At 36.8% G+C, this 125,314-nt stretch overlaps 3 protein-coding genes across 9 annotated transcripts in view; 2 read left to right on the top strand and 1 right to left on the bottom strand.

Annotated features, from left to right (window-relative positions):
* Nucleotides 1–2,630: 2,630 nt before the first annotated feature.
* Nucleotides 2,631–20,569, bottom strand: ANAPC16 (anaphase promoting complex subunit 16). 3 transcript variants are annotated; one of them, XM_051982187.1, is made up of 5 exons: nt 20,490–20,569; nt 10,415–10,563; nt 9,896–9,979; nt 4,924–4,998; nt 2,631–3,874 (listed from the first exon to the last, which is right to left on the bottom strand). In XM_051982187.1, the coding sequence occupies exons 2-5, from the start codon at nt 10,554–10,556 to the stop codon at nt 3,759–3,761; spliced, it is 417 nt and encodes a 138-aa protein (XP_051838147.1). In that variant the 5' UTR covers nt 10,557–10,563; nt 20,490–20,569; the 3' UTR covers nt 2,631–3,758. The 3 variants fall into 3 exon arrangements, with proteins under 3 accessions (XP_051838147.1, XP_051838146.1, XP_051838148.1); XM_051982186.1 differs by lacking the exon at nt 20,490–20,569 and adding an exon at nt 10,802–11,033; XM_051982188.1 differs by lacking the exons at nt 9,896–9,979; nt 20,490–20,569 and adding an exon at nt 10,802–11,037.
* Nucleotides 20,570–20,605: 36 nt separating this feature from the next.
* Nucleotides 20,606–110,735, top strand: ASCC1 (activating signal cointegrator 1 complex subunit 1). 3 transcript variants are annotated; one of them, XM_051982182.1, is made up of 11 exons: nt 20,607–20,702; nt 22,056–22,200; nt 40,419–40,518; nt 41,619–41,716; nt 46,219–46,397; nt 64,522–64,658; nt 72,519–72,638; nt 76,882–77,006; nt 78,280–78,359; nt 109,433–109,550; nt 110,240–110,735. In XM_051982182.1, exons 2-10 carry the CDS (start codon nt 22,089–22,091, stop codon nt 109,547–109,549), a joined length of 1,068 nt encoding a protein of 355 aa, XP_051838142.1. In that variant the 5' UTR covers nt 20,607–20,702; nt 22,056–22,088; the 3' UTR covers nt 109,550; nt 110,240–110,735. The 3 variants fall into 3 exon arrangements, with proteins under 3 accessions (XP_051838145.1, XP_051838142.1, XP_051838144.1); XM_051982184.1 differs by lacking the exon at nt 20,607–20,702 and adding an exon at nt 20,746–21,207; XM_051982185.1 differs by lacking the exons at nt 109,433–109,550; nt 110,240–110,735 and adding an exon at nt 96,960–97,035 and having other exon boundaries at nt 20,606–20,702.
* Nucleotides 110,736–114,952: 4,217 nt separating this feature from the next.
* The window catches only part of SPOCK2 (SPARC (osteonectin), cwcv and kazal like domains proteoglycan 2), a 35,516-nt gene continuing 25,154 nt past the window's right edge, over nt 114,953–125,314 (top strand). For all 3 annotated transcript variants that reach the window (XR_007951207.1, XR_007951208.1, XM_051982181.1), the window contains exon 1: nt 114,953–115,788. Coding sequence is in view for 1 of the 3 variants with exons in the window: in XM_051982181.1 (XP_051838141.1) it covers nt 115,588–115,788 (201 nt within the window). In the remaining 2 variants the exon portion in view is untranslated. The remainder of the gene's footprint in view (nt 115,789–125,314) is intronic.

Raw genomic sequence — 125,314 nt, forward strand, 5'->3', positions numbered from 1 at the left:
GCTGAAGACCTCCACATCTCTGTGCACAGCCCGGCCCTTCCCCAGAACTCATCCTGCACTTAAAGGGTCTGTGGGCATCTCCCCCTCAGCATTCAGGCTCTCCCTGTTCCTCGCTCTACTCATCTAACCAACTGCCAGATCCTACTGTTTTTCTCTCCTGTTATCATGCCTCTTCCTCCCTGCTCCAATCCCCTTAGCTTAGGCTCCTTGCTTCCACCCTGGCTCTTCTCGTAGCCCCAGCCAGTGTTTCTGCATCTGTTCTAACCCCTCTCCCATCCTTCCTTTACAAGCCCACCCTGGTCTGAATTCAGGGCCTCTCGAACGCTAGGCACTTGAGCATGTGGCAAGTCCTGGTCCTGGGATTCAGGGACCCTCCCCATCTGCTCACCCTGCCTTCTCCCTCATGGATGCACTTATGAACAACCTGGACTGCCATCTTCCATGCTTGCAATCGGCCCCATCTCTGTATGTTAAAGGCCTGTTTGCTTTTTAAACTAAGGGAACACATTCCCTCCTGATTTGTTTCCCTCAATAGAGAGCTCACATGTAGCTTCCTCCAGGAAGCTCTTTTTGAACTTCATGCCCCATCTCCCCTTTGCTTAAGGCTGTTTCAATCTTACTGCATTATTTCATATATAGGTTGTTATTCACTCATCTTCTTATTCCCCAGCCCCTACTGTAATCCGAAGGCAAACATTACTTCATATTTTGTCTTTGGATCTCTAATGCTTAGTGATGCCTTATATATAGTAAGTAGTTGGTCCCCATGATTTCCCTTTCTTTAAATTTTTGATATCCTTATCTTTACGATATGATGCTTCTTAGGTATATACTGTAAACTCATCATCTCCAGCCAACCAAAGTAAACTCCTTAAGGGCATATATTACATCATTTTTAACCTCTGTATCTTCAGTACTTAGCATAGTATAAGTGCTTAATAAATAGTTGAGATAGGGGCATCTAGGTGGCTCAGTGAATAGAGCACCAGCCCTTGTCTCAGACACTTTACACTTCCTAGCTGTGGGACCCTGGGCAAGTCACTTAACCCCAATTGCCTCAGCGCAAAAAAAAAAAAAAATCAAAACACAAAACAGTTGAGATGAAATGAAATTTCTTCACTTTTCGCATTTTTCCTAGAGAGAATACTTGTATGCAAGCATATTTTGCAAAGAGCAAAAAGCTTCAAAAAAAGCTTCAAAGTATTATCGCTGTTAATGTTAAAACATAACCCTCAAATACAATTGATTTCCATTAAAGGAAGAAAGTATTTTTTTTTCTGTGATAAAGTTGACTCCTTTCTTTGAAATTTATGGGATATGTAAATATATGTGAACATGTTATTATTGTTATGTTTAGTATGTCAAAAACACCAATAAAGCAGAAATTAAACCAAATGTGGAGACAAATCTCCAAGAAAAATTCCCAAATGTGAAGTATTTATTTTTGACTAAATAGAAGATAAAAAACAAACCCTAACATTTTAGCAAACAAAAAGATTGTCCTATTCCAAATCTATGTACATCTATATAATTGTACTCAACATGTAAGCTACCTATTCCATTGACTTTCATTTCTATCACTTCATAAATCTACTTATGATTATATACTTTATTCAATCATTACCACTGTTGGTTGCAAAAATTACTCATTAAAAACTGATTATTTTTGTTTAGACAGATTATTGATAAGCCCTTTTTGTTTTGTGTTTGTGTTCACAGGCCTTCTCCCTTCTCATTCTCACCACCCTTTTCTGGCTATCTTTGGGTCAAAGGGTAAGACTAACTTCATGATTTATATGTCTCAAAAATCTTAAGTATAATTTAAAGCTATTAGAGAGCTTTTAAAAAAAAAATCCCCAGCAGCCCACAGGGAGCTGTTTCCCCAAAGACATGTCAATGTTTTTTTGGTTTTTGCTGTTTTTCAACTATTGGGTGTGAAACAGTATTTTGTATTTCTTTTTATTAAGGAATCTGAACTTCTTTTCGTATTAACAGTATGAACTTCATTCTTTGGTCATTTCTTGAATAACGAATGCTTACTGACCAGCTGTAAGAGCTTCTTGTCCCTAGGAGTGATTCAGGAAGCTTTCCCTAGTGGAAGTCACTAGGAAGTTAATGTTAAATTAAATAAAAATACCATACGAACTGTAAATGTGTAAGACAATGGCTGTGTAAATTCCTTAGGCAGTTATGTATAAAGTTACAAATGAACGAAAACCGGAAAAGACATGAAGTACTTTCACTGGAAAAACTGAAATTGTGTACTGGCTTATTAGAGTCAAGCTTTTAGAACCTTTTCTTTGTTAATTGTTAGAAGTTTGGATGGAAACATAAAATCTATTTAGAAATGCAATTGCTTTCTAAATATGACACTTGTTTACTTTTAGTTGAGAAAAATAAACATGGAAGCACGTTTGTCTGGAGCCTGGAACTTGTGTTTTCTGGTTTGGTTTTCTGGCCAGATCAGTGGTTGGAGTCGAAAACTCATTCCAAGGTCCTGTATTGACTGAGCTAAATAACCGTGAGGTCTCTAACTGTACAGTACTCCCAGCCTCATATTCACCAGTCAACACCAAGTACTAGCTAATCTGTTAAGCTTTCAGGACTCATTAAATCAAAGACAAGCAGCACCAGGATTTTATTTATTTATTAAACTGGTTTAAGTATATCAATTGTAAGTCATTAAAAAACAAACAATAAGCCCAATTCCAAATAATCAAGATGCTTTCTAAAAGGTAAAATTTGCACATGGTCCAATAACAATGTCTGCCACTCTGGGACCTCAGAGGGAGAGCAGAAGCTGTCAGTTTTCAGGCTTCCTTGCCACTGGAGAAAAAACTATTCAGGCGTACGTGAGAGAAAACTCCATACACCTGTACACAGATAAATCACTGGATGCAAAGTGAAACATATCTCCATTTACTTATGAGAAAAGTTTTTTTCCTTATTGACAACAAAGCAATTTAACACCCCCCCCCCCCAATTCCTGAGACTTTAAAAGGATAAAGAAACCAATTTGAAGCCCTTTGAAAGGATTGCTTTGCCACTGAACAGCTTGAGTCCAGCACTGGGAAGGGCCTTCGAATTCTGGGTTTAAAAGGCCCCTTCTGTTTCCCTTCTACACTGTATCCCCACGAAAAAGGTGAAGTCCTTTCCAGTCATTCAGCATGCAGTTAACAAGGTCTTGTCACAAAGTTGGACGCAACAGTGCTGAGGTATCTAATGACAGAAAATACAGCTAACACATTTTCTCCCCTGCCCTTCATCTGGATCTGTCCTGATTAAATCCCATTCATCTTTGAAAATGAATGCTATCTTTCCTACATCTTTATTCTGACCATGCCTTGGTGAGGTGCTCCAGGGCCTGAATGACTGACAGGGTGGATTCTTCTCCCAAGTGGACTAATTTGGACACATACACTGCTTGTTGAGTGAAGTTTTCTAAAAAATCCCTCAACCCCCAAATAGAAACCTTCCAATTCTCTGAAACTGATTGTCTTACTTAACCCAATCTCCAGGGGGCTCTTAGGGAAGAAAAATGCTCCCCTGTCAGATAGCCTAGTTAAGTTGTAGTGTTTTCTTTTCCTCCCACAGGCGTTCTAACTTACACGGAATGTAGTTTATTACAGAGGCACCAAGTGTGAATGTAAGCAAACCATTCCAGATGCAGCTCTGAATCCCTGGATTCCAGAGACCGTGCAGAAAAGACCCTCCCCAGCTCTGCCCTTAATTGTGCTCCAGAGGCAATGTCAGCACTGTCAGCCCGAGGAGGGCGTAAACCCCAGCAGTTGCTCGATGGGCTTGTACCGCCATTCATCGGCCTCCAGCTCTTCCACCAAGCCGGCCAGTTTTTCCATCCGAGCCACTTGCTGATCTGGAAGTGAAGAAGACATGGCATGGCAATATACCTCACACAAATATTTAACAGCCACAGAGATGCTCATTAATCAAATCAATCAACAATTTTTACTCAGCCTTATTCTAGTTATTAAAAAGAAGCATTACTTTGTGCTGGTTTGACCACTTTACAAGTTTTACTTTGTACAACTGATGCTTCCCAGCAACAAACAACTTTTAGGACAACACAACTATCAGTCTTTTCCCTGCTTTCCATTTCATTAGTTACTCCGGATCCGAAGGCCTCTCAAGGCACAGCACATCTTTTTATGTTATCAGTCCTATTTAATCCCAATGAGTCATCATATGTTTTAGAGCTTGGGTTGGGAAGATGTCAAGGAGTCAGCCTAAACTGCCCCATGCTCCACGAATACCTGTGATAATATATTTGATTTATATTCGTGAAGACAACAATGAGGAAGTCTCTCTTCAAGTCACCATTTACAGTCCATCAATGAGAAAAGGAGCCCTTCTAATTCCTCCCCTATCCCATGCTGCTTTGAATACTAAGAGTCTCAGGTCAGAGGTAAGAGAAGCCTGATACTCTCCTAATGTCCTGATAGAAAAATCATCTGGGAAGGTGAAGAGGAATATCACCATAATGCTTACTGTGTGTAATATAACACAGATAAACATCAATAACCAACTACAGACAGAAACATAAATGAGGTGACCAGGACTTAAGAAGTGACTAGTATCATTTCAGGCTTTCTATACAGAGAGGTCTCAGTTAATGGCAACTGAGATGATACTTAAATTAGTATTCCAAAGATGGGAAAGCGTAGAAATGAATGGAGCAGGAAAAGCGCCCCAGGAGCAGACTGCACAAAAGATGACGTCTAACTTCATTAGGGGTGGCCATGAGGGGTGGCTCAGGACCTCGGGATGCCCTTGCTGGCTAGTAACTGCAGAAGTCCACTTAAAAAGCAGGCGTGGCTTTTGGTGACTTGCGTCACATGTGCCCTGACCTTTGGGGTTCTCTTTCTGGAGCCTCCACAGCCAAGTGAGAGACACTCCGGCACTTACCATGTTTCACCTGTTTAAGTGTAGATGCCACTTGATAGCTGAAAACGGACTCGCAAAGGAATCTCTCTGAGCCGTCTGTAAACAGGAAAAGACGACACTTTATCTGCTCCCAAGACTTTTATATTCTTGACAAAGTGAGTAAATGGTGCTCATCTGTTCATGGTTTTCTATTCCAGAACTAATTTTGGTCTTTCTGGAGCGTCTATGTTTTTCAGTTTTCTCACTTTTGGTCAGTCTTAAAAATATTTCTCAAAAAAGCAAAAGCCAACAACCCCACCCTAATGCCCTAGTCAACAGCTTCCTCTCAGATGAATGGAGCCTTTCTTTTAACCTTTTCTGAATATGATTTGCTCTAAAAGGTATCTAAGTGACCACTGTGCTATCTCTATTCCATTGCTCTGTAAAGCTTCCTGAGACACAATAAGAACAGAGGTGCTACCTAAGTTCAATTCTTTTCATTCCAAGAAAAATAAAGCTGGAAAAACACAAAACCCCCAGCTGTTGTTGATCTCTGAGATGATACTACTATCCCTCCCTCTATCACATACTGTTGAGTAATTTTATCCTTTAAACGCAGACTGCGACCTTGATTTTCCAAATGAACCAAAACATGGCAATTTTGATGGAGATAACAGCATGGTGCAATTTTCTGAAATCAGCACTATGCCAATCCCAAGAAACACACAGCGTGCTGGCTGACTCACTCGTGAAGTCAGCACAGAAGTTGGTCTTGCCAGACAAAGAACTTGGAAACTGATTGTGAAAGTGGTGTTGACTGGGTGTTCCTGACTGTCATGCAGGGACTGCCAAAGAGCACAAGCTGGATGGTGTACGTCTGTGATGTAGCATGACCCCCCACTCTTCTCCAGGAGGGCAGAAAGCGTCTGCTGCAGCTGTCTTATTGCAAAACCCTAAGCTGTGTGTGTGTGTGTGTGTGTGTGCGTGCGTGCGCGCCCCAGCTGTTTTTGGTAAGCTGGCCATTCATCACGGCATCCTTGGGTCGTGTACTAACATCAAGCTTATGCTGTTTATCAGCCTGTATTACTTGGCAAAGGGGGAGGAGCGTAATTCATTCTGTTCCATATATCAATTTTTACCTTACTTAAAAGTCAAAGGAACAAAAAATAAATCAAATGCAACACATGATATAACTTGATTACACAATGAGAGAGAGTAAAAGAAGCTGAATTGGAAAGTTAAGAAATAGGGGTATGAAAAGCAACCTCTTCCCTGCCTATTGTACAATAGATCGAGCCCCTTTTTCCATTTCACCCTCAGCACCTAGCACAGTATCCTGCACACAAAGAGCAATGTGGACTGACTGATCTGACTGGAGCACTTCTAACCTTCTATTCTTTTGGCTGGATGTAAGTTACTCACAAACTACAATGAATCAACAAGAATTTAGTAAGTGCCTACTATGTGTTAGCGCTAGAGACCCAGTGACTCCTAGTAGAGTCTTATGACTAACAACTCAATGAAAATGCTAAGTGTGGTATGGCAAATAACTGCACTTCAAACTATAGAGGAACTGAAGTGATTATCTGACACCAGTGTTGAAATTTATTATTTTAGCTTCTCAGCTGTAACGATCAGGTTCAGACAGAAAGCAGCAGTCCCATTAGTAGTGGGCTATGAGGATAAAATACTGCAGTATTTATAAATCTTTTATGATAGTGAATTTAAAAGTTAAAATAATCTTCTCAAAAGCAGCATGCCAATTCTATTCCTAGCATTACTATCCCTTTATACTCTGATGTATCAAGCAGATTTGCTGAGATCTGCAACTTAGTATTAACCACAAAATCCATCATTACCTTCCCACATCCTATTAGATATAATGACTATACCAATCTTAAGCCTGCAATTTCTCCAGAGAAGAGAGAGCTTATAATTCTTTAGCTTTGAGTTTGAAACTACCATCAAATTCCCATATAACACACCAGGTAGAGATAAATTAGCTTTCCTCTTAAGGAAACAGGAAAGGTTATAAAATAGAGAAAAATTCAATTATCCAAATATAACAATCTTGCCAATTCTAACAGATTGCTAATAAATTGATTTAAAAGAATATTATCTGGTACTGGAAATTAAACAATGACTATCAATTTTTATTTACTTTGTATTTTGATAGAAAGTTCTATAGTTTTATAAAAAAGCAGCCACTTGTGGGTTAGGAAGTAACCTAAACTAGCTTGGTGTAGAAACGGGCAAGGAAGGGAGAGTCCATTTCTGGACATCTGATGTGGAGTTTCACAAGTCAGACAGCAGATAAGGGCATTTCACAAGACAAATAATCACAATATCTGTGTTCTGGTCCTTACTCTGTCACTAAGTCATTGGCTGAGCTTGGTTATTATAATCATTTCCCTCCTAGACCTCTTTCCTCATTTTCAAAAAGAAAAGTGCTGAATAAGAAAATTCCCAAGGTTCCTAATTTCTAACTATCTACTACTGTATGGCTCTACTGAGAGTTTAACTTAAAACTTCTGACATTAACTTTTAATTACTTTTATTCAAGAGGCAGACAAATCTCATTCATACATTCTATGACATTACAGCAAAAATAAAATAAAAAAAGTTGTATATCTATATCTATAGATGACATCCACTAGATGAAAACTAAAATGTACATGAAAGAAGCATGGGAGAAGATTCTTACAAAGTGGGTATTCTTATTAGCCCCTATTTATAGGTGCTATCATTATCCTAATACTTTCAATTTAATTTTTTTCTCAATTTACAAAAATTTATTTTGTCCTCCTATTATCACTGAAAAAGAGAAAAGCAAAACTATTTTAACAAAAGGAGAGGTAAACAAAATGAATTCCCACATTACCTATATCCCCAAAACGTCTCAAATTATATCGAGTCTCATCATCTGCCAGGAAGCAGCATGTTTCATTGTAAGTGTTTTGAAGTCAAAATCTTTACAATGTTGTTACTGTATAAATTGTATAAATTCTGATCACGTCACAGCATCAGTCCACATTTTCCTGGATTTCTCTGAAATCTTTTACAACATCTAGTATTCCATTATATTTATGTCCTACTTGTTTATCATTCCTGAATGATGGATATTCTCTTAAATGTCCAATTTTTTGCCACTACAAAAAAGAGCCGCTGTGGTTCACATGGGCTCATTTTAGCTTTCTCTCACGTCTCTGGGGTAGTGGTCCTGCTGTATTACTACCTTTTGGGCAGAGCTCCACATGCCTTTCCAGAAGGGCTGGAGTTATTCACAGCTCTCCCAAAATGTGCCCGTCTCCTCAGCATTCCCTTAACATTTGTGACTTAAGGTTCTCAATTTGGCAAAAATGGTTAGAGAATAACCACCTTCCCATTATTTCTAAGTTTGCTCTTTAAAAGGTTCAGTAACATTTTCCAGATTTTGGTGAAATTTTACAACTATGAATGGAAACTTACTAGTTAGTTTACTTCAACATTGAGACTCACTAATTTATCTTAGAAAACAACCATACCTTTCCATAAAATTTAATGGGACGAGAGAGGAACCAGAACTAGAAAAGCATCAACATTTTAGATTCTACTCAAAGGGCTTTCTTTCCTCTTGCTAATACTCGAGGGTTATCTGGTATACACTGAAAAGTGATGTTAATTACCTTAATGACATGTAGATATTGACTTCATCGAAAGTAGTTTTGTAGCTAGAATGAAATGTTGTCCATTTAATGTACTTATTTTTAAATTTCCTTTTCTGCCTACGTGGAAGCTACCAAACGAGTAAAGCTTTAATTTGTTAAGAGGCCAAATTCCTCCATTCCATGTAACTCATACTACCATTTGGATACTGTGTTTGGTAAACAGAACACTAGCTACAAGCTGCCTACAGGTCACTGATGCTAACACATGCATCCTGCCACACAGTACTCCTAGCTCCAGATTTCCATAAGACTAGAAGATAGAAGTTCACATCAGAATTGTTACTAATTACATTCCAGGAACAAAAATAAAATCTTCTGTTTGACATTTTATACCTTGGCTCCTTCCTTTCCCGGCTTATTTCCCTCCACATTCTGAGAACCAGCCATGTTGCTGGGCTTTTTGCACAAGTTTCTCCATGTCCTCACTCTGTGTTTTCCCTGGCTGTCCCACATGCCTGGAATTTTCTCTCCCTAATCTTTGTCTCTTTTCTTCCTTGAGCATCCAGCTAAAATCCCACCTTCTACAAGCTTCCCCCCAATCCTCTTAATTGCCTCCCCTCAGCTGATGCTCTCCTAATTAGCCTGCATATGTCTTGTCTGTGTATGGCTAGCTGCAGGTGCTCTCCCCCCATCAGACTGTCCTTGAGAGCAGGTACTATGTTTTTGCCTTTCTTTGTATCTCCAGAACTCAGCAGTACCTGGCACACAGTAGGAGCTTAATAAATGTGTCAGCACTTGAGTATACTAAGTTTACCCACTCTATTAGTCATACAAACCAAGTCTAGAAGTCTTCGTGGGTTGCACAGTTAACCCTCCTGCATTTGTCTTTCACAAATTATCTCTCTGCTTCCCCAGGTTAAAAGCACTGATTCCACAAGCTGATTCCTCAAGCGGCAGATTTCACCTTTCTCATGTGTGTAAGCAAAGAGAAATTTCCAAAGAAATTTATAAATGGGAATGCTGAAGTGTGTAATGTACAGAAGGATAATGAATTGCTTTGTGGGAGGGAGGGGGAGGAAACCAACTCTGCACTAAGTCACAGTCCTTCATATCTATGTTACACTTAAAGATTGACAAAGTACTTTCTTGTAATCCTGAGAAAGAGAGAGAGAGAGAAAGAGAGAGAGAGAGAAAGAGAGAAATAGAGAGAGAGAGAGGAGAGAGAGAGAGAGAAGAGAGAGAGAGAGAGAGAGAAGAGAGAGAGAGAGATCAGAAAGGTCCCCACACCCCCAAAGGATCAGCTCAGGGGGGACTGCATTGTGCTAAAGAGGCGAGGTCCAGGGTTGGTTTCCCATGTGTCCAGTTACCTTTGCTCTTTTCCATGGCCACAGACTGCATCCCTAACCTTGGCCAGCTGTTTGGCAAATGTCTGTTGTTGGTCACAAGGAGGTCTGAATGAGAGAGTGAGGATGGTTCAATGCAAATCCTTCTCTACCACTGGAAAAACTCTAAGCACATGCCCTGGCAGTGGGGTTAGTAATGTCATCTTTACACTTAGTCTATTTTAAAATTAAGTTTATGTACACATAGTTAAGTCTATATTAAGGTTATTTTCATAACTACCTAGGTAATGGGGTTTATTTTGCTTTAGTTTGGTAGGGATAAAAAACCCCAAAACCCTGCTACCTAGAGGTCACAGTTTTCATGCTTGGGGGCAGATGCTGGTGGGATGTTAGGGACAAAACAGGGAACTTGAAAAAGAGGATATTTTATCTGAAATCTAGTACACTTCTATCTACCTTTCTTTTAATAGATCATTTACTAGTAAATTAATATTAATGACACATTTGAACCCAAGTATTAAGCCAAAAGCAAAGTATGATCACCTTCTAACATTTCCCCAGCTCCTTTGGGGTAGGTGAAAAGGGCTTTCCGTGGTGGGGCAAGGTCTGAGACACTAAAGCCAGATCCAGTCACAGAACTTCCACTGACCCCTCCAGCTGAGGAGGAGGATGAAGAGGCAGCCATCTTCTTTCTAGTCAGGGAGAGAGAAAAAAAACAGCAGTTTTAAGTTTATGGATCAGACAACCCGAGAAGGCTTAATTTAGTTCTGGGCAACGATCCGATCTCTTCTTAGTCCCCCTACTACTTATGTCCTGGGTAAAATCCTGACTTTAGTTTGGAAGAGAATATAAATTTGCTGGCAATTGGCTTTCTTAAAAATAACAAAAACATTAAACCACCACTATCTCCTCCCCGCCCCTACTTCCCACCTTCTAAAAAGCATCATTATTGATCTGTGAAAGGAAGATCAGCATGGAAGGTGTTAACAGTTTATAGGTTATGGCCCAGGTGGTAAGGCAGGCAGTGCTGATGTAACAATGTGCCTAGAGAAGAAACCAAACTATGTCATTGAGAAAACAAGTGTGCCAGAAAGAACAATTTGTCCTGGATACACATGTATCATTCCATGCCCAAACCAAAAACCCGAGAAGAATTTCCAAGTAATTCTCCAGCCTCCGAGGCGAACACTGGGTTCCACTCCTGAGGTGAGGCAATCAGCTGGAAATAAAAGTTATTGGCCTTTTCATTTTTAGAACTTTGCATACCCTTTAAAGCAAATGCAGTACTCAAAGTCATCACAGGGTGGCGTCTCCTAACCAAAAATACTCCTTAAAAGATCACTAAAATACAATTGCTTGTGAAGAAAAACAAAGGTTCCCAGTGGTAACAGAAAAAATGCCTGCTGAATAAACCCATTACTCACTACAGGCATAAGTTAAGAAAAAATACATTTTTGCCAGACATGTGTGCATAGTGCCTTGCATATAGTTAGTACTTCAACATTTGCAGCCCTGAAATGAACTGCATTTAATCTAAATAACCCTAGAGAAAAGGTTCCTTTTTGAAGGACTATTTTCTGAAATAGGACTGTTTATTGTCCAGTTTTCCACATCATTCTGCTTCTCCGATTCTCTGATGATAATTTATGGGCTGTCCAAAACTAGGAGTTTGGTTTCTAGTTTTTATGTGCAAGTGATAATGAAACAGATTACAGGTTTGTGAGCTATGGACAATACAGAAACTGGTATAGCTCAGAGTCCATTCAATGGGTTTTGGGACTGAGGCGACCCCACCTAGATAACAAAGATGAAACTGTGCTTGGGGTGGAGTCCCCACACTGAGGCAGAGTTGAAGGGGGTTTTAAGGATTTTCAGTTTTGGGGTACCCTCTTCATTATCTCTAGCTTACAGTTGAGGAATTGCCCAGAGTCATACAGCTACTAATTATCTGAAGTAGCATTTGAACTCAGATCTTCCTGATTCCAGGCTCATTGCTCTATTGCACTACCAATGGGCTCTGGTAATTTTCTCCTTTTATTGACTAGAAAGGAAAAGGGGGTAGGTATAGAACTGAGACCCAGAAAGTGGAAATGAAATGTCAAAGAGGTAACGAGTAGCCAAGCTGCATTTAGAGTCCAGATCATTTCACAGCAAATTCTCTTTCTATAACAGCAGGGCTAGCTTTTCAATGAGGCTGATGGTATTAAGAAGTAGAATGATTAAAATAATGGAGGATAATGAAAAATAACGATTATGATGGTGATTTATGTAATTTTATGTGATTATGGTAAAAATATATAGTAAAAATCTCAGTTACACGGTCCAAAAGCTGGGTTGGTAAAAAGTGTCTGGATCAAAAGAAGGCTTGAAGTTAGCTTGGATAATATGCACAAACAGGAGAACCACACCCCTTTCCCCCTTCTTGGAGAAATCAGAGCCTGTATTTTTCCACTGGTCCCACAACCACATCCACTACATATAAAATATTTTTGTGTAAAGCTCACAAAATTTAAGATTTATTTTTTCTCACTTTTTCTGATTCACCCAAGAGAAAATTTTATTCTCCAAAGGCAAAAGCAAGGCCTCCCCTCCACCAAGATGTCAACTTGCAGATCAGAGTACCCAAGGAAAGCTTTACACATAAATTCTAAAGCTTGCCAAAGGATTTTTAGCTGAATACAATCAAAAAGGATTCCCTTTCATCTAGTGTACCAGTTCTATTACCATTCAATTCAAATGAGGGACTACAGTCCCCATGCCCATTTCTAACAATCATTATTGAAGTGAGGGCATTCATATTTAAGTAAATTCTACACCTTTAATAATATTTTTGAGATGATATTCTTTACATTACAAGAAAAATTTAATTAGAAGTGGATTTAATAATGTTCATATTTCACACAAATCATAGTATTTTGGAGCCAAAAGGGACCTTAAAGATAATATAATCACTTCATTTCAAAAATTACTTTTTAATACTAGAAATTTTCTTTCATCAATCCTCTTCTCCCCAATAAAGAGAAATAAGAAAACTATTATAAACGTATTGAGCAAAATAAATTCTTGCATTGACCATGTGCAAACAATTTGTCTTAATCTAGTCTGAGTCCATCATTTCCCTAGATAAAAGTCTGCAGCGTGCTTTATTATGAATCCTCTGGAATTGTGTCGGTCAGTGCATTGGTTATACAGTTCCAAAGTTTTTCACAGTTATTTATCTTTACAGTCTTGTACTGAGAAAAAAAATTGTTCTGCTTCTGATAACTTCATTTTTTATCAGTTTGTAAAAGTCTTCCAAGCTTTTCTGAAACTACTCCCTTCATCATTTCTTGCAGTTTAATAATATCTGTGTGGGGTTAACTGAGTGAAGACCCTCTCATGGAAATATGACCTAATTATGACTTGAGACTTTATAATAATAAGTTGAGCCACAGCTAAAAAGTTGCAGGTGTTCCTCCAGTTTCTCACCACCTCTTAATTAGCATTTTAAAGGTGATGATTTTGAATTCTTTTGTCCCAGGATATCTACTAGTGTAGCATTTCTCTAGGGAAATTTAAATTAAGAGTTTATTACTGACTTATTATTAAGAGTATTATTATTGTATTATTTTGTTCTTAGATTTCTAGGTTTAGGGTGTAAGCCTGGACTCCCCCAAACAATAGGAGAAAAGTTAAAGGGGGTCTATTTAAGCTTGTGCTTTGCAGTTTGTACTCTGCACTCCTTTACTGACAAACACCTTGTCAGATTGGAGATGCCCCTTTTTTTGAAATTGTAATAAGTCCCTTTTTGCTTTTTCTTACTTGAGTCTCTTTCTGTGGGCTCTACTGAACCATAGTATTCAATTGTAGTCATACCATGACTTGCTTCAATTAATTCTTCAATTGACCCCACTGAAAAAAATTGCTAATTAATACTTTTGTATATATAGGTCCTATCCTTTTTCTCTTTCTTTGAACTCTTTGGGAGTATAGAACCAGTAGTGGTCAAAGAGTATATGAAATTTAATAACTCTTTGAACACAATACCAAACTGCTTTCCAGAATGGCATTTTAGTCATGTCTAGCTGTTTTTACCCCTTTTGGGGTCCAATAGATCTTCCTAAAACACAAACCTGACCATGTCACCCCCTATTTAGTAAATTTCAATAGCCTTTACAGACTAAAAGATTAACTATGAAACCTGGCTTGACTTTTAAAGCCCTTTGTAATTTGGCTCACTCCTCCCTTGCCACTTCTTACACTTAACTTCCTGCCTTTGATTTCCTTCAGTTTCTCACAACGGCTCAACCTCATGCATTTTCACTGGCCCTCCATGCCAGGAATGGTCTCCCTTATGCCTGATCCTCCCGGCTTCAGGTCCACACTAACATGCTTCCTCTTTGCAAGAAGCCGTCCCTATGAAGTTATGGGTCAGTCTCAGAGAGGAGAGGAGGGCTTGTGAGCTGTCACAAGGGAGCAGGCACCATCCTGGTAAGACCAGAAGAGCAATGACCACACCTCTCCCTGGAGCTGGTATTTTAAAAGCACCAAAAACTGTCAGGTTAAATCTCAAAGTGGCTGCATGAAAAGGCATCAAGCTTGGGATGGTGCCTCCCATCCTCAGATGAAGAGAACCCAATTTTAATATAAAGTTCAAAGTCCAAAAATAGGCTGGAAAAATGAGCAAATGACAACAGCAATGAGACCATAAAAAAAAAAAAAATACTGCAATGGCAGGGAAGACCAAGACATAAACTAAAAAGACAACAATGTGAAAACAGTTATAACCAAAGCCTGAATGAAAGGGATAAAGCAATGGGGGGGAGGGGGGAGGAAATGAGTGCTACAAATACAAAAATACAAAGAGAACTAATACATTGATCAAGAAGGCAAAAAAAAAAAAAATTGAAGAAAATAACAAATTCAAAAACAGAACTGGCCTAATAGCAAAAGAGGCACAAAAATCCACTGAAGGAAAACTCCTTAAAAAGCAGAACTGTCTAAGTGGAAAAAAAAGAGAGGTACAAAAGCTAACTGAGGAAAACACAATCACTTAAAAATTAAAATTAGTAAAGTAAAAGCTAATGACTCTGTGAGACATCAAAACAATAAAATGAAACCAAAAGAATGAAAAAAATAAAAGAAAACATGAAATATTTTGATGAGGTTCAGTGGCAGTGCAGAGAGTTGTGGGAATCCCCTTTGGGTTGGCACAGGTCCTTTGTGAAAAAATTCACAAACCAAAAAAAGTTTAAGTGGCAAAAAGGGAAGTTTATTATTGGATGAGAAGCCAGCTTTGTTAAGACTGGCTTCTGAGTAGTAAAGTCCTATTAGAAATGGAAGCTGGCACTGAGAAGAGAATGTCTTCACAGCGGACAGGAGTCCTGGGCAGGCAGCTATGACCTACTCCAGAGCTCTGCAAGATCTGGAGTTTAGAAATATCCTTTATAGAAATCTGAGGTTCAGGTTTTAGGTTAAAAAGAAAGCCTGAATGTTTATCAATATCAAGCCTAGATCTCCAATTGAATGGAAATCACTTTTAAGGCTTCCTGAATGAGGATCTGGCTACCAAGGGGGGGGGGGGGGGGGAGGAGAGAGAGAGGGGAGGAGAGGAGGGGAGGGAAGTGATTTGCCTTAAAAAGGCTCAGCCTGAGAAATATGCTCTCTCATAGTCCGTGGAGCTTGGAAGACCAGGAATCTCCCTTCTTTTACAGATCAAAAGGAGACAAAATTTTAGAGTGATAATTTTACAGAGTAAAGGGAATACAGTTTCACTCCCCCATCAATTTCACTGCATAAACAAGTGACTTAGAAAAGAAATTGAGAGATAATTTCAGAATCAATTGGACTACCTAAATGTCACGATCAAATAAAAGAACGTAGACATCATATTTCAAGAAATGATCAAGGAAAACTATTCTAATATTCTAGAGCCAGAGAATAAAACAAATAGAAAGAATCCATTGATCACCACCTGAAAGAACTCCTCAAAAGAAAATTCCCAGGAACATCCCAGAGCTCCCATGTTAAGGAAAAAATATTGCAAGCAGCCAGATCAATTCAAATATAGTGGAGCCATAGTCAGTATCAAACAAGACTCAGCAGCTTCCTCATTAAAGAAGCAGAGGGCTTGGAATATTAAATTTTGAAAGGTAAAGAAGATAGCATCACAACCAAAAAATCACCTACCCAGGAAAACTGCATATATTCCTTCAAGAAAAAAAAAAAGGACATTAAATAAAATATAGGACTTTTAAGCATTCTTGAAGAAAAGACGGGAACTGAAAATATCTGAATCCAAACACAAAACTTAAGAGAAACACAAAAAGATAAACATTAAAGAGTAATCACCATAGGGGATTTAGATTAAATTGTTTATAATTCTTTGTGGGAAAATGACACATGTAATTCTAATGAACATCATCATTATTAGGGCAGTTAAAAAGGCCATACATAGACAGACCATGGGTATAAGATGATTAGGTTGGCAAAATTTCCAAAAAAAATGAAGGGATGAGAATGAGGGAAGCACTGGGAAAAGGAAAAAGGGATAATAGAATGGGGAAATTTTTCTCACATAATAGAGGATTGTAAGGAAGAACTTTTATGGTACAGAAGCAATGGAGGCAGTGGTGTCAGGCAATGCTCACCAGAACTGGTTCAAGAAGAGAAGAATATATATACACATTCATTTGTGTATAGAGGGGGGTAATGATAAAAAGGAAAGTCTTTCTCTACTTGACAAATGGTCGAAGGATATGGCAGGCAGTTTTCAGAATTGAAAACTATATAGTCTTATGAAAAATGCTTTAAACCACTAGTAATTAGAGGAATGCAAATTAAAACAACTCTGAGTCTACCTCACACCTATCAATGCTGGAAGAGATGAGGAAAAATAGGCACACTAATAAACTCTTTGTGGAATTGTGAACTAGTCCAACCATTTTGGAAAACAATATGGAATCATGCTCAAAGGGCTATAAAAATGTGTATACCCAGAAATATTATTACAAGGCCTGTATCCTTAAGAGAGCAAAGAAAAAGGAAAAGGATCTACATATACCAAAATTTTTATAGCAGTTTTTTTTTGTGTTGGCAATGAATTGAAAATTGATGCTCATTAATTGAAGAATGGCTGAATAAACTTTGGCATATGATTGTGATGGGAGTGCTGTAAGAAATGATGAAGGCAGTAGTTTTAGAAAATATATGGCAAGACAAAAGTGAACTGATGCTAAGTGAAGTGAGAAAAACCCAGAGATTATTGTGCAGGGTAACATCAATGTTGTAATGATGATTAACTGTCAAAGACTCGGCTATTCTGATCAATACAATGAGCCAATTCCAAAGGACCCATCTGCCTCCAGAGAAAGAAGTGATGAATTCTGAGTGCAAATTGAAGTATAATTTTCTTTCTTGGGTCATATGGCTAAAATGGAAATGTTTTCCATGATTTCACATGTATAATTGATTGCAATCATATTATTAGCCTTCTTAGTGGGTGGGAGAGCAGGAAGGAGAGAATTTCAAACTCAAAATCTAAAAAAATCAAAGCAAAACAAACAAACAAAAAAGAAACTGGAAAAAACAAAAACATTATCTGGAGAAGAGGTTTATAAGCTTCACTACACTGCTGAAACAATCTTTTTATTCCCTCTCCCCAAAATGAAGACACTGTATTATGAACAGGAATTGTGCTAAACACTGGAGAACTGTTTAATTTTAGACACAATACTTCTGAAAAATAGATTGAAATTTGGTCCTATACAACTGTTACTTTTACTTGGTTATTTTGTCAACATGTGATCACCACATGGAACAAATTTCCACTCTGGTCTTAAATTTTTTTCCCTACTGAGAAGCCTCATATTTTTCAGCATCCTTATAGGAAAACCTATTTATTCTTCTTGAACTCCAGATTTTCTCTACCAGACCCTGGAAACCTCTTGCTCCTGGAAGCTCTCTCCAGCCCTAAAATCCATACAAGTACTCAGTGCCTCTGTAGCCATTCAGGTTGGGTGGCTCCTCTCAGAACCTCCATTTACAGAGGATACACAGCCCAATGTTTTTTTCCAGATTGCACTAAGGGCTCTATCCCCTACCTACTGAGCATCTAGTTTATAATGTGCAATAGTCAAGTGGTGATGCTGAAATGAATTTAGGAATGAGTGCAGCGCTAGATATTTGAATGTGGGAGTCATTTGATAAAGTGATCAAGTAAAAAACTACAGAAACAGAAGAGAAAGAATCCTGGGAAAGAGACTTAGGGGGCAAGATATGGACTGTAATTCAGCAAGGGAAAAGTTTGCTCAGAGAGGAGAAAAATAAAAATGTCAACAAATCCCAGTCATGTGAGGATCCCGGAAGAAAGGATGGTCCATATTATTAATTGCAAGAAAGATGATGATGAAAAGGCAGTAATGGTGCAGGGTTTTCAAGGATGCACAGGGGTCCAACAAACGAGTCACCTCTAATTTCCCTCTAGCCAAGTCTCCTCTCTTGGCCTCTGTACCCAGCCTCCTGTCCACTGGGTACAACCACCACTTACCAAGTGCTTCCAATGTGGCAGGCACTCTGCTAAGGGAGATCGAAAGGCAAAAGATAGACCTTGTCCTCAAGGCACTCTCAATCTAATGGGGGAGACAACAAGCAACAAATCTGTACAAACAAGCTATGGAGAGGAAAAGGAGCACATAACTGAAAGAAGGCACTAGAAATAGGAGGAATTAGGAAAGATTTCCTGTACAAGGCAGCATTTTAATTAAGACTTGAAGGAAGCCAGTAGACAGAAATGTGGAAGAAGTGTTCCACGAATGGGGGGACAGACACAGAAATGAGCTGGAGTTGGGAGATGGTGGCAGGAAACCAGTGTCACTGGGTGGAAGTTGTGTGTGCTGTTGTATGGGGAGGAGAGCTGAGTGGGGCAGAGTAGGTTATAGGGTTTTAAATGACAGAGAACTTGCATTTGTTTCTGGAGGCAACAGGGAGCCACTATGAATTGAGGGTGGTGATGAGAGATCACTTTAGGAAAATCTTTGTGGCTGAATAGAAGATGTGCTGGAGTAGGGAAAAACTGGAGGCCCGCAGGCCCACAGCCATTACACTACTTCAGGTTTGAGACCATGAGGGGCCATATCAGTGACTGTATCAGAGGAGAAGGGGGCCCGTTCCAGGGATGCTGCCAAGGCAGATCCGATAGAGGTGAGGGGGTGGGGTCCAGGGTGGCGGCTCGTGGTTACGAGCCTGGGTGACCGGATGGTGGAGACTTAGCAAGGGGGTAGGGGAGGCCTGGAGAAGGATACCAAGTTCAGTTTTGGACGGCGAATCAGCGGCATAAAACTGAGGAGATCACCACCCTGACAAGTACAGAGCCTTGGGGGACTGGGACCAGGAGCGGCAGGGGAACCAGGAAAGAACAGCACCACAAGCTGCAGTATCCAGAAGGGGGGCGTCAGCATCCTCAGAGGCTGCAGAAGGGAAATGGGCCCTTCAGGGGGAGGGGCGTCGATTGAAGAGCGAAGTTAGGAGGCATCAGTTACAGGACGGTCCCCCAGGAAAGACGAGGGTCACAGCTCAGGGAAAGCCGGACCAAGCGAGGCAGACCCCAGTAAGTTTGTAGGCAGCACGTTAGCGACCAGGACCTTGGCAGGGGCCAGTTCTCTCTCCTGTGGAAATGGTGTTTTCCTTCATTTCACCCCCTTTCCTTCTCCAGGACAGCACTGTCCAGCCCAGAGCTCAAAGATGTGGGTTTGGGGGTGAGCAAAGGCCCTAGAACAACCTACGGCACGGGAAACCGTAAGGCCATAGGGAGAGAGTAAGAGGAGGGGTAATGAAAGCGGAGGAGAATCCACCTCAGAGGGCATGTGGAAGCTGTAGGCTGTTGGAAAGATGAATTGGGTGGAAGATTGTCAGGGCTTGTTTTTAAAGGACTAATAAGGATTTAGTAGGGCTACAGCCATGGGAATTAATAAAGAACCTATTTATTGGAGAGAAACCAGAGAAAAACTCCAGGGTTCTGATCTCAGAATAAGATCCAGGCAGGGTCGCAGACAGTAAGCCCAAAGGAACCTACTTACAAAGGGAAATCTTAAATGCTGAGACTTTAAAGGACAAAAACCATGCCTTTGGGCTGTCAGACCGTTTCCCAGGGCCAAAGGCAAGTTACCCTTCGGCAATTAAGGCATTTCTAGCCGTCACGGGGGAAGAAGGGAACAACGTGGCTTCCCCCCTAAGTCTGATTTAAATCGGGGGAGTACGACCTTCTCTTAGACAAAGGAATGAAATACCTGATGCAGAGTACATACTACAACTGGGGAGGGTTAATAAGTAGGGGTAGAAATTCTAGCGACAGGCTACTCCTTGGGGGTTGGGCGAAGCACATCGCGCACGCGCAACTTTACGGACAGAGCGCCTGAATCCGCATGCGCAGTGGGAGCCGCACGGCCCGAAAAGTATTTCCCGTAACATGCCCGCCGCTAGGACGGGATTCCTGCTCTCAACCCGGTCGCCTTCCACTTTTTTCTCGTCTTCATTTTAATGGCTCAAGCTCCCGGGATGCCCGTCTTTCCTGCCCTTCTACCCCGCCCCGTCCTTCCTCACTTAAGCTCGCGTGCACCACTCCATTACCGAGATCACTCACCTCAGCCACTGGCCTTACGGCAGCCCCGACGCTCGCTGCTCCGGCCCCTCCCCCGGAGATCGCGTGGGCGTCAGTGACGAAGCGACGTAAGGCAGCGCTCGCGCCCGCGCCGCCGTCCGCGCGCGGAAAGCTGGAGGCGGGCGCGCCCCCGGTGCGGTGGAACGCCCTCTTCCGAGGCGCTTGCTGGCCGCTCTGGGGCAGTGCTGGGCCACCGTAGGTCTTCTCGTCTCAATTTTCTTTGCCATGCTGATTTTCCTCCCTTTGTGTCTTTGGCTGCTGTGGTGGCGACCCACTGCCCTGCCGCAAGCCTCTCCTGGGCCTCAGACTCGGGGCTCGTTTTTAGGGCAGAGGTGTCACCCCGAGGAGAGATGGGGGAGGGAAGGCTTGGGGCCTGCCCAGGTCCGGATCCTTTCTCCCCTCCCCCTCCTCCCCGGGAGCCTTGGGGAACGCCGCGCCGAGGCTCTGGGCTGGAGTTCTTCCGCGTCCGAAGGCCCTTCGGCCTGCAGGGGTCAGAAGCTCGGTTGGTCGGTGGCGTTGGAGCTTCTGTCCCCGGCCTGATACCTGCGCTCGCCTCTTCCCAAACTTACGTCCCTCCCGGCTGATTTAGCAGCTTCCTTATTCCTCCTTTCAAAAGTAGAATGCAGTTACCTCAGAGGCCGAAGTTCTTGTATTGCCTTGGTATTCCCATTACTTCCCTTGAAATGCCTGTTTTGCACAAGTAGGTCCATAACGATAATTTTCCTCCCAGGTGGTTAGAGTTAGTATAAGAAAAAAATGAATCGCTCCAAAGTTGCTCTTGGCTTTAGTGGGTTCACTATTGACCGGTTTTTACTAGGCTTTTTGTAACTTGATCTTCTATAATAATGTTTGAACTTCAATTATGGGCGATGCCCATGCATAATTGTTGACTCTACTGAGAATCTTTGCAAAAGGGCTAATTTGTTAAGTACAGAGCTGAAGTTATTCCATGGTGTGCATTCAGCTGACTAGAAGCTCCACAAAATGGTACTCGAGTCTCTTGCTTATTTCAGAGTAGTGTGCAAGGAAAATCGTTAAACTAGTACAGTGGCAGAGCTTTTTGTCATTGCAAAATGTGTTTTGGCTAATTTTCTTTTATTCTAAATGGAGAATAAGATTTAATTATTCTTGGTGACCTTAGCTAGGATTATGCTTAGGGAGGATGAATTTTTCCCAATATAAAGCTTTTTATAAATACAAGTGGTATTTTCTTTAGGTTAATACAGACAGACCAGTTTACATTCTCCCCTTCCTCCCCCCCCCCCAAAAAAAAATGGAGTGAGATACCCTCTTCTCTGGATATCAATTGACTATACAAATAGGCTGTTTATTTGGGAAGATATGATATGTTAGAAAAGTTAAGAAATAAAAGTGACAGCATTTTTCAGATATTAGATATCCAGTGGGGATGAGTGGGGCTTTTTTGTTTATAACGATTGGATGCTTTGTGAATTGATAGTTATTAAATCCTTAACTTAAATCCTCCTCCATTGCACACAGGAAAAAGCATGGGTTTCTTTCTTGGTAAGGCAATGATTTGTTTTCCAGTATTTTCCCAGAAGATCTTTTGGAAGAAACATTATGGAAGTCCTCCGTCCACAGCTTATAAAAATTGAGGGGCGTATTTACAGGAAGAACTTTATACAAGAACAGACCTATCAGCATGAAGATGAAGATGAAGATTACTATGGAGGTAATAATTTCTTACCTTATGGTCAAGTTAGAGATAGGCTGTTCACTCACTTTTTATGTTCAAGATAAGACTATTCTCTCATACCACAGCAGTGATTCTTTGTTTTAAATGTTTGTTAGCACTTAGATTTGAGGATAGGACTGAGCTGTATAGCCTAATTTTTCAGACTCCTTTAGAGGATCGTCTTTACATTGATCTATAATTTTAATAGCTAGTGGTATTTAAACTTGATGGAGTATGACTATGTTGTTAATAAATAAAGATAGAGTTCATTTTTGCCTTTTTAGTAAAAGGTAGTTTCTGCAGGCTCCAATTGATCTTCTTTAATGAAATTGGATTTCCTGAATTATTCAGTGTTTACTAAACTACTGTGGAGTACAATCTCATTCTAGATTCTGGGGGAAAGTTTAGATAACTGCATTGGCAGTGGATAGATATTTTATCAATAAGTCAATAAACATTTCATAAGTATCTGTTATTTATCAGGTACTTTGTAAGTAGTGGGGGTACAGATATAATAAAAGAAAGACAATTCCATTATCTAATTATTCATTAGATTACAATCTAATAGGAGAAGATAACATATAAATGGGAGCTAAAAATCTGGAGGGAGGGGGAAAGGAATCTAATAAAATTGGAGTATAGGGGAGAAGCCAGAGTAGTGCAGCATTTGAGGAATTACATATGTATTATGTTTATATATACACACCACATATATAGCAGGTATATTGCATATGTATATGGATGTGTGTGTAGAAATAATTATAGTACAGCATGCCACATATTGTTTAGCATAAGAATCCTCTTGAAGATGACTACTCCTATCGGATTTGGAGCCAGATGAGACATTAGGATTCTAGCCCCTTCATTTTGCAATATATAAGTACATCAGGGCAAAACATTCTGTGAAGAAGAAATAAAAAGTCACTACTAATCTTGGGATGACATTGTTTAAAACCTAAAAGTATAAATAGGTATTCAACAGGTGTGTTAGAACATTCTTAGAATAGAATCCAACATGAACAAAATCATGACAAGGAGAAAATGTGGATCATTTGGTGGGGAGGAGAGAGGATTGCTCTGAATTCTACTCTTTAACGTAACTAAGAACATATGGTAGTAGAAATGAGAAGCCTCCAGGTTGGGAAGCACAAAAACCTGAACTTTACCTACTAGAAAATAGGGAACCAGTGAGAAAAGTCACACCTCAGACTCAAATACTCTGTGAGTTAATGTAGGCAAGTGGATGCTGTTAGCCTCAGTTCCTTGAAAAATTTTTTTTTCAATGCTATTTTATTTTTTCAAATACATATAAAGGTAGTTTCAATATTCATTTTTTTAGATTTTGAGTTCCAAGTTTTTTTTCTCTCTCCTTGCCTTATCTCCCTCCTCTCCTAGACAGTAAGCAGTCTGATATAGATTATACAAGTGCAATCATTTAAAACATATTTCCATAGATGTCATGTTGTGAAAGAAAATTCAGAACAAAAGAGAAAAACCATGAGAGAAAAAAAAGCAAACAAAAAAGTGAAAATAGTATGCATTGACCTGAATTCAGTCTCCATAGTTCTCTTTCTGGATATAGATGGCATTTTCCACCCCAAGTCTTTTGGAATTGTCTTAGATTTCCACATTGCTGGGAAGATCATCATAGTTGATGATCAGATAATCTTTCAGCCTTAGTTCCTTATCTCCAAAATAGACATAAAAAGATCTTTTCTTATTTGTTTACAAGTTATTTTTCTTTAAAGTATATTGACTTCTTGAGGGTAAGAACTTTTTCATTTTTGTCTTTGACTGCTTAATATTTATTTACTGAATGAAATATGGAATGAATGATTGACTTATAAAGTCCCACCCAGTTCTCAATCCTGCTGTTCTCTCATCCTTTGAGGATATTCTTACATATCAACTTTTTGAAGTTGAGGTAAATGGAAAATTATGTTTTTACAGCGGCATACTAGTGATACTGGAAAGAGTTTAAACTCAGACTCAAGAGAATTTACAGTTTTTTTTTTTAAATTATAGCTTTTTATTTAGAAGTTATATGCATGAGTAATTTTATAGCATTGACAATTGTCAAACCTTTTGTTTCAATTTTTCCCCTTCTTCTTCCTACCCCCTCCCCCAGATGGCAGGTTGACCAATACATGTTAAATATGTTAAAGTATAAATTAAATACAAAATAAGTATACATGTCCAAACAGTTATTTTGCTGTACAAAAAGAATTGGACTCTACACCAATATAAGGACGGAGGCAAGCTGCCATGAGGCTTGCCAAAGATCTCTCCTGGATTCTGGAGTCCAGAATCTCCAACTTCTCTTCACCTTGTCCTGCTGCAAAGTGACTCTCTGGCCCTCTCTCTCTCTCTCTGCCCTCCAGTCCTTGCCTATAATTATCTTAACATCAAACATTCAGCAAGCACCAATAGTGAGAATATTTATCCAAACATATGCTAATAGAGTCATTGTCTCATATCAGATAGTAATTAGCCTCAAGTGCTTGGTTGTCTGATTCAAACATGGTTTTCAGAGTTTCAGCCATCTACAATTTATATTTAGGTTAAAATCATTTAACAGTATAATTCAGGAACTCTGATAATGTTTTCTATTCAGGCACTTTGATAATGTTTCCTATCAATCGTCAGGTCCTTCAGTTAGACCTGTGGTGTACTTTTGGGGGTGATAGACCCCCTTATTCCCATGGGCCCCCTGGATTCTTGTTCAGATTTTTACTGCTAAGAGTTAGGCCTTCTTGGATCTTTAATGTTCAGAATGCTGGATGGTGAGGGTCCTTGTATGGTACCTCAGGAGCTTGTAGTCCTTAAGTACCTGGGCTACCCTGCTCTGAGCATTCCTGTGGTGCATTGGTCACTACTATTGCTTGGGACTTCCAAAGTCCTCATACTGTAGCTTTATGATTAATCTAGGATTTTCCATCTTTCTTGGACATTTTTTTCAGGAGTCGTTGACTCTTGTCTTATACTCAGGGTTTCACTGGTTACTCTGGGAAACTGGTGACTTAATTGCTTGAGCTGTCCTGCCACACTCATTTGGCATGCTTTCTTATTGACTATGGGCTTCTGTCTGACTTTTTATACAGTTTGTGGGTGGAAGAAATCACTTCTTATAGTTTCTCATTGAGTTTCTTGTAAACAAAATATTTTTGGATTCTGTTTTCTAATATATTCTGCTATCTGCTTCTGCTTTAGGAGTGATTTTATTCCATTCACATTCATGATTACTAACAACATTTCCCTCCATTCTATTTTCTTATGTTTTCTCTTCTCTCTCTCTTTTTATCTTGTCCCTCCTCTAAAATCTGTTTTGTTTCTGACCATTTCCTTCTTTTGTCTGCTTTACCTTATCCCCTTTTTTTCCAACTTCTCTGTTAGATGGGATAGATTTCTGTTATCAGTTGAATGTGTATTTGTATTTTTCCTTTTTGAATCAATTTAGATGTGAATAAGTTTCAAGCATTTTCCAGGTGAGGGCCTTCTCCTCTCTTTTCCCTCTCCACTGTAAAAACTCTCCCTTATATGCCTTTTTTATTTGAGATCATTTTCCTTATTATTTCTCACTCTTCTTCTTTCAGGTGGATCCCTTGTTCTCACCCAATCATTTTTTAAAATATCATCCCAATGTAATCAGTTCAATATTTTACTCTCTTTCTATGTATCATCCTTCTAGGTTCCATAATAATGATAAAATTTAAAAAAGATACATATATCAACTTTTCATATGGAAAGGTGTACAGTTTAATCTTTTTGAGTCCTTTATGATGTCTCTTTCATATTTACCACTTTGGGCTTCTTTTGAGTCTGGTATTTGAAAGTCAGATTTATTTTTTTAAATTTAGCTTTTGTCTTTTCATCAGGAATGCTCCAAAGTCCTTTATTTCATTAAATATCTAGTTTTCCCTTGAAGGATTATATTCACTTTTTGCTGGGTAGATTATTTTTGGTTGTAATCCCTTTTCTTTTGCCTTCCAAAATACTATTTTAAGCCCTCCAGTTCTTTAAGATGTTAGCTGCTAAATCTTGTGTGATCCTGACCATGGCTTCATGGCTTTTGAACTATGGCTGTGTTAAGTATTTTCTTTTTGACCTGAGAGCTCTGAAATTTGATTATGATATTCTTGAGAATTTTCATTTTGGGATCCCTTTCAGGTGATGATTAGTGAATTCTTTCAATTTTTATTTTACCTTCTGGTTCCAGGCAGTTTTTCATGATAAATTCTTAAAATATGTTGTCTAGGCTTTTTATTTCATCATGGCTTTTATCAGGTAATTCAGTAATTCTTTTTTTTTTGGTCAGGCAATTGAGGTTAAGTGACTTGCCCAGAGTCACATAGCTGGTAAGTATTAAGTGTCTGAGGCTGGATTTTAGTTTAAGGTCCTCCTGACCTCAGGTCTGGTGCTCTAGTCTCTGCTACATTTAACTGTCTCTAATTCAATAATTCTTAAGTTTTCTTCATATAGAATTTCTAGTCAGTAGTTTTTCCAATGAAATATTTCACATTTTCTTTTATTTTTTCGTTCTTTGGATTTTGTTTTATTCTTGTATTTCTTATTTCTTATTTTATTATTTCTTATGCAATCTTTGGCTTCCACTTGCCCAATTCTAATTTTTAAGGAATTATTTTCCATCTTTTTAAGAAATTTTTTTCATCTGTATATTTTTTTTATCTCTTCTTCCTTTTGGCAAATTCTGTTTTTTAAAAATTTTGTTATTTTCTTCAGGATTTTTTTTTTTTTGTGTGTGTGTGCTTCTTTTTTTACCAAGTTGTTAATTGTCTTTCCATAGTTTTCTTCCTTTGCTTTTGTTTATTGACTTAATTTTTTCTCTTTTGCTCTTATCTGATTTTGGAAATCAATTTTTATCTCTTCCAGGAATTTTTGTTGTGCTTTTGTCCAATTTAAATTTTTTTTCTTTGAGGCTTTGCCTGTAGCTTTTTTGATTTTGTTGTTGACTTCTGAGTTTGTGTCTTGATTTTCCCCATCTCCATAATAGCAATTTATGATCAGGTTCTTGTTTATCTGTTTGTTTATTTTTCTACCTTATTTCTTTATATTACTGTTGGGTTCTATTGGAGTGTGTGTGTATATGTCTCTGTCTCAACCTTCACCTTTTTTCTTCTTCTCTTGTTTTCAGAACTAGTTTTAGGGTTTTGGAGTTTTCGGTGCTTCCAAAGTGGTATGATTTGGGCAGAGATGTGGTTACTGCTCCCTTGGTCTTCACTCTGAACTGGAAGTGATACTGCCCCTTAAGATCCCAGGTATCCTGAGGTCCTGAAGTGACACTATCCCCAGGGCTTCCATCCTTTGGGATTGAAAATGTTCTTGTATAGGCAGTGGAATTTCTGAGCATCAGATAGTATGAGGGTACACACAGCTAGTATGGGGGTACCCTGTAATCTATTTTTGACTGGTTGCCTGATCTCTTTTCCACTCTCTGGCTTAAGAGCTCCCCAGACCGTTGCCTGTCATCATTTCTTAGTCTCACTGGCTTTTCATCCATGTGAGCTCCAGGCCAGCTTCCTTTCTTGAGTTATAGATCGCTCTTTCAGATCTACATTGTCTTTGGCTGGAAGAATATCTCATTCTGATTTTTTTGTTGGCTTTGCCACTCTAAAATTCTATTTGAGCTATTAAAGTTGATGGGAAGGGAGTAAGGAATGATCTTAGCTGAGATCTACAACTCCATCTCATCTCTGCCATTACGATTCTGTTCCCCCTCATTGGCTTTCTTGATCATTATTCAATTTAATGTGAACTTTAGGTTTTTTCCAGAGTAGGTATATATGAGCTGGGCAGTTTGCTGTGGTAAGGCTTCTTTCTTAATCAGAAGTCCCTGGAGATCTTTTAATATTTCATGTATACTATTGCAGCTCTTGTTCTAGCTGTCTGTTAATTAATTTCTCTTGCAGCAGTAACAATAATAATAGCATTTATATAGTACATTAAGTTTTGTAAATTACTTTACATATGCTAGTTCATTTGATTCTCACCACTCTGTGAGGGAGGTGTTATTATTTTCATTTTACAGATAAGGAAACTGAAGCTAAGAAAATTTGAGACCATCCCAGGGTCACTTAACTAGTAAATGTTGGGAGGCAGGATTTGAACTCGTCTTTCTGACTCCAAATCTAGCATTCTTCTCCTCTCCCACCCCTCCACTTACATGGAAAGATAATTTTCAGTATTTATTTTTGATATGATTTTGATTTCCATTTTTTCTTTCCCTCTTTCCCTTTTCACCTCTCCAAAACAGCAAGCCATCTGATATAGGTTGTACATGTACAATCATATTAAACATATTTTCACATCAGTCATGTTGTGAAAAAAGAATCAAAATAAAAGGGAAAAACTTTATGAGAAAGAAAAAAATGAAAAAATAATGAAAATAATATACTTCAGTCTATAATCAGACTCCATTGTGCTTTTTCTGGATGTAGATAGCATTTTCCATCCTGAGTCTTTTGGAATTGTCTTAGGTAATTATTTCCGGGAAGAGCTAATTTTGTCAAAGTTGGTCAGCTCAAAATGTTACTGTTACTGTGTATGAGCTTTTTTCCTTATTTTGCTCAATTTACTCAGCATCGGTTCGTGTTAATCTTTCCAGGTTTTTCTGAAATCAGCCTGTTCATCATTTCTTATAGAATAGTATTCCATTATTTGTTCAGCCATTTCCCTGTTAATGGGAATCCTCTCAATTTCCAATTTTTTGCCACACAAAGAGTTGTTTTGAACATTTTACCTTTTTTATGATCTTTTTGGGATACAGACTTAGTAGTGGATCAAAAGGTATAGGCAGTTTGTAGCTCTTTGAATATAATTCTAAATTGTTCTTCAGAATGGTTGAATCAGTTCATAACTCTAACAGTAATGTTTTATTGTTTCAATTTTCCTATATCCTCCAACATTTATCATTTTTCTTTTCTATCATCTTAGCCAATCTGAAAGGTGTGAGGTGGTTCTTTTAATTTCCATTTTTCTAATCAGTCGTGATTTAGAGCATTTTTTTTCCATGAGTATAGGTAGTTTTAAATTCTTCATCTGAAAAATGCTTTCCTTTGACCTTTGATCAACTGGGGATAGCATTCTTTCCCTATTCCAACCAGATGCTTTAAAACTAAATCATCTCCTTTTCTGTCACGCATGTCCTTATGTGATGGGGGTAGTATTTTTACATAATCTTTTTTCCTGTAAGTTATTTTTAGTAATATGCCATAACCTACTTATATTTACTATAAGTCTTTTCGTTGCCTTGTGGGTTAGATGCATTTTTGAATCTTCTGTTTAACGAACTTATAGCCAAGTGATAACACTGGGAGGACTATGATGTTGAAAGATGGGCTTTTGTGGTAGGGAGTAGCTTGAGATGTCTGAAAAGCTCTTTCTCCTAGATGTATCCCATCCAGTTCACCTCCTTAATTTATTCATTTTTAGTGGACGTTTGAGGTATATGCACTTAGGGAGTAATTTGATGGGCTATTTTTCCAGCTGTGTGTCAAATTCTAGGTAATATGGATTCTTTCTTCATCTATTTGGTTTTTCCTGTATAGCTAATTAGATTAATCTCTTAGGTGACCATGGGCTTTATTGAGATGGCTTGTAGTATTCTGGAACTTAATTAAGTACAATTCCTTCCATCTGTTGGGTTCTCAGTAAGAACCTTATCATTAGAAGGGCTGTCATCATCAGTAATATTACACTTTCATTTCTATGTCACACAGGGAATTCTTCATAATTGTGGCTAACACTTTTGTTCAGCATTTATCTTTGTTTTCCTAACATAATGAACATGACTAGCCCATTTCCATAAACCTTTTATGGAGATGGGGAAGTAGGTTTATGGGTAAGTAGTTTATGTTTTTATTTGTCTTTTTAGTATTTGAGGGTCTATTATTTGTTAGGCACTGTGCTAAGTGTTGAGGATATAAACACAAAAAGGAACTGTTTCAGTTCCTGATTTTAGCAGGTTTACTTTCTACTGGGAGGGGAGGGGAGAAACACCATTTATATACATCAGTATGTACAAAAAATATCAAAAGTACCTCTGGGGGGAGGGGAGATTACTGATGATTAGGGAGCTTGGTAAAGGTCTCTTATAGGAGTAATGCTCTTTATAGTCTTCTCTAGTCTTTGAATTTCTGCCCTTTTTATGAAATGTTGAAGACTTAAGTGCTTTTAAAATTATATTTCTTTCAGCATAGATTTCTTCTGTCAGAAAGAGTTATTCTTTCTTATTTCATCTTCTTTAAGTGCCACTTTGTATGGGACAGTGATGAACCCTCCCCAAATTGAAATCAGAGACTCTCGAGGTAGAAAAACAAAAAGGTTTTATTTCCATCTCCTGATAAAGGGCGACTTCCAGCAGACAAGGGATTGTCAATAGAGGAGTGCAAAGCACAAGCTGCAAAACACAGGATTACATAGACCAGTGGTTCTCAAAGTATGGTCTAGAGAATCCTGGGGATCTCTGAAACCCTTTTAGAGGGTCTACAAATTCAAAAATAGTTTTTATTTCCAATATGGTAAATGTCTATAAATATAATCTAGATAAACAAAAACTCTTTGGAGAGAACGTCAATAATTTTTAATAGGATAAAGATACTGAAAACAAAAGTTTGAGAACCACTGACATAGACCCTAACATTTTCCCCTCCACTCCCCTAATCTCCCCTCCCCTTCTTTGCATTGGCTGGGAGTCCAGACTCTCATTCTAAACACAGAAACCTAACCCAGAGATAAAGAATACCAGTCAATGACACACTCTTTACCATATTAGGAACTTAATGCTAAAGTGGCAAAAAGGACAGGGACTACAGGAGGGAAATGTATGTTTTTCTAAAATGAGCAAACACCTGTGGATTTTGGCTATAGCAAACTTGTTATTGCAAAGTTTCAAATTATAATTAGGGTATAGACTGAGGCGACATTCTTACAAGAAATCTTCACTCATTTTTGTCCCATTCAATCTCTTATTTATTATCCTTTGAAGACCTCTCGCATTGTTTATACATTTCCTCAACCATCTCATCCTCAATCTCCAATCACTCTGGGCCTGGTCTGCTAACCAGTGCCTTAATTATTTTGATCATGGCCTGGGGTGTAGTAAGCCTATTCACCATATAAATTGGGGTTCTGTACCCCTAACTTCCATTCTGGGCCCAAGTGGCCCAGACTTATGGTCTGGATGAACCTTTCTGGGGGCCATCACCCCAGTCATTTACATCCCCAGTAACTGGAGTAGAAAACACTTTACAAATAAAGATGCCTATCACAAAAATCAACTACAGTAGAAATGCTAAAAGAAACAGCTCACTAATCTTTTGCACATGCCCTCAAGGCTCATGTATTCACTTGGTGGGAAGTTAATTTCTTTCTCAATTACAGGCATGGTTTGAGTCCACAGACCAAGAGAATGGTAACTGGTCCTTTGGCCCATGTGTGGTGGGTTCAGCCTTTCTCCTTGGTCCTCACAATAGTGTCCAGGATCAGTAAGATTTGGAAAGGGCCCTCCCAGGAGGGGATGAGTTTTGCCTCTTTCCACATCCGGATCAGTACCCAATCTCCAGATTGAAATCTGTGTACAAGGAATCCTAGGGTAGAGTCTGAGCAATCAGCCCTTTATTCTGCAATCAAATGTTTTTCCAGAGAGTGCATATAATTCCTGAGCAATTCATCTCAACTGTCAAATATGGAGTTGCAGTTTCCCTGTTTTCTTCCTGAATAAGGATGTCCAAAGAGGATTTCGTAAGGTGATAACCCAATCTCTCTCCAGGATTGGTCCTAATACTGAGGAGGCCCAGGGGAAGGGATTTAGTCCATGGCAGTTGTATTTCTAATGCCAGTTCGTGAGTTGCCTCTTGATTTCCTGGTTTATTCTTTCCACTTTACCCAAAGAAGGAGGGTGCCAGGGAGTGTGAAACTCCCAGGTAATATCCAAAACCTTTACCAGGAACTAGAGAAACTTAAAGATAAAGTGAATCCCCTAGTCTGAGACTATCCTCTCCACCATCCCATTTCTGGGAATGATTTGTTTCAATAAGATCTTACTAATGGCCTGAGCAATAGGCTTGGGTCATAAGGAAAGCTTCAACACATGAGGTCAGATGATCTCCTATGACAAGCAAGTATTTAAGGCAACCTACCAAGGGTAGCTCAGCGAAGTTCACCTGTGTGCTCTGAAGTGGTCTAATTCCCAGGAGCCTCCCTCCTGCTGGTGCCTGATGCTGGGCAGACTTATTTGTCCTTCGACAATCTACCAAGTTGGTGCACAAGAGTATACAGACCAGGAGATATGAACCAGGTCAAGACTGCATTGCACAGATTTTGGACATCCCAATGGCTGTCCTGGTGAAGCTGCTGAACAATCTGCCTCATACTTGAGGGTTCCTTATTCAACACTTCCTGACCATCAGGGAGATACCATTTACCATTACAATCCTCCTGGGCTTCCACCTCTTGGGACTCTTATAGATCTTCCCTTGTCTTTGTTTCAAAGTCAGTCATCTCTAAACAAATGTTTTTGTCCTGGCCCTTCCTGACCAGCAGTGGCGATTAGAAAAGAGGCAGGATTCAAGTGATGATCCTAGGCTAATATCAAATCATCTCTAGGAGTATGGCCTCATACTTCAGAATTCTGGAGTGAGTGAGCCATCTCCTGGCCCTATGAGTGAGTACAGACCTAACTTGGTGGGAAACTGACAATGAGGGTCAGAAGTGAGTTGTCTGCTCTCCTTCACTAATATAGCTGTAGCTACAACAGCTGGGATACAAGTGGGTCATCCCTGTGCCCACTCTAGAAAGGAAAGCTACAAGTCTCCTTTGCCCACCTTTTATTTGCACCCAAAAGGGTTTTTCTAAGGAGGGGGGAGGGCCAGCACAGGAGGTGATATTTCAGTTGTTTGAAATTCCTCATTTAATGTGGTCAGTCTCCTCTTCCAGTAGGTGTGGCTATGGGGGTTTTGTCAAAGTCCATATGAATCAGTCCAATTTCTACTATACCCTATTAATCCCAGGAATTTTCAGAGCTTTTTCTTTGTTTTGGGCAATGAGGTCTGGAGAATTCCCATTCGGGATTTAGCTTCTTACTTCCTTCACTAATTGAGTGTTCCAAGATCCTCACCTCTCTACAAACTGTAACTTTCCTTTGTAATTTTTTCTTTTCCTAAATCCTTCTTCCCCTAGATAGTTTAACAGTTTGATAGAGGCATCACTAACTTTTCTTTTCTTTCCAGTGACCAATAAATCATCAACATATTGTAAGATCTGAGTACTCAAGGGAACCCTAATTTTCCAAAAATAGTTTCTAGTAGTTGCAGACAATTCTGTCTATCACTGGGGCAACACACCACATATACTGCTGTTTTCTTCCAATGTTTGGGTCCTTCCGTCTGATTGTCATGGGGATTATATTTACTTGGCCTCTGTCATGGGGCTGAGCCTAAACCTTGGCATTAATTCTTTTTTCTTCCTCCTCTTTCAATAACAAATTCTTGTGATTGTTATAATTTGAGTCCCCTGTGGTATCAATTGAATAGAGAATTTGGTAATCAAATCTCTTCTTAACAAATTTACACCCACCTCTGGGATGAGCAGAAACTTCCCCAAGGTCAGCACCCCAGCACATTTTAGTTCTGAAACCTCAGTAAGAGGTACGATAAAATTTTCTCCTTTTACATCTGAAATTGAGAGAATTTCTTTGGACAATCAAGACTCCCAGGGCAATTGAGTTACAGAGGAAATAGTGGCCCTGGTATCGAAGAAATTTATTCCTCTTTCCCTGATCCCATCCTTAAATTTATCAAGGGCTCAGGGAGGCATGGGGGTCATTTCAATGAACCTCTGACACTTCAGTCTTCCAATCCCATTGTCAAGTCAGAGAAACTAAGGCAAGATAGAAATTAGAGAGTTTTTAATATTTTATTTGAAAGGGAGAGATTTACTGGGACCAAATGAATCCATGATTTGGTCCCAGGGCTGAATGAGTATTGTCTCCAAGAATCCAGCAAACAATGTGAGTTCTCAGTGACATATATATGGGTGGCACAGCTACAGGAGTAGACTGGGGCAGGGGTGGAGTCAGAGTGCTCAGAGCGGGAACAGGACTATTGATCTGGTTCTGACTGGATGGGGGGAGGCATAGGGGACATCTGATAATTGGGATTACAGAGTGGGGAGAGGCACCCAACATTCTGATGCTGCCTAAGATAGAAGGTCTTTCTCCTTATCTGGATCATTATCATTAGGAGAGAGGGATGGTGTTACAGGACTGACCAGAACAATTAGGAACTGAGGCAGAACAATTCAGGGAAACAGGATAATTAGGGAAACTAGTCAGACAATAAAAGAGAACTGTGGCACAACACCATAATGGAGATCTTTTGCTCTTGTTTCCTCAGGGTAATCCCTCTTCATAGGTCCTTCTAGTTTATATTCAAAGCAGTTAGTGGGGAGTCCACTTTGAGTCCTTCTATCTCTGTTCTTACTCCCAGAACAGAATCCAGGATAGCTGGTTCCCTGATCTCTGCTTCTATCAGCCTGTCCCTTGACCCCTCCCTGGGAGGGAGGAAGGGAGTTGTAGTGTCACAGGAGTAGTGGCCAGAAGGGGGTGGGGCATAGGGAGGAGGTAACGCCCAACTGGAGTCCTAAGCATGGGGTTTCTCTGGCTCCTTTTCCTCTTGCAGTCAGCAACCACCAGGCTGCATACTCTGTATACTCACTCTCCTTAGTTTTAAACAGCTCTTTTGAATTTGCATATAGAGTCAATTTTGGCATCCCCAGCCCTACGGATAATTTGGCCAAGAAATTTCCTATGAGTGAGGTGTCTGCTTAAACAAAACAACAATGTTTGATCATTTTCTTTTTGGCCTTCCCTTTATATTTTGGTACTTCATCCCAATTCTTAAGCCTGTTTCCTAATGGGCTCTCTTCCAGGACACTAGATAGGTTTTTAGCGCCAGCTACCTTAGATTGTTCCTTTCCCATGGTTCACAGTATCTTGTTCTCTTTGATGGAGGACTCGCCCTATCTTACAAGGAAAACAGGACACTCAAGGGTTAGAGTCTCCCAACCCCCGTCATCAGGCAGCTCACCAGTTCTTGCCAAAGGCATAGCTCTTATGGACTCGAATCGCTTAGAGTTCCTTGGCTCACCTTGGCTCCTTGGCAAGAGTTCTTGCTTACCTGGGTGGTACCCACAACTTATGGGACTGATGCTGGCTTATCTCCTGAGCTGAATTAATTCTCTATCTTCCCCAGTCCAGTCTGGAGCTTGCTTTTGTTTTTGCTTTCTCCTATTGTCTCTTTGGGAATTTATCCAATTGAAGTGGGAGTTCTTGAGCCAAGTCCAAGGCCTTGCCCAAGGATTCGATACAGGAAAGACTACTTATGAACAGGAAATAGCCTGGTTGAGCCCCCAAAGCTTTGTGGGATGGTGAGGACCCTTATCCATATTGAAGTTAGAAACTCTCAAGGTAGAAAAACAAAAAGAACTTTTGATCTTGTGAGAAAGGGCAACTTCCAGCAGACAAGGCGTTGTCAGTAGAGGAGTGCAAAGCACAAGCGGTAAAACACAGGCTTACATAGAACCTACTGCCAAAGTCACCCTCCCTTCTTCTTCCCATTGACTGGGAGCCTAAACTCTCATTCTAAAAGCAAAAATCTGAGACAAAGAATGTTAGCCAATGACACACTCTTTAACTTATTAGGAACTTAATGCTTATGTGGCAAAGGCAGGAACAATGGGAAATGTGTGTTTATCTAAGATAAGCAAACATTTCTGACTTTTGGCTATAGCAAACTTGTTATTGTAAAGTTTCAAGTTATAATTAGGTTGAGGTCACATTATTATGGGAGGTCTTCACTCAATTTATCCCATTCAACCTTTACACAGGGACTCTGAATACAGTGATTGCACTTTTAATGATTCTCCCCCCACCTTCCCCTTTTTGGGGTTCTTTGATATATTTTGTGCTTAGTACAATGACTGGCACATAGTAGGTGCTTAAAAATCCTTCTTCTATGGACTCGATAGAAGTATAGAAGTTCTGGCAAATGTGTTCCATTTTGTGGTTATATGCCCCTATTCCATTTTCCTTGGTAGATGCTCTTAGGATAATTTTGCCTAATTGGATTTCAGTGCTACACTTTCTGTTGGCTGGTTTTCCACTCTGCTGCTTTTCTACTGCTTTTGTGAAATGATTCTGTTAATATTATAGATTCAGAGCTGGAGGGCACTTTGGGTTTATTCAGCTTCCTTATTTGACAATTTATGAAATTTGCGACTCAGAGAGTGATTTGCTTCAGGTGGTCAGTGGCAGAACTAGGATTCAAACAGATTCTATAACCTTCAATCTGTGACTTCCCATGAGCTCTGGGGTTTGTCATCTATCACCCTTGTCTACATAATGTTTTGCACATAAGCTTATTATATTTTGAACTAGCTTGCATTCTATTTGGCAAGGAAATTGAATTTACTGCCTAAGGTGGTTTTAGAATTGGGCTTCATCGATATTGAGAATGTTTTCTGTAAAGTGTGTGTTTGAACCTGTAAAATCATTGGTGTAAACTCATGGTGAGGAGATTTCCTGGGGCATTGAGTAAGTTGAAAGACTGGCCAGGTTCACAGGGCCAGTGTGTCAGAAGCAGGACTTGAGTACAGTGCTTCTTGACTCAGCATTCTTTATTCAGTATGCCGTATTAGCTTTTTTCCTTACAGTTAATAATCATGTAATAGTTTTTTCTTATAATAATAATCATGTAATAAACCATGATAATTAGAGTGAATTTATTTACTTATTTTTATTTTCTTTTTTTCTGTCTCAGTAGCTTATTTAAATAAAGCTATCACAACTGAGTTCAGCTTTCCTCTAATTTGGTATTTTTTGCTCTAACCAGTTAATGATCTGATTACTGTTTTGAGAGGACACCTGGGTTAGTAATTTTTTTTCTTTGTAATTTGTAGATAGAAGTATATAAATGCAGTCTGAAAACCAGTTCATTGACTTAATAGATGTTGATTGCTTCATTTAGAAAGTGACTACCTTGAGAGCAAGGGCTATCTTTATTTGTGTGCCCTGTGCTTATCACAATGCTTGGCACAAAATGCAAGTTTAATAAATGCTTTTCACCATTCATTTTGGGAATTATAATACCTCATCATAATTTGTTTTTATATATTATCATGTCCTCCTTCCCCAGTGCAGTATGAATTGTTCATAAAATAGTACACTTTTGAGAGGAACTTTTAGAACATTTTGTGTTGTTTTCACTGATGTAAAGGACAGATGTAGCCATCTTTTGTGATGCAAAGAATGTGCTGCCTATTGTGCTACTGAATTTGGTGAGAATATCTAAAATGACCGAGTTTCCCATTAGTGAGTTAGAAATTCTCTTAAAACTACTTGACTCATCTCACATTTCTATATTGAGAAGTTTCTAAGCTGATGCCATGAATACTTGTGATTCATTTTTAGAAGAATCTTAATTTTCTAGAAATAGGATTTTTAACACCTTCTTTATTTAAGAGAGTTTTTTTATTTTAGCATTTAAGGTAAATATACTTCAGTTTGAGATGTTTTTGGTAGTTGTTCAGTCATTTTTGTCTTGTCTGACTCTTTGTGACCCCATTTGGGGTTTTCTTGGCAAAGATACTGGAATGGTTTACCATTTTCTTCTTTAGCTCATTTTGTAGTTGAGGAAACTGAGGCTTACAGGATTAAGTGACTTGCCCAGGGATACAGAGCTAATAAGTGCCTGAAATCAGATTTGAATGCAGGTCTTCCTAATTCCAGGAGCAATGTTCTGTCTATTAGAACCTTTAGCTGTCCCCTAGAAGATTTACAATGTTTTTTAAAAAAAATTTAAAATTGTACTATAGTCTGTAAAAGAATGCATGTACTATTTCTGCCTATTGTTTGCAATATTTCTGTGTCCTTGTAATGCTGGAGAAACTGAGGCAAGATAGAGATTAGAGAGTTTTTAATAATTTATTTAAAAGGGAGAGATTTACTGGGACCAAATGGATCCATGGTTTGGTCCCAGGGTTGAATGAGACTATCGTCTCCAAGAATCCAGCCTCTAGCCAGCATCCAGCAGCCCATTCGAGTTCTCAATGACATATTTATACACAGTAGCTAAACAAAGGATGGAGTCCAAACTCTGGTGAGTGGGAATCTCCAGGCAGGAACCATCAACTTGGCTCTGACAGGTTGGGGGGTAGAACCATAAACTCTAACAAACTGGGAGTTAAGAAGTGTCTGGCTACAGATAGACTGTCTGGAGTCACCGTTTCTGAGTTTATACGTAGACAATTTATAACCTTAGAGCAAATAGCCCTGAGTTATATCAGTCTTCATGAACCAAAGCAGGGTTTGCAACTAAGGGAAATTGAGGCAGAACAATTAGGGAAACTGAAGCAAAACAATTTAGGGAAACTGAGGCAGAATCAATTTAGGGAAACTGAATCAGAACAATCAGAGAACTGTGGCACAACACCCTAACACATAGTCAATTTTTGTAAAAGTTTGATGTATACTAAGAAATATGTATTCTTTACTAGTCCTATTAGGAGATATAATTTTTTAAAATTTTAGTTTCCCCACTAATTTATTTTTTATTTTTGTTTATCTTTTATTAGACTTATCTAGAACTAATCTCATGTCATTTCTAATTAGGGTCTGTCTTTTTGTAATTCATTTAATATTTTCTTTATGATATATAGAGGTTGACTTTTAGAGCATATAATTTAAATTTTAATATTGGAGTTGTTTGTTTGTTTGTTTGTTTGTAGTTCTTTTCAGCACAATATAATCACCTTGTTTCTTTTGTTTCAAATATTTGTTTTTGTTTCTTTTTTTTTAGTGATACATAGTAAAAATTTTTTCCTGAGCTTTCATGATTTTATGTCTGTCTTTGTTTTTAAATAGATTGTAGGGTTTTTCTTTCTTATCCATTATGTTACTCTCTTTTATTTTAATATGTTGTTTAATATATTCATATTTAAAATCATGAGAGGGTTATAATTTCTTCCTTTTATCTCTGATGTGATTTTTATTTTTTCAAATTAGGATTCCCTTCTCCCCCTTCCCTGCTATGTCTCTTTACACATTTTAACTTGATCTGTTTTAAGACAATTCTTTTCATATTGGCTGTTTTCTGTTTACTCTTAACTCTTGTTGCCCTTTCCCCTAGTTTTGCAGTTTTGCTTATTCATTTTTCTTTTTTGTTTTTATCTGTTCAATTTTTCCTTGTCTCCCTCCCCAGTTAAATGGTCAAATGATATCCTTTTTTTCTCTCTTCCCCTTCAATTTTTGTTTCAAAATATTCATCTTCTGCATTTTTTGTAAAATAAATAAATAAATAGAAGATTTTCCCTTACCATAGTCATCATCATTATTTATCTTCTCTTTCTATTCTAAAATTTATTATTTTTGGTTCATTACCCATATACTTTTTAGTTCTTTTTTAGTCCTTCTTTAGTATCTGTGTTCTTTTTTTTTTTTTTTAATAACTTTTTATTGATAGAATGCATGCCAGGGTAATTTTTTACAGCATTATCCCTTGCATTCACTTCTGTTCCGATTTTTTCCCCTCCCTCCCTCCACCCCTTCCCCCAGATGACAAGCAGACCTTTACATATTGAATGGGTTGCAGTATATCCTAGATATAATATATGTGTGCAGAACCGAACAGTTTTCTTGTTGCACAGGGAGAATTGAATTCAGAAGGTATAAATAACCCAGGAAGAAAAACAAAAATGCAAGCAGTTTATATTCATTTCCCAGTGTTCTTTCTCTGGGTGTAGTTGCTTCTGTCCGTCTTTGATCAATTAAGGCTCTCTTTATCGAAGAGGTCCACTTCCATCAGAAGTATCTGTGTTCTTAGTATTAGAGCTTCTGAGGTATCTACTTTGGATTCTTTCTTCTGAACAGTAAATATGTAGATCTCATAGATCTTCCCTTCTTACCCCATTTTTCCTTTTGTACTGCACTTGTAGAAATATCAATTCTAGTAGATGATAAAGAGAATATTGTTTTTGGGTAGGGATTTTTCTATGGCCCTGATTGTATATTATTGACTTTTGCCCTGAGCAAAGTGACTTGGAATAAGCTGTGCTGTGCTATTAAAAAAAAAAAAAATTGAGATGATGGGGGAAAGGTTTATAGTCCATAAAATTTCTTAAAAGATGTAATTGTCTCTGTGCAGAGCCCATGGAGTATTCAGAAGAGCTTAGTGACTCGTGTGTGGTGGAGCAGACAGAGAGAGGCTTCCAGTGTGCGGTGGCGGTCCCTAGTGCCCTTTTCAAGTAAGTTTTATCTCAGTGCTGCTCATAAGAATCATGGGGGAAGTGTGATTTTTCTCTGTTGTTTTCTTTTCAATTGAGATACCAGTGGCTAGTGATGTTTTAATTTGCTTATATTCATTGTTCTGGAAGTGAGTATTACATTATCACCCTTCTTTCTGATAGAGACTTCATAGTTACATAGACATTTCTTCTGAGAACTGGGTAATATACTTTTTCTAGAATTGTCTTTGTAGAAACTTGTAATCTTTGCATAAGAGTCATACTGATAAGCCTAGTGAGCCATACTAAAATGTTTACTTTGCATATTGAATATTTATAACAATAACAACTTATGTAATGCTTATAATAGTATGTAAGAATGAAGGACTTTACAATTATTATGGCCATTGAACTTCCCAGCGATCCTGGGAGATAGATATAATTATTATCCTTATTTGTAGATAAGGAACTTGAGGCAAATAGAGGTTAAGTGACTTGTCCAGGGTCATGTAGCTGGTAAATGTTGGAGGCCAGTTTTGAAATAAAGTCTTTTCTGATTCCAGGTCTAGCTCTCTGTCTGCTGTGCCACCTCCTCCTGTTAAAAACTAAACCACTTCTCTCACTGACACTTTCTTTTTTTGTAATTCTCTATATGCTTTTGAGTTTATTTCTATTCTATTGTTATGCAACTTTTTTTTTTTTTTTTGATATTTCTTCAGTTTCTGATATCAGTACTTATACTGACTTTTAATAAGTTGGAGCCAAGGATTACAAAGGAAAATCCTACTGTACCTTCTTCAGCTTTCTATAGTATACATGGAGAAGGAAGATAATTTAGTAAATGTACAGAAGGACCTGTGAAAATGGTAAGCCAAGGGATAGACCTTCAGGAATGACAATAGTTGGTAATAATCCTGCTTTCTTGTGCCTTTAAGGTTTATCTGAAATCTATGTATTTCTCTCTATTATAGACTTTTTGACTCTTGTTGGTTTTCTTTACTAATACAGAGTTTAGCATGTTGAGTGAAAACAAGATTGGGTGATACTTTTTCTTTTTAGCTACTTATTTTACAAATATTTAAATCAGTTTATAATTACAATTACATTTTTCTTTATATTAGATATATAATTGGGAAGAAAGGTGAAACCAGAAAGAAACTAGAAATGGAAACTCGAACTTCTATTAACATTCCTAAACCTGGAATGGAAGGAGAAATTGGTAAGATTTAGCACGCATGTGTCACAGTCATCCTCACTTTTGTGTTCATGTGAAAATAAGGTACATTTAGTTGAATGTAGATATATTCTTTTTTGTTGTCTTTAAAAATTAAAAATTTTTTATGATAGCTTTTTATTTTTCAAAAAGCATGCAAAGATAGTTTTCATCATCACAAAATCTTGTGTTCCAAATTTTTCTCTTTCTCTCTCTTCCTCTAGATAGCAAAAATCCAATATAGGTTAAATATGTGTAATTTTTCTTTTCTTTTTTTAAATATATTTTATTTTATTTTATAATAACTTTATATTGACAGAATCCATGCCAGGGTAATTTTTTTACAACATTATCCCTTGCACTCGCTTCTGTTCCAATTTTTCCCCTCCCTCCCTCCACCCCCTCCCCTAGATGGCAAGCAGTCCTATATATGTTAGTTATGTTGCAGTATATCCTAGATACAATATATGTTTGCAGAACTGAACAGTTCTCTTGTTGCACAGGGAGAATTGGATTCAGAAGGTAAAAATAACCCAGGAATAAAAACAAAAATGCAAATAGTTCACATTCATTTCCCAGTGTTCTTTCTTTGGATGTAGCTGCTTCTGTCCATCTTTTATCAATTGGAACTGAGTTAGGTCTCTTTGTCAAAGAAATCCACTTCCATCAGAATACATCCTCATACAATATCGTTGTTGAATGTATAATGATCTCCTGGTTCTGCTCATTTCACTTAGCATCAGTTCATGTAAGTCTCTCCAAGCCTCTCTGTATTCATCCTGCTGGTCATTTCTTACAGAACAATAATATTCCATAACGTTCATATACCACAATTTACCCAGCCATTCTCCAATTGATGGGCATCCATTCAATTTCCAGTTTCTAGCCACTACAAACAGGGCTGCCACAAACGTTTTGGCACATACAGGTCCCTTTCCCTTCTTTAAGATTTCTTTGGGATATAAGCCCAGTAGTAGCACTGCTGGATCAAAGGGTATGCACAGTTTGATAACTTTTTGGGCATAATTCCAGGTTGCGCTCCAGAATGGTTGGATTCGTTCACAACTTCACCAACAATGCATCAGTGTCCCAGTTTTCCCACATCTATGTGTAATTTTTCTAAACCTGTTTTCACATTATCATGTTGCACAAGAAAGATCAAAAGGGAAAAAAATGAGGAAGAAAGAAAAAACAAGGAAGCAAATAACAACAAGAAAGGTGAAAATCCTATGTTGTGATCTACTTTCAGTTCCCACAGCCTATCTCTGGATGCGGATGGCTCTCTCAATTACAAGTCTAGTGGAATTGGCCTGAATCACCTCCTTGTTGGAAAGAGCCAAGTCCATTAGAATTGATCATCACATAATCTTGTTGTTGTGTACAATGTTTTCTTGATTCTACTCATTTCCTTTGGCATCAATTCCTGTAAGTCTCTCCAGGTCATTCTGAAATCACCTTATTGATAGTTTTTTATAAAACAATAATATTCCATGACATTCATATATCATAACTTATTCAGCCATTCCCGAACCAGTTTCTAGTTCCTTGCCACTGCAAAAAGGGCTGCTACAAACATTTTTGTATATGTGGGTCCTTTTCCCTTTTTTATAATTGCTTTGGAATATAGGCCCAGTAATGCCATTGCTAGAGCAAAGGATAGGCACAGCTCACAGCCCTTTGGGCATAGTTCCCAATTGCTCTCTAGAATGGTTGGATCAGTTCACAACTCCACCAACAATGTATTGGTGTCCTAGTTTTCCCACACTCTCTTCAACCTTTATCATTATCTTTTCCTGTCATTTTAGTCAATCTGAAAGATACCTTGAAATTGTTGTAATTTACGTTTCTCTAATTAATCTTTAGTTAATAGTTATTTAAAACAATAAAAAACAAAATTTAAAACAAAAAAGATTTCAAAAAATTAACAAAAATCTATTTTCTCTCTTTCCTTTAGCCTCATAAGAGGAAAAAAAACTAAACCTCTTATGAATTATTAGTAAATATGTAACAAATATAGTTGAACCAAAAATAATTCTTTCATTGGATATTTTTTAAAATACCTTTTTATTTTTCAAATATATGCAAAAATAGTTTTTAACATTCATCTTTGCAAAACCTTGTGGTCCAAATTTTTTCCCCTACTTCCCCCCACCTACATAGTTATCAAGAGATCCAGTATATTTTAAATATGTGCAGTTCTTCTAAGCATATTTCCTTATTTGTCATGCTGCACAAGAAAACTGATATCAAAAGGTGAAAGAAAAAAAGACCAAGCAAACAACAACAAAAGTATAAATACTATGCTTTGATCCACATTCAGTCTCCATAGTTCTCTTTCTGTATTTGAATGGCATTTTCCAACACAAGATTATTGAAATTTGTAATGGACATGTTCAGAAAACGTATGTTTCAATCTTTATCCTTAGTTTATTATTTCTCTTTCAAAAGGTGAGTAGCATGCTTCATCATGAATCATCTGGATTCCTTGGCTGGTCATTTTGTTGATTAGAGTACTTAAGGCTTTCATAGTTGTTTTTGTCTTTTCAATGTGGTTGTTATTTGTAAATAAAATTGTTCTTCTGATTGTGCTTATTTCACTTTTTCAGTTCATATAAGCTTTCTGGGCTTCTCTGAAATTGTCCCTTTCATCAATTTTTACAGTACGTGCCACCAGTGAAATCCCTGCTCCAGTCCCACTCCTGATCTCTGTATTCAGACACTTTATTCAGGACACTATCATGAGATCTTTAAAAATGGTCTCTGGGATCTGTCTGCTTAAGTGTTCTCAATCATCTTTTTTCTTTTAGATTTTCTTCCACATAAGTCTATGCAAGTTGTGGATCTTGGTTCCATGTACCATGTGTTTAAACAGTATCTATATCCTATTTATCTTGCTTCATCCAAAAAAAAAAAAAAAAAAAGCTTGTTTTGTGACTTCTGACACTTTTCTACCTAACCATCTTGTCTCAATGATATTTTCTTTGTTTTACTTTGCTTAGATTGATTTTGGTAAGTCTTCTAATACATGACATTGTTGCTATTCTAATTCTTTTAACAGGTGAATAATATTAAAAAGAGGATGGCCTTCATTTCCAAAATATATAGAGAACTGACCCTAATCTATAAGAAATCAAACCATTCTCCAATTGATAAATGGTCAAAGGATATGAACAGACAATTCTCAGACGAAGAAATTGAAACTATTTATAGACATATGAAAATATGCTCCAAATCATTATTGATCAGAGAAATGCAAATTAAGACAACTCTGAGATACCACTACACACCTGTCAGATTGGCTAGAATGACAGGGAAAGATAATGGGGAATGTTGGAGGGGATGTGGGAAAACAGGGACACTGATACATTGTTGGTGGAATTGTGAACACATCTAGCCATTCTGGAGAGCAATTTGGAACTATGCTCAAAAAGTTATCAAGCTGTGCATACCCTTTGATCCAGCAGTGTTTCTACTGGGCTTATATCCCGGAGATCAAAGAAGGGAAAGGGACCTGTATGTGCCAAAATGTTTGTGGCAGCCCTGTTTGTAGTGGCTAGAAGCTGGAAAATGAATGGATGCCCATCAATTGGAGAATGGTTGAGTAAATTGTGGTATATGAACGTTATGGAATATTATTGTTCTGTAAGGAACGACCAGCAAGATGAATACAGAGAGGACTGGCGAGACTTACATGAACTGATGCTGAGTGAAATGAGCAGAACCAGGAGATCATTATATACCTCAACAACGATACTGTTTGAGGATATATTCTGATGGAAGTGGATCTCTTCGATAAAGAGAGCCTTAATTGATCAAAGATGGACAGAAGCAGCTACACCCAGAGAAAGAACACTGGAAAATGAATATAAACTGCTTGCATTTATGTTTTTCCTCCCGGGTTATTCATACCTTCTGAATTCAATTCTCCCTGTGCAACAAGAAAACTGTTTGGTTCTGCACACATATATTGTATCTAGGATATACTGCAACCCATTCAACATGTAAAGGACTCTTGCCATCTGGGGGAAGGGGTGGAGGGAGGGAGGGGAAAAATCGGAACAGAAATGAATGCAAGGGATAATGCTGTAAAAAATTACCCTGGCATGCATTCTATCAATAAAAAATTATTAAAAAAAAAAAAAAGAGGATGGCCTGTTAATTAATTTTAGTTCTGTATCACCACAATCAGATATTGGGTATTTTACACGTTCTAGAGTGGTCCATTTAAAAATGCATCCAATTGTAAACATTGTGACCTAGTCAGAAGACCTGAATTCAGATTCTGCCTTGTAATCTTACTAATGTAACTTGGACAAGTCACTTACTCTTTTAAGTTTGATTCACTTACTCTTTTAAGTTTCTGGTTCCTCACCTGTAAAGTGGGGATAACAGCACCTGCCTCCCTGGGTTGTTGTTGAGGATCAAATGAGATAACATATGTAAAGGGCTATGTAAAAGATAATCATCATCATCATCAAATTTTTTTTTGTTTTTCTGTTTGCTCATAGTAATCACAGGCCAGCAACGAGGTGGTGTCATCTCAGCGAAAACGCGAATTGATGTTCTCGTGGAGAGTTTCCGAAGAAAACAGCCTTTTACTCACTTCATTTCTTTCTCCCTCAACCAACCTGAAGTTCAGGAAGGGTTCTTGAAGTTCCAGGAGAAAGTCTTAGAGAAGTGTTCAATGGTAAGTAGCAGCTGAGATGTTAGCATCACACTGTTCATTATAGATTTTCTCTCTCTAGCCTCTTTTCCACCTCCTGGATTCCTCCAACTCTCTTCTAAAATCCCGCCTTCAACAGGAAGCCTTTCCCAATCCTTCTTAATTCTAGTATCTTCTCTTGCTGATAATAGTTTGTACAAAGCTCTTGTCATGTTGTGTTGTCTCTTTCATTGGGTGATGAGTTCCTTAAGAGGAGGGACAGTCTTTTACCTTTCTTTGTATCCCTAGCACTTAGCATAGTACCTGGCACATAATAGATACTTACTAAATATGTGTTGACTCATTGATATATGAATGTATTACAGTATACTATTGTGTCATAAGAAATTTCAAAAGAGATGACCAGAGAATCATAGGTAGCATGAAAATTGAGGATAAGTAATAGAGAACCAGAGAACAATTTGTACAAGGACAACAACGTTGTAAAGAAAAACAATTTTGAAACTCTCAAGATCTTTCATAAATGCAATGACTAATCATGTTTCCAGAGGACTTAGAATGAAGTATGTTACTCATTTTCTGACAGAGATGTGATATTCAAAGTAGACAGAGCCTCTCTGTGCATTTGTTTTGCCTAACTATGCTTATTATTTTTTTACAAGTTTTTTTCTTTTTCTTTTTCTTTTTCATTATGTTTTCAGAGGAGAGCAGGCTTTGATAAAGAAGGAAAGTTAACACAATCATTAAAACTTTTTAAATGCACAGAAAAGAAGTAAGTTCAGAAAAAGAAGCACAGGCAAACAGACAGATTTGAAAGCAACTGAATTTAAGTGCTTTTTTTTTTTTTTAAAGCTAGTAGTTGAAATGGGACTCAGTATCATATACACACTTTTTCTTTTAATGTTCTACTGTATGGAAATTTCCTTTTAAAAATATATGTAATGCTTCTGTTAAAAATTCAAAAATCATATAAATAAAAAGATACTCTTAAATATTATGTCTATCTAAAACCAAGAGTTAATATATGGCTTTCCAATAAGATCAGGACAAAACAAGGATTTTTACCATCACAATTATTATTTGATGTAGCTTTAGACAGGTTGGTTACAGAAAATAAGCAGAAAAAAATTGAGGTAATATGCATAGGCAGAGAGTAAGACAAAGGCAAACAGTATGATTGTTTACTTAAATAATTCCAATAATTTAGTGGAAAAAATAATCAAAACAATAAGTAACTTCAGAAAAGTAGCATGGTATAAAGTTAACACACAAACATCAGCCTTTCTGTATAATGCTCACAAAAGCCAGGGAGAGGAGACAAAAATAATTCCGTCCAAAATTAAATATAGTATACACAATTGTCTGGAACTCAGTCTATCTAAGACTCATGTGAACATAACTACAACACTCTTTACAGAAATATAAAAAGTGAGAATTTGCCAATAGTATTTTTTGATTTTGCCATTATAATGATGGTACTAAAATAAATTGCAGATTAAATGCCATTTTTTACTTAGCAACTGCAGTCTCTGGTTGGCCACTCTCATTCCTCATTTCTGCTTCTCAGGACTTCTGGCTTCCCTTATATCTTCAGCCTTCTGCATGAAGTCTTTCCTAGTCTTCCTTTATTTTAGTGCCTTTCCTCTCATAGTCCCATCAGTTTCTCCCATGTCTGCCTTGTTTTGTTTACATAGTATACTGTCTGCCTCATTAAACTATGGATGCCTAGAGAGCAAGTACTGTTTGTTGTCTTCCTTTATATTCTGAATAGTGCCTGGCACTTAATAGACACTTAAAGAGTTAGAACTTATAAAACTAAACAAAGTGCCAAAATTCACCCGTAAGAACAAAAGATTAAGAATCTCAAGGGAATCTCCAATTGATGGGCATCCATTCATTTTCCAGCTTCTAGCCACTACAAATAGGGCTGCCACAAATATTTTGGCACATACAGGTCCCTTTCCTTTCTTTAGTATCTCTTTGGGGTATAAGCCCAGTAGAAACACTGCTGGATCAAAGGGTATGCACAGTTTGATAACTTTTTGAGCATAGTTCCAAATTGCTTTCCAGAATGGCTGGATGTGTTCACAATTCCACCAACAATGTATCAGTGTCCCTGTTTTCCCATATCCCCTCCAACATTCTGCATTATCTTTCCCTGTCACTCTAGCCAATCTGACAGGTGTGTCGTGGTATCTTAGAATTGTCTTAATTTGCATTTCTCTGATTAATAATGATTTGGAGCATGTTTTCATACGTCTATAAATAGTTTCAATTTCTTCATCTGAGAATTGTCTGTTCATATCCTTTGACCATTTATCAATTGGAGAATGGCTTGATTTCTTATAAATTAGAGTCAATTCTCTATATATTTTGGAAATGAGGCCTTTATCAGAACCTTTGTAAAAATGTTTTTCCAGTTTGTTTCCCTTCTAATCTTGTCTGCATTTGTTTTGTTTGTACAAAAACTTTTCAATTTCATGTAATCAAAATTTTCTATTTTGTGGTCAATAGTGATCTCTAGTTCTTCTTTGGTCATAAATTCCTCCCTCTTCCACAGGTCTGAAGAGGTAAACTATCCTATGCTCTTCCAATTTATTTATAATCTCTGAATTATTTTCTGCAGTTAGCTTTTTTACCTTGGGAAAGGACAGTATTGGTCTGCAGGAATCAAAGAATATCTCGTGAGGGAGGTTGAATGAGTTAACATTTTTATTTTATTATTATTAGGAAGAGAATTTGAACCTCTTTTATTTGTCTCTTTTATGTACAACTTTCTTTTCTTTTAAATAATAAATTCGCCATATTGCTTTTAAATTTGTTTGGTTTGTCAAGTTAATAAGCATTTATTAAGTGTTCACCAAATGCCAGGCAGAAAACTAAATATTTGGAAGAAAAAGAAAGCCAAAACAGTCCTTGGTCTCAAGGTGTGCACATGCTGATGGGAGAAGATGCTATTCACACAACTGTATCCACACAATAAACACAGGGCAAATTGGATATATCCCAGAAGGATTTCATGTATCCTTCCTTCTGTTCTTGTATGTGCATTTCAAAAATGTGTTTCAATGACTTTTTTCTGTTTGGGAAGCCTGTTCTTATCTCCTCTCTTCCTACTTTCTTGCCTTCACTGAGAGAAAAGAAAAACAAAGCCTTTGTAGCAAATGGGCACAATTAGGTAAAACAAATGCTGTCTGTGTTAGAAAAAGTATGTCTCATTTTTTATTTTAATTCATTATCTCTTTGCAGGAAGTGAGTATCATGCTTCATTATTAGTCCTCTGGAATCATGCTTGGCCATTTCATTGATCATAATTCTTTAGTCTTTAAAAACTGTCTTATTTTTTTCAATGTGATCGAGTTGGGATTTTGTTTTGCCTGATTATTTGTGTTTTTAACAGGAGTTTGTTTTTCTTGTTTTCTCAGTGGTGGTGGTGGGGTAACTTGAGAGGGAGAGAAGGTAAATCTTCTTTTGAGAAAAAAAGAAAAAGAAAAAAGAAATCCCCTCAAGTTATTTGTCCTTTGTTGTATAAATTGTTCTCTTGTTTCTGCTCACTGCACTCAGCATCAGTTCATGCAAGAATTCTCATGTTTCTTTAGACCTTCCTTTTCACCACTTCTTACAGTGCAATAGGATTACAGTCATTCATATACTTTAATTTGTTCAGCCAGATCTATATGGATAGAAATGGTCTGAGGTAGGAAAGAAAGAAATCAGAAGAAGGACAAGATTACCAACCTGAAAAAATGATAGTACCTGATCTCAGAAGCTGACAGCGCCTCTCCTTAAAATGATCTTATATTTATTTTGTCTCTATTTATACGTGATTATGCTGTACCCCCAAGGAAAATATAAGCTCTTTGACAGTAGAAGCTGTTAGACTTTGCCTATGTATACTAGCACTTAGGACAATGCCAGACACTTAGTAAACATTCAGTGAATACCTGTCCTTTGATTAATTCTCAAATTATTACCCTTCTATACAAACCCTATACTCCAAACAGATTAGACTAATCGTCCTTCTCCCTATCCACAACCAGTTTTTTCCTGCCTCTACATCCTTGCTCACAATATCCTCTATGACACTGTTTTTAGCTTCTCTTCAAATCTCCTGGTAATTTCCTATTCACCCTTAGAATGACTCAACAAAAAATGGAAAATTACAACTGGCAGAGGGAGTGCTTCAAGAAAAAAGGCATACTAATTCACTGATAGTAGAATTATGAATTGAACTAATAATTCTGGAAAGCAATTTAGAACTTTGTCCAAAAAGTCATTAAACTACACATATTCTTTGAACCCATGATACCACAAATAGGATTATATCCCAAAAAGATCAAGAAAAGAGAAAAGGAATTCATATATGAGCAAAAAACACATAGCAGTTCTATAAACTGAGGGGATGCTCATCACTTGGGAAATGGCTGAACAAATTAAGGCATAAGAATTACCGTAATATCATTGCATCATAAGAAATGGTGAGAAGGAAGGTCTAGAAAAACATGAAAATTTCAGGTATCTCCCTACTCCAGTCCATCTCACACATTGCTGCTGAAATGTTTTTCCTGAAGCACAGATCTGAGCAAGCTACTCCTTTTCTTTGTGACTCTATAGGTTTTCTGCTGTATCTAGGATCAAATATAAACAGCTCTGTTTGATTTTTAAAGGTCTTCACAACAGTGCTCCAACCAATCTCTCCAGCTTCATTGTTGCATTACTCCCCATTCGGCACTCTGTGATCCAAATAGGCCTTCTCTCTGTTCTTCCTTCATGATTGCTGTCTCCAGTCTTTGTGCCTTTGCACAGGCTGTACCTCAAGTCTAAAATGAGCTCCCTCCTTTTGTCTGCCTCATTAGAATCCCCTTTTTTAAAATTGATCTTTTGTAGTAAGTTTATTTATTTTTGTTTTTTTAACTTTTTATTTTCAAAACATATGCACAGATAATTTCAAATTTTCCCCTTCTTCCCTCCACCCCTCTCCTAGTGGCAAACAATTCAATATATGTTAAACATGTTAAGATATATGTTAAATCCAATATGTATAAACATATTTATACAATTTTCTTGCTGCACAAAAGAAATCAGATCAAAAAAAGTAATTAAATAAGTAGGAAAAAAAATGCAAGTGAACAACAAAAAGAGTGAGAATGTTATATTGAGAACCACAATCATTTTCCACATCCTCTCTCTGGGTGTAGATGGCTCTCTTCATCACAAGATCCTTGGAACTGGTCTCAATCATCTCATAGTTGGAAAAAGTCACATTCATCAGAATTGATCATTGTTTAATATTGCTGTTGCTGTATGCAGTGATCTCCTGGTTCTGCTCATTTCACTCAGCATCAAGTCATGTCTCTCCAGGCCTTTCTGAAATCATCCTGCTAGTTTCTTACAGAACAATAACATTCTATAGCATTCATATACCACAATTTATTCAGCTATTCTCCAAGTGATGGGCATCCACTCATTTTCCAGTTTCTTGCCACTATAAAAAGGGCTGCCACAAACATTTTTGCACCTGTGGGTTTCATTCTCTCCTTTAAGATCTTTGGGATATAAGCCCTGTAGAAACACTGCTGGATCAAAGAGTATGCACAATTTGATAACTTTTTGAGCATAGTTCCAAATTGCTCTCCAGATCCCTTCACAATTCCACCAACAATATATCAGTTTTCCTACATCCCCTGCAACATTCATCATTATCCTTTCCTGTCATCTTAGCCAAACTGAGAGGTGTGTTGTGGTATCCCAGAGTTTTCTTAATTTGCATTTCTCTGATCAATAGTGATTTAGAGCACCTTCTCATATGATTAGAAATACTTTTAATTTCTTTATCTGAAAATTGTCTGTTCATATCCTTTGACCATTTATCAATTATAGAATCCTTTCTTCAAGACATAGCTTGCATATCTTTTACATGAAGTCTTTTGTAATGCAATTTACAGTGCTCCCTTTCTCAACAACTTGTTAATTACTTTGTTATTTATTTTTATTTTCTTTACATTCCTTCCATACATCTACTTAGGTCCTTATTTTCTTCCTTTTTTAGAATTTCTTTTGATGCATAGACGTGCTTGTTAACTAGTTGATTCAGAAGGTGAAACTTGAATTGAGTTTTGAGGCTATGGAGGTGAGGGAAAGAAAAACAAAATAGTTCCTCTGTCCATTTGGCAGATGGGTCAAGTATTTGAAAAGTTATATAGACTTGCTTTTTTTGGCTCTGAGGGCTAGACTAAGTAGTAATACTTAGAAGTTGCAAATTGAGGATGTCAGGAAAAATCATCTCATCTTTAGAGCAGTGGTAATTATTTCTCTCCTTGAAGGTTTTCAATCAGAGCCTGTATAATCATTCATCAGTTAAGTTATAATGAAAATTACTTTTATGTATTTCTTAGACTGGATGGCCACTGGGTTTCCTTCCAACTTGTAAATTCTCTAATTGTGGGGAGTAAATTTCAGATTTGGGGATGTACTATACAAGGGTATGCAAATAAGAGATGGATTTTTTTGTGTAAAGAACACCAAGGTTCTTTTGATTGAATCATTGAATGTATGAGGGTGAGTAATATATAATAAATCTGGAAAAGTAGATTTGAGCTATGTTTTTAAAATTTCAATAGTATTTTATTTTTCCAATTACATGAAAAGATAGTTTTCAAAATTCATTTTTGTAAGATTTTGAATTCCAAATTTTTCTCCCTTCTTTACCTTCCTCCTTCTCAAGACAGCAAGCAATATGATATAGGTTATATATGTACAATCATTTTAAACATATTTTCATATTAGTTATGTTGTGAAAGAAAAATCAGAACAAAAGAGCCACAAGAAAAAAAAAGCAAAAAAAAAAAAAAATAGGTAAAAAGTATGTTTCAATCTGCTTTCATTCTCTGTAGTTCTCTCTGGAAGTGGGTAACATTTTCCACCCCAAGACTGTTGGGAATTGTCTTGCATCACTGTATTCTGAAAAGAGCTATATCCATCATAGTTGATCATCACATAGTCTTGCTGTTACTGTGTATAATGTTGTCTTGGTTCTGTTCACTTGACTCAGCATCAGTTCATATACATTTTTCCAGGCTTTTCTGAAGTTAGCCTGCTCATCATTTTCTGTAGGAAATTTTATAATTTTGGGGAATAGTTCCAAATTTTGAGCTGTTTTAAAGTACTTTCAATGGCAAACAGGAATTTGTAATTGATCCTGGAGTCATTTTGGAGTTTATTGAACAGGAGAATGACATAGTAGTGATATTGTGCTTTGGAATTTCACTTTGCCAATTGTATAGAGGATGAAGCCTCATTAGTAGACTGTTGTACTAATCAGGATGAAGATGAAGAACATCTGAACTAACATCGTGGAGAGGAGACAGACGCAAGTGATGTGGTAGAGATACAGCCTACAATCTTTGACAATTAATTGATGCGATATCTGTGGAATAGATGAGAGAACTGAATAGCATACTGAATTTTTGAACCTTGAAGACTGAAGGATAGCAATGTCTTTAGTAGAAATAATGAAATTTTGAAGAGGTAGGTTTATTGGGGGAAATTAATTTATTTTGTACATGATGAGTTTAGGATGCCTTTAGATATGTTCAGTTTTAAATGTCCAGTAGACATTTGGTAATGTAGGGCAGCTAGGTAATGCAGTGGGTAGAGCACTGGGCCTTAAGTCAGGAAGACTTATCTTCCCGAGTTCAAATCTGGCCTTAGATACTCACTAGCAATGTGACTCTGGGCAAGTCATTTCACCCTATTTGCCTCAGTTTCCTCATCTGTAAAATGAGCTGGAGGAGGAAATGTCAAACCACCTTTGCCATGGAAACCCCAAATTTGACCAAGAAGTGTCGGACACAGTTGAAATGACTGAACTACCACCACAATGTATGCTGGAAGTTAGAAGAGAGACTTGAATTAGAACAAAGGCTGAAAGGGTGATATGGTATCAGAAGGAAGAATGCCAGACAGAGTATTGAAGCCCTTAGATTTCTGGCCACAGGCTGGACTTGGGCAGAGGCTTCAAGTTACATTTGAGGAATTTGCCCTCCAGCTCTAGAGAGCTTTGTTAGAGTGGGAAGAAGGGACTTAGGAGGACTTGTTTATCAATGGGGAAGCCAACCAGGTGTGTAAGGAAGCTCTGGTCTTTGCTTCTCGGTCCGCAGGCTTGGCTTTATTGGTAAAGTCTAGGCAACTATCTCCAGGAGGTTTTATCTATGCGTATTTCTACTCTTTGGAAAGTAATGGGAAGGTATGTAGCAGTTCCTCCTTCAGAACTTTGTAGTATGCTATAGAAAACCAGGTGGCTCATTTAGTAGTTTCGATACCTTTGTCAGCAGCAAGAAAGGAGGACCGTCTCATGGGAATGAGGACTAGGTCATGTACCTAGAAGTGGCCATATGAGGCCTTGGAAGTGAAAAAGGAAGTTCAGTCTGTTTGGATGAAAAGAAAGCATGCTACCTTTTTCTCTTCTTATACAGTTCTCTTTAAAAAATAGGGAGGGCAAGTTTCTCTACAGGTAGGAATGATTAAAACTTATTGATTTCCCCAGAATATTTAAAGTGGAGGGAAAATCATAGTATTTAACTATTACCACAACATTTTTAGAGCAAAAAGGGACAAGAAATTAACCAGCTCTTATTTTACTCAGGTTCAGTTGCAGTTCATCATATAGCTTTGCTTTCCTTCTAGTAAGATATCCTATTATATTACATTGATTAATATTCTCAAAGTCTTAGGTACGCCTGAAATTCCTGAGAGGTGAAAAACATGGTTTTGTGAGTTTATTTTTTTGTCTCTGACTCTAGGATATATCCCCATCTCCTAGTCTTCTGAATTGTTGACTCTTTAAACATTGCAAATTGTGATCTATACCCTTTGTAATCCTATTTTTGGGTAATGTAATACCAGGCCTTGGAAAATTAAATAATTGAATTTAGCCTTTATTTATTAAGCATTCTCAAGCATTTATTAAGTGCTTACTATGGGCAAAGCAGTGTGTTTTTCCTGATCTTTCAACTTTTAATGTCCTTTCTCCCAAATTATCTTAGATTTAACTACTTAATATATATTTATTTTTCATAACTTTCTCCTCCATTAGAATGTTAATTAATTCTGTATAAGGATTGTTTTATTCCTTGTATTTGTATCCCTGGTAGCTGGAACAGTGCCTGGCACATAGTTGCTAAATAAATGTTTATTGTTTTTTTTTTTTTTGGCTGAGGCAATTGGGGTTAAGTGTCTTGCCTAGGGTCACACAGCTAGGAAGTGTTAAGTGTCTGAGGGTAGATTTGAACTCAGGTCCTCCTGACTTCAAGGCTGGTGCTCTATCCACTGCACCACCTAGCTACCCCTTATTGATTGGCTAATTGTACTAAGCACTTGAAATAGAAATAAAAAGTTAAAAAAAAAAATCCCATGTTCTGTAGGTCTGTAGGATGCAGTGGCGTATAGTAAAATATCTTTTCAGTTGATAAAACCAAATCTGTTTCTTGTGTTTAACCATTTTATGGTTCCAAGAACTTTGGTTGGTGAGAACTTTCTTTTCCAGGTCTTTGGTTGTTGTGGCTCCAAAGGGATTGGTGTGTGTAGTAACTGAAAGGACAGTTGCCAGATTGTTTTCATAAAGCTTTTTTCCCTTGCATGATGGCTTCCATGTTGGAAGCAGAATAGGTGGGAGGGAGGGGAGAACTCTTCCCAGAGTGATTAGGCTTTCTTGTTCATTGGTAACAGCTGGCTAGTAGATGGTGCTTCACATTAATCAGAAGAGTCCTTTGTTATCATGCTGAAACATAAGGTTGTAAGCTATATTTTAGAAATTGTTTATTTTCCCAGCTTTTGTGATATTGCTAGCCGTCTGGATTGGAAAGTAGCATTAGATATTTCTTTTTCTAGGTGTTTGCATTGGCTAATCATCTGGGTTGCTTGTCTATGGTCAACAGTCAGCTGATTTCCAACTTGAGTTTTATAATAGCTGTGATTGAAATGTAGAGTGGGAGGGATCTATTATGCCTTTCACAATCCACAAAAGTTTGACATTTTCAATTTCTGCTGAGCTTTAGTTTTTTGTTGATTGTTCATGCTGATAGCAATGCCAGCAGTTCTCCCCCAGTGGAGTCCAGAGTACTGGATTTAAAAAAGAAATCAATCAAGCATCGGTGATAACATGGGAATTGCTAATGGTAAATCACAGAACAGAGGATTTCAGCAAGAAGTTTGAAGCAATGGTGTTGCACTAGACTGAGATCTTTAAAATTAGGAAATGACCATTCCCTTATAGTTGTGTTTTATATTGTCAAAGAAAGCCTTTTGTCTTTTAGAAGTCTATAATCAGCATTTACTTTTTTTTAGCTGATAGAGGTCTCAAATAACAGATTGAAAATCTGAAGACTGAAATCCTAAGAGGTTGCTCATTCCTTCCTTAGGCAAAACTTTCTTGGTGGTTCATTTAGGTAGCCTTACATTATCTCACCACTTATCTGATGGAATCTTCAGGTAAGATCTTCAGGTTTAAAGTTGGTAGACAGTATCCCCAAGTGGCTGCCAATGTCAGTCCCTCAGTAGTCACAATTAAAAGTCTTTGCAACCATGAAATAGTTCAACACAAGAAACTGATTTGGTTTTTATCAATTGAAAAGACATTTTAAAAAATCTATTATTATCTGCTTTGCCTCTGTACCTTGTCCTGGGCTCTCTTTTTTATACTATTTCACTGGGTGACCGTATCAGCTCCCAAGAATTCTATTATCTCTATGCCAAAGATTCTCAGATCTATTTTTTGTTGTTTTCTTTATATGCTTTGTTTTTATATTTACATTTACAAATCACCTTCCTTCACTGAGAGTTCTCTTCTAATGAAGTAAAGCAATGAATAAAATTAATAAATAAAGACCTCACCTGAAAGTGAATAGAACATTACACATCTGTGGCATTCCTGTTTCTATTAAAAAAAAAAAAAATTAACAAATCTGTTTTCCTCTCTTATCCTTTAACCCACTGGGAAAAAGAAAAGAAAGACAGGTTCTCTTAACAAATATGTATAGTCAAGCAAGACAAATTCCATATATGTGTGTGTGTGTGTGTGTGTGTGTGTGTGTGTGTGTGTAAACACACACACATACACATATTATTCTGCACCTCGCATCTCAAACATCACTCTCTGCCATAGGTAGCATGATTTATTATTGCTCCTAAAATTATGTATAGTTACTGTGTGGATATAGCTTTCAAGATTGTTTGCTTTTCCTATTATTATACATTGTTTTCCTAGTTGTGCTTATTTCATTTTTTATCAGTTTATAAAAGTCTTCCTATATATTTATTTTTATAATACTGATGTTATAGTATAAAATAATGGTGTCAAACTCATATAGAAATAAAGGCCTGTACATAAGGACAATTGAGAGGTACATATTGACTTAGAAAATGTCATATTAATATCTAGGTTTTATTATATTTTTATTTATTTTGTTAAATATTTTCCAGTTATAGTTTAATTGCTTTTGGCAATGTTATAATTTTATTGTTTTATTAATTGTTCTTCTGATTCTGTTTGCTTCAATTTGCAACAGTTCATATGTGATTTGCCTGTATTTTTAAAAATCACTTTTTCTTTATTTCTTATAAGAGTACAATAGGATTTCATCATATTCATGTCTTATAGTTCACCTATTATATAAATAATGAATATTCAGTTGTTGGGTTTTTTTTTTTCCTGCCATAGCTATAAATGTTTTTGTCTAAATGAGGTTTTTTTTTTTCCTTTTTGGATTATAGGCCTAACAGTGGTTTAAATAGATCTAAGAGTATGCACTGTTTGGTAACTTATTGTATATTATTCCAAATTGATTTCCAGAATAGTTGTATCTATTTACAGATCCACCAGTCTAATTTCCCACAGATCCTACAGTATTCATCATTTTCCTTTTTTATCATTTTTTCATTGATGTGGAATTATAGTGGAATATCATAATTGCTTTAGTTTGCATTTATCAAATTATTAGTATTTTGGAGTATTTTTTCATATAGTTTTAGATAGTTTGAATTTCTTCCCTTGAGAATTGCCTTTCTGTAGTCAGTTTTTGAAAAAATGCTCTGAATCATTTAGAAAAAAAACAAATAAAACAACTCAGAGTTACTATGATATGAGTTTATATGAGTTTACTATGATAGAAAAGGAAATTGATAAAAGTTGGAGGGGATTTGGGAAAATTGAGATATTAATACACTGTAGGTGGAGTTGAGAATGGATACAACCATTCTAGAAAGGATTGTGAAGCTATGTCCAAAGGACTATAAAACTATGTGCCCTTTGATCCAAGCGGTACCACTGTTAGGTCTGTATCCCAAAAAGATTTTTTTAAAAAAAGGAAAAAAAAGAACCATTTGCACAAAAACATTAATAGCAGCTCTTTTTATGGTTACAAAGAATCGGAAATTGAGGGGATACCCATGATTTGGGGAATGCCTGAACAAGTTGTGGTATGTGATTGTGATGGAATATTGTTGTGCTATAAGAAATGATGAACAGGATAATTTCAGAAAAACCTGGAAAGATTTACTTTAACTGATGCAAAGTGAAGTAAGCAGAATCTGGAGGACATTATATTTAATAACAGTAATATTGTAATGATAATCAACTGTGAATGACTTGGCTTTTTCAGCAATATAATAATCTAAGACAAATACAAAGGACTCATGATGAATAATGCTTTCTGTCTCCAGAGAAAGAACTGATTTGAAGTCTGAATGAAGAGCAAAACATTATTTTTTACAGTGTTTTCTTACACATGACTTACATAGAAATATATTTTGCATGATTGCATATATATATATAAAATCTATATCAAATTGTCTCAGGGAGAGAGGGAGAGAATTTAGGACTCAAAATTTGAAAAAATGAATGTTAAACATTGTTTTTACATGTAATTGGAAAAAATAAAATATGAAAAAACAAAACAAAAAGGATAATTGCTTTAGACCATTTGTCAATTATGGTTCTTTTTCTCATAAATTTGAATCAGTTCCTTATATGAGTTAGAAATGAGACTTTTATTAGAAAAACTTGCAAAAATTTTTCCCCAGTCAATTTTTTTTTCTCTTTTAATCTTAGCAAACTTTTGGGATTTGTTTGGTCTTAATTTCTGTAAACAGTTTGTACTTGTACTTATATAGTTCTTAAAGGTATCTTAGAAAGTAGCCTTCCAGATATTTTATGCCAGTCTGTAGTAATTTTTTAAATAGTATTTTATTTCTCTAAATACATGCAAAAACAGTCCTCACCATTAACCCCTGCTAAGCTCTGTGCTTTCTGCTTCCTTTCTAATATTGGCTGCTATTGCTTTTGTTTGTACAAGACCTTTTAAATTTGATGTAATCAGAATTATCCATTTTGCATTTCATAATGTTCTATAGTTTTTCTTTGGTCATAAATTCATTCTGTAGTAATTTTAAGTGGAATTTTTTTCCTTCTTTCTTCCTGCTGGGCTTAATTGATATTATATGAGTGCTGATAATTTCTTTGAATTTATTTTATATTATAGGAGGTTACATGAATTTATTAATTGTTCCAAATAATTTTTAAAATTGACTTTTTAGGAGTCTCCAACTATACCATCATATTATCTAATAAAAGTAATAATTTTTTTTTCTACTTTATTGTAGTTATTCCCTTCCTTTCTTTTTCTTGCCTTTACTGCTATTTTCAAAATTTATAAAAGATGCCAAAGGATTAGAGAGTTCCAGGAAGAGTGGGATTGTTCACTATGAATGTGACTGACTGGATGAAGTTTTCTCTAGTCTGAGTCTAGGCCTAAGTCATGTGATCCCTATTACCAGAGCTGGAAGATCAGGCCTTGGACCTCAGGTTACATGAAATCACATGATCTCTGGGCCTAGAAGTCTCTAAAAGGTTAAGACTCCAGGTCAGCTATAGGAAATGACATGACCCACAGGAAGCAGACAACATTGGTGGCCATTGGTCAAGGATGGTTACTTCCTTTTAATCTATCCAGTGAAAAAGCTTGTGTCTTTTGCTATTTAACCTCTGACAAGCTTCTGTCTTGTCAGATTGAGGAGCACATGGTGGGAGCTGAGATGGCTTCCTGATGTGCTTGGGCCTCTCCCTGCAGGGCCTAAATAAATGCTTTCTTTGTACTTGAAGATGTCTCTGATTAATTAATTTGGAAAAGGGGATCTGGCACCTGTCTCACACAATTAGAAGAGAAATAAAGAAGTATGAAGAAAAAAAAGACAATCAGATTTAGGAATAAGTAAGGCATTCCATGGCAAGATGTCTTAAGGTATCAAGAGTGGTAGCAATGACTGTAGATGATTCTTTTCTTTTTTAGGTACAGTGAATAATCTAGCTAAAAATATTTTTAGGTCCTTCACTTTCTTTTTTTTATTTCTTTTTTTTTTTAATCCCATGTGACATGCTTTTTTTCTTTAAAAATTTAAAATGTAAGTATAGAATAAGGAAAAAAAATAGAAAAAGTAAGACAAAAATGGAAAATAAAAACACCCCCAAAACAAAGCATGGTCATGTGCCCAGCAGAACATTAGGGAGGATTTAAAATGTGCAACAATAAATTTCCATTTCAAGAAAGTATATACAATAATAATAAAGATTATATATTCATGACCCCTTTCCTCATGACCCCCAAGCAGACTACAGTTGAGCATGGGCATATTTATAAACACATATGTACATAAACATATATACATATGTATACAAACATATCCAGATAGATTCATATACACACACATATAAAATATCCATACATTTCACATATATATCTATAATACATATACCTGCATGCATATGTATATATTTACAAATGTATTTACACTTATGTAGACATGTATCTAAAACAGTATTAATATGGTTGACATGTAGTTTTCTCTCTTTATTGAGTCTTTTAAGTTTGACTGTCAGAAATCAATTATTACTAGCCCTACTTTTTTTTTCTAATGAATTCTACTCCTGATCCTTGTTATAGTGTTTGTATATATATCTCTTATTTCCTATCTTTTAACTCTTCTACTTTAATTCTATTCCTTAACTTGCCTTAAAACTTAACTTCCCCTCTTCCAAGAATCCCTCCCTCTTTATCCCATTTGCATTAGTCTATAGACTATCTTACCTCACTCCTCTTAATCTAAACTTTTCTATGCTTACCTTATCCTATATCACTCTTTCCTTCCCTCTTTATCGCTTTCCTATTAATCTAGACACATTGTTCCGCTATCATAAATCGACATACCTTTCTTTACCCTACCTTATTATTTCCTCCCTCCTTATTTCTTTGTAGATTTTGTAGGATGCTATACCCTTCATGATGGTGTGTGTGTGTGTGTGTGTGTGTGTGTGTGTGTGTGTGTGTGTGTGTGTGTGTGTTATTTCCTATTTAAGCCATACCTGATGTAAGTTTTCAGAACTACCAGCCCTCTTCTCCACTCTAATACTGCTGTATTGATTCTTCCTCTGCACCTCATTCGTATAGCAGAATTACTATTTTCAGCTTTTCCTACATAGTTGTGCTTTTTAGTCACATCATACTCAACTCTGTCCCAATTTTTCTTTTGAGCTATCTAATTTCTGATGTCAGTCTTAAACATATGGTATATATTTCCATGTAACAAACATAAACAATTTGTCCTTGGTCCCTTGAAATTAATCTTTGATGTCTCTTATATGTTAAATTTTCTGTCAATTTCAAGTTTGGTTGAGACAAAGTCCTAAAAATCTGCAGATTCATTGAATTGTATTTTTTCCCCCATTTAATATTATAGTTATATAATTTTTGGCTGTAGGTCTAGTTATACATATTATCCTAAGATTTATGATCTTCTATTGCAGTTACTAATAAATTCTATACAAATCTAATTGTATATTTTATTTTTCTTTTGTTTGTTTCTTGGAGAATTTTCTCTTTGATCCAGAGTTTCAAAATTTGGCAATAATATTCTTCTGTGTTTTCTGTGCAGTATCTCTATGAGATAGCGATTAGTGGATTTTTTTCTATCTACTTTTCCCTTTTATTCTATCACAATTTTCTTTACTTCTTGCATTATTGTGGCAAGCTTCTTTTTTTGGTCACGGGGTCACGGCCTTTAGGTAGTCCAATTCTTATATTTTCTCTTCTTGATCTGTTCTCCAGATCTGTTGTTTTTCTTATGTTTCATATTCGGTTCTATTTTTTTTCCTTTGTATTTTATTTTGGTATTTCTTGGTCTTTTATAACTTCACTGGCTTCCCCTTGCCCAATTCTAATTTTCAAAGAATTATTTTCTTCTTTAATACTCTGTATCTCCTTTTCTAGTTAGTTGACTTTTTCTTTCCATAATTTTGTTTTTCTTGGATGGTTCTTCTTATTATTTTAATTTTTCCTCAATTTCTCTTAATTGGTTTTTAAAGTCTTTTTTGAGTTCTTCTATAAATTCTCTCTGGGCAAGGAGCTATTTAATATTACTCTTTGGAGTAGAAGAGGCCTTTTAAAATTTAACTGTCCTGAAGCAACTACATCCAAAGAAAGAACACTGGGAAACGAATGTGAACTATCTGCATTTTTGTTTTTCTTCCTGGGTTATTTTTACCTTCTGAATCCAATTCTCCCTGTGCAACAAGAGAACTGTTTAGTTCTGCAAACATATATTGTATCTAGGATATACTGCAACATATCTAACATATATAGGACTGCTTGCCATCTAGGGGAGGGGGTGGAAGGAGGGAGGGGAAAAATCGGAACAGAAACGAGTACAAGGGATAATGTTGTAAAAAAATTACCCTGGCATGGATTCTGTCAATATAAAGTTATTATTAAATAAAATAAAATAAAATATTAAAAAAAATTTAACTGTCCTCTGAAGATGAACCCAGGTCTTCCCCATTCCCATAGTAAGTTTCTATGCTTGGGTTCTTTCATCTTTGGTTGTTCAAATTTTTTTTTTTAAATGAGAACTGTTAGTGTGATCACCTCAAATCCTGGGTTGGGGGGCAGTGCTCTAGCTTCACTTCAGCTATCTCCTCTGACCTAAGAACCCAAACCAGGAGCTCGCTCCTCCTGCAAATGCCTGCTGCTGGCAGCATCCTTGCCCCATTGCTTCTGCATTCACCAAGTATACTGTACTGGTTCCTTCTCATCCAGGGTCATGTCTCTGCAATATTGCTGGGCCTGGTGTTTCTTTCTAATCAGCAGAGGCTCCCTCTTCCTGGACTCACATTCTCCCTGGAGTTGAAAGTTCCTATGCTTTGGGCTGAAACTTTCTCCAAACTCAGCTAGTCCCAGGGCTCCCAGCTTATTGTTTCTGCAGAACTAGCCTGAAGATGTTTATACTTCATATCAGAAGGCTAGTTAAAGCCTAGTCCTGTGATCTTTATTCCATGTTGTCCCAGAAAGACTCCTGTTCTACCTTAAAGTCTTGTTTGTGTTTTTACTTGTTAAAAAAACAAGTTTGCCCTGAGGTGCAATTTTGTTCTGTTTGTGAGGGAAATATGGGGAGCTTGGAATTTTCTGATCTACTTTGCCATCTTGCCAGAATTAATTGGTATCATCATAATTAATTAAGAACAAAATATACTATTAGAAGCAGTAATATAAAATATATATTTTATATATCTACTTTCAAATAGAGAGCTGATGTACTCAGAGTACAAATTGATGCATGCTTTCACCTGTCCTTCCTTCCTTCTTCCCTTCCTTCCTCCCTCCTCTCTCCCTTCTTTTCTTTTTTCTATGTATGCCCTATGCCCATAAATTCAACACAGGGAATCCACCTTATTTGTTGATGACTTTCACTTTTCTCCTGATGTCATGAGTATATCAATGAAATACATGGCTGCTTATCCCTTGTTCTGCCACACGAATGGCACATTTTCTTTGTTCAATCATGTATTTCTTTAATACATCCAGTTCTTCCTAATTTTTAATTTGTCCTATGTTATAGCTTGTTGACACCAAATGAATATTGGTCTTGTGGTAATTCTTCTGAGACTAGTAGTCTTATTATTCAAGTTTAAAGAAAGAGAAGGGGTTAAAAATTGGCATGATATATTTTTCTTTTAGTTTAGAGGCAAATTTCTTTAGTGCAACCCATTTTCTTACAATAGCATTCAATTTGATAACGCTTTTTCCTTCCCTTTCTTTGACAACAGGATCGTGGAGTCAGCAGTTGTCTTTTCCAAAATCCAGCAAAACTTCATCTAACTATTGGAACTCTAGTACTTCTCAATGATCAAGAAATCCAGTGGGCATGTGAACTCCTGCAGCAATGTAAAGAAGAGTTTATCAAGTAAGTAGTCTAAATGTGTGGGAAAAGGATAGTCTTTGAGAATAATACATATCTTTTCAGAGAGCTGTAGTATGTGAAGAACAATATTGATTTACACATCTTTGCTTGATCTTTGCATCACCAGTGTTTCACTAATTTATTAATAAAATAAATTTTAAGTTTAGACATATTATTAAATTGTTTTGGTTACATCTTCAGTATGAGCAGGCTGAAAATTTAGTTCATATGGTGAAAAGTATCCTTTCTCCAAAGTGATTTTCTTGTATTAACCTGAGTCTTATTTTATCCAGAAATCTTTCCATTATCTTTCACAGTTAGAATTCAGTTTATTCTAATAGAATCTAACACAGTGTGCCCAATAAAACCTTTTTTTCTTCCTCAAAAGACTCAAAGGTGTCTCAATATTGATAGCCATCTCTGAGACACCAAGTAAGACACTAGGACATGGAGAACTGTCCAGACAATTGGATTTGACTAAGTGGGTTGGGACAACATTGATACCTTCATTTTAGAGTGATCTTTTTATTTATGTTCCAGTTCAATTGTAAATATAGCATAATAGTTTTCACTTTTGAGTAATTTTGATTTCCTTACCTTATCCCATCTATCCTACCCCTCCCCACCCAATGGTAGATAAAGAGAAATTTGAAAATAGACTTCAAATAGTTTTACTTATTCTCTTGTAATTTTATTATTTTTTTATGCCCTCATATCTTGGTCTTATAGAAATGGACTTTGGTATCAAGTTGAAGAAGGTGAAGGTTTAAAATTTGGTTACATAAAATGCCAAACTTTAATGCAGTGATTGTTGTTTATGGGCCATATCTGTTTTTCCCACCTTTATTAGTTTCCATAACAAGACAGTTTTCTCAAAAGTAATCACAAGGTAATTTGGTTTGCATTGTGTCTTTTAATTTGTAGCTTCCAGCATATAAAATAGATTCTGTGTGTTGTACTTCAGTTAATGCTGGATAAAACTGCTCTTTTTTTGAGCTCTTTACTTAGAATTCATAACAGCTTGATATTCTCAATTCAATATTTGCAAACTCCTAGTACTTATATATGCTTTTACTATAAAGAATAGGGTAGATTTAGCCAATTAAAGAATCAGTTTTTACTCTTTAATTTGTTCCTAGAACAACTAACTTTAACTCAAACAAGTATAACAAATAAAAACCAATCCAATAAAACCCAAAATTTCTGGTCATAAGCTTGTTTATTCTACAATCTCTTTAACAGCTAAAGGGATAATAGTGCTCAGAAAGAAAAATTTAAAGGAAGATAAATATTTAGAAAATTATTAGTTCTCTTACTCTTATCAAATTCAGGTCACTGATTTTTGTTACCTGAGTTTTATCCTGAAACACACAAGAATTTAGTTGTAAAAGCTTTCTTTCATGCCTTTTGGGTATCCTTTGTATTAGTTACTAAATGTCAAATAGGAGAATTCTAAAAACATCAAAATTTGTGTGTATGAAGAATAAGGGGGGCAGCTAGGTGGCACCAGCCCTGAAATCAGGAAGACCTGAGTTCAAATCTAACCTCAGACATTTAACATCTCCTAACTGTGTGACCCCAATTGCCTCAAGGGGAAAAAAAAGAAAACAGAACAAAAGGGAACAAATTTTTTGACATAAGATAAAAACAGCATTTGCAATTTTTAAGACTTAGTCTTGATTTTGAAATAAGACAGAGTTGCTTTGCAAATATTCTTTAGCACATGGGAAAAACTCAAGCCATCTTTTCTAGAATGTCATTTGAATTTAATCAGTTATCCGGTAAACAGTTTGACTATTTATTGTAAAATTAATTTGCTTTTTGGGGGGATTTTTGTTTTGGGAGAAAATGAAGTATAAAGATAGATTATCAAGCTGACTAAATGTACCTTGTTTCCCCAAATGAAGGGAAGTTTATGCTGGGTAAAAGCTAAGCTTTAAGAGCTAGAGTAGTTAGCCAATAGGTAATGATAGTTAGCAAGTAAGTAGTATTAAGATCTCAGATTCAAGGGTAAAAGTAAAAGTATTAAACAATTTTTTTTGCTATACTTTCAGTTTCATATGATAGCTTTTTTTATTTTAGAATTTTGAAAAATGTGACTGGACTGACTTTTAAATAGGCCAGTGCTCTAGAATATGGGTATTTGAAGAATTTTTTTGTGCAGGTTTGAGTGTTTGTTTTAGACTTGGGAATATGTTTAAAGGCGCGAATTTACTTGACCTTATATTTTAGCTCTTCCTCTGAAGGGTCATGTTGCTATATAGACTCAAGATGAATTATTCACTCTGGTTAGTGTACTTTAATGTCCTAAATATGTCCCCAGTGGGTATTTTTTTCTCTGAGAGAAGTAGAATTGGAGGGATGCCAGTCTAACAGAATATAAAGCTGTCATTATATACCTACACCCCGTGTGAGCAACCTCTTCAACTATTAATGCCACTTTAAGTATGAATCATATCAATTCTAGTAAGCCTTTTTTAATGTCTACTATGTTTTCAAGCACTGTTCTAGGTACAAAGCTACAGCCAAAACAAATAGTTCCAGTACACAAGGAGTTTACATTGTGCTTGGGTGGCGCATGGCAGATGGATATAAGTATTCCTTTTCTGGGTGTAGAGCACTAAAGGGAGGGGAGATAGAGTGGATGTGAATAGCAAATGGCAACCAGGTGACCTGAGAAAAAAGATAGGGAAATGGAAATAAAGTAGAAGAATGTGAAGACAGAAATCTTGAGAGAAAAGAAAGAAGAAAAGTACAAAGAAAGAGAAGCAATATTATCAGAAATTATCACATTTGCTTTTCAGTGGGATCACATCATAGAGTCACATATATTATTTTTGATATCATGGTAAAGATGAATTATTAAGATTCTAAAAATTTCCCCTGCTTTAATTGCCACATAGATGAAAATAAATAGAAAGAACTTATATCATTGGTAATATAATGGCCAGTTTGACGTAGTACTCGATTTTATTAAATGACTATTTGGGGATATTGAGGTATGTAGATATCACAATGCACAGAGTGCTGGGTCTGGAGTCAGAAAGACTTGAGTTCAAATGTGACCCTACCCCACTTTCTAGCTGTGTGATTCAGGCAAGTCTCTTTGCCCTGCTTCCTTATCTGTAAAATGAGCTGTAAAATGGCAAACTACACTAGTAACTGCTAAGAAAATCCCAAAAGGGGCAATGAAGAGTCTGAAGCAACTCAAATGACTAAACAACAATAAAATTTGGGGATATTGCTATATTCTTTTCAAAATTATGCAAATTTACACCTCTTAAAGTTTAATAAAGGAAGCTGTGTGTAGTTGGTAGGCTTTGAACTATGTAGGTTTTGTTTTGACATAGTGCAATATCCTTACTAGGAGAAGTGACATTTAATTTGGGGTTTGGTGTGTCAAAATGTAAATTTTCCAATTGAGAAAATTAAGGAGTACAAAGTCTCAGGAAGAACCAGCAAGATATTTGTATTAGTTAGCATAGATATATAGTGATAGTACCCTGCAGTGGGACTTCTAGCCAAGTTGATTGCCTAAAGGGAATCAGACTTCCCAGCTCCCATGTAGAGTTATTCTAGAAAAGAAACTTGAAATTCATGCCAAACTGAACATTAGTCAAGGATTTAAAAAAGAATCTAAAGTAAATAACTTCTTTGAGCTCAGAACTTAACAAAAATTCAGCCAGAAGCCTATGTACAGTAGGTAAAGGGGTTGCCAAGAAAGGCAGCCTCCTAGCATAATTGGGGGGGGATAGTCAAGACAGTATCCAGATATAGAAGTGCAGAGAGTTCATCTGAGAAAGTCTGAGCTGTGGAAAACTAAAAGTAGTACAGCACAGCAGTGGTCAGATTAGGACTGCCTGAACTCCTAATAGTTCTGAGATCCCTATCACTTTGTCCTAAAATACTGAAGAGGATCCTGAAAATGTAGCTCTCTTGACCCTTAAAGATCCAGGTAGTCCTAACTTGAGAAAGTTCTGCAAAACAAGAGTGAGACTTGGTAGGGGTTACTACTGCACCACTAACAAGGTAAGTAATATGATAGAAATTATACATATGAAATATGAAAAACATTTTTATATTATTAACCTTATTTTAAAAATGGGAAAAATAAAGTGAGAAAATTTTATTTCTGTTTGCACTTGGAGTTCATAATTTCTCTGGCATTTTTTCATCATGAGGTCTTTTGAATTGTCTTGGATCATTGTATTGCTCACAATAGCTGTTTTAAAAAAATTTTTTTAATAGTTGATCCTCATTCCAATGTTGCTGTTACTGTGCACAATGATCTCACAGTTCTTCTTTCTTCACTTTGTATCAGTTCATGTAGATTTTGCCATGTTTTTCTGAAACAGTTCCCCTTGTCATTTTCTACAACATTATAGTGTTTCATCATATGAAAATTTTCAGCTCAGGTCTTTTTATCAGGAATGCTTGAAAGGCGTCTCTATTTCATTTAATGTCTATTTTTCCCTTGGAAAGATTATATTTACTTTTGCCGAGTAGACTATTCTTACTTGTAATTTAGCTTTTTTGTCTTCTGGAATATCAGATTTCAAACCCTCTTTAATGTGTGTGTGATCCTTGTGTATGTAATCTTGTGTGATCTTAACTAATTCTTGCACCACGATATTTCAGTTGTTTCTTTCTGGCTGCTTGATGTATTTTCTCTTTGATCTGGGAGCTCTAAAATTTGACTGTAATATTCCTGGGAGTTTTCATCATTGGATCCTTTTCAGAAGGTGATTGTCTTAGACTGGGAAAATGGCTCATTTCAATCTTTTGTTGGCTCTGCCACTCCAAATTTGATTCGAGGAATTATTTTAAAGTTGTTTGGAGGGAAATTTTGAAACAATTCATCTGGGTTGTTGCCTCTAAGCTTCCATATTGGTTTCCAGACTTTTATATTGATCACTTACTCCCCCTACTCTGTTTTGTCTTGTCTTTGTCAGTCAGCAAACATTTATTAAATACGTATTATATGCTAGTACTAAGCTAAGTTCTGGGGATACAAAGATGGGCAAATGACAGACTGTGCCTTCAACGAGTTCACAATCTAATTGGGAAGACAACAAACAAGAAAATATGTCCAACAAGCTATATTATTTTTTTAAGAGGAGATAATTAAGCACTAGAATTAAGACAGACTAGAAAAAACTCCCTATAGAATATAGGATTTTAGTTGGGTTGTAAAGGAAGCCAGGAATGGCTGTAGCTAGAGATGAGGAGGAAAAGCATTACAGAAATCCAGAAAGCCAGAAATCCAGAATTCTTTAGGAACGTTAGACAGAGGATTTTGTCCTTACTCCTGATGGCGCTAGGGCATCACTGTAGTGTATTGCTTAGAGAAGTATTATTAAGATGACATGATTGTGCCTGAGATTTAGGAGCAGGCTGAGCGCCAGCAGGCTATGGCAGACCTCGAAGGGGGAAGTGAGGAGGTGGGGGTAGTGTCCAAGGAGAGGAAGCTGTGTATTCTAGAAATGTTGCACAGGCAAGACAAGAGATTGTCTATGAGGGATGATGAGGTGATGAGGATAGCTCTAGGTTGTGAGCCTCAGGCCCTGGGAAGATGGGAGGCCTTTTACAGTTAATAGGGAAGTAATCATGGAGGAAAGGTTTAGGGGGAAAAATGATGAGTTCGATTTTGGACATGTTGAGTCCATAATTGTCATATGTGAAAAGAAGGAAGAAGGGAGCTGACATGAGGTGAACCTCATTTTGATTTGAAATGATCAAATAGTTACACAAACTATTTGAAGTATAAATATATATGAAACTCAACAGGGAAATAAAAAGGGATGCTGGGTATTAAGAGAAAGGATACTACTTGAAAGAGGGAATAGTCACAAATAAAACAAATATTTAGATCCTGAACTTCAGATTAAGAGTTTTTTCTCTTTTAAGAGAGAGCTGGGGGGGGGCGGGGGAAGGAGAGAGAAAAACTAAAATATAAGGTGTTACCTTAGATTGCCTCTTAGTTGGGGAATGACTGAACAAATCATGGTATTGGAATGTAATGCAATATTATTGTGCTGTAAAAAATGCTGAAAGAGATAATTCAGAGAATTTTGGGTAGCCTAAGTTGACATAGTGATGAAGTGAGTAGAAGCAAGAGAAAAACAACTTTGGCAATTATTCTAATCATTACAATGATCAACTGTATTTTTAAAAGTTCTATTATGAAGCATTTTACGCACTGCCTGACAAGTGATGATCATCTAAAATTCAAAGACATTCATTTTTGGATGGGGCCACTCTGCAATAGTTTTGCTTGAGTATGCTTATTCGTTATAAGGACTTTTCCCCTCTTATTTTACCTCAACTAATTTTGAGGGGTCTTGGAGGAAGGAATAGCAGTGCCAAGAAAAGAAGGCCATTATTTGTTCACACATTCAAACAAAATGTCGGTGGCCATCCCTTTGCCCTTATCTTTTCTTTCTTTCTTTCTTTCTTTATTATAGATTTTTATTTACAAGACGTATGCATGGGTAATTTTTGTAGCATTGACCCTTGCAAAACCTTCTTTTCCAACTTTTCCCCTCCTTCTCCTCATCCCCTCCCCTAGATGACTTTGCCCTTATCTTAAGTGAGGAGATTCCCTAAAATGAAGCCATATCTGTATAGATCCTTCTACCTTCAGATTTGATTTTTTTTCTTTAATATTTATTTTTCTCAGATTTCCCTCCCCTTATGCCCACCCCTTCAACAAGATGTGAAATAGTGATGTTATTGATTTAGACATGCACTCTGTACCTGGAGACATAAAGTTCTAAATTCAGATCCTATCTCAGATATGTAATATCTGTGTGATCATGAGCAATTCATTTAACCTCTGAATTTCAGTTTCCTCATTTGTAAAATGTCTATAACAAAACATAATATAAAGATCTGTTGTGAGATTAAATGAGATACAAATATGTAAATTACTTTGAACATATAAAAAGTTATATAAATGTTACCAGGATCTGACTCCTCATTTGCTAATATTTTTTTTTGTCTATTTTTTATTCAATACCAGAGTTTATGTTTATGTTTTTTGTTTTTACAATAATTGCTTTGTAATATAATTTAAAATCTGGCACATTTCAGTAGTTTCTTTTTATTTTCCATTATCTTAATATATTTGACTTTTTATTCTTTATTTTATTTTATGTAGTCTTTTTGACGTTTTGTTTACTATGTTTGATGCAGAATTAAGTTTATAATTGAAAAAAAAAGAAAGGAAAGCCATTGAAACATTTTTTAAAATGCACAAAAGAGAGGATAAGGAAGTTCAGAAGGAAGCACTAATGAGCAGATAATTTTGAATATAATGTGTTAAATTTATTATACACTTAAAAAAAGCAAGTAGTATAGAATGGAGATCCATGCTTTCATATATAATCTTCATTTTATTTTCTATTGTACACATGGACCCATTCTTTTTAAGTATTTAAGTTAAGACAAAAACAATTTTAATTCACTATGAGCAGAAGGAAATTAAGAAAAAAGCATAGATAAGCAGGACAGATGAAAGTAACATGGAATTTATTCTTTTTCTTTAAAGAATAGTTTTCTTTTGTTTTTTTTCCCTAAATACAGAAATGCTCAGTTTTTTAATATTTAAGTTCAGAATTAAAAAAAGTAAAAAGGTAACTCATGATAAATAATGAAACTTGTTACTTGACTTTTTTTTTTTTTTTTTTTTTTTTTTTTTTTGTAGCTCTAGGGAAATATAACAATCCCTAGTTTAAGTTTGGGCTCATGGCATTAAGAAGTGCTCTTCTTTTGTTATAGATCTGTGTATTGAGCATATCTCATTGTAGCTGACTCTTGGTTTAATAACATGAATCCTCCTTTACTTTTTTTTCCCCTTTGAAGCAAAATTGCTGGAGGTAAACCCCTGTTAGCAGAGATGGTGGGGATAGAATACATGAATGATGATCCTGGCATGATGGATGTTCTTTATGCTAAAGTCCACATGAAAGATGGCTCTGACCGGTGAGTGAATTTGTGTCTGTCATCTCTGTTTTTTTTGAAAGGTATCTGCAGCTATTACTGGAAATCAAAATTAACATGAGGCTCTATTTCATTATTGATCCTAATGATAAACTGTTGTAACTTTTGGGATCTTATGTTGCTGAGAGGTAAGGTCACTACAACATTTTTTGTTAGTAGAAAATGAACAGACTTTCAATCCTATAAGTCTGCTCTTTTGTGGTAATTATTATTGTTTAATTGTTTCAGTCGAGTCAGATGGTCTTTGAACCTCATTTGGGGTGTTCTTGGCAGAAATACTGAAGTGTTTTCCCATTTCCTTCTCCAACTTGTTTTACAGATGGAGAAACTGAAGCAAAAGGGGTGAAGTGATTTTCCCAGGGTCACATAACTAGTAAATGTATTAGATTAGCTATGAACTCATGAAGATGAGTCTTCCTGATTCTAGGACGAGCACTCTATTCACTGCACCATCTAGCTTTCCCTTTCTGGTAGCATTGGTATTTTTTGCAAGGGAATTAGGCTAATACTGCTTAGGACAGGACCTGACATATTGTAAGCACTTAATGAACGATTAATGTCTCCTTCATCCTTCTTGTCTTTTTGCCTAAAGTAGCATGTATGATTTTTTTTTAATTTAATTTTATTTAATAATAACTTTGTATTGACAGAATCCATGCCAGGATAATTTTTACACAACATTATCCCTTGCAATCACTTATGTTTCGTTTTTTCCCCTCCCTCCCTCCTCCCCCCCCCCCCCCCAAGATGGCAAGCAGTCCTATATATGTTAAATATGTTGCAGTATATCCTAGATACAATACATATTTGCAGAACCGAACAGTTCTCCCGCTGCACAGGGAGAATTGGATTCAGAAGGTAAAAATAACTCGGGAAGAAAATCAAAAATCAAATAGTTCACATTCATTTCCCAGTATTCCTTCTTTGGGTGTAGCTGTTTCTGTCCATCATTTATCCAATGAAACTCAGTTAAGTCTCTTTGTCAGAGAAATCCACTTCCATCAGAATACATCCTCATACAATATCGTTGTCGAAGTGTATAATGATCTCCTGGTTCTGCTCATCTCACTTAGCATCAGTCCATGTAGGTCTCTCCAAGCCTCTCTGTATTCATCCTGCTGGTCATTCCTTACAGAGCAATAATATTCCATAACATTCATAGCATGTATGATTTTTATACATATATGATATAGATATATGATATAGATATGTGTGTGTGTGTATATATATATACACACACACACATATCTATATCATATAGATGTGATAGTTTATGGAATTTTTAATACTTAAATACTTGAATTAGAGGATATTTGGAGTACAATTATTGAATCATATGGCTAAGCAGATAGAAATTTCTAAGTGACCCTAGAACTGATCTAGTTTTCAAGAGTCTTTCCGATCATAGGGGGTCACTGTAGAGAATGGTTTTTGTAATGAATTTAGAGTAGACCATAGTTATGGATTTAGCTAAGTTTTAAGAATAAAAAATTTTTTAAAAACATATTCAGGTTATTCAAGAACCATTGTGTATGGGTAGACTTGTTTCTTTCTAGTTTTGCATGGAAGGGCTAAATGGAAGAAATAAATAATGGGTTTTAAGAGAAAGAATTTACCTTGTGTAAGAGTGCATAGTTCTAGGATATTTGGAAAGGAAAGCACCTTTGGACATATTTGGTTTAGGTAATGGAATAGACTATGTTCCAGTGTTGATTTTTATAGCAAAAAGAAGTCTTGTCCCATGTAAAATGAAAGAAATATTTTATCTCCTTAATTAGTTTTAGAACAAAGAACCATTTTTATTTAGACTCTTTTCTGTCAATTGCTTAAATGTCATCCACAGTGATATCATTTTCATCTTTGACAATGCTAATTTTAAATTCACTGATATATATGTATATTTATATGAAATTTTAATCAATAAAGGGAAAAAACATGAATTTTCATGTTAGCATATGGCCTTATGAAAAAAATTAATATATGGATAATAGAATATTTAGACTGAATGTTGAAATTTTTTCTGATCTAAGAAACAATTGGGTGTAATGTTTCTCCTTCCTGACAGTAATATCATTCTGGATTCTAGTTTTATTCAGAATGAAAAGGTGTGGTTGGTGGTCCCCCTGGTGGAAAATGGAAAAAAAAAAGTTAAACAGTAGTCTTAGGATACTAGATTAGGTAAAATCAGTTGCTCTTAATCTAATAGTATTGGTTATATTGTACTTACTTTTTTTAAAATTAAAACTTTTTATTTTTCAAAACATATGCACGGATAATTTTTCAACATTAACTCTTGCAAAATCTTGTGTTCCAATTTTTACCTCCCTCCACCTCCCCTAGATGGCAAGTAGTCCAATATATGTTAAATATGGTAGAAATATACATTAAATTCAGTATATGCATACATATTTATACAATTATCTTACTGCATAAGAAAAATAAAATAAATCAGAAAAAAATGAGAAAGAAAATAAAATGCAAGCAAACAACAAGAAAAAGAGTGAAAATGCTATGTTGTGAACCACACTCAGTTCCCACAGCCCTTTCTCTGGGTGTAGAGTGCTCTCTTCATCACAGGATCATTGGAACAGGCCTCCCTCATCTTATTGTTGGAAAGAGCCACGTCAATCAGAATCGATCATTGCATAATCTTATTGCTGTGTACAATAATCTCCTGGTTCTTCTCATTTCACTTAGCATCAATTCATGTAAGTTTCTCCAAGCCTTTCTGAAATCATCCTGTTGGTCTTTTCTTACAGAACAGTAATGTTCCATAACTTTCATATGCCACAACTTATTCAGCCATTTCCATCTGATGGGCATTCACTCAGTTTCCAGTTTCTTGCCATTATAAAAAGGGCTTCTACAAACATTTTTGCACATGTGGATCCCTTTCCCTCCTTTAAGATCTCTTTGGGATATAAACCCAGTAGAAAGATTGTTGGATCAAAGGGTATGCACAGTTTGATAGCCCTTTGGGCATAGTTTTCAAATTGCTCTCCAGAATGGTTGAACAATTCCACCAACAATGTATCTGGCCCATTACATATTAGTGTCCCAGTTTTCCCACATCCTCTCTAGCATTTGCCATTATTTTTTCCTGTCATCTTAGCCAATTTGTATTTATGGAATACAATGGAAATGGAATTTAATGGAAAGATATAGACTCAGTTGCATAAATCCTTTAATTTCTGATAGGATTGGCCTTTCTAAACTCTCTAAAACTTCCTATTATCAAAGATTTGTAAGTTACAGAGATCTTATGAAATATCCACAATAGTACCTGGCAGTAATTATCCAGACATTTCTGAGTAGCTACTATCTCCCTAAAGTTGCCTCTCCCCTTAATTTTTTGTGTAGTTTTCATTATCCTTTTCCATGTAAAGAAAAAAGACCTTTTCCTGGTACCTGATTTTCAAAAAGGGACAGATGAAACAAAGAAACCTACTTGGTATGAAAGATTTGAGTTCATTTCTCTCATGGTGTGTGTGTGTGTGTGTGTGTGTGTGTGTGTGTGTGTGCGCGTGCGTTTTGGTACTCTGCATATGTCAAAGTGCCTCCTGCTAAGAGAGAACCTTTGCTTTTGGTGGAATAGAGAAAAACTAGGTTATGGGCATCTTTAACACTCCAGTCTGTGCTTTACACTTGCAGTGAATATTTCAGTGTCTGACCTTGTGTTTCAATATAAATTTTTGGTGATTGGAAAATATCTAAATCATTTGGAAGCCATTGGGTAATCATCAAGAAGTTTTAGAGACTTATTTTAAAGAAAAAGACAATCATGTAGTGGGAAGAATACTTCTGTACCTGGGAGTTCAGAAGACTGGGATCTATTCCTAGATCTGCCACTCAGGAACTATCACTTAAGGTAAATCAGTTCACCTCTCTGGGCTTCATTTTCACATCTTTAAAAGAGGGAGTAGTTAAGATGATCTTGGAGGCCTTTGAGTCTAGTTGTTTTTAAGTTCTCTGATTCTGCATTTTTTAATTTGGCTACTTATTTAGTGATTTTAATATTATGATTAGATATTCTAGTTGAGAAATTAATTTTGTAGTAACCTCATTTGAAATAAATAGGAAATTTATTATTCATTTGCTATTCATGTCTGCCATTTTAAAAAATTTTCTTGAGTTCTTAGGAAACCCAACTAAGTGACAACTCTTTTGGTAATGAGATCTCTTTATTATGCACTCTTTTATTCTTGTATGTCCTCAATTTTTCTAGACTACAGTTGATAGCTGATCAGCTGGTAGAACGGTTTGTGTTGTCTGGATTGATGATAAAGGAATGGGACAGAGTGAAACTCCATGCTACAGTCATGAACACTCTATTCAGGAAAGATCCCACAGGTATGTACCTTTTGAGGACACAGAGACAGTAAAAAGTCTCTAAGTTTCTCTTTGATTTAGTCCAAATCCTTAAAATTGCTTGCTTAGATTTGATATAGAATTGAAGGTTCTGAATTTTACTTTCTTTTTCTGGTAGAATAACCTTACTTCTTTCAAATGGCATTATAAAGTGCTTAGAACATTTGGGACATCATTATAAAACGTATCCTGAATTGTACAAAAATGTCTTAGACTTTGCTAGATATACATATATTAGGATCTTTAACTAGGAGAATTAGAATAATACTTTAGAACAATTGTTAGATAGATATTCACCTGTAATATCAATAGGCTAGCTAAAATAGATAGCAGTTGGTGCATCTATTAATATATCAATTCTGGCACGTCAAATTATGTCTTTGTCATATATTAGCCATATTCAAACTGAGAAGAAAAATTTCCTGGGGAATATCAGAAAAATAATGTGTTTTCAAAAAATAACTGGAAAAATAATCAGATATTTAGATGAGTTTACAAGTTTATGTCTATTGACTTTTATTTATTTATTTATTTTAAGGCACAAAAGGTAGAAAAATGTTATTTCTTTCCTGTTCTTCCTTTTCCCTATCAGTGTTTTGATAGACGTCATTGGCTTAAATATCTTAATACATTTCATTCCAAGCTTTCTAGTTGATATGAAAGGCATGATTAAAAGTTTACCAGTGTCTTGAATTTGTTCCCTGGTAATACTGTTAGCCTGCACTAAAGAAATCTTCATTGCTGATTCTGGTTGACTGTCATACATTGCTTGCTCTTGGCCACAAGAGGGAGGTAGTAAGAGAAAGTATGTTATGAAAATATGGGGGGAAAACCTTAATTCTCTCTAATAGTGATTATTTTATTCAGAGGACAATGAATTTTCATATTTGTCATAAATCTTTCAATTAGAATACTAGTTACTATTATAAATATGGATGTCTCTCTAAGCCAATGTGCAAAACAAGTGTAAATGTATTTAAAATTGCATCAAGACAATAGTCATACAATGGAGCTAGAAGTAATCTTATAGCTCATCTTATTCAACCCCCTCCTTTTTCAGATGAGGAAACTGGAGCCAGAGTATTTTAGTGACTTGTAGAGATCACGTAACTAATTAGTGGCATAGCTATGTAGTCATTTGACTTCTCTGGTAGTGTGCTTCTAGATGTGTATAAATATTTTAAAGTTTGTTTTTTTGAAGGAGAAAAAAAAATCTCCCATTCACCTCTTCTAATTTTGTTTGGTATGTTTATAGCTGAAGACAGGAACAATGCCCTTGCAGGTAAATCTGGTCTTCGCGAAAGAGAATCATTTGATGGCCGAAATATATTAAAGGTAAGTATGGAACAGAAAGCTTCTGAGATTTAAACTTGTTGCAATATGTTTAAAATTAGTGGAGAATAAGTAATTTTCCCTTTAACACTACAATATTCCTGTCCTACTTTTCATAGGAAATATTAATGGGAAAGGCTATTTTCAAATTTCTTTTTAAAGAGGAAAACATCATTTTAGCAATGGTAAAGTTATGGCACTTCCAACATGGAGGTATGTAGGTAGTTCAGTGGAAAAAATTATGGGCCTGAAGTCAGGAAGAATCTGAGTTCAAATCTGGCGTTAGACACTTAATAGCTTTTGACCATTGGCGCAAGTCCCTTAATTTCTGTTTGACTCAATTCACTGGAGAAGGAAGTATCCAGTCACTCCAGTAAGGAAATCCTAAGGAATAATACTGTCCTTATAATACTAACAATACTTACTAATGCTAATACTATGGTTTGTGGGTCCACGAGAGTTGGACATAACTGAATGACTGAACAACAACTGCTGTAACTTTCAATATAGTTGTGGGTGATTTAGGAAACAGTTAGATGTCCCTACCTCTTGTATCCACAAGAAAATGTAATTGTATCTCTGATAGGTTTTATTCTTCACTTTTGAAGTATGGACCTTGCATTTTATAATGAATTGCTTGTCTTTGCCTAGTGGCTTTTTCTTGTCACCTATCCAGCTACTCTCTCTAGTTATAGTATCTGTTTCTACTCAGGAATAACAGGTTTTGAAGGGTAGCTTGTCTTTTCCTGACTTATTGGGGTTCTGCTTTTCTAAGGATTAGATTGATCTGTAAAATTTAAATGACTCACTTGAAAATTACATTAGTCTTTTCCTCCACAATTCATGTTGAGTAGTATTTGGGGAGTGAGAGTTGTTTTTTCTCTGTATCGTATATGTTTTCATGCCATTTTGCACCCTGACAAATAGAAACATAAGTCATTATGAGCACAAGAAACTATTTCATTTTCCATTCCACCCCTCCATATGTTTTTAAATCTTCTAAGTCATGCTCTTGACTTTATCATCTCCTGATGCTTAGAAGACAGGTGGAGACTATGAGTAATAATTTTAGAGCCAACTGCAATATTAAAAATGTCTTCTTTTCCTCCCTCTTCAAATTATTCTTTGACCATAATTTGGCAGCTTTCTTCCTCTGCCAACTGCCTAGAGAGACCTGTTGATTGATACTGATGGCAGTTGTACCCCAGAGCTCATCATGGCAAGAGGAGCCGTTCACCCAGGCAGGTGTCTGTGTCCTAGGGGGAGGTAGACTCCTTCTTTTTCTCTGGTCTTGTGTCTTTTACTGTATTGAGAAATTTTCTTTTTTTGTAAAATAGCCATGCTACCTTTGTACTTTAGTGACCAGCTGCCAATTAACATAGTTGTAGTAAACTCTACTGATTTGCCTAGGCCATACCTGTAAATGTGCTTGGTGGGTTCTTTGGTATCTCCTCTCTTCTTCAAATGATATCATCATCATCGTTCGTAGTTTTCTTTCTGTTGTGTTTTTTGAGGAAGACAAAAGGCTGAGTGGGGAATTGACATAGAAATTATTTCAAGGAAGCTCAGTTGTCTTGTTGAACTCAAGGTTGGAGTGCAAAAGGTGTTTGCAAGTCAGGTAGGAAATGGCTTGACTACTCTGTGTGGAGATGATGGAGGAAGACCTTAGGGTACAATTGTACAAGTAATGTACAATTACCTGAGACAACTTTTTTTAGTCTTTGTGTAACCTTGCTAATTACATCAGGAGCCATAAAGTTTTGGACTTGGAAGAGACTTCCAAGATCCTAATATCTGGTCCCTTCAAATTGGAAACTGAATGTTAAAGTTGTTAAGTAACTTTCCTAAGACCCTGAAGTTAGTTTGAAAAGCTTAGGCTAGATCCATCAGGGACTCCCTGTTATTCTGCCTCCTAGGACAAAATGAAAACTCCTTAGTTTAACATTTAAAGCTCAATACTTAGCAGAATCCTGGTACATCATAAATACTAATAAATGCTTAATGACTAACCTACTTATTTCATATTATTCCTCTTTATGTACTCTGCATTCCAGCTAGACTCATGTACTAGTTGTTCTCTATTTGGCAGTCCTATTGCTCATCTCTTTAATTTCAAGTAATTGGTCTTCCAGGCCTGGAATGTCCTCACTTCTCATCTTTGGTATTCAGAATTATCTACCTTTTTTTTTTTTTTTTTTTAAAATTTGGCTGAGGTAATTGGGGTTAAGTGACTTGCCCAGGATCACACAGCTAGAAAGTGTTAAAGTGTCTGAGGCCAGATTCAAACTCAGATCCTGACTTCAGGGCTGGGGCTCTATCCACTGCACCACATAGCTGCCCCTAATCATCTACCTTTTAAGGCTTAGTACAGGCATTACCTACTTTATGGAACTTTTTCTAATTCCCCATGGTTTTTAGGGCACATACAATAATTTCATTTTTGTCTTTTGTATTCTTAGCGTCAGGTACGGGGCTGGCACTTAGTAAATGTATGTTGAATTGAAAGGAAAGCAGGTTTTTTGACTCTAAATTCTTGCTCAGTGAATACCAATAAGATGAAGTTAATTAATGCAGAGTACTGTACTGGGGACAGAACAGCAGGCAATATATATCCATTAATCCTTTTACACTCTGCTGCCTACATAAGGTGTTTCTTGTGTGTGGAAAGGAGCCATCTGGAATATGAACTTGAGAATACTTTTCTACAAGAAGGTATTCAATTATTTCACATGTTAGGGACAATGAGAGGCCAAATTTTAGTTAACTGGGAATTTTATTTTCTATTTAAATTTAATTTATTGTACTATACCATAGATTAGAGGATATGTCTTCCTTGTTTCTTTTGTACAGTAGTCTTTTTCAGAGGAAGAGGTCATATGAAAGTCTAGGGAATAGAATTTATCCCCATGAAGCATTCTTTTATCAAAGATCTTACCTAAAATTAATATGGGAAAGATTTTCATTTTTGTCCATCACCAAGATCGCATAGCTTTAAGAAAATGTAAAAGCAGTATTTAAAATATATTGATGGACAAGAGAACTAAATTTTCAGCAAGAATAAAAAGGAGAGATTATAATCACTAGCAGTTGCTCCTATAGGAGGTAAAACACAAGTTCGTGAAGCAGTTATATTCAATAGACACACTGGGTTATCATCTTTAATTGCAATGTAAAAATCATTCAAGTATATAAACCTCAAAATAAAGGGGGTATTCAGCAAACCAGCACCATCATATTATGATGCTAGATAAGTATTCTGTTCTGAAAGAAAACAAAGAGAGCACTTTATTACTAGGAGAGGAACTGAAACAAAAAGGCAAACTGTATTAGTCACTGAGCCAAAGCATCTGTACAAAACAGAGGAATAGCTCTACAGGCCAAGGATCAAGTAGGTAGCTGAGGAGAGACAAGCTTGGGGAAAAAATAAAAATAGACAAAAGATAAAGCATTTATTACGAGTGTATTGTATGCCAGGCACTGTACTAAGATTTGGGAATACAGATTCAAACAGGAAGAAAGACAGTCCCTCTTCCCAAGGAACTTGCATTCCAATGGAGGAAGACAGCACAAAAAAGGGAGCTGAAAAGTAGGGGTAGCTTGAGGAAAGCTGGGAAATAGAGAGGAGACAGTGCTTGCATAGGAGCAACTAGTACAGATTCACAATCCAGATGTGACGTGGTCATGGCTGATGGAGATACTTCCTTAAATAGATGTTGTAGAGAGGATCTCACCAATCAGAGAGGGGAGAGGTCATCTGGGAAATCTTGGGCTGAGCTGGGTTTGAAGTGAGATAAATTAATCTTACTGCTATTTACTGAGGCATAAAATAGAAACGATTCAGTGCCCATTGCTGTGCAAATGCAATCCTGAGCTATCCTATCTTCGCCAACTAGAACTGTGGTCTTTTAAAATTTAGTGTTTGGATTTGCACACTTGGGAGTACTGTTTTGCATTTTTTCTTTACTTTTGGAGGAGATGGCCATAGCTGCTTTTTTGATCAGCCTTTTTAGAAAGTGGTAAAGTGTTGTACTCTGTGTCTGGTAGCTAGTTGGTTGAACTAGAAACTGGCCAAAATAAGGATTACAAAAGAAAGGAAATGAAAATAAAAAGATTGTTCATCATGTCTCCAAATGAAAAAAATTGGAGCATTTTAAAATCAGTATCTGAAGGAATGATGCTTTAGTGGCTACTCAGAACAATGAAAATTTTTTAACAGAGAAAATGAAGGTGAGACTTAGGCTGAAATTTAAAGATAGAAAGGGTAGAAGGTGAACTTATAGAAAAAGAGACAGGCATAGAGATCCATCAGTGAGTGAAAACCTGTGGAACTAGGAGATGGAGTGACTTGTTGAAGTCTCACTGTGTTTTAGAGTATGTGAAGGGGAATAAGGTATAAGAAAAGATTAGAAAGGTAGGAGGGAGCCAGGTTATAAAGAAAGGACTTTGAATGCCAAGCAGAGGATTTTCTATTTGATCCTGGAGGTGATAAGGAGCTACTGGGCCTTGTTGAATAGGGGTGTATATAGTCAGTTTTAGTAAGATCACTTTGATAGCTGAGTGAAGAAAGGGTTGAGAGAGGGTGGAGAAAAATCTGAGGGAGAGATCAACTAGCAAGCTATTGCAGTAGTACAAGAATGAGTTGATGTGGGCCAGCACCAGGGTGGTTGAAGAATAGGGTCAACACTAAAGGTTAACTACTGTAAAGAGAAGTAATTTTAAAACAGTTAAGTTTATTAAATGATCCAGAGAGTAATAGAATCAGTATTTCATCTTAGTGCCATCAGCAGATTGAATAGAGAAGGAAGGCATTGAACCTGAGTTCAACTTTAAATTTAAAAAATGGTCTACTGATGTTAGAGCCCAAGATTACATCCATTTACATACATTATTTAGGCTCATTTGAACTCCTCTATTTGTGTCTAAGTACTTTTGTCCTTGTCCTTTTTAGTGTCTTAACTTGCAAAGCTAATTTCTTAAAGCTCTAGCTTGGCCATAACACTTCCTTGTTTTATAAACTCCAGGATCAAATACAAACATCTCTTTTGGACATTTGAAGTCCTATATAATTTGACTTCAGTCTACTCTTCTAGCCTTACTATATATTATTACCCTGAGTCCTTGAGCCCAGAGTACTGTAGTCCATTCTGTCACTGGGCCATGGGGACCACTAAGGCTTCCCATCTATCCTGAGACTGAGCTTTCCTTTATGTGCTGTCCTTCCCTATGACCATGGGAGCTCTTTGAGAGCTGGGGTTGTCTTTGTTTACCACTTGTCGCCATTTATTAGAATGGGTGGGGAACCTTTTTTCTATCAAGAGCCATTTAAAGATTTATAACATCATTTGAGGGCCATAGAAAATTATCTGCTTAAAAACTCAATTAACGGGAGGTTGTACTTAGCTTTCTGCTCATTATCACCTGCCATTGCCTTAGCAGGACCAAACCAAGTGATTTTGCAGGCCTTATAAAGCCCATGGACCAGATGTTTCCTATCCTTGGTTTAGAACTGTGCTTGGCACAGTAAATACTTAATAAATATTTTTCTATTTATTTAGTCATGTACTTTATGGTTAGGCCAGATATTCCAGCTAGATCTTGTATATAACATTCTAGTTCTCATCTCCATGCCTTTGCATAGGTTGTCCCCTCATGCCTAGAATTCACTTCTTCCTTTCCTGTGCCTCAGTTTCCCTTTTTTCTTTCAAAGCTTAACACAAATGTTCCTTCTTGTAAGAGTCTTTCCTGAACTCCTAGTTGCTAATACCTCCGCCTCCCATTACCTTGTCTGTGTCTTTTTTTTTTTTTTCAATAAAATATAAGTGTCTTGCAGTCAGGAATGTTTTCGTTTTTATTTTTGAATGCTGAGTGCTATATTTGGGATAAAATTTCAAGATATACACACCCATGTACATTTATAGATGTGTGTGTGTGTGTGTGTGTGTGTGTGTGTGTGTGTGTGTGTGTGTGTTTATGTTTGGAATGTAACAAATTTCCAGCAGAAGATATTTTGGAAGAACTCAGCAAAAGTCTGTCTCAACTGGGCAGGCCAGTCACAGGGAAGCTCAGGGTGGAGAGGTTTCCTGAAGTGGGAAGTTCTTAGCCAAAATACATCAGTGTTGACTACTCTATCCTGGTTCAGAAAACAGTGGATCAGAGAGACCTCCAGTGCAACTACAGAAGGCAAATAGTGAGCTCCTGAATCCCAGGATAATAAGCAGAACTTGGCCACACCCATCTAACCAGGGAAGGAAGCCAGCAGCACTGTCCTCAGGGCAGTGTAAAACCCTTGTCTGTCATCCTGTTGAGGAAACTTGGGACAGCCTTCCCTCGACCTAAAAGCAGATCTTAATCTTTAAAAATGAGCAAAAAAGCAAAAAGAGCTCTGATTATAGACAGCTTTTATGGAGACAGGGAAGAATAGACCTCAATTCCTGAGGGCATTAAAGACAGAAGCCTCTAATGAAGCCTCAAAGGGTGCAACTCAGAAGGCTCTATTAGAAGAATTCAAAAAGAATCTTAAAAGAGACTTAGAAGAAAAACGCGGAAAGGAAATGAAAATTTTGGAAAAGAAAAACACAGAAATTGTCTGAAGAAAACAGTGCCATAAAAATACAAGCAGTGAAATGAGAAAAAATTTTAAAAAATACTGAAGAAGAAATGCAGGAAGTCAACAATTATGGAAAAATGCTCCAAATCTCTAATAAGAGAGAAACACATTAGAACAACTCTGAGGTTCAATCTTAGACACAAATGATTGTCAGAGATGACAAAAATGGAAAATGGAAATTTTGGGAAGGCCTTTGGGAAAATAGGCTTCTTAATATATTGTTGGTAGAAATGTGATTGGTCTGATTATTCTGTAAAGCAACTTGGAACTATAACCAAAAAGTTCCTAAGTTTTACTTACTGTTGACCCAGCAATATTATTATTAACTTATACCCTAAAGATATCAAATAAAAAGGAAAGGACTCATATGTGCAGAAATATTTATAGCAGCACTTTTTTGTAGTGAAGATCGGGAGCCAAAGGGCATGAATGTGAATTGGGGAATATTTGAACAAATTATGATATATGAATGTATTAGAATACATTTTAGTGCCTTAAGAAATTAGGAAAGGAACAGATTCAGAGAAACCTAGGAGTAGTTGTTTAAAGTGATTCAGAATAAAGAGAACAGAATTAGGAGAACAATTTATGCAATGGCTATAACATTATAAAGAAAATTACTTTGAAAGTTTTAAGAACTCTGATCCATATTTATTGTTGTTCAGTTGAAGTTTTCTTGGCAAAGATACTGAAGTGATTTGCCATTTCCTTCTCCAGCTCATTTTACAAATGAGGAAACTGAGGCAAATTATTTGTCCAGGGTCACACAGTAAGTAGGTCAGATTTGAACATAGCTTTTCTTGATTCCAGATCTGACACATTATTCACTGAACCATCTAGCTGCCCTGATTAATTCATTAACCAATGAATTCTGAAGATTGATGATAAATCATGTTTTCCATTTCTTTGCAGTTAATGTATCAAAAGTATAGAATGTGAAATAGATTTTTATACAAGGCCAATTTGTGGATTTGTTTCATTTGACTACTTATTTGTTACAAGGGAGGACTTTGTGAGAAGTAGGGTGATAAAGATTATTGAAAATAATGTCCCCCCCCCAAATCCTTGAAGACAGAAAAGAAATTCAGGAGAAACAGATAGTAGGCCTTACTTTCTCTTCCAATAGGTAGTTAACTGAGGGCATTTAGGTAATGGGAATGGATAGAGCTCTGGCCTGAAGTCAAGAAGATCTGATTTCCATTCTGGTCTCAGACACTTCCTAGCTGTGTGATCCTGATGCTCATTTCTAAGATGAAAAAACTCTGGAGGAGAACATGGCAAATAACTCCAGTGTCTGTCTTTATGCCAAGAAAAACCTCTGGACAATGAGTCAGACAGGATTGAACAACCAAAAAAAGAAGGTGAAAGGGAGGAATGAATAAAAGATCATGATGAACTTACTGTGCACAAAATCTTGTTTTAAGCACTGGAGATACAAATGGATAGCAGAATCCCTGTTCTTATGATGATATTCTAACAGACAACACCTGGATCAATTATAAAGGGGATAGCAAAATCCAAGAGTCCTTCAACTACAGGGCAGATAAGACTTATCAGTCTAGAAAGTTCAGTCCCTGAAAAATCACTTTGGTACATTAAATCCACATTGACATTTGTATAGTAGACATCACAATGTAAAATACTATTGGATAGGCTGCTAAAATAACTTCTTTTGTTGTTCATTTATTTCAGTTGTATTCAACTCCATTTAGGGTTTTCTTGGCAGAGATACTGACTTAGTTTGCCATTTCCTTCTCATTTTTAGAACGAGAAAACAAGTTTAAGTGATTTGCACAGGGTCACCTAGCTAGTAAGTTCTTCCTGATTCCAGTCCTGACACTTTATCTACTCTACTACCCATTTACTATATCCTCCCCCTCCTTTTTAGTTCCATTGTCTAAATTAGGTATACAGACAAAGCATGTACATTTGAAACAGTACATGTTTATCCATAGTATCCAATCAATAAATAAGCTAATAATTTATAAGTAGCAAAGAAAAGGCAATGCAGCAGTAGTAATATTAATACGTATAATACTAATTCATACATAATACTAGATATATACATCAGAGGAATATATCAGTAAATGATAATACAATAGTAGTAGCATATTATATTGTGGTGTTTTTCTTCTTTATAATATAATAGTTCTCTCTGGGAGAGAGAGCAGGTTTCTTAGGGAGGTTTTCTGGAGGCAACCTTAGTTTCAGTTGAAAGTAATAATCACCCAAATGCAGCCAGGTGCTAAAAATGCAAACGTTTATTTTCTCCTTCCAAAATAACTCGGTTAGTTGAGGGCTATCTCTCTGCTTGATTCTAAGAGCTCCTGCAGCTTTGTCCTTTGCTTCTGCCTCTGCTTTCTTTAGCCTCCAGCCAGCACCAAGTTGAATCTGTCTTGCCTCGGAGAGAGGGCTTCTGGCTCTCAGTCTCCCAGAATGCTCTGTGTCTGTCCCAGTGTGCTCCTCTCCAGTCTAATTCAGCTGAACTCCCTTGACTGGGCTTATATATGATCTCTTCTGAGAGAATGGGATTATGGGTTTTCTCCCAGAGTGCTCTCTAGCCCTAAGAGCTTCAAGGGAGGTGTGAATTCACAAAGTTACAAAGTTTACTTTGTGAATCTCCCATAGTTGTGAACTCCAATAAGTACTTCAATATTTCTTGCTTATCTGAGCTCTCTAAAGGTGTGAACACAAGCATTGTATCAATTAGTTCTATTTAGTACCTTGTTTCAGGTTCTGGTCCCAAACATCTCCTTGTAAGATTAGATCAATGATACTGAACCATGTTAAATTAGATAATTATTGTCTCTATCAACTCTAACGACTTAACAGTTCGTAAAGATTCCAACATTACATAATAAAACAAGTGGTTTATATGTTGAAAATTTTAACACAGCAGACTATAATTGCAAAATAGCATATGTAATTCATAAACAAATTGGTTGCACAAGAAAAAAGATCCCTGAAGTATTGCTACTATGATGACCTCTTAATATTTTTTTTTAAATGACGGTTTCTTCTTAGAATTTCAGTAATGAAAGAACTTAAAAATTGGTATTTCAGGGAAAATGACTGTTACCATTTCAAGTTAAAAAGAAAACTGAATCACAGGATACAGTCATTTTAACCAGAATTCTCACTTTAGGGTTTATCTCTCAACTCTCTAAATCTAAAAGTCAGTATAAATGTCTCAACCTATAATCATCACATGAATTAGAATTTGCAGTGTGATAGCTTTCCTATTCTTTTTCAAGATATTATCATGGCTATCTGGCATTCCTTGACTTTCAGAATTCTTAAGAAGGGATAAGTAGAACTAGGTATAGAAGTATAGGTGGGTAGATAAAAAAAAGAGAGGCAGCAGAGACTGTGTGTAAAAAGTAAAATAATACTACTGTAGGATATGCGGTATGCTATTCTCTTTGGTTCAGACTGAGAAAGGTTTTTTTTTCTTTTTTAGTTTAGTTTGTACACACATACACACCACACACACACACACACACAATTTTCTCCAGTTACACATAAAGACAAATTTTAAAAGCATTTTTAAATTTTGAGTTTCAAATCCTATCCCTCCCTTCTGATTCTTCTCTCTGAAATGGTAAGCAGTCTGATATAAATGTAAAACATTTCATGTTGGTCATTTTGTGCAAGAATATTCAAGAAATGAAGGAAGGAAGGAAAAAAGGAAAGGAGAAAAATAGGATGTTTCTGGAGTCAGACCCTGGAGATAGTATTTTTCATCATGGGAGCTTTGGGATGGTTTTGGATTATTGTATAATGATCTGAGTTAAGTCATTCACAGTTGATCATTGCACAATATTGTTGTTACTGTGTACAATGTCCTCCTGATTCTGTTCACTTTACTTTGTATTGGTTCATCTAAGTCTTTCCAGGTTTTTCTGAAATCATTCTACTTGTCGTTTCTTATAACACATAATATTCCATTATAGTCATATACCACAGTTTGTTCAGCCATTCTCTAATTGATGGGCGTACCTTCAATTTCTAATTCTTAGCCACCACAAAAAGAGCTGCTAAAAATATTTTTTGTATAAATAGGTTCTTTTCCCTTAAAAAAAATCTCTTTGGGATACCAACCAAGCAGTGGTATTTATTATAGGATCCCAGGGTATTCAGTTTTATATCCCTTTGGCATAATTCCAAATTGCTCTCCAGAGTGGTTGGATCAGTTCACAACTCTAATAGTGCATTAGTGTCCCAGTTTTCCCACATCCCTCTAGCATTTAACATTTTCCCTTTTTTGGGGGGGAGGGAGGAGTTTTTTAAAAAGACTTCACTGCATGTCTTTCGGAAGTGGAGGACTCTATGTGAGAAATGTTACATATATTTATTAGATGAAGTCACTTTGTTAGTTTTGCTTAACTTGCTTTGTTTACAAGGACTTAATTATGGGAGTGCTATATTTGGAACTGACAGTAATATAAAAATAACAAAAAAAACCAAACATTTTTCAAATAAAATTATTCAGTATTTAAAGTTTTCCTGACAATTCTTTTACATATTTAGCATGCTTAAGATTGCATGAGATGAGTTAGTCTATAAAATTTCTACAAATAAATAAATTTATTTTTATGCGCTTGTATTAAGAGTTTTAAAACATATTTGGAACAAGGAGACCAATTCTCCTTTTACTGTATATGTCAGAATTAATGACTTGTTTCAAAATGGAAGGCAAGTAACAAATAGCAACTTTTCCATTTCTCTGTTAAAGCTTAATTCAACAACCAGCTATTTCTTGAGGAGCTACTATTTGTTTGAAGCTAAGAAAGGCATCCTGGGGTATATTATGTGTCCTCTGTTCAGTGTTGTTTTCAACATTACATAGATTTTTTTTTTGGTCTACAGGACTTTAATTTGCTTTTCTGTTCTGTTTTTGGTTCTGTTCTCATCTAGGAAATATTGGAGTAAAGATAGAGGGATAAATTAAAAATATTATTTTAAAAAATTAAAAATAAATTTTATTGATATATTTTGTTTTAATATCATATCAGTTTTCTTCTGCATTCTTCCTGCACATTCTTGCCATGGTGCTATCCTAAATAGCAAAGCTTATTTTATTTTATTTTTTTTTATAGCTTTTTATTTACAAGTTATGTGCATGGGTTATTTTACAGCATTGACAATTGCCAAACCTTTTGTTCCAATTTTTCCCCTCCTTCCCTAGGGGGACCCCCTCCCCCAGATGGTAGGTTAACCAATACATGTTAAATATGTTAAAGTATAAATTAAATACAATATTAGTATACATGTCCAAACAGTTATTTTGCTGTTCAAAAAAAATCAGACACAAAGTTTTATTTTTAAAAGAAAAAAGAGAAAAAGTCACCTAAGGTGATTAACATATATAGATAAATCTGACAATTTATGCAGTATTCCATACTTGTTGATCTACTTCGGGAAACAGTGAGGGATGTTCCTTTTCATATGTGTTCTTTGGGGCCAAGCTTATTTATTTTTACATATATATGTGTGTGTGTATAATTTTGAAATGTTAATTTTCAGTAGTTTTGTTATCTCTTTTTGTGGTTTCCTTTTACTTTGTTTTAGTCTTGTATATTGTTTTTCTAACTACTTTCTTTTCAAGAGTTCGTGCAAGTCTTTCTATGTTTATAAATATTCATCGTCTTCATTATTTCTAATAACCTAATGTGTCAAAATTTATTTATCCATTTCCCCCAATTCTTTACTATCATAAAAAAAATGCTTCTCTAAATATTTGATGTATCTATGATTATATCAGTTACCTCCTTGGAATGTTCTAGTAGAATTTCCAAATCAGAGATGATGGGTATTTTGGTCATTTTATTTATCTCAGTCCAGTTTGCTTTCCAGAATAATTATACTCATTCATAGGTCCATCATTAGTGCTTTACTGTTTCATTTGTTCTTTATCAGGATTTGGTGACCTGCAGCACAGGTAGTCGTGATGATCAGCCTTCCTGAAATCCCTTTCCCACAGATCTTGATCTAATCTCATAAATCCTTCCTGCCATGATAGTGGTCCAGAGGTTCAATTCTGCTGCTGTGTATCTCCCTTTGGATGCTTAAGTCAAACAATATTCTTTAGATTGTTCTTTCATTTCTTTTTAAGGGATTATCATGAACAGTACCTGAATTAGGGTAAAATAAAATTAAAAAAGGACATAACATATTAACTGGCATGTAATGATATTTTTCTGTAAGGATTAGTTTATAGGCAGTCATTTTCCAGGTTTTAGATTTGCTGATCATGGGCTAATGGTATTAGAATATCTCTGCTAGCCAACAAGCCACAAAGGACAGTTTTGTACTGGTAAATCTGTAATGCTTTTGCCCTAGGGCAGAGTTTTCTGTGGTACAGATTTTGCAGCAAACTAAATTCCCTTCATATTAGCTCTGATGCTAATTCTACATACTCCTGTGGGCACTGACTGGGGGAGAGTATCTGTGTGTCTGGATTCTACGTGTGTTCTTCTGCTGGTGACAGTTCAGCCCTTCCCTTCCCCCACCTCCCATTTTTAATTGAAAGCCGTTCCAAGGAGGAGAGTTCCCTTGGTACTTTCAGTATTGAGGAGCTCAGCAGAATTGCATGGTATCTTGTTTTTGTTCAGTGGTTTTAATTTACTTTGCAATAGGTCATTTGGCCTTACCAGCATAGTTTTAGCAAAGTCTTAAACTTGATAATCCTGACATCAGCAGTCAGATTTGGGCCAAAGAGCTAAAAATGCAAACCTTTGTGATTATTTGAAGGGACTTTTAATACATTCATTCTCTGGCTGTATTTGCCTGATTTCTTCCTGGTGCCTCCTTAAGCATAGGCATTTAACATTATTTATGCTTACTTAATACATTTAAGTTATAGAGTGACCAAAGTAAGAGAGAAATTCTACCCTTCCATTTTTTAAAATGCAGCTTGTATAATGCAATATAGCAAAAAGTGACTTAGCCTCTTATTGCGGGATTACTTTTTAGAATTCAGGTATTCTTTTTAAAAAATCAATTTATTTTTACGTGCATTTATAATCTATTGCTCCCAAATTCCTCCAATTGTTTTCATCTTTATTCTTCTAGAATACAATTTATTATTATGTTGATCAGAATTCTAACATCTTTCAAAGTTATCTTTCTCTGTAGTGTTCTTAGTTCTTAGCGTTGTCATTGTACAAATTGTTCGAGTTTTGCATATTTTGTCCTAAAATCAGTTAACTCTGAAATTATTTCATTATTTCTTATGATAATCATGTTCTGTTACATTCTTATATGTAATTTGTTCAGGCACTTCCCAATAGGAAGATTTTAATTCTTTGAAGTATGGTAATGTTTTATTAAAGGATATATAGTGCTTATTAAATTTTTGGAAATAGTTCCAAATTGCTTTCTAAAACTAAATCATGGCTCAACTAACTGATCAGTCAGTCAGATAATCAACTAGCATTTATTAAGTATCATTATCTGGTAGTCCCTGAGCTAAGTGCTAATGATATAAAAAAAGGGCAAAAATCAGCCCCTGCTCTCAAAGAACTTACTTTCTAATTAGGAACAACAATGTAAACAATTATGTAAAGTCAAAGTATATTTGGGAGAAATTGTGTGCAATTTCAGGAAAGTTAGGAAGAGTAATGGGGACATCCCTTTCCCCCTTATACTAGTTCACTTGGTGATCTAATTAGCTCCTATGCATTTAATGATCATTTCTATGTTGATGATTTTCAAATCTATTCACCCTGCTCTAATTTCTCTGCTTCCAGTCTTGTCTCTCCAATTGCCTTTCTGACATCTCAAATTGGTTGTCCAATAGACATTTTGAGATAAGCAGATTAGGTAATAGTGATAAAATTTGAACTGGATCCAATAAGATGCTATATAATTAAAGATTTTAAAAATGCATAGAAAGCCATTTGACTTCTTTTTTAACCTTAAGGATTGGATTTCCACTTGTTTTTCAGCTTTTTTTGTGTGCATCAGATTTATTGTCTTTAAAGGAAATTATGTATGCAGGAAAAAAAGATTAAAAGTGTGAAAAAGGATGAAAGTCTGAGTTGCAACCTACCTTGGACAAAAACTTACTAGGGTTGGAGTACTTGGACATCCTTTTTTTTTTTTTTAAAATTATTATACCTTTTTATTTACAAGTTATATGCTTGGGTAATTTTAGAGCATTGACAATTGCCAAACTTTTTATTCCAATTTTTCCCCTCCTTCCCCTCACCCACTCCCCCAGATGGCAGATTGACCAATACATGTTAAATATGTTAAAGTATAAATTAAATACAATATAAGTATACAGGACATCCTTTTAAAAAAAAAAAAAAGAAAAGAAAACTTAATAAAAAATCTGATATTAAATAAAAATTTAAACATGCAGAACCTCAATGATCTTAATAGACTTTGTTATATATTTATACTCTTAGAATGTAATGATCACATCTTCTGGCAGATTTTATATATCTCTTCCTTTTAGAGATTTCTTTCATAAAGATTGCCTCTGAGAAGCAACAGTATTTTATTTTTACCTTAAAAATATTCAAAGAAAAAATATTCAAAGATTTTTTGAGAGAGATTTCTGTAGCATGCCATTCTCAATCACAAGTACAGAATGGGTGAATAGCTTTGTAATTCTCTCTTTTCAATTCCTTGTGTTTATGTGGAGAAAACACATTGTTTAATGTTATTTTGTAAGAATTTATATTTTTTGAATTCAATACACAAAATCCAAATTCACTTATGCCTATCTCATAGAAAGTACCATCACCTAGAAATTTGTACTCAAATTATTGCCAAAAATCCTAAAATCTGTGCTCTGATTCTCATTAATGTCACCTTGATTTTTATCTTAATCTTCTCATCTTTTAAACCTGCCCCTTGTTCATATCATAGGAGTTCTTTGGAGGGTTTGTCTAAAGCACTTTTAGCTTCTTAGATGAAAAATATTGTTTATCTGTACTTGTCTGAATGTGAATACTTGTCTGAAGAGCTCAAAGCACTCTTCAGACATTAATCCCCATAATGTCCTGGGGAAGGGGGGCTTTTGGCTTAACCGTTATTATGAAGAACAAAGCTGTGTTGTTATTATTTTATTTCCTCTAAATTAGGGGTAATTGTATTGACCTATCTCACTGTGACATTGTAAAAATTGGATGTGGGTGAGACAATTAATTTGCGATTTGTGGAAGAAAGGCATGAAATGGTGTGAGTAGTTTTGATTTTTATTCTGGCATTTGGTTTTCATAAAGTTCAAATGTATACTGAAATAAAGTAATCATCCTTTGGAGGAAGTGACTCATAGTGTATCTTTGAAATAATCAGTTTAATCAAATACTTATGTATATTTTGTTTGGCTTGTTCTTCCAAGGAGTGAGGATAGTTCAGATTGATTTAAGACTTGGTTTCTATATGACTTTCTGATGGACAAAAGAAGAGCAAAAAAAAGCCATGGGTCTGTGAAAGTTACAGCATGGCTTTAGGCATTTCGTTGTGTCATTTTCTGAGCACTTCAGCCTCCAGAGCTGGGCATTTCCTGTACTGGCCATATTTGACGGCAAGCAATTTACTCACTGAAACCACACAGCATTAGTAGCAGGTTTCCATGCTAGGAACAGGTCTCTGAAGAGAGAGACTTATTTCTACCATGTTTTACTCTTTCAGTTCAGGAAAGAGTAAACCCAGAAAAGGTAGGGTGGACCTTTTGCAGTTTGGGGCTGGGAGATAATCTTCAGAGAGTTACTATGTTGCTGACTATTGGCTGTTTAAGCTTTTATAGCATTCTAGACCCAGGAAGGCTCCTCAGTAACAGTTGCAGATTTTCTTTTATATTCAAGTCAAGGTGAGTTGTTTGTGGCTCTTGATGGCTAGTACCCTTGGTTTGCCTAAGGAGAAGGGAGCTGTCAGTTAGAGTAGAGCATCTGAAACAAGATAGGAAGGAATAGCTGTACTTAACCCTTAAATCTCACCACATGTTGATCTTGGAGCATATAGCTGCATTATCAAAAATCAATTGTTCCAGCAATATTCTTTCCAGGAAACAAACATGACCCACCTAAAGATGATAGGCAGTAGGTTTTTGATTTTGCTTGTTATTTTTTTTTAAGCTTAAATTAAAAAAAAAAAAAAAAAAGGGATGACAAACCCAGAGAGCAGAGGGCAGCAGAACAGATGGGTTTTTCTTTATTTACTTCTGTCCAGAGAAACTTTCACCTTAATCAAAACCTGTTTTGTTTTGATGCTTAATTACTTTTTTCTCCCTTTCAGTAATAGGAAAAATTAAAGTTATTCAAAAATTAAATAAATATTGTTTAAATAATTATTATTTAATAAAGCAATAAAATAAATAACAAAATGAGATAAAAATTATTTAAATATTGAATCGTTAGTATTTAGTAAAGGATGTGAGACAGACATAATAGTGCATTAGAGAGCTAGTCCTAGAACCAAGAAACTCCATGCTCATCTCATACTGTGACCTCTCAGGCAAGTCATTCAAGTTGCAGACTCTCTAGACTGCACTCTAATAATATAATACAAAACAGAGAAGGTACTGATTAGCATTGGTAGAAGGAATTTCTTCATCCAGGAATTCTTTATATCAATGAAATTATAGGTTAAGTAACTTTCTATCCTATTACAACTGCTACCACTACTAGCACTTAGGTAATGCTTTAAGATTTGTAAAAAGTTTACCAGAATCATCTTATTTTTGTCCTTATAGTAATCCTGGGAGGTAGATGCTATTATCTTTCCCATTTTACAGATGAGTAAACTAAGGCAGACAGATTAAATGACTAGCTCAGAGTTCAACTATTAAGTAACTGAGGCTGGATTTGAACTCAGAGTTTCCTGAGTGTTCCTCTAGAGTGCTCTTATGCACTGAACTATTTCTATTCAGTAAAGAATAACATCAATTTGTTTTCAAGTGAAATGCTTCCTCTGGTTTTCAGATCATCTCTTCTTTCTCAGTACTGGTAATGTATTAAGGATATTATGAAGGTTGTCAGTCTGGAACTTTGACTTTTTAAATATCCTATATCAAATATTTACCAAATGTTGTATAGCTCTTTATTCAGTCAACAACTATTAAATCCTTACAATGTACTGGCCATTTTGCTAACCACTGGAGATATAGAAAGCAAAAGCAGTCCCTGACCTCAAGGAGCTTATAATAGAAAGACAACATAATATATATGTAGGTATATAAATGATGCTTGCAAAGTATATACAAGGTAAACTTTGAGGATGAGGCAGTTGTGACCAAGAAGAATGGCAACACCTCTTAGAGAAATTGGTTTTCAAACTGAGTCTTGAAGGCATCCAGGATTCCAAAGATGGAAATGAAGAAGCAAAAGACATTCCAAGCATTGAAAATGTCACTGCAGATGTCTGGAGTTGGGAGGTAGAACATTCTATGTGAGAGACAACAATTAGGCTGGTATACCTGAGCCCTAGAATATGGGGGAAGGAGTAATGTGACAGAAATTTGTAAAGCTAGAAGGGGCCAGAGTGGGAATAATTTTGTCAAATAAAGGAGGTTTGTTTGACCTTAGAGATAATAGGGAATTACTAGAGTTTATGAAATAAGGGAGGGTGATGTGATCACACCTATACTTTAGGAAAAATACCTTTTTTTTTTTTTTTTTTTTTTTTTGCTGAGGCAGTTAGAGTTAAGTGATTTTTGCCCAGGGTCACAAAGCTAGGAAATATTAAGTGTCTGAGGTCAAATTTGAACTCAGGTCCTCCTGACTAAAGGGCTGATCATTCACTGCGCCACCTAGCTGCCCCAGGAAAAATATCTTTAAATTTTTTTTAGGGGCCGCTAGGTGGCAGTGGATGAAGCACCAGCCCTGAAGTCAGGAGGACCTGAGTTCAAATCACTTAACACTTCCTAGCTGTGTGACCTGGACAAGTTACTTAATCCCAATTGCCTCAACCAAAAAGAAATAATAATAATAAAATTATTTTTAATATTCATTTAAATTTTTTTTCAAATTCTCCTCCTCCAGGTCCTCCTTCACCATTGAAAAGGCAAACAATATAATATCAATTGTACGTGCAAAATTATAAAAAACATTTCTATATTAGCCATGTTGCAAAAAAAAAAAAAGACAAGAAAAAAATTTGTTTTAGTATATGAAAGAAAAAAATTGCCTTTGAAATTGGATTTGTGTACAGTTTTTTAAAGTATAAAATATATAATATATATAATAAAGTAATATAAAACTCTTGTTTCCCCTTTTGAACTTCCTTTTGCTTTGATATTTTTGATTTTATTTGATTTGATATTTACATTGCTACTTTATGTATACGTGTGTGTGTATGTATGTATGTGTGTATGTGTGTGTGTGACATGCTACCTACCATTTCCTCAATTGTTATTCCTGGTTTTCATCCCCACCTCTGCTCCTGTTCCCACCCTGAAATGCTTATTTGTATAAATAAATAGTCAAGGAAAACATCTACATATTGTCCATGTTTTAAAATGTGTGACTATTTCTGCTTTTCTAGTTTATCACCTCTTTGCCAAAAAGAAAGTGTTATACTTACTTAATGGTGTTATATTAAATCTAGTCTTCATCTCCAGTCTCTCTGTTCCTTAGTACTTTCCCACCTATCATTCTTGCTAATTTCACCTTACTTTCTGCCTTTTCTGATTTGGTCTCTATAGTTAAGCAGTTAGTTCAGTTCTTCTTTGTCCTATATTCTTGAATTGATTACCTCCCAATTTTGTTGAAACCCCAATACTGGCTTACTTTTGCCATTTGCTCTTACCTGCTTCTGAACAGAGCTGGAGGAAATCCTGTAACCAAATTGATCAGGTTTGTCACAAATTTCTTTTAAGCGTAGTAGTCCATCTGATCTCACCTTCTCATCTAGGCCTTCACCACCATCAGCAATTATTCCTTAATTGATTCTCTGTCCTTTTCCTAGAGGCAGTTTTAAATCTTAAGTTTCCTTCATTACTTTCTCCCTACCCATCTCAGTTGAGAACTTCCCCTTTCCAACTGCCAGAAAAGGAAACAGCCTCTGGTTAATCCTACTTTCTAATAGAAAGGAGGACTTAACTTTTGGTTAATTTCCTTCCAGAAGGGAAGTTTAGTCTTTTGAAAAATCTAAAAATCTTATGATTATTTTATTCATCTAAATTATCTCTACTAAGTGATAATCTTCTCAGTCTATTAACTAAATCTATATGGTAACTTAGATTTAAGAGACTATATTTGTCTGACTTAGTTTAGGGCTAGCTCTTCCTAAATAAGGGAACCTACATCCTATAATAAGAGTAAAAATAAATAAATATCTTGAGGTGTGAGGAGGTGAGAACCTATACCAAGGTTGTGTCAGAGGAGAGAAAAGGGCATAATATGTGAGAGCTCTTATGAAGGTAAAGTTGGCAGGCTTTTGTAACAGATTGGATGAGGGGGTGGGGAGTTGGTGAGAGAATGAGGAATCTGGTATGATAACTAGCTTGTAAACTTGGGTGACTGGGAGGATAGTGCTGTCCTCAATAGTAAAAGGCAAGGTAGGAAGGAAGGGAGAATTCATGGGGAAAGATAGTGAGTTTAGTTTTAGACATGTCTATTTAAGATGTCTTTAGTACATCCCAGTTTAAGATGTTCAGTAGACAGTTGAAGATATGAAACTGGAGGTCAGAATTTGTACTGGACAAGTAGATCTGAGAGACAGTTGCATAGTGGTAATACTTGAATCCGTGTGAACTGATAAGTTCACAAAGTGAAGAGGAGAAGAGAAATTGGCCCAGGACCCTAGTGGGATACCCATTGTTAGCAGGCATGACATCGATGAAGATCCCATAAAAGAGACTGAGAAGAGTAATCACATAGGTAGGAGGAGGGTCAAGAAAGTACAATACCATGAAAACCTAAAGAAAAGAGAATCAAAGAGAAGTGAATGAGCAGCAGTGTCATTGACTTCCCAGAGGTCAAAAAGCATGAGGTCATTGTAAGAAAAGGTCATTAGATTTGGCAATTAAGAGACAATTAGTAAGTTTGGAGAGAATGGTCTCAGTGAATAATGATGTAGAAAGCCAGACAGCAGAATTAAGAGGAGAGGAAGTGGGGCACTTATTGTAGATGGTCCTTTCAAAGAATTTAGTCATAAAAGGCAGGATATAGGAAGATAGCCTAGTGGATTAAGTGATCAAGTGAGAATTTTTTGAGTATGGATGAGTCATAGACATGTTTGTAGATAATAAGGAAGCAACCAACAGAGACTGAAAATTAGTGAGAATGGGGGTAATCTGCTGGAGAAGACAAGATAGAAGACAGGAATCACTTGTACATGCAGGAGAGTTTACCTTGACAAGGAGAAAATTCACGCCTTCATGGGAAATTGGGGTGAAGTAGGAGATAGTGGCCGAAGACATAGGCATATGAGAAGAGAAAAGGGAGCTTTCCATGAATGGCCTCAATTGTTTCAATAAAATCTGAAATGAAGTTTTCAATTGAGAAAGTTAGGGGAAGAGTAGCTGTGAGAGGCTTGAGGAGGGATGAAAAAGTTTGGAAAAGCTGTTGTGGTGAATGAGGTAGTAAAGTAATTAGAGGGGCATTATAAAAGGATTGCCTTGCAACAGTGAAGGCTTGGTTGAGGTTATATAAAAAACTTTCTGGGACCCTTTTAACAGGTTTCATGATTTTCTCCAGCATCATTCAGCATGTTGTAGGAATGAAGGCAGCAGGTGGCAAAAGTGATTCAAGACTCAAATTTTGCAGGGAAAGTATGATAGCAATGAAATGGGGAAAAGGTACAATAGAAGAGTTGAAGTGATTCATTAGGGAGTCAGAAAGGGGGAAGAAGAAGAGTTTAGCTGGAGCTTGGATCATGATTTGAGAAAAAACTGAAGGGGTGAGGGATTGGATGTCAAATGTAAGTAAATAAGATGTGGGGTTGCAGGGCAGAGGGAGAGGTAGAATGACAGCATTGTGATCAGGTAAGAGGATTTCAGAGTTCACAAATGTGGAAATGGTACATTTGTGGGTGTTAGTTTATACCATGCTCATCTTTGGCCAAGGTAAGTTGGAGGAATAGGTCATATGAAACAAGTAAATGGAAGAATTGTAAGGTTAGGGCATTTTGGGGAGTGGGAGTATCAGTATGTATGGCTAAGGCCCCTTGATCAAATGAGATAGCACATAATTTATGGTTAATAAGTCTTTCCTCCTTTCCCTTTCCTTCCCCTGGTATGAGGATAAGACTTGAGGAAGAGAGCAACTTGACTTTCTAAAATGCAGGTTTGACCAGGTCATTGTCCTGTTTATTAAACTTCTAACATCAAATATAAGTTCCTCTTTTTTGATTTTCTAGTTTTTTTTAAAAGAAAATAAAACTTCTATTGAAATTTTTTGTTTCTTTCAGAAAAGTATCATCTACTTCTTCCTCCCACAGTCAACCTTATATGGGTGATATAGACATCAGGTGATAGTAGGCACCAAAAGTTGGGGTTTGGTCATGTGAAGAATTCACAATGGCTGTTCTCTTTGGCAGAAGTACATTTATTTAGGGAAAAGGGTTAGAGACAAAATGAAGGGATACAGTAGACACTGGGAATGGCAAATATGAAATAGAGTTGGAAGAGCATATGAAAGATAAGTTCCTCAGGGGAAGTCACGATTACTCAGTAAAAAGCACCCCATGGGGTTGGGGCCATGCCCTTAGCTTCCAGGCTAAATCCTGAAAGAATCTTAGCACCCTAAAAGAGCTAGTTGTATGTGGGATTGGAAGCATGGGTTAGGGGAGATACCACATGGCATGGGGAAGTAAGGAAAAAGACGTCAAGAGGCAGAGTGCTGTGCCAGGCTGACCCAGAAGAGGGCAGCAGTGATGGGATGGCCCATAAGTAGAGTTTATAAGGAAAATTTAGCCTTATGCACATTATTAGGATTTCTAATAGGACATGGCAAGGTGAGACTGTTTGAAATATCTACAAAGAGAGGGTTTCAGGGGTCTGATATGACTTGGATTTCTGACTGGATGACCTGCCCTGAAGGTGGGACCATGGAGCTGAACGGATCTCTATCAGTGCCTTTCTCTGTTTGCCTCAGAGATCATTTCTTTAGTTTCTTTCTGTGTAGCACATCGTTCAGGACCTCATTCCCACATGACAATTGAATTTTTTAAAAGAGGAAAAAAAGTCAGCACAATTAATACATTGAAAAGAATCTCTCTCTTCATTTGAGTTCCACTTGATCTTTATAATTTTGTTATTTGCTTTTTTTTTGATATGTAGTTATTGTTTATTGTTTTCTTAGCTCTGTTTGCTTCATATATATATTTCCATGTTTCTGTTTCTTACAGCACAATAATATGCCATTATGTTCATATATCATAATTTGTTTACTCATTCCCCAGTTGAAAGGCATCTCTTTTGTTTACAATTCTTAGCTATCATAAAAAGTACTACTACAAATATTCTGGAATATATGAGGACTTTTTCTTGTTGATGGTTTTTTGGGGGATAAGTTTGTTTCAGTTTTCATATCCTTCATAACGTAGCCTCAACCTTTCCCACTTATTATGTATTACTCCCATTCCTGTACTCTTTGGTTCAGCAAAACTAGGTTTCTTCTTATTCCTCATACTCCCATTTCCTATGTCCAGGTAATACTTTTTACATAAAACCTTTTTGAGATTTCCCTCAATTTTTCCTTGCATTTATTTTGTATGTAATTTCTGCTTATATGCACATATGTATTTATATACACATTGTCTTCCCAGTAAAGTGCAAGCTCCTTGAGGAAAAAGACTTTCATTTATGTATTTGTATCCCCGATGTTTTGCACAGTATCAAGAAAGACTAAGTGTTTAATAAAAGCTTGTTAGTTCATTTATTTCAGGCTTTAGTAAGAAGTTTTGTTAGGATCCCTCATTGTAACTTAAAGGTGGTAGAATTGAATCTTAAATAGAGCCATATTTAAAAGAATTTCATATGAGTGGTTTATATATCATTATCTTTATTTTCATTACTCACATTAGTAATCTTATATGTAGCAATTTGGACATTAATCATGAATGTAATACTCGTATTAGAGATAGATACTGTGAGAGCTATCTAAAATACTGCCTTCTATTATTGAAGCCATCAAAAAATGGAATATCATTATTTATTTCTCCAAGATGTTTCATCTGCTGACCAAAAATAGTGATTTTACTTAAATGTTTTTTGGTCTCCATATTTGGTTTAGCTGCTTTACATTTTCCACGTAATTATTTCTTGACATTTACATGATCATTGTTGCTATTGCTTTTAATACTATTAATTCATATTGAATATACCTTCTTGATGATCAATGAGACTAGGAAAGTTGTCATTTAAATATTCCTTGTAGAGTTAAAAAAAATGTTGCCACTCTTAATATTTTTGGAATAGGGATCAAAATGTTTTGTATCTCAAAAGGTTATTTATTAAATACTATGTACCATACACTGTGCTAAGCTCTAGGAATACTAATACTAGCAAAAAGACAGTATTTGCTTTCCAGGAGCTTTCATTCTAAAAGGAAAACACAGTACTTTAAAAGAGAGCTAGAAGACTGACAGAAGAGGAAGCTTTGGAAGATATAACCTATATGAGAAGGCCCTGAGGAAGAAGGGCAGAGAACTAATGAGAGAAATCGGAGGCCGGACCAGATTGAGTGTTAGCCTGGCTACAATGAGACACTGCCAGAATTCTTATGGCCATTGTGATTAATAATAATAATAATAATTACATTTCATTTGATAATACTGTGATAATTCAGCAATACCATCAAGTGGCTGCCACAGATCATAACATTTCCCTTTTACATTTCACCAAATCAAGGTTCAGAGGGGCTTGTCCATAGTCACATAGCTGTCTTCAGAGGTGGAATGTGAATTTACACTTTTCTACCTCCACTTTAGCTCCCTTCCCATTATGCCATTCTGTCTTCTAAATACCAGTTAGTGGTTAATCTGAGAATATTGTTTGCCTTCTCTAGGAGCATGTGATCATTCTTATAGTGTCTCCTTACTTAATTCTAGTATATTTGCTATAACTCTTTAAAGCAAACAAGAATCCTCCCTTTCCCTTGCAGGAAATTCTCAGATGGAATAGAAATTGAGGCCACCTGGCATCAAGGATATTGGCATATAAGAGTAAAACAGGAGAACTACTTGCTTTGACATCTCACACTCAACATGTCCAAAATAGGATTCATCATCTTCTTTCCCAAAGTCATCCTGTTTTTGTCAAGGATTCTACTGCCCATCTAGTCACTTATTTCCTATATACAATCATTTTTTCAAGTTTTGTCTGTGAAATCCATTTCATTTTTTTCCACTCACACAACTACTATAATGCTTTAGAATCTCATTACCTCTTTCCTTGAATAACTTCTTAATTTCTTTCCCTGCTACTTATCTTTACATAGTGATTGCAACATTACTTTGCCCACACACTTTCTATCCTAGCCAGTCTGGCCTACTTGATATATCCTATATGTAGTATTTCATCTCTCACTTTTCATGCTTTTGCATGGGCTATTCCCTATTTCTGAAATGCACTACTTTACACTTGCAATTTTTAGAATCCTTCATTTCCTTCAAAAGATCATTTAGGCACCACCTCTGAAAGGATGCTTGTTTTCTATTTCTTCAATTGTTAGTGGTCTTTCACTCCCCCCCATTACTTTCTATTAATTTTATATATTATCTGTGTACATGTTGTTTTCCTTTATTATGTATTTTTATTTATGTAGCATTAATTTTTCTCCTGCTCATCTCCTTCACCTTTTCTCCTTCCCAATTGGTAAATGGCTTTTATTTTACAAATTTGAATCAGACAGATCCTTATATATCTTGGAAACGAGACTTTTATCATAGATATTTGTTACAAAAAAATTTCCCTATTTAACTCTTTATCTTCTCATCTTAGCTATGTATATTTACATATACAAAGATTTTAAAATTTTGTATAATCAAAATAATCCATTTTACCTTCTGTGATCTACTCAAAATATAAGATTCTTAATACCAAGGATTATCTTTTTTTTTTTGTTTTTGTATTTCTAGCATCTAACAATTCTAGACTTATAGTGGGCATTTAGTATTTGCTTGAACTGCTCAATTGAATTGAGTTACCTTTATCCTAAGTTTATTTCCTTAAACCATGCCCTGATTTTTTCCAATCCTGATTTTTACCATTGAAGCTTTTTTTCATCACCCAGATTTGAAACCTTGAAGTCATCCTTAATTTTTCTTCAATGTTTCCTCTTCCCCCAAATCTAATGAGTCAGTAATTTCTCTGAACTTTTCTTTCATGATAATGTTCATATATGCCTTTTTCTAGTTCTCATAATCTTATGCTCAGATTAGTTTCATAATTAGTCTTTTTGTCTTCCATCTTATAACCACTTCCAGTATGTACTATACATCACTACCATATCTTCCTTGGGTTCCTGTTAGAGTGCAAAGTCCAAATTGTACTTAACTGCTCAGTTAAAAAATCTAGTTCAAACTTTCCTTTCCTTTTTTTAAATAAATTTTTATTGATTTCCTTTTCTTTAATACAGTATCATAGTTTCTCCTGGTATTTTTCCTGGAATGTCTTTCCATATATCAAATAATATTTTTAAGTCAAAAAAAATCAGCACGACTGATCAATACGTTAGAAAGTCATAAAATATGTTTGGTTTGCAACACTTGTGGACCTTCTACTTTTTCAAAGGGCATTATAATTTTGCAATATTCACTTTTTTATGGTTCTGTTTACATTGTTGTCTTGTGTATATTGTTTTCTTAGTTGTGGTTGTTTTGGTTTTCATCAGTTCATGTAGATCCGTACATTCTTAAAACACAATGCTATTTTGTTACATTTGTGTACCACAGTTTGTTTAGCCATTCCAAAATCAGTGGGCATCTACTTTGTTTCTAATTCTTTGTTATCACAAAAAGTGCTACTTTAAATATTTTTATATATCTAGGGACTTTCTTCTTATCTTCAGGACATCTTATCCTTGGGGAATAAGCCTAATAATAGAATTCTTGAGTCCAAGGATATGGATGTTTTAGTCATGTTATTTGTATAATTTCAGATTGCTTTCTAGAATGGTTGTACTGATTCATAGCTCTACCAACAATGATCCAAGTGTTCACCATCTTCCCACAACCTTTCTACCATTAACTAGGCCCATCTTTTATCATCTTTGCCCCTTTGCAGTGTGTGAAGTGAAACTGAATGGTTGAGTTAATTTGAATACTTATTAGAGATTTGGTACATTCTTTCATGTGGTTATTAATAATCTGTAATTTTTCTTTTGAAAATTGTTTGTTCATATCCTTTGATCACTTAATGATTGATCTATCTAAGACCAAAATGGCTTTTGGTGATAGACATACACACATATACTCACACATCTATAAGATAGATATGTGTATATATGTGGTTTGTATGTATTGGATACCAAATCTTTATCAGAGAAATTTGATACAAAGACATTTTCCCATTTGACCATTTCCCTTCTAGGTTTATTAATTTTGTTTGTACATCAACTTTTCAGTTTCATGGAATCAAAGTTATCCATTTTGTAATTAGGTTAAGAATATTTCTTTAAAAAAGAAAAGGAAAAAGGACTACATCTTCTACTCATAGCTATAAGAGTAAGTTTTTAAAAATAATATGATCTTTAAAATTAAGGTCACTTATACCTTTAAAATGTATTGTGGAGTGTGGTGTCAGATATTGGTCTAAGCCTAATATCTGCCATATTTATTTCCAGTTTTCCCAGCAGCTTTTAATCAAATAGGTGTGCTTTTCTTGGCACACGTGCTGAGCCTTGAAGAAAACTGAAAATTCTAAGAAGCATTTTATTCCAGGTATGGAGGGGTAGTCTGGACAAGACACAGACACTGGAAGGGGAATTTCCAATTTGGGAAACATTAAGTAGTCCAATTTAGGTCAAATGTAGAGTGCTTGAATTTGAGTAATAAGAACAAAAGCTGGAATGGTAGGGTAGAGTGAGGCTGTGAGAATAAATATTCTGTTTATTCTTAGAGGAAAACAAAGAGCAACTGAAGTTTCTTTTACATGAACATGATAAAGTCTGACTTGTGCTTTGGGAATGTCAATTTTGTAGCTTTGAAGGATATATTGGAGAGAGACAAAGATGAGACACTCACTGGAATTTAGGAGAGCAGTTAGTTGGCCATTGTAAAAGGTGATAAGAGCTTCTATCAGGTGGTACTTTTGGGAATGGATAAGAGAGAATAGATTTTAGAGATGTTATGGAGGTATATTTTGCAAGACTTTCAGTTGATTGAATATTGGGATGAGATGTATAGAGTAAAAAGGAAGAGTCAGGATAGGTTATGAATTTGAGTGACGTAAGAGAAATAGGGAAATAAAAATTTTTTAGTCTAATAGGCCATTCGTGGAGCTAGAGATCAGCAGATGGCTGGATATATAGATCTGGGAATCACCTGTGTAGAGATGATAATTCAACCCACCAAAGCTAATGATATCCACTGAGAGACTGTAGAGATAATCCATGAAAGAGCTTTTCAGGAACATCTTGAAATATACATATTTTGGTGTGTGTGTGCATGCGTGTGTGTGTGTGTGTGTGTGTATGTGTGTATACTCAAGAAGTATAACATGGATGACTGTGGATGGATGGGTAAGAAGAGGACCATGAGAGAGCAATATAGTAATCCCTTTCACATCTCGGGGGTTAGGAGCATGACATTCTTGAGATCTGAAAAATCTGAGTAAAACTTGTTGGCCCTCACTTTGTACTAGGAAAGAAGTCTGAAATGTTTCTTTTTCTCTTACGGCATGTATACAAATATTTTATGCATTTCTGAGTTTCTAACCTTTTCTATTTCTTTTGTTAGCCTTCTTGTGTCATCTGTTGCTTCTGCAAAATTTCCCCCAAATTTCTGTTTAATTTCTTATGCCGCCCCGTGATATGTTAAAATCATGATGGGCAAAGTCACATTGTGGAAGGGAAAATTTTTGTATTGTAAAAACTAAGAGCTGAGAGTATATCCAAGAGAAAAGGTAATTACAGAGAGGTTGGGAACAATGAAAACAAAGTTGCATTGATAATTTTTTTTAATATATCAGTGACCTCCAGATGTATCCCTCTAACTCCAAAGAGCCTTTCTTTGTAGCAAAGAAAACAAAATAGATAAGCAAAACAATACACACACAGATCTTATTCAACAGTATATTCAATATTTAATACATATGTTTTCTATCTCTCCAGTGCTGATTGTTTTCCAAGACTGTTACTCTATATATTGAACTTTTAAATATTGTAGAGGAGTATCTTTGTCTATCTCCTCTTCAAGTACTGTGATGCTGACACACCTGTAATACTTAATTCTACCTGTGATCATTTGCAAAATTTAAGCAAAACAAGGAATTTTAGAGAAAAGTTAAAAGGACAAAAAACTTAGAAGACTAACTCACCGAGGATAGTAGCGACAACGTAGCATGGAGACTGCCATTTATAAGATAACCATGAACAATTATTGTTAAATAATCTATACCCAAAGGAGAAAAGGAAATTACTTAGTAGAGCATGAGAAAGTAAAAATAGAGATAAATGAAGATAAATGCTAGTTTTTTAACTAGCATTTTAGATGAAGATCCATTGCATTGTTGAATGGTGTGTCAAACAATATCATTCTTAGTGTCAAAAGTTAGTATTAACATCAAGAATGAAGCTAAATAGAATGTGATTTAAAAGAACTGCAGAAATTATGAAAGACTATGATTGAAAGATACAACTCTCTATGCCTTGCCCCAAGATTTCAAGATCTTTATTTATTTGAATCCTTTTCTACTTTTATGCCCACAGACAATAGTCTATTGACTACTTTACACATTGTTTGACTTTGTGATTGGAAGACTTTGGGTTTCAGAGCTCAGTTAGTCATTTATTATCAACATAGATTTCACATCAAATTAAAGGCTAGCAAAGAAGGATTAGCATGCAGCCATTTCAAGCTGAATTTGTTCCACAAAAGGGGTAGATGTGATCTGTACAGGCTGCCAAAGCCAGCAAGAGAAGTTAATTGTGTAAATCAATGCAGGCAAGAGCTAGACTCCTTTCTGAAAAAAGACACAATGTACTACAGACTTTAAATAGATCTTTGGGGTTAAGTTGATGTCATATATATAGAAGGATCAATATTTCCTGGGTTTTGTAAAGTCAGCTTTAAATGAGCCCTGGGTGCTTCTTTGGCCATCAGTGGCAGGAAGAAAAAAGGTGGTCATGACAGGACCCTATGTTTTAGAGACAGATCTAAAATTCCATAGAGTCAAACAAATGAAAGGAGGTAGTTCCTCAGAAAGGATAGACTTCACCACTTGGATTGCTGTTCAAAGGGTAGCCTTGAAATTAAATTGGAAAATGCTTATATATTTACCAAAACTTTTCTAAAGTCTTGTTGCCATTCTATAGGAGAGCTGTTTCCTGCAACCTTCTTGACACACAACTTATTCAGGTGGTTGTGGCTGAATTTTTCCTGTGATGAAATTTTTTTAAATTAAAACTTTTTATTTACAAAACATATGCATGGTGGTTTTTGCTGTTGTTGTTGTTGTTTTGCTGAGGCAATTGGGTTTTAAGTGACTTGCCTAGTCACTTAACCCCAATTGTCTCAGCAAAATAAAAAACAAAACAAAAAAAACCCCCAAAAATATGCATGGGTAATTTTTCAACATTGACCCTTGGCAAAACTTTCTGTTCCAAATTTTTTGCTCCTTCCCCCATCTTCTCTTCTAGATGGCAGATAGTCCAATACATGTTAAATATGTTAAAATATGTATTAAATCCAACATATTTATATAGTTATCTTGCTGAACAAGAAAAATTGGATCTAGAAAGAAAAAAAAACCTGAGAAAGAAAACAAAATGCAAGCAAACATCAACAGAAAGCATGAAAATGCTATGTTGTGGTCCGCACTTATTCCACAGGCCTCTCTCTGGGTGTAGATGGCTTTCTTCATCCTATGATGAATTCTGTTAAAATTTTTGGGTCTGCCTTATACATGTATTAAAAGGACATGTCCTTCTTAGAGCAAGAGTATTGGTTAAAAGAATTGGTGGGGGTGACAACTGTATTTAAATAATTGGAGGGCTTTCTGGTAGAAGTGGGATCAGAATTCTGCTTGACCTCATAGTAGATTGAAAGTTGTTGGGTCAGACTTTGCCTGGATTGAAAAATACATTTCCTTAAGAGTTTCAAAGCATAATAAATGGCCTTTGGAGGCTGTTGGTGCCCTCAGCCCTTCACTCCAGATCTCCAAGGAAGGAGTGCCTACTTGGGGAGGACAGGCTATAGAAGGAAGTTTTGCTTGTGACACCAGAAAGGAGCTCATTCTGAAACTTATCGGAGGTTGTTGGAGTTTAGTACTTGTAGTACTGTCATTTTACTTAGAAGATGCTTTGGTTCTCCTAAGAGAGCTCATTCTGGATTCTGATTCTTCTTTCAGCTTTTTGAAAACTTCACCTTTGGGGAGCTGTGCCTTAATTCGATTCACATCTCTCAGAGGTTTTCTACAGACAGTTCTGGATACTATGCTTCCTCTGGGCAAGTGGATTTCTCCTGAGGTGCTGTATTTCTTCCTTTTGGTTTACATCACATGTTGAATGTTTTCATGATGCAGGTGTCCAAGGAACTGTCCTTATTTTATTTAACAAGGATGGTGTGGGAGTCCAAGAGATTGAGAAACAAAAACCTGTTAGGGCACGTCTATGTAAAGTAGACTTAGCATGTCCTCTCCTCTGAATGTTGAGATGATCATTAAACCTTGTCTCAGGTAAAGCAGAGATTGACTATAAGACCTTTACTTATCATTTGACGGCAAGATCCATTTTCTTTTCCAAAGCCCATCTCCACAAAGTGACACATAGTTTAATAATGGATTAAATAATAAAATCCTTAAACATGTATTATGGCTCTTTATTCCTTGGGTTTTCTTTAAATTATAAATCCCTCCTTCAATCTCCATTTCTATTTTATAGGCTCTTGATTGATTTTGTTTTTATTATGTTTTCCAGGATTAGTGGAAGTGCTTAAAAATTCACATTATTCAGCAAATGATTATACCCTTTTGAAATCCTTTTCCTTCTAGATTGTTTTGTTTAGCACTTAAGGTCTTAATATCTAGCTTTTATGCAGTTATTGGATATAATGTTTTAAGATGAAGAAATTTCAAAAGTTTGTTCTTATTTTCCAAGATGTTGGTTTTTCTTTTTTTTTTTTATGCAAATTTTATACCTTTACCTTTATTTTTCAGATCTTTGTTTTACCTTACCTCTTAATGGAACTGCAGTCAATGTGGCGGCTTTTATTCTCTCTTTTGGACAACAGCAGTGAAAACATTGATGATATCAGCAGGACTGTGCAAAGTTCCCTGGGAGAATGTCAATGCCAGAACCTGTTCACTTCTTGCTGCAGCCTAGTAGAGGGAAGAGTACTTACAGCTCTGGCATTATCTCATTTCAACAGTTAATTGGGTTTTCTCTTTTCACCTCTTTCCTCACTCTAAATCCCTTCTCTTTTATTTTTTGTCTCAGGGTAACTCAGAAGTTTGGGAGCTATATTTGAGGTGAATGATCGAGGCCTTCTCAAGTCTTTCTGTTTTCTCCTTCCTCCTTTTTTTCCCCCCTTTTCCTCCAAAGTCCAAGTACTCATTTTTTAACAAGGTCATTTGACCACATGAGGAATGCTTCTTGAGTTGTATAATGTAATTCTTTAGCTCATTTGTGAATAAATTAATTTCTAAAACTAAATGTGTGATTTTTTTCCCTTTAGTGTTTCTAAATGTCCTTTTCATAACTATGTTCAGATTGCCTTTTTTAACCCCTCCCACCACAAAAATGTTATTCAAAAATATTTATTGTTGCTCTTTTATAGTAGCCAAGAATTGGAAATTGAAGAGATGCTTATCAATTGGGGAATAGTTAAAAACAAGTTATGGTATATGATTTATTTTTGTAAATTATTTTTTATTATACCTTTTTATATACAAATCATATGCTTGAGTAATTTTTCAACATTGACCCTTGCAAAAACTTGTTTCAACTTTTCCCCTCCTTCTCTCCACCTCCTCCCCTAGATGGCAGGTAGTCCCATTCATGTTAAATATGTTAAAGTATATGTTAAATACAATATATGTATTTATAAGAGTGGAAATGTTATGTTGTGGTTCATACTCATTTCCCAGTGTTCTTTCTCTGGGTGTAGCTGGTTCTGTTCATTACAGATCAATTGGAACTGATATGAATGAATGAAATCCTCTCATTGTTGAAGAGAACCATGTCTATCATCATATAGTATTGTTATTGAAGTGTATAATAATCTCCTAGTTCTGCTCATTTCACTCAGCATCAGTTCATGTAAGTCTCTCCAAGCCTTTCTGTATTCATCCTGATGGTCATTTCTTATAGAACAATAATATTCCATAACATTCTTATATGTGGTATATGATTTTAATGTACTATTGCTATGCTACATGAATGATTTCAGAAAAACCAAATTTCACTTATATAAACTGATACAAAGTGAAGTGAGCAGAACCAGGAGAGCATTGTTCATGGTAATATCAATAGTGTATAATGAATGACTTGGCTATTCTCAGCAATAAAGTGATCCAGATAATCCCAAAGGATTTATGATGAAAAAGTCTACCTGTCTCCAGAGAAAAAACTGGTGGAATCTGAATGCAGATAGAAACATATTATTTTTCACTTTCTGTATTTGTGTTTTTCTGTGGGTCTGTGGCCTTTATCATAACATGAATAATATGGAAATTTGTTTTGCAAGACTAAACATGTAGAGAGAAAATTTAGAACTCAAAATTTAAAAAAAATGACTGAAAAATTGTTTTTACATGTAACTGGAGAAAAAATATTAAAAAGTATTAAAATGCATTCCTCATAATAACTGTAGCAAGTGCTATATAAGTTTCAGATATTAATATTTTAAATTATTATATAATAATATAGAATTATTATGTTATTATTACTAATCTAATAACTCTGGTCCATCTCTATGTTGGCTTTTTTGTTTTTTCTCTTCCCTCCCCATTTAGCAAAAGACTTAGTTTTACAACATGTATTTTTTATATTTTATGTAAACACAGACTATTCCTTCATCACTACTTAGATGGCATGTAGGAATAGGAACTTACTGAAGGGATAGTATTGATTGATTAGTCAGTTAGTTTAGAGTTCATTTCCTTTTATCTCAGCACCAATCTTGTTTCTTGAAAAATATCATTAATACCTGTTTATTCCCTATCTACTCTTTTCCTTTGCTTGTTATCTAGTTATCTGTTATCTTCAGAATTCTTAAGGTGTTGAATTATATGTCAGGTATGAGCAATGTAGAACAATGTTCCTACCCTTTACAGTCATTAACTTAAAATAAACATTAGAGAAATTACAGTAAATATTAGAATCCTAGTAAAACACCACACACTTTTTGCCTTTGTAGTTCCCTTCTAGAAAGCTGTTAATTCACTTTTCCTTTATCTAAAAGTAGCCTTAATAAGCCAGCATTCTTTTGGAAATAGCAACTAGAACTGTTATTTCAGAAAAGAGAGTGACTGGTAGGTACTTGTTTTTTGTTTTTAAAATAGTGACATAAGGAAATTTCCAAAGCATCTTTGTGGAGGATGCCAAAAATATGTGTTCAGAATTCAGAGGTCTCTTTCTCCTCAGATTATGACTTAGTTTGAAGAGATTGGTATTGTGTATATTTCTTTTCTTCCTTATTGGCATTGTCACCTTGTCATTCATACTCTGAGGAGATATGAATCAGTTGTGCAAAATATAACTTTGTGTTTTGAATCACTGATTTTGCCCACAATTCCAGGATCAAACTGACCAAATAGTTTTTAGAGAATTCTTTCACCAATCTTGAATGGTTTGAGATATATGTGGTGCTACACGTTTTTGGTATTTCCCAGAAGTTCTTTGATAACATCCAAGGAATAAACTCCATATCTTTAGTTTAGTACTTAATTGGTATTCTTGATAGTGATCAATCTTTTGAAAGTAATCTCTAATATCTTACTTTTCTTGACCATGTTTCAGTGTGAAGTTGTGTTATTTTGCTTTGTTTGGAATTATGTAGACATTTCCTTAAACTTGGTTCAAATTTAGTCTTATTCTTCTTATTCCAGGAGTACCTGAAAAAAGTATCAGAAAGTTTAGTTAAATTGTAAAAACCTGAAATGGAAACAACTGAGCAAGTTTTGAAAATGTGGTTAAGTTTGTTTCCTTTTAGGAGAGAGATTGAGTAATTTGAACAGCCTCTCTTACAGAAAATCTTAAGGTTTTCTTTCTTCTTAAAACCAAATTATTATCCATTTTTGGTGAGGTTTTCTGTCAACTCATCATGTTCTACCTTCCACTCCCAATTCTGAGCCAGTTTGGAAAAATGAAACCTTCTTTCTTTTACAACTTTAGTTCTGGCTTATTTAAAAACCTTGATCATTTACTTGCTTTCAATATAGAATTCTTATTGATTTAGCTTAAAGGTCCTTTAAAAGAGAAGTCATTAGTCTAGAGCTATGCAGTGGATTATGGGAAATATCTTAAGGTCTTTGAGTACCTGGACCTCAATTTCTTGATGGGAGTGGCTTGTTGACCTTTCCAGATTCACAGCTGGACTGTTGCTTCTTACCCCATTCTGTGAAGGGGTTTCATTTAAGATTGGAATGTACAGAGCAGAGCTAGAATTTCCACTTCAAATTTAGTCCAGTATGTTAGCAGCTTAACAGTCGGGGAACTGATATATACAGAAATGCCTTTAGCTTTCCTTACTGAAAGGACCAAGTGGAGGAGAAATAAATGGAGTAGCTCAGTGATCTCAAGCACTACATGGGTTCACAGTCCTCTGCTTCCCTTCCAAAACAGAGCAAGACTTCTTTAGTTGGGATTAGATGAAGGCACCAGTGCCTAGGACCCTTAATCCACTACTACCTCTTAAGGAATAGGAAAAGTAAATAAATAAAACTCAGAAATGGATCTGTGATTTTCTGCTTTCCCAATGGGACTCCAGTTCAGACCACTGATGTATTCATATTTAATTCCCAAGCAGACCAAATCCAAGCTAAATGTAAAAATTAATCCTCCCCTCCTCCCACCTCTTCAAAGATTGAGATCATGTTTGTCAGTTCTGTTCAATTTTTTTCAGGCCATAATGGCAATTAAATTTGAATGAAAATATAATTGAGGCCTGAGAGTTAACATGTTTTATGTTAGATTATCTGCTTCCCTTTTCTATTTATTTGTAATGTAAACGCCTCTTCTGATCTTAAGGTGGTGCTCAGATTCCTGCTTTCCCAGATTCCAACAAGCAAGCCACTTACAGGGGCCATTTTACCCACACACACTCTCTCTGTGTACACACACACGTGTATTGTAATATGTATATATAATTGATTAATCTTTTTATTTTCTTTTTTGAAAGAAAAATAAGCGTATCTTAGCCTCCTCGCCCTAATTAAAAGTTCATTATGTCCAATTTGAGGTGAAGTCCAATGAGGAAATAAAACCATTCAGAATACCAAGGAGGCAGCCTTCTGGTATGTGAAATGGACAGACTTTTTCTTTTTAGAATTGTCTCGGTGAGAACTGACAAAAGGACTGATCTGATAGTCCCCAACCAGCTGCTAGCGAAGGAAGGACATCTGCCTGTTTTCTATCCATTCAGTTTCTAGCCCTTGTGCCTTGAAAAGAGCATGTGAGTTTGAAGATCAACAACCAGTTCTCAGCCCCCTTTTGTCTTACTGAAGTCACCCATTACCATAATCTAGTTGAACCCAGCTGTCTTGCTCAGGGGAAGCGCTGAGGTTTACCTGTCCCAGACAGCTCTAGTCTCTGAAGTCTGGTCTTGGAGTGAGAAGGGGGGGGGGGGAGGGGGGAAGAGGAAAAACTGGAACAAAATACCCTTTTAGACATCTGCCCTTGGTTCTACGAACCAGAAATTCCTACAGCTTCCTTGAGAATCCCAACCTTGCTGGGAGGTTGGGCCTTGCCCCTTCCTACCCTTTGTCCTTCTGGGAAGTCTGTTAAGGCAATGGCCACCATGGGACTCGGATTCCCTTGTTTTCGCTGGGTCGGGCTGGATTATTGCTCGGGTTTGTTTTTCTGATCTGGTCGTTTTGCTTGGAAATCGCAGCCTCTAGTTTTTCTGTGCTCCTGTTTTTTCAATCTCACTATCTCAGTATCTCAGTCTCTTCCTTTCTCCCCCGCTTCCCCCCCCCCCCTTTTTTTCCTCAAGCCAGGTATGATGATGTCAAACATGATGCTGATGCTACAGTTACAGACACAGCCCCTCCTGGCGCAGCCTCTCTGATTCTCTGCCTTTCTGCTTCCAGCTCTGGGGGTTTTCAGACAAGTGCATCTCCTAATCAGGTCACATTTCATCCAGGACCCACCATCCATCTCTTCCCCCAGTCATTTCAGTGGTGGAGGAGGAGGAGAGAAGACCACTTTTGGCTGCATTGTGGTGGGAGAGGAGAGAAAATTAAGGCAAAGAAAATTAAAAAAAAGAACCCCAAACCAATTCTCCCCCTTCCAAAACAAACAAACAAAAAAAACAAAGACTAACCAACCCCAATCCAGATCAAAGATGAGCGCTGGGGGTTTTGGGCTGCGGCTGCTGCTGCTGCCTCTTCTGCTCATTGCCGCCCCTGCGCCCGGCTCGGCAGAGGGGGACTCCAAGGGGGTCAAGGATGGCGAGACCCCTGGCAATTTCATGGAGGATGAGCAATGGCTGTCGTCCATCTCCCAGTATAGCGGCAAGATCAAGCACTGGAACCGCTTCCGAGACGTGAGTCTGCAGAGCCGCAGCCCCGCGGCGGCGTGGGACCTTGCCGGGGGAGAGCGGGGTGGGGTGGGGTGGGGTGGGTAGCAAAGAACCGGGCTGTCCAGCCGGGATGAGCTGCAAGGTGAGGGCCCTGCCCGGCGCCCGGCTCCCCGGAACGGAAGAGATGGGCATTTCAGGTGCACCGGGCTGAAGCTGGGCGATGGGAGTGGGCTCGTAGAGTGGCTTAGGGCTCTGCAGCAGTGGAGGCGGCCGGGGCACCGGGCAGCGGGAGGGGGGTTTGGTGCAGAGCCCGAGCGGCCGAGAGGTTGGCAGCCGGGAGCGGGGAGCCGGGAGCCGGGAGCGGCGGCGGCGGCGGCGGCGGCGTGTTGCAGCCAGCAGTTTTCGCGGCAGAGCCTCCTAATTGCCTCGGCAGTGAGAGTAAACAACATACACCCGGAGCTCTTGCCAAGCTGCCAGCTCGCCGCCGCCGCCGCCGCAGCTCCTCAGCCCCCGCGGGGCTGGCGGTGACCCTCACCCTTACTCCTCTCCTTGAAGGCGAGGGAGGTGGGAAGACCCAGCGCTAGCCTCTCCTTCCCGTCCGGTAGAACCCCGGAGATTCAGCCCTTGGGGGGCGGGGGTCTGGAATCTCGGGCAGGAGGGGTGGGGTCAGCCTTTGGGGCCATTTAGGGTTAGAGGAAGGGGAGCACGGGAAGGGCTTTTCTCACCTACCCAAATAAGGGTGAAGAACTATTTTCTTTTTGGGGGGGACAGTAGAAGTGAGGGTGGTCGTAGAGGGCAGGGGAAAGGAGATTGTCTCTTCTTCGAGGTCTCTGTGCCCTGCTCCTTTTGTCGATTCTAATTTCCTGCCCCTCTACTGAACGCCCGACCTCAGACTTGGCTCAAACGGATGTAGCCAGAGGGGGGTTGGGGGCTCCCGAACCACTAGAATAAGGTAATGGGCTTGAGAATGTGTGGGGGAAGGGAAACTTCTCCGGGCCATTCTGAGCCCCTTTGCTCAGGCCCTAAGGGAGGGAGGTGACAGCCATGGGCCCGATTTTATGTTTTAAATCTTTGATGAGAGAACGAAGCTCAGCCAAGGGATGCTGTGAGTCCTAGTAAGAGGATTTGGTTTGGGGAAGGAGCTGCATAATTGAGGGCCTGGTTGGACTGGAGCATGTTGGAGGAGAGAAGGGAGAGGCTTTCTGCATCCACTCCACTCAGTCCCTACTCTCCCCGTGGTCAGGGCTTTGCGGTGAAGGAGGGGCTGGGGGTGGGGGAGGAAGTTGCAGGGATTGTGCGGACTGGCTCCTGGGCCAGTGTTGATGCAGCACTTTGTTTACTGGCACCTGTAGATCAAAGAGGAGAAAGAAGGCAATTTTCCCAGAAGTGCCATCCCCTTGGAATCTTAGGGTTGTAGGAAGGGAATAGGAGTGTCCGGGACCTTGAAACTGGAAGGACTTTTGAAGGAGAAGACATAATCCCATGAAACTGACCCAGAGACAGTGGGCCTGTGGATGCCAAATCAGCATTCTTGCCTTTTGCTGTCAAATTCTTCAGGCCTCCTAGTTGGAATCAGTTTGGGCTAATGAACATGAAAATGCATTTCTCACATGCTCCTCTTAACAAATACTGCTCATCTGGACTTTGATTTGAAATATATTTTAAACACAGGAGTGCACACATGCATACACACAACCTACGAGATCCTGCTGTAGTATGGGAAAGGCCTGACGTGGCAGATTGTAAGAAAGCCCAATAGATATAGTTAAGGAGTGGGATTCTGTGACAGCTGCCAAATAGCAAAATCTAGGTCCTGTGTTTAGGAGCAGTAGTCTTTGTGTTTTGCATTGTTTGAAACTGGGCCTACAAAGAGAGCTGATGAGCCAAAGTTAGGTCGTTTCTACTTTTCCCACTCAGTTACTGTTATCTGAACAGAGAGGGTAGATTAGCTGCAATCTCCTATTACTGCGCTGAAAGCAGCCGGCCCAGTGAGGGGGCAGGAGCTGGCCAAAAACCATGTGTCACCGTGCCCAGAGCCTCACTGGTGGCCTCTCTGGGAATTTGCCCCTCTGAGATGAAATCTGTTAAGGTTAGAGGAGTTAGAGAAAACAGGCGTCCTAGGAGATGCATCGGTAAACAAAATTTTAGTAGTTTCTTAAACAAGCTTACAGGATAGGCTCACTTTTTACCTTCCCTCACTTGCCAGGTCACTTGATGGGAACAGATAATTAATCAATTGCCCCCTGCTTCACACAAACTAATCCTTTCCCTATCATTTTCTAATGGAAAATTTTATCAGAATACAGGTTCTAAATTTGAAAATTTCTTTTGGGATCCTTCCTGATGGAAGCTGTGGGGTGCATACCAATTTGGGTGGTCCCTTTAAAGCCTCATCACGTACCAGGTGCGAGGCCCTGGCAATGAGAACAGAGGCTGCCTTAGCTGCTAGAGGAAAGGGGTGGAGAATTGATCCCTTGGGATCTGTTAGCAGAATCTGCAGGAAAGCCGAAGCATGCTACCCTTGCAGCCAGTGCTGCTTCCTTATCCTTTATCCACTTGCAGAACCAGTGCCTGCTGGAAGGCAGATAGTCCATCCAAACTGAGCCTGTTAACAATGAACTTTTTTTCAGTATTGACCTTGGGCATCTTGGTTTCCTGGAAGCTGGTCCTGTTTTGAAAATTCATTCCCTTTACTTATAGGAAAAAGATACTCCTTTTTTTCCTGGCAGTTCAGCCTCGATCATAGATGTGACCTGATGAGTCTGGACTTAAGTCCTATCCTTAAAAATGTTAATGGCGAAAGGGTCCCTTCTTTTCACTATAGTAGGGGGTGTGTGTGTGTGTGTGTGGGAAATGGGTAGAAGGAAGGTCTTGGGGAATAGGAGTGAGGAAGCTTTTATAAAGAGGTGCCAACAAATCAAATGCAAGATGCCTGGGATGGAAAATTTCATGGAGTCTGGAGTCAGAATAGGGGAAGATTCATAGGACTTGGAGGAGTTTGTGGATAGAAGACTTTTAGAGTAAGTATAAGGGAATCCAGAGGAAACAAGAAACACCTTTGTTTGGGATTTTGGGGGACAGGTGAGTTCATGTGGCCTGAGCTGACTTCAAATCCAGCCGCTGAAATTACTAGCTGTGTGGTTCTAGGCCTGTCACTTAACCTCTATCTCACTTTCCTCAATTGTAAAATGGGGATAACAATAGCATTTGCCTCTCCGGGTTGTTATGAAGATCAAATGGCACAATATCCTTAAAGCACTTAGCACAGTGCTTGGCACATATTTTAGCACATGATATGTGCTTGTTTCCCAAGAGGAGCTCAGGATAGTTGACTCTCTGCTTTCCCTTTCCTTAGCACGGGGATGAGATGAAATGTAATATTTATCAGCTGGTTAGATCTTCCCTACAGTAAAACACTATTCTGTATTTAGCATTATTACTTCCTATGTAGGAATATTTTTTGTAACTTTTTTTTTCTCCATCACTTTTAATACCCTGCTGCCAATGGTAGAGAAATTTAATGTCTTCAGTCAGTTAAGAGAGAAGCCAGAAATCTGCCTGATTCACCAACTTTGGCCTGTCCATCCCTTCCGTAACTTCAGATTTTGAGAAGCTGGACCACTCCCATCTCCCGCATTGTTCTGACATTAAGGACCTAAACTGGATTTGACTGTGTAATTTTTCAGGCACCAAGAACATTGAGTGGAAATTTAAGAAGAAATAGACCCATTCTACAGCATTCTCATTAGAATGAAAATTAGGACCATAGCTAGAAAGATCTTGTGGTTACCTCTTTTTATAACTCTCTCTTCTACCTTATTAGATTCCATTTTTGCTTACTTCTCAGGAAATCCTAGTTGAAATCTCAGAAAGTGAGAAATATAGTGAAGGTCAAAGTCTATTCCCTCCCTGAGCCTGGGAGAAGTTCTTGCAGCATGGCCTGCTCTGGTGGGCTGGAAGAAGGAAGTTAGGTCCTTGAGGCCATTTATTCCAACCTAAATCTACTTCTTTTCAATTTCCATCTATAGTTTCTAGTCTTACCCTCTCGGGATGAGCAGAACAGCAGCCCTTCAAATTCTTGAAGACAGCTATTAGTTCCCAATGAGTTTTCCCTTCAACTAATCCTCTTGAGGTTTGTTGGTGGGTAGGGAAGAAAGCACTGAGTATGAGTCAGTAGACTAGAACAGAGTGCCTCTGTGCCTCTTTCCTGGCTTGTAAAATGAGAATTATAATAGCACCTATCCCACATGATTATATTGTGAAGATCAAATGAGATAAATAACGTTAAGCTGTAGATCTTAAATCTCCATGTGAATTTGAACTACCATCATTGTCATCCTCATTTCCAGGCCTATGCTTGCTGACTTCTTCTGGACACTCTTCAGTCTATCATTATTCTCCCTAAAATGTAGTGTCCAGAACCAAACACAGTTATTCAGCTATAGCCTCCACAGGGACTAATACTTCCCCAAGTATTAGTGATAGTAATTAAGATAAAGTGCTTTCCGGTTGACAGAGTGTACTTTTGGAACCTACTTGATAAAGTAGGAAAAAGTCCTGGGTTTGGAGCCAGGAGACAGTTCTGGATCTTCTATTAACTATGGTAGATATATGATTTAGAGCAAACTTCCTAAGCTCGCTGAACCTTGGCTTCCTCATTTATAAAATGTGGACAATAATCTTTTCACTACCTACCTGTCAGGATTATTGTGACAGAAGCTCTTTGGAAACCTTGAAAGTTTTATATAAGTGTGGACTCTTATTCTTAACAAATTATCTGATTTGGTTCTCGTAACCACTTCTGCAAGGTGGGAATGTTAAATGTTATTATCCTGTTTTACAAATGAAGAAACTGAGGATCTGATTGCTAGGTGACATGTTTGTAAGATTCCATAGCTAATAAAGACCAGGTCTCAAACTGGAATTTATGTCTTCCGAGTCCAAGTCTGAAGATCTTGACATTAGCTTGAGGGCAGCTAAAGCTCCTCTGTGCTTGATAGAAAGAATTTAGGGGATTACTTCTCTTTCAAGACAAAATGTGCATGGAAAAAGAAGGACTATGGCTTATTACTGAGGTGGTAGTAGGGAAGAAAGTTTTTTTCGTTTTATAGAAAAAGCCTTTACACAGATAACATCAAAGGGGAACTAATTCCTAACTAGTCCATAAGGATGGATGCTCTAATATCCAAGAATGAGGCTACACTATATATACTAAGCTTATGGAATTTGATGTAAGGTGGCGGGTATGGACTGAAAATATTTACAAATCTTAAAAACATGTTAGCAATGAATCACAAATCTATAACTATTAAAAGCAACTCAAATGTTTGGAGGTTGTGCCTGAGATTGGTGATTATGGCTTTCTCCAAACTTTTCTTTAGAACCCTGGGCTAGATGCCCCAAGGGACTGATTCACTGTGGCAGTTCTAATAGTCTTAGGAACACCAGATGGCCTCAGTTACAATTGGTGAGTCCCAGAGGACTCTCTTTGTATATGGTTCTTGACAGCCTTTCTAAGGGTTTGTGGGTGGGTGAGATGAAGCAGGCCAAAAGATCTTAGAACTCGATCAAAAGTGATGCTTTATGACTGGGTTTAGTGAGTTCTGGGAAAGGACAGAAGCAGAGGGACAGGAGGGTCTGCACTCTTCTCAATTTGATAAGGCTATCCAAGCAAGAGCCCCTCCCTCCCTTCCAGTTTTAAAATGATTTCCCTAACTAGAGAGCACTGGTCCCTTCAGAAATGCCCGATGTAAAATGATATATCTTTGTGTATCACCAAGATGTCTCTTGGCCTGTGCCCAAGATCATGAGCCAGGGCAGTAAGTAGAGTGGACAGAATGTCCTCCTAATGGGAAGCATGTGGTCTGGAACAAAAAGGACCAGACAAAAAGTCAAATTCCAGACCTGCTACTTACTAGTTGTGGGATCGTGAACAAGTCACCTCCACTCTCTAGTCTTCTTGTTGTGTACTTGTTTCTCTCATGTCTCACTCTTTATGATCCCACTTGGGGTGGTTTGCTATTTCCTTCTCCAACTCATTTTGCAGAGGAGGCAAACTGAGGCAAACAGTATGAAGTGACTTGCCCAGGGATGCAGAGCTGGTAAGAGTCTAGGGTCAGGTTTGTGTAATGGGCTGAAACTGAGTTGATGCATTGAGGTCCCTGTACTTAAGGTTAATATCCAATTGGACGATACTCTATTAGCATATGCTTGGAGAAGGAATGGCCCTGACCACTATTCTATGCTGGCTTGATCTGTTGGGGTATAGAGAGATTTGGAGGGGGGATTAGAGGGTGGAGTAGGACAAGCGAGTGTGACTCCCCTGGATAGAAGAAAGAGGAGATTCCTGGTCCACTCTCTCTCCTCTCCCTTCGACAAAGAATAAAGATCAAAGACTTGCTTATCCCGACTCCAGCTGATCTTAAAGTATCCAGGGTGCTAACTCCGACATCACAGATTGAACTTGGCTCCTTCTGATTTCTGACTCTATCCACTGTGCCACCTAGTTGCCTTCAGTCTTTCATTTTTGTCATATATAAGTTGAGGGATTTAGACTGTTTGATCTCTAAAGGTCCCTCCTAATTCTAAAATCCTCTTCTTCTCATATGGATTCTTTGCCTTTTTTATGTGTCATGGATCCAGATGGCCATGGTGAAATCTAAGGATTCTTCTTAGAAAGTTTTTCCCCCCTCAGGCAATTGGGGTTAAGTGACTTGCCCAGAGTCACACAGCCAGGAAGTGTTAAGTGTCTGAGGGCAGATTTGAACTCAGGTCCTTCTGACTTCAGGGCTGGTGCTCTACCCCTCAGAATGTTTTTAAATGAATAAGATAAAACACATAGAATTACAGAGAGAGGCAATTATGTTGAAATATAATTACATGAATAATTTAAAAAGTAATTTCATGGATATCAAATTAAGAATGCTTGTTCTAAGATAATAAATCCACAGAAAGCCAAAAAAAAAAAAAAAGATGAGAGAAGACCAAGAACTACCCTTGTTGGCTTGGGAGCCCATGATGTCAAATTTATCAGATCTGTGGCACAAGAAGGGTTAAATGTTCCCCCTCCCATTTCTGAGAGGAGGCATCAGAGGGCAGGAGAAGGAGAGGGCCCTTGGATACCACTGATGGCAAGGACCAAAGGGAACTGTTTCTCTCTGAGTTTGAATTTCAAGCTTTGAAAAATGCTAATCTCGCAATTTCTTTTCCCTACTCCCCCATGCCCTCCCTTCAAGCCTCAGCTGGAAGGCTCTTTAGAAAAGGATTTTCCATTCCAAATCTCCAGGAAGAAGATTTCATTTTTATATCAGTTATGCTAGGAGTATGTGCTCTTCTAAGGGTGGGGGTGGGGAGGAGGTGGTGGGTGCGAGTCCAATAGCAGTATCCCTTTACATGAAGGGAGTGTAGGAGCTTATGTTTCAGGCTATCCACCTGTGTTCTTTTCCTGTGACAGTGGTTATCTGTAGAATTGTGCATGAGAGAATGTGTCTTCACAGGTTCATCTCTGTCAGGGGGACCTGTGGGTGGGGAGAGTGGGCAAGTCTGGGCCCAGCTGTTGGCCACATGCATCCAGTTGTACTTAAGGTATAAATATCTTCATCCATCAGGGCTCTTATCCAAGAAGCAGACACAGGTGCAGCTCCAGGAACACTTTTTAGTTCTGATTTTATTAATAAGAGGATCTTGGTGTCTTTCTGGCCTTTTGAAGCAGAAAGAGAAAGAGATAAGTCCTTAAAAGAAGCCAGCTCTCTTCTCTGCATGGTTTATGGCTAATGGTGGGAATAGCGTCAGTGATGGTAGTAGGGGCAGACAGCCAGGACTTGCCTACTTTCCCTGGAGGGGGTGGGGGAATGAAGGGATGAAAGCATCTCTTTACCCTCTTTATTCCTTGGCTTTGAAATCCACAGGAAAGGAAACCTATCTCAGTTTTCAGAAGCAATATTGATGCCAGATTTGGAAAAGGAGCTTTGGGCAGAAATTCATTTCAAGTCCTTGATGGATTCTTCTTGATCAGTCATAGGGATCTTTCCTTGCCATCTGGTCTAGTACCAGTTATCATTCCATCAGCATTTATCCTACATTTAAAAAAAAAAAGTTTTATACTGTTGTTTAGCAGTTAATGTGAATAGTGCGTTTTGCTTCTGCATCTAGTCCAGAAATATTTTAGAGGCCAGGCCCATGAATTATGTCTTTGTAGTCTACTCGGTGTTCCACACATAGTAGGTTCTTTCTTAATATAGATTTCTAGGAATATAGAATTTTAGATTTTAGTAATCATCTACATTTTCCTTCATTTTTACAGATAAAGGAAATTGAGGCTTAGAAAGATTGAGTTAGTTACCTCAGGTTGAACAGCTAATTAAGAGAGAAAAATCTGAGTCACCCTTTAGGTTATACTATGTACTCTCTAATTTATGTGTGAATGAATGAATGAAATAAAATTGCCTCTTGCCCTATTTCCCACCCACAACAACATGCGGCTTTGACAGATTGATGGATGGCACCCTTTGGTCTCCTCCATCTCTTCTCTCTCCTGTGTAAGTTCAGACCTATTCTCTTTCAGAAGCAAATTCCCTCCCCCAACCACACATACTCTGTGACTGTGGCGTGATCTTGCTTCCTAAGGCTTGGAGAGGTGGGCGTCCGGGGATTACCTCTCATTTTCTTGTACCTTGGGGTTCAGTGGTAGGAACAAGGCAGGACACTTAGTTCCTCTCTGAAAGAAGCATTTTCTCTTTCTAATCTGACAATTTACAAGTAAGGGATACCTCGGTCCCAGACTAGGATGCTAATTTTTTGTTTCTTGCTTATAGACTTAGTGATCTTCTACTAGACCCCAAATAAGGAGAATTTATATTCCTCATTATTGGACAGCTCCAATCTGTGATCCTTCCAGATGTCCTAGGACTTTGGGAATTGTTCCTTTTTTCTTCTTTTTTTGCATGTTATTTTATCTTCCATTGATTTTGGAATTATTTCCTAGATCAAAAAAGAGGTTCAGAGGGTGTTACATCATCAAAAAACAAGACCAGAATTCCAATTTCTTAGTGTATGATTCTAGATTTTTCTCCTTCCTGTCCCCATTCCTTTCTGGGCTAAATTCTGGAATCATGAGGGAGAGAAAATATTATATTTTGGATGATTCCCCCAAACATCACCTGTGTAGAGGAGGTGGGGAAGCAGATGAGAAACTGGGCACCCTTATATTGGCATATCAGTGTTGCCAGGCTTGTGATCCTAGCTAGAGCTGTGCCTGGCACCAAAGGAGGGAGTGATAAACACATTCTTACCCTAACAAAAAATTCCTCAGAGTGGGGAGTGGAGGAGAAGATTGGATTTCCAACTTCATTCTGTTTGCTTGAGCTCAGCAGAAACCCTCTTCCAACTTCTCCAAGAGGGGAGTAAATATTTAATGACTCACCTTCCCTCCCACTTCCCCACCTCCAATCTACCTCAAAGTTAACTGCCATATTTAGTTCCATCTCTAGTCTCTCTCCTTTTTAGCCCCATGGAAAGGTAGCTTTTCAAAGTATTTCTGGTTTTGCTTCTG

Source organism: Antechinus flavipes, chromosome 2 (assembly GCF_016432865.1).
Source record: "Antechinus flavipes isolate AdamAnt ecotype Samford, QLD, Australia chromosome 2, AdamAnt_v2, whole genome shotgun sequence".
NCBI classification, from domain to species: domain Eukaryota; kingdom Metazoa; phylum Chordata; class Mammalia; order Dasyuromorphia; family Dasyuridae; genus Antechinus; species Antechinus flavipes.

Bases quoted from the DNA above. Each gene is read 5' to 3' on its own strand.
- ASCC1 (XM_051982182.1), top strand. From the start codon at position 22,089: ATGGAAGTCCTCCGTCCACAGCTTATAAAAATTGAGGGGCGTATTTAC. The intron at 64,659-72,518 runs GTAAGTAGTCTA...TCCCCTTTGAAG, and splicing joins TGTAAAGAAGAGTTTATCAA to CAAAATTGCTGGAGGTAAAC. The intron at 77,007-78,279 runs GTATGTACCTTT...GTATGTTTATAG, and splicing joins ATTCAGGAAAGATCCCACAG to CTGAAGACAGGAACAATGCC.
- ANAPC16 (XM_051982186.1), bottom strand. The intron at 4,999-9,895 runs GTAACTGGACAC...TCCTGTTTACAG, and splicing joins GGCCATGGAAAAGAGCAAAG to ACGGCTCAGAGAGATTCCTT. The intron at 3,875-4,923 runs GTAAGTGCCGGA...CTTCACTTCCAG, and splicing joins ACTTAAACAGGTGAAACATG to ATCAGCAAGTGGCTCGGATG.